At 50.8% G+C, this 127204-nt stretch overlaps 2 protein-coding genes across 2 annotated transcripts; one reads left to right on the top strand and one right to left on the bottom strand.

Moving 5' to 3' along the window:
• Positions 1 to 19467: 19467 nt before the first annotated feature.
• Positions 19468 to 47069, top strand: KLHDC4 (kelch domain containing 4). Its single transcript, XM_086620713.1, is given in 13 exon segments — positions 19468 to 19566; positions 20308 to 20399; positions 21404 to 21482; positions 22456 to 22554; positions 25638 to 25774; positions 32750 to 32842; positions 33783 to 33942; positions 40909 to 40990; positions 43006 to 43178; positions 43180 to 43215; positions 44521 to 44920; positions 46081 to 46197; positions 46511 to 47069. Coding segments are annotated over 13 exon segments (1743 nt in total). The 3' UTR covers positions 46687 to 47069.
• A 9116-nt stretch (positions 47070 to 56185) lies between these two features.
• JPH3 (junctophilin 3) lies at positions 56186 to 108686 on the bottom strand. The gene is made up of 5 exons (XM_086620712.1): positions 108305 to 108686; positions 93993 to 94770; positions 73910 to 74034; positions 67637 to 68556; positions 56186 to 56266 (listed from the first exon to the last, which is right to left on the bottom strand). Exons 1-5 carry the CDS (start codon positions 108684 to 108686, stop codon positions 56186 to 56188), a joined length of 2286 nt encoding a protein of 761 aa, XP_086476838.1.
• Positions 108687 to 127204: the final 18518 nt, after the last annotated feature.

Genomic DNA, 127204 nt, shown 5'->3' with positions numbered 1-127204 from the left:
CGCGTGAATCTATTCCATGTGACAGTATTCTGCGAATACAGCCGGAGCGGTCGTGCCAGTGGAATCGTAGAATCGTGGAGGTTGGAAAAGACCTTTAAGCTCATCGAGTCCAACCGTGGAGCCGTGGCTGTATCTTTCTACAAGTGATGGCTGTGCCACAGTAGTCCCTTGGCCCTTGTACTAAACCTCCCTTTCAATTATCGCTCTTCCTGGCTCGTTTTTATGTATTTAGTGTCCCAGGCAGTCGGTTCTTTTGGGTGTTCACAGAGCAGCATCCGGCAGGGACTGCGCAACAGTAGGGCAGGGGTGTGCAGGAGCTGGTGGCCAGGCACTACTTCACCCATTGGGTTCCTCTTTCTAAATGAGAAACCTACTTCCCCACTGAGAGGGGAACCAGCCCTGCAAAATGCTCACAGTCAAAATGGGGGGGATTTAAGGCATCCTAGGTGGATTTTTTAAATTTTTTTTTAACTTCCTGCAGTATTTGCAGTGTTTTCCATCTCAGACACCGTGTCCCAGTGAACACGCTTTTGTTTTCAGTGGGCCCCTCTGTGGACACCAAGTTCAAAGGGACTCTGTCACTGTTGAACAAACTTTAAAGACCCTTCAGCTGGATGGAAACTCCTAAGAAGCGGCTCTGTTGTTCTCCAAGCTCTCTCCCTGCTGAAGGCTCAGGCAGGGAAATAAATTGGGCTCCTCCATGGTCTCTTCTGCTGTGGGTCTGCCCCGAGAGCGGAGCCCTCGAGGGGCAGCGGCGTTGCAGCAGAGCTCTGCCCCGTGGCCGCGACTTCCCAACCACAGGGAGATGTTTGCAGTGGCAGAGTCCCAGTCCGGCTGTGGGAAATCACAGGGAAGGCGTCCTCTCAGTCTGGGAAGGTACTCGTGCCTTCAGCTGAGGCTACAGTGTTCTCGAGCTTTAATAAAAAATAAATAACAAAAAGAAGGAAACAGCCAAACGTTGTCCTTACGCAACACTCTGGCTGTTTGGGGCTATTCTTATGGGTCACCAGCTTTTCCATGAACTGGTTGTGCAACTCTGTCTTTAATGACATCAAAGGGGAAGGCGACGTTGGCCATTGAGAAAGAGCTGGAACAAAGCTTCCTACTGGTGCTTGGGAAAGGGCAGCCCAGGGGCCAGATGGCTCCGGTTCCCCACCCCAGGGCTCATGCCGAGGTTTGCTGGCCAGGGCCATGACCTCGGCGGAGCCCCTCGGACTGAATCACAGCCTTGTGCCAGCCCTGGGAGCCCCGCGAGCATCTCCGACCACGGGACGGGCCGGCGCGGCTGGAGCCGGCAGCGCTTGGCTGCCGACCAGGGAGCACGGCAGCCGGCTCCCTGCGGCGATGGGAATCTGCTCCCGCGCCTCCACTGGGGACCTTACCCGTGCCAGGGTGTCCCGTGAGACCTCGGCGTTGAGGGATGCTCAAGGAGCTCTTCATCTCTGGTGGCTTCTCGAGGAGTTACAGCCAACCAGTCTTAACGCTGGTTTTGCCTGTACTTGAGAAGTTTCTTCCCAGTTTACACGATCCGAACTGGAACTAGCAGCTGGGGTGGGGTGTATGTGTGTGCATGGGATGCTGCCAGGGTTGGTGGAACCAAGAGCTCCCAGTTTGGTGCAGATGCTCTCACCTGTGAGATGTAGCGGTAGGAAATGTGGCTCCGGTTAGGTCACCCCTAAGGAACTGATGTCCAGAGGCTTATTTCTTTGCTTTTAGCCCCCTGCTCCTTGCGTGAGACAGGGTGTTGCTTCCTCCAGCTGTTGAAGTGTTAATGAGGAAAAAAAAAAAAATATTTTTTTAAATATTGAATTAATTTTTAAATGGCCTAAAAAAGACTTTATATCTACATCTAAATTATTCCCGTTGGGTGACGTTCATGTCGGCGCAGGGGCTCTGCAAGCGCTCGGATGCTCTCCTGCATCCCAGGCAGCGGGATGTAGTGGGTCTGGCTGCGTCTCCTGCGCTGGGATGAATTTCATGTGTAGGGAAAAAAAATCCTTATTTGTTCAGAGGACAGGGTGAGGTCCGCATCCCACCTAAATCCTTGCAAAGGAAGAGTTTTAAGTGGTACCGGGACCTTGCGCTGGCCAGCAGAACGAAAGGAGGGTGAAATTCACTTCTAGTGAGTAATCTGACTTTTCAGAGATACCTTTCTTCTGAAGTTCGTATTTTTGTTGGTTTTTTTTTTTTTTAAGAACACAGAATAAAAAAGATTCTTAACGTACAGAAGAAAATCTAGATCTGATTTACAATTTTGTTATATTTGGTTGCTTTAAAAAATATTTTACTAATTTAAATGTTGCTGTAGATGACATTCTATTTATTTTAAGGGGTAAATATCTTTTAGTCTTAATACTTCTACAGAAAGCGCTGTCTACTTACAACGTTTGTGTTCCTGTCAACACAGCTATTCCACGACTGACCGAGTGCTGGTCAGCCAGTAGTAACTTAATCAAACTGCCTTGTACAACAAGATGTCTCCTGCAATGTATTTTTTCTAGTATTTCTTGATTCTTTTATGTCTGTGGTTAACAAATCTGTTAAATGTTTGGGTTGTTCTATGTTTTGGGTCGTTGTTTTGGTTTTTTAACAAAGAAAGCTGAATTACAACTCTCGTGTTGCTGGTCTTTGCCTCTCAAAGTTTGATTTTGCCAAAGGTTGCCTTGTTTGTCCTCCATCCACCAGCACCTGAGCCTTGGCTTTCCAAGCATCCCTCTTGCAGACGGGCCTAGGAGCACAGCCTCGCAATGACAGCATCCCTTCCTCTATCACCATCCTCCTTTTTTAAATTCTAGTTGCCGTTTCTGGATTTGCATGTGTTAAAACTAAGGGAACAGGGAAGTGGGTGAGCTTTGGGCAAGAAGTGGGAGCAGAAGACGGATGTCCCAGTTCCCAGAGTGTATCTGCACCATTATATGACAGATGCTGCTGCTAAAAGCTTGCAGCCAAAAAAAAAAATGGTTTTAACAGCAGGAAGGTATCCAACCTTATATGGGGAAAGTGATCCTCTGCTGCAATCCCTCCTCCTCGTGTCCTTCCATGCCAGAGATGCTCTGTCTGCAGGGACCCTGGCTAGAGGGAGGAGAGGGGATGCTCAGGCGTACAGAAAGGGGCTCGGGGGTGAGGATTGCTTGAAGATTTCCACTTTGGGTGGGCAGATGGCAGAGCTCAGTTGTTTTCCTTCCTAAAGGAGAAGATGGTGCTCAGGCTATTCTCTTCACACAGGAGGAAGAAATGGGCATGAAATGGTAACGGAGCATAGAAAGGCTGCAAAGAAAACCCAGTAGTGAAGGGAGATTTCAGCCATGCCTACGTAGGATGAATAGACGTTATACACAAATTTCATATGGAATTTTAGGTGCTGCAGTCAACCGATGTCTCTAACAGTCGAGAGAATTCACAAGAAAAGAGGCAATTCTTGATTTACTCTCGAGGGTTGTGGCTGTTTCAGAAAGTAACGCTGGAAGAGAGAATCTGCAGTATTATACGCTCGAGCCCAACATCCTCGTAAAACCAAACCCAGCTACCTCGGTAAATAACTTTATTAAATAGATATATATGAAAAAAGGAAGGAGTTAGAGGTGCAGGAATGAGACTGCAGTTACAAGGATAAGGTGTGTGACAAGGGGCACAGAGGCTCTCCGATACGGCATTACAGACTCGGAGGAATTAAGAGTAATCTAAGAAAAACATCTCTACAAGCCAGCGTGGCTAAACAGCAGAGTAGCCTGTGCCATCAGCGATTTGAAAGAGATGATTCAAAAAGTGACAGTTGTGGCCAAAGAAGGAAAACAGGAGAGAGGATAAACTCTGGCAAATTAAATAGAAAACCTCAATAAGACAAGTCAACAGCACATTCACAAGCGGGACGCTGGTGGCACGCAACGGAGCAGGGCTGTGGCACCCGGAGGAAGCCTGCCAGAGACACAGCGGCCCCTGCTCTGCTGCAAAGCCCTCGAGCAGACAGAGAAGGCAGGAGCACTTGGAGAAGTTCCCATGCTGGAGCTTTCCTTTGCAGGGAGCGAGCTGAAGGAATGGCTCCAGATGAAGCATCGTGTTTCAGAGCAAAGCTCCAGCTGTGGGAGTCAGAGGCACGTGCAACCCACGGCACAACGTGGGAGCGATGCCTGCGGTATGAGAGGTGGCAAACAGGATGCCAGGATTAGCCAAACTGGTTGCAAGAAGCTGTTGTAGAGGATACAGTGAGCAGAGAGATGGAGAAGAGCATCCTGGGGAGAAACATGCAGCTTTCGTACAGGGAGGTCAGTCCTCAGCAGACCACAAAGCTTCCAGTGCCTTGTATCGTTGGGTTTCCAGCAGACTCAGGTCTCACTGAGCTTCCAACAGGGCTTGAAAGAAGGAATTAATCTCAGTGGTAATTGTTTGGGAGAGTGAAAACACTGGCAAAAGCAGTCAATAGTGGAGGGAGGTGGTCAGCAGAGCTGGCCTATGGATCTTCTCTTGGGTCAGGCCAGTTCAGCACACACAATCTGGAAAAAGAGATGGATGAGGGTGGCAAAGTCTCCTGGAGAATGGGCATTTTTCAGGCTCATTAAATATGAAGTTGATTGCAATGAGGGATCTCCTGAGAGGGCAATAAAACTGCAGATGGGAAGAGTGTCAGGAAGTGAGAACGAAAAAGAAAAATTGCAATGGTGCTGTGTGATGCCACTCCATGTGCCTGTCCTGAGCGCTGGGGTGGTCCCGTCACCCCACTGGGGCTGGGGGCTGCAGGAGAGGACTTGGACTCGCTGTCCCACGGGCACCGGGTGAGCGCTCAGGCAGGCGGCCTGAAACAAAGGCAGGAAGTGTGTTTTTTTCACACATGGCAGCATTAATCATGTGCTTGGTGTCAGGGGATGTTGAGACAACTTTTATGTGTGCATCAAAGTTCAAAAAGAGCTCAGGTAAAAGGGTTTGTTGTTAACTGCACCAGCCCTGGTGCAGCCTCAGCCTCAAGGAGCACTGTCTTTGGGAGTCCGAGGCTGGAAGGGCAAACAAACCTGGGAAGGGATCAGACCTCATGCTTCATGTGAGTTTTCCCTAAAAGATCACTTCTGATGGCTACTGGAGACGTGGTCCTTTGACTCTCTGCTCCCCCCCAGTTGTCCTTTCTTTTGATCCTGCTGCAGCAGCTGTGCCTTCATCTCCGGAGGATGAACGTCAGTTCATCAATGGTGGCAAGGGAAGTCCCACAGTGGTGGAGGAAGTCTCATGCTGGGCTTTGCCTGGGAAGGACTCGGTGCATGGCAGCCACGCATGGACCCAGAGTGGTCCTCAGGAAGCACCAAGCTGTCTAGACACATCTCCCCAGCTTTGGTCTGGTGGCTGCTGGTCTTTTGTCCTGACAGCTGGAGGTTGCAGTGGTGATGGCGGGGGCAAGCGTGGGAACGTGGCCCTTCTAGAGGACACACAGGCAGCGAGACCGACGTTTTTCCACCCTGAAACCGAAAACACGACAGTTTTCTCCCCAAACCCAGGAGCGCCTGTGTGTCTGAGTGGCGTGGAGAGAAGCGTGGGGGTCTGCCACCAAAGAAGGGTGAGCCCTCGAAGCAGCAAGTAGAAATGTCTCTGCAAACTGGAGGCAAGCCCGGCAAAAAGCAATAAACCCGTCGTTTATTTGAAGATTTGTGTTAAAAGATGAAAGCACTAAACATGTTTGGGTTGGGAAGAAGCCACTAAGGGTGGGGTGTGGCATGGGCTGGGAATTGCTTCAAGGGTGCAAACAGAAATGAAAGACAGGAACTGACAAGGAATTGTGGATAGAACTAATAAAGGGATCCTCTGAGGCAGCTAAATTAATGCACCAAAAATGAGATACAGGCATGAGGAAATTTAATAACAGCAGAACTGATGTTGACAAACTTCCTCGCAGCAAAATATTCCCGACAACAAAATTGTCCCCTTAATATCGAAGCAATGGAAGTTCTGCTTGGAAGTGGGTTTTTTAATAAAGGAGTTGTTAATATTTCACCTGAAAGCCATGAAATGAATGTGTTTCTTCAGAACATGCCAGTCTCTCCTGATTTTGCTGGAGACCTGTTTAAGGTGTCAGAGTTCAGTGACACTGGATTCATGCAATGGTGGTGTAGTGCCTCCAACCCCCTGACTGCCAGGCCTTGAAACAGAACAGGGATTTTTTGACAGATACCTGTAAGGTTCTTCCCCACCTGCATATTTACTGAATATGCCAGTTTTCTGCCTGTCTCACACTGGCGTCCCCCCAGCTGGGGACAGATGGCACAAGAGATGGTGGTGCCATCGAGGGGACCTGGAAATCCGGGCTCTCCTCCAGCCAACCCCCATTGTGCCTGGCTGTGCCTCAGTTTCCCCAGCTGTGAACGATCTTGCTCACCTGCTGAGAACAGATGAAAAGCTCTGCCTGAATCAGGTGGGGCAATAAGTGCTGGAAATTCCCCTGGTCTTCATCCAAGCTGTGCAATGAGAAAGATAAATCCACATTTGAATCCCTACATCGAATTGGAGACCGGGGAGGAAAGAAAAGACAATTCCCTTTACCTGAGCCTCTCTTTCCTAATTTAACTGACTTGTCCTTCCAGCACTGTCCTTCTGGGGCCACCGTGCAAGGCACCTTGTGATCGTATGAAGAGCCCTGCCAGCACCCTGTCCCCGAAAGCTTGCAGCCAATGTTAGCTGGAGCAGAGAAGGTACCTGTTGCCTTAGTCTTGTTGAACACCTGCCTTGGGGAGCTTGTCCCTGGGGCAAGCCCTGGGGTGCTTGTCCCCGGAGCTGGGTTAGCTGAAAGCCCTTTCAGCACAACCCAGTTACCCACCATGTGCCCCAGGAGCCGTGGCAGTGGTGTTGGCCAGCAAAGAGCCAAGCAACAGCCCAGTTTGGATGGAGCTGGCAAGGAGCTGAGCAGGGGAAGAAGGATGCTGGGGTGAGGGACAGTGCCTGAGACAACAGAAACAGGCAAGATGACAGATTATGTAAGAAAGAGAATTCTTTTTTTTTGTATTAAAAGTTCTTTTCAACACCTTCTTTTGGAACTGATTCCCTGCCTCCTCTTTGCAGCCGGAGCAATGAGCGCTGAAATGATCCAGCTCGAGGAGCCTGTCCTGCTCCCCCAGCTCCTCTGCATGGGTTGTCATCACTTGTCACTATGTCCTTCAGAGGCAGACCGCATGAGCAGCAGCGGCAGGAGCAGGCACAGGTTGCACAGGAATCTCAGTGGGTTGGGATGCAGTTATCCACAGCTGCCTCCGAGCAGACCAGCAGAAGGTCTTTACACGTGCTCTGCCACCACATTTTCCATCAACACGTTGCTCCAGGCTCTTTGCACAATTGAAAGCAAGCTTTGAGCAGGGTATCATCAAAGACCTCTCCAGACTTCTGAAAATGAGGTTCTGTCTGTAACGACGTGCTCACAATCCTGTAGCCTCCGGAGCAGTCAACAGTATTATCACAAAAATGAGCAATAAAAATAAAACACGCAGAGCTTTGTGCGCACCAAGTGCCATAAGCAAATTTTAAGGATGTGGCAATATGCCTGTACAAACCCTAAAAGCATAACTGCACGGTGGGAACACGAGCGTGTTCTCTGCTTTGGACCAGTCCTCTGGCTGGTTTGGTCAACATCTCCAGGAGCCTGGCTCCGGATTTCAGTGAGGTCATTTCTGCTCTAATTTGCCCCGGAAAATCACACCTCTCCCCACGGAGAGCTCCTCTCCCTTAGCCTTTGGCTTTGCAGAGCTCGTAAATTAAGTCTGGGCATCTCAATGTCTGGAGGGGATGTGTTACCTCTGCCAGGAGAAGGGCGGGTGGCGAAACTCCCGCTCAGCCGACAGGAATTAAAGCCCTGCAAGTCTCCGTGTGATCAAGGATATGCCAAACACGTTTGGGCCTGCAAAGACTTGAAAAGAGGTTGCTGCTGGCCCCAGCTTTGATTAAACACAAGTCAGCAGACCAATTGCACATAGATAATAAACCCAACAGTACATGTAATCTCTCTACATCGAGTCTTGAGAAAATCGAGCCGAACATTTTGGGGTTTTATCAACAGCAGTTGGGGAAGCAGTTGTGTGGGCACAGGGAGAGCTGGTCAACCAAAGACATGCGAGGAGAAGCTCCACGTTCCTGCAAGGGCTGAAAAGGATGCCCAGACTTGGCAGTCCACCCCACCCTGCCGCTCTGCCAGGCACTGGCAGCCGTGAAAGGTGCCTGCAAGTCACTGGGACATGGGCAGTGCTGGGGGAGAGCTGGCTGGATCAAGGAAAAAGCCACTGTATGCCACAGGGACCCAAAGGAAAGACACTTTGGTGGCCACAAGCTGCCCGACATGCTGGGCATTACCACCTTTTCACTGTTTCACTATTTCTTGCATGTTTGAAGTCAGCCGGTCGTTAGGATCTTTCAAAGATTTTCCAGATGTCCCGATGAAATGGCAGGGCTGGGAATGCTCATGCCAGGCTGAAGTCCCTGCTGTTAGCTGCAGCCTCCTAACGCTGCTCTTGCCGCCTGTCCCTCCATCCATCTGTCCGTCTGCAGCGGTGCTCCTGCTAAATGGTATTTAGCCATTTGCCAACATTGTGTTTGCATTAGGGGAAAAAAAAATAAACCCAGATTGACAAAGTTGCTTGAAACAGTCTTTTTCAAAGAGGCGCTGGCTTTCTGCAATGTAAAGAGTTTAAGCTCTCACATGGCACTGGGTTGTGCAATTACTGCAGAAATCAGCATTGGGTCTAGACAGGGTGGTCACAGGGGGTGAGCAGCCCGACGGAAAGGTCTGGGCTGACGAGCTGCTAATTGGACAGTCCTTCCTCAGGTAGAGAAAATAATTGCTTCAAGATAAAAATGCCAGTTCCTAGAAGCAAGCCATTTAAAGCCACAATAATCCATGTGTAGATCGGATCTTCTTGATAACAAAAAATTGCTGTTGCTGGTCACATTTTTACTTTAGAAGGCGCATTTGGGGATGGAAAAAACCTTTTGTCACTTGGTCATGTTTGTTTTCTTCATATACCTCCAATATTTTCTAGAAAAAGCCAGAAGCCTGGCATTACCTACTTAGAAAGCCTGCAAGCCTCAAACCTCTTTAGCTTTTTTTTAGTTTCCATGTTTCATTAATACTTTAAATTCACACATAGAAAACTTAAGCAAAACCAGTCTTTTTTCTAGCACTCCATGGAGCTTCTGAGCGGGTGCTATCACCACTGAGCAAAGGTTAAACAGCTTTTGTCTGTCTTACTCATTAAACCAAATTTGAGGCAACCTCCTGCACCCAAGTCAAACAAGATAACCCCCAAAACCTTGCAAAATCTGCTTTATGGGGGCCTCTTCTTGCTATGTGGGCCAAATACCACCTGGATTTCTTGCCTGCCCTCGGCACAGAAAAATAAACCTGTAAAACCACTTTGACACCCACCTAATTCTGGCCATGGGCTCGCAACCTCTCCAGTGTCTGCTGCAAGACCCTTCCGAGGGCTGTTGCATCAGAACAAAACAGCAGGAGCCATTTTGCAGCCCATGGGGTGGGAAAGCGCCCGCGGAGGCACAGCTCTGCTCTGTCTTCCCCCCAAACTGGGGGCTCTGCTTCCTTGCCCGTGCACTGGGAAAAAGGCTTCAGCCTGAGAGCTTTTGGATGCTGAAGCCAGCTCTGTTGATTCATGCTGGGGGTTAGGGAGGAAAGATGCTTTCATTTGATTTTCCTTGCCTTTATTAAATGAATTCCAACCTTTCCGTGGAGCTGCATACCCTGCTTTGTGTGCCACGGTCTCTCAGGCATCAGTCCTGGTGCAAATCACGGCGTGAGTGCTGCCAGGGTTGAGCTTCGGCATCCTCACCCCCGAAATTGTGCTGGGATGGGGAGCAGCTACCGGAAACCTACAGCGGCTGCATGTTCAAACCCTCGTTGGAAAGAAACCACAGACATGGGGGAAACTCCTCTCCCATTCATTTTGATAAAATAGCATGGAGATGAAAGGACAAAATTAATCTTAAGGCTGGTTAACTCCTGCCAGGTGTGATGAAAATGAAGAGATGGGGAATTGGAGACAAAGAGGAAAATTGACCTGGAATGAAAAAGGGATCTTGATCCTGCCTTAGATCAAAGAGCAAAAGGCACGTCGGGAGGAGCTTCCCTGGCGGGTGCGTGGTTTGGTGGTGGGGCGAGCGGAGGAGCTGGCAATCCTCCCCTGTACAAATAACCCCAAAGGGGTGGCAGGAGGAATTAGGCCACAACATTCCAGTTTGGATTGCAATGCCTTGGAAAAAGAAGGGCTCTGGATACTGCTGCTCAAAGGCCAACCCAAACTCCGTGCACCATGTGGGTGAAGTTCTTCATGTTTTTTGACTGATGGAGTTACCACCCGGAGCTAAAGGATTTTCCCCAACTGGGTTTGGTGATGTTCCTCTCACCGCCTCGGGTGCAGGCAGTGCTCGGCTCGCTGCCTCTCCCCAACAAATAACCACTGGCTTGTTCAAACCCCACTGGCCTCCGGGTGCAGTGGGTAAAGGTGAGGGATTTGGTAGGAATGAGGAACCCCAGCACCAGCCCATGCCTGCCTCCAACCGAGCCCTTCGCCAGGCAAGTCTGTGCCTGGGGGGAGCTGCCAGCCTCTCCTAGCAGCTGCTCTGCAGTTCAGAGCATCACCAGATCGCTTTGCTATATATTTGTCTGATATGTACTGATTCCCACTAATGAAAAGCTGTAATTTGGCTCGTGTGAGCTAAAAGCTCTGCCCAGAAGAAATTACCTTCCTGGCAGACCTCTCCTCTGGATGTCCCATCCCAGCAGTGTGGTACAGAAGGGCTCATTGCTCTGTGTGGGCTGTGCAGCATCTTTTATTTCATGGTGTCTTGAAATACCTGTGCTCTTTTTAGTGGACTGGCATCTCCCAGTGCCACAAGTGAGCAAGAGAAGTCTGTCCATGAAGACAGAAGAGGCGAATGGGCAGCTTCTGCAGCTGGCATTGGAGAAATACATCCCCTGTATCCTTTTCTTCCTGGTGTCTGTCCTGGTCTCTCACTCGGTACCTGGAAAGCAGAGAAGAGTGATTCTATTAAATCAGGGCTGGCCTTTTGCATGGGAGTGTAACCCACCACTCCCACTGGTGTGTGGAGAGCCTGGGCAAGAGGAATAGCACCAGAATGGGCATCATGCAGCTCACCAGACTCAGGCATCTGGCCACGATCCCGCTCCCTGCTGGTGCGGCTGGGTTGCTTCTCACCTCGGTCCCATAATGTGACAGTTTATCTTGTGGGAAAGCGTGAAGCTGGCCTGAGTCTCAACAGCCACCATAGAAACCCAGTTTACACTCTTGATCCTCGCCAGACAGTGCTGCAGAGCAAGCAGCAGATATCAGAGTAAATATTGGTTTTCAAACGGGACCTGATTCCCATCTGCTTCATCAGCAGAATGGATCATGTGTGGTGTGTCAGATTGTTTTTCACGTGGTTATCTTTATAATAAAGCTGTGCTTTCCATTCAAACAGCACAGAAAAAAGCCCGCTGTGACATATCACCAAGATCTGGGTTTTGCCTTCCTGTGTGACTCTTTCTTTCCTAGTAAGAAAAACGACATCACAGGTCAGGAAACCAAGCTGGTTATTTCCAGGAGAAAACAGTACTCATTACAGTGATAGAAAAACTGTTAACAGACATTATTTTCACTGGGATTGGAGCTTGAGGTTAAAATTAAACCTTTTCTTTAAAAAACGAGTCAGAGATAGGTAGGTAGATATGAAACGATCACCTATTACATTATGTCTGTAAAAACACCCTGAAACATCTTTAGAAGTGGATGTGATGTCATCTTTTAAAAACTAAATCATGCTAATTGCTGGAGTATGAATCTATCCAAACAGTCAAGGCAGGAGAACAGTGTTGTGATAAAGTGGTGGGCTTTGTAGACGACACGCACTTTTCTGCTGGAAGGAAAAAAGGAAGTTTTACCTACATTTCATGGTCCCAAAATTGCTAACCATCCCCAGAGGGTCCCCTAAGTTCTTGGAGGTTCACAGGGAAAAGTGAAAAAGAGGCAGCTCGATATAATTGCAACCATGGAGCACACGTCTCCCATGTCTCCCGCTCCATGCACGGTTTCTCACACCCACCACAACTAACACGATCACACCAAAGCACAAGGCCCCACTACAGCACCTCCATCTCCTAATGCTTTAGGAGAACATTTCAGCTCACGAGAGCGGTTAATATACCCAAGTATAACTTCTTAAGCCATTGAGAATGAACAAATATTTTCTTTTCCTTTGCAAAAACTGCAAGGAATCTTGCCAGGGTTATCGTTTCCTGAGCATAAATGTTTAGCATGATAAGAGATGTATGGGGTTATCTTTATTGAGGGGCTAACAAAACCAGATTCAACTGGAGGACAACATACCAAATCCCTCCACAGTGCACTGCTCAGACTGGTAAAGCCTCATCAAATCAGGATGACAGAAGGAGGTAGATAACCTGATCACATTAGCTGTCACAGCACTACCAGGAAAAGCAGATGCCAGTCGGCTGTGGAACAATCTACTCATTCATGAGGCTCAGGATAAATGGCTTTTTATGAAGATAAAACAGAATTAAGTTCATCAATGTCACTGTTATCAGGGCTGGGGTAGGTAAAAATCAAACACTAAGGGTCAGTCCCTGTCCTTTACCTCTTCAGCTGTAAAAAAAAATGTAAAAGATGGGCATGGGACAACAATAAGAAATGACCCACGTCCACTCTTGCCACAAGGCACGTCGGCTCGCTCCAACCATCTTTGGCCGACGTTCGCCTCACAGGGTCTTAGACATGTCTTTGGAAATTTCACAGCCACCCCAGACAGTCTCTTCTTGTGTCTCACTAGCCTGGCAGTCAGTAAGTTTTCTCCAATGTCTAAATTAAACCTTTCCCTGCTAATATTTGAGCCAGCCTCCTCACCCAACCTGCCATGAGCTTGCTACAAGGTCTCCCCTCCTTGAGAACAAGCCGGGTGAGCCACCAAGACCGGGCTGACGTGCTCCCTTATGAACTGACAGAGGAAAATTGGTGCTTGAGAGCACTTGAATGAGAGCATTGTGTCCAGCCTGGTGACTGCAACAAAAGCCAGGTGAGATACTAAACCCTGCTCTGCCACAGCCCAGCCTGCCCTTACAGTACTGAGGACATCCGTTGTCCCCAGCGTTTCCTTCTCCATTAAAGTGAAACGCTCCTCTCTAAAATATTCTGGGATCCTGTGATGAAGGGGTTTGTAATGGGAACTGTGTGCTGCCTACGTGTCAATAGAGCACTGATTATGGTTAAGTGAACTCGTATCTGCCCGCTGAAGGAAAACAGGACCGATAACCGTAGGCAGTGACTGGTCCTTTGCGTCCAAGAGAAAGCAGCACCCACAAACCCACCGCACGCTCCGGCTCTGGAGATGGGTATCTCAACAGCCAAGTGTGGGCTGTTCGGGCAACTCAGGGCAGAATAAGTCTCCCTGGGCGAAACGAATGTGCTTGGTCTTGTTCTTGGGCAAACAAAACCATCGGATTAATACTGAGGCCCCGCAGGAACCGGTTTCTCTGTCACCTAATTCCTGAGGATTTAAGAAGAGGGAGGCACTACCTGAATCAGGGAAAGCTGGAGAAACTGAAATACAGAGGATTTCTTCACCTGAACAGCCTCCTTTCACTGGAGTACATCGTGTTACTTTTCTCCTCACATCCTGAAGCCTGGCCTGGGCTTGGTTCTCCGTTTTCCACTAGCCAGAGCTCTGCACCTCTGCAGATGATGCAACGTCTCAGCAATTCTTGCAGCATGGTGCGGTGGGAATCGGCTCAGGGCCCTTCTCTGCAGAGGAGCTGACATCTGGTGGGACATGAAGCCATTACAACTCTTACTTACATTCCAGCCTGGGTTGCATCAGACTTAGAATTTGAATAATGTGGGGGAAATGGTTGTGTACATAAGGGCGGGGGATTTTAAGGTATTTTCGGCTGCTTTGCTCTTACGAGCAGTGTGACCTTTCCTGTCCAGAACTCACTTCTCACCTCAGGCTTTCTGGGGATTCCTGTTACTCACTTCTTTTCTATCAAGTTCACCCAATTATTTATAGTTCTCTTTAGAAATAGCAATGTGGATTCAAAGATACCTGGGGTGCTCTGAACGGGGCTGAGCCCCAAATTGTGCACCTGGATCTAGTCTTTCTACAAAACCCTGACCCCAGGATGAGGTGAGCCAGAGACCTGTGCAATGACGTGGGCATTTAAGAGGAGTGCCTCTGCGTCACCTTGGTACATAAACGAGTGGAAAAATATTAAAACATGCTCATAAATAAAATGGGAATAGAGCAAAACAAGCCTGATGACAGATAAGGAAAGACTTTCAGCTGGTATCAGCCAGATTCCATCCCTGATATTGTGAACCCTACACAGTGAAGATTAAGCATCTCTAAAGAAGCTTAAGTAGCCTAATTAATGGTCCACTAGCCTAATTAATGGTTCACTAGCCTAATTAACGATGATCCAGGACGGACATAAAGGCAGTCTAAGATTCCTGCTTTCTCATCGCCATTCTGGGAACCAGCACACTGACTTGAGCAGATTGATGGGGGCCAATGTCACAGAAAGACATGACAGTAGCTGGACAGAGATCTTCTGTGCAGCTGCTGGAGCATTTTAATCAGGAGCAGCTTCGAGGCTGGGCTGGTAAATACTGCCATGGCTCAGTGCCACTGTGGACACCCTACACACTTGAAACACCACCATCAAAGCTGCTCGGAGGAAATAGGGGAGACAAAGACCAGTCCCTGAAGCAATCTGTGGTGTCTGGAAAAGGACAAGCAAAAGAAGGCAGTGATTTGGCTGCTCTATACAGAAGTTTGCAGAGGCTGACTTGAAGAGCATGAGAACAGTTCCTCCAAGAGTCCTGTCCCCCTGTGCATACTCATCTATGCGTGCGTGCACGTGTCGTTGCATTAAGTTAGCAAGACCTTTCTTTGAGAATTTCTGTATTCTGATGCATACCAGCGTGGTGGTAAATTGGAAAGCCATGTTCAGCAAGCAGCAGGAGCAGACCTTTCTCACGTGGCAGCTGTTCACGGGGAACAGCTGAAATAATTTAGCAGTCTTGTGCTCGCTGGAAGAGAAGGTGCGTGCCCCGTGAACAGGATCCCTTGGCAGTCGAAGGCAGTCAGCATTCACTCAGCACCCTCGTAGGCAGTTTCAGCTGTTTTACACAAAACAGAAAGTATACATTTCTCTCAGTATACAGCCACCCTTGAAATGCTGGTGAGCCTTAGCACTGAGCTGAATGCTTTACTACCCTGAGAAGGCTGCTCTATTTCATCTTCAAGGCTAGAAGCAATGCTTCTGCAAAATTACCTTGTTTTCAGAGCTGCCTCCCACAAACGAGCTTGGCATGATGCTGAGGAATGAAACATTACAGCAGGAAATACATACCAACGCTTCCTGCTCCGTATCTACCACATTTCCCGTCTTGGCACTTCCACTGTGAGTAAATTCATTAAAAACAAAGCAAGGCCAGCCAGGCTGGGCAAGCTTCACACGCGCAGAAATCCGGTGTGGAAGGGCTCAGATTGGTGTCAGAACCAAACTTAATGTTTTAGGCATTAGCTTTTCATTTTAGTGCTTAGCTTGAAGCATCTGGGTTTAAAGCCTGAGCTCAGAGAGGGGAGAAGCATGCTCGTTTGCTCTGGATCAGTGGTGGAGATGTTCCTCCTTATTTGCTGTAGATCAGTGGTGGATTCAGGTGAGAATTTATTTTACCATGTCTGTGGTTTTTTTTACCTGCAGGTGTTTCCTGTATGTTAACCAGAGCTGCCATCTTCATTATTACTGGTACTGATGTTACTAATTAGTGCTGTAACACCAGAGTGCCATAACATCCTTATCTAGAATACGTAACATTGCTGCACTGTTATTAATGATCAGAAATGTGACTTTCTAAACCACTCTCCTTCTCTGTCTTGCTTTTTAATTCTGTCTCTGCAGTTTTCTTTTCAAAAATGCAGAAAACCCAATGAAGTACCACTGGAATGGCAAAAGTAAGGGCTTTCACAAATTTCACTGAGAATTTGTGGCTTCACGTGTGACAATTCGCTGATGGATTCAGATTGATGTCCCTTGGGATCTGTATCTGAATAAAGCCACGCTTTGTACTTCCCTCCAGGGAAGCCTCTGCCTTCCTCTGCTTCCTCTGTTTTCAAGATATTAAAGCATCAATTTCAAAACAGAAAATTCAGGAAACCAATTGAATGGCCATGAGATACTATCAGCTCCCGGTTATAAATGAGCCTGAATGGAGCAAAGCGCCGCTGCTGACCTGGTCCGAATCCAGTTTCAGGTGGTACATGCTTACACGGGGCCACGGGGCCTCGGCTGGACTGTGAGCATGGCCAGGAGAAACCCCCAGACTTCCCAACATGAGGGACTTTTTTCAAAGTGAGCCTTGGTTATGGACATTGACCCTCACTTGCATTTGCTTTTGGAGACGAATGACTTTGAAACGCTGTCACCAAAGCCTGGAAGTTGTACTATTTGTGGTTTTCTCCTCGCTATTTTACACGTGGGGAGGAGGAAAATTGCAACCTGAGCCTGGAGAAGGTGAAGGGACCTGTTTTTTTGACTCGTCAGGTGAAGCTTTTCTGCACGAGTTATACACCGCAGAGCAGTTAAAGAAAATATTTTTTTCCTGGGCATCCTGATGTGTCCAAGGGCACATGTGGCACTCAGAGCCCTGAGTCTGCTGATCTTCTCCAGCACGCTAGTGTTCCTGGGTGTGCAGGCATGATTTTGTGTTCATCTTTTGCTCTGCAGGGCGTACACCAAAATCCCATTGTGGTGGATCCTACCAGCATGGTTGAAGTGACCCCGCACAGCAGCCCCACGGCCCTCTCTGTTGGCAGGGCTCATCTTCATTCTCATCTTTCCATACAGATCGTGTCAGAATACTCTAACGCACCAGCTCTTCCTGCAATTGCAACGCATTTTTGGTTGATTTAGTTACTGTGCTGTCAGCATGTCCTCCTGCTTAATCTGTGCCATTAATTGCTTCCTTGCTACTGGCTTCAGAAAGCATTAACAAGGGAAAAATAAATCAAGTGTTAGAGCACAAAGAAGGCTTGTGGGAACAAGCTTTTGAGTCTTTTCTGAAGCTTTCATGCCTGTTATTCTTTACTTTGCTGATACAGCTGGATTTACCATCCTGTTGAATGAGCATATTCCAGACTATAAAAAAATAACAAAGTAAAACCACGTGCTCTTTGTATAGGTCCGAACTGGAGACGGGCTGCCAGATATAACAGCATGGGACAACTTCACAGCAGCAAAATGAAATGTGCAAACACAGGCAAAGTCGAGCTTATGCTACGTTCCTCAAAACAAAGCAGAAACAAAACCTGAGACAACAGAAATGAGCGTGAGGACATCTGCGGGTAGGAGCATGTGTATGTGCGCCTGAACTTGGCCATGTTCGGGAGCGCACATCTGCCTGCCAGCTGGGGAGGACGTTTGTGTGAACGTGTAGGAGTACATCTGTGCACGTCTTGTGGGAATGTGGAGCGGCCTTTCCCATTCAGTGGTAGGAAGCTTGTGGAAAGAGCTCACCTAAGTCAGTTTTAGAGTCTTAAGCTGATGTTTTGGGGCATTGGTGCTCTCATCTCACAATCTTTAGTCTCGTCTATACACTCAAGGTGTCCATCGGGTCCTTTCAAGGAAGACGCACCTCTTAACAGTTACCATCATAGCTACAGCAGGATTTCTCACCATGGTGGAGCAGGGCTATGTTTATCCCTGAGAAGTTCATGCCCTGTTTCATGCTTGTATTGTGCTTTGTATTTTCAAAGTGCAGCGCAAAGCTCTCTTTGTCCTTTCATCCTCTTTTTTGACATAAACCATGAGAAACCAGACTATATAGTTCAAGGGATCAGAGAACTCACACCAAGAATGTTCTACCCCACGCAGTTCCCCACATGGTAGCTAGCTCCAAATGACCCCTGAACATCTGAAACTACACTCAGAAATATGGAAAACAAAGTTTTCGGAATGCAATTCGAGCTCACAGAGCTGAGGATCTCTGCACACACAGTTATGGAAATATCACGAATGATGCTGCACTGAAAAGGCCGATGCGGATGGGGGCAGGTGGAGAGGGCTGTGCAGGAGGTGAAAGACTCCTTGCTCCCCCAGTGAACCGATGCTTGGTGAAGACTCCAAGAGTGGGTTTCACAAAGATGCAGCCTTTTCATCTCCAAGCCCCCCTAAAAAGAGTTAGAAGGTGATCTGGCCCCAGAGGAATCGGTGACCAAACTCCTGTAGACATCAGCAGGAGAGTTTTCACACTGTGGTGTCTTTTTGAGGTTAAAGACCAAGAAGCAGCAGGGAGACTTCCGAGGCTGTGTGTAGCGCCAGGGATCTCAGCAGAGCTCCTGCATCTTATGTCGGCTGAGAAATTGCCCCATTCTCTTGACCTGGTCTCTCCGTAGCTTCCTGCTCACGTCCTGCCCACAAACACTGGCACGCTGCAGCTTCGGTTGTAACCGCAACGTTTTCGGACAAACAAAACTCTGCTCAGGGTGTAAGTTGTCTGCAACCTCAAAATATTTTTTCCAGCTATTCCCCTTGTTCTTTGGGGCCACGTTTCCAAGATCTGAGGTTCAAGTGTAGGTGGACATTCAAAGCATATGATCCGTCCTGCAGATTTCCATGACACGTACTGGATGTTTGGGTCAACTTGGTGGGTGTTGAGCTGTACCTTCAGAGGATACCTGAAGGGGGGTTGGAACTGGATGATCTTTGAGGTCCCTTCCAACACAAACCATTCTATGATTCTATCCTTGCTGGTTTTGGGTTAGGCGATGGGTTGGGCAGTGATGAAAACCACTCTGCTTCCAGGCAATGTGGGGTTTTGTGGGAATTCAGTGAAAAATATCACGATTGTGTAGTCCTTCCCTGGGAGTGAGAAACAATCACAAAGGCAATTTCGGAGTGATGATGGGGGAACGAAAGGAAACTTACAGCTCACGGATGTATTTGTACACGCTGGTCAGGTGCCCAAAGTAGGCGTTTTCCCAGGAATTCTACCTGCGCTCAGCATCTACGTGAAACACCACGTAAAAAAAAAAAACAAATCGTCTTTATTCCTTCCCCATTTTATGGGTTCAGCGCTCTCCTCAGGGCAGGAATAAACAGGAATATGTGTCAGACGGGGGCCTGGACGCTGCGGGGGTGTGCAGCCCCGTGAAGGACCCGGCGGGGCGCACGGGGCCGGGGCGGACGGACGGACGGACGGACGGACGGACGGACGGACGGACGGGCGATGGCGGCTGCGCCGGGTCCGCCGCGCCCGCAGAGGGCCCCCACGGCCCCGCCGCTCGGGCGGGAGGCGGCCCGCGGCCTGCAAGCACCGCGCTGGGGCCGGCCCCTGTGCCCGGCCCGCCGTGCGCCCGCGGCGGCCAGCGCGGCGCGGCGAGCGCGGTGCTCCAGCGCGGCCTAGGCGGGGCCTTCCAGCCATGGGGAAGAAGGGGAAGCGGGAGAAGAAGGGCAAGGGGGCTGAGAAGACGGCGGCGAAGATGGAGAGGAAGGTGTCCCGCAGAGCCAAGAAGGAGGAGGTGAGACTTCAGACATGGCAGGTGCCGGCGTGCCTGGGTACGGGGCTGTAGGGAGGGCTGGTGCCGTGCTGCAGAGGCAGGATTCCCAGGTTTTTGGAAATCTCGGCTTTAGCTTCAGAAAGGTGAGCTGAAGGGAGATGGTGAGCGATGGGAGTTGTAGGGGAGAACAGGGTCAGAAGCTCCATCTGGCGTCCGCCCCTGCAGCTGGGCGTCCCTGCAGCTGTGGGGGCAGATTTTATTTTTAATTGGCGGAAGCCGAAAGGGAATAAAAGCCCATGCAGGTTTCTCGTCAGCTAAAGTGTGAGCCGGGAACAGAAAAGGGTTTCCAGTTCTATTTAAGCATCTCCCCGTTGCAGACAGGGAAGAGGAGCAGCGGGGTTGTGGCGTGTAGCTGCTCCCCGCTTCGTCAAGTTTAATCACTTAAATGATTCGCGTTTACTTCCTAATTTGTGCAGCGTTCCTGCTGCAAGAACAGCAGCTGTGCACCAAATGCGCTTTGCATACCATCCTTGTCGGGCTTTTGTGAGCAACTTGTTGGTGTTTTAGGGGAGACCAGTCCTAAAGTGTATGTAGAAGTACTCAGCATCCATTTCTTGTAGTCCAATGAAGGGAACCTAAGCAGATGTTTGTTTGTTTGTTTGTTTTTTTTAAGAAGAACGGTGAGAATGAGTGCTGGTTTCATGTGGTGTGCAGGTGGCTCTGTGCATGTCAAGGGACTCATGTCTGGCTTTTTATTTTCAGGAGGATCTTGAAGCCCTGATAGCAGAATTCCAGAGTTTAGATGCTAAAAAGACCCAAGTGATTGAGTCATCCTGCCCACCCCCCTCACCCAGGTAAGAGATTGTGTGAGGCTTTGGCTGTCACTTATATAGCGGTTGGAGGTGCTTTTAAGGAAATTTATCTATGTAAAGTTATGTCCCAAGAGTGAGAGGCATAATATCTGGCATAGCTGATACCTGGAGTTACAAAATATCTGGTATATTGAATCCCTGGTTAAAAAAGGGACCAAAAGCTCTTTTTGTCCTTAAAATCTGCTTTTGAATCATCCCATCAGCACAAAGGAGGCAAAGCAGGGTTCGATTACACAGCTTTGAGGAAAAATAAAAGTTAAGAGGAAGTTTTGGATTTGGACTAGAAAGCTGAAAAGACTTAAGAAGCAAAAGGATGTGTCATGAGATACAAGACACTACCAAGTGTAGCTTGGGGTCTACGTACTTACAGAACCTACTACATAGGTATTTGTGTTTCCTGTGGCTCGTTAAATAAATGTCTTTCTCTGTGATATCTGTTTCCCTCTCTATGCAGTGGGACAGGTCAGTACACCGTTAATCTCACAGTGGTGTTACAGTGGTCAGTTAGTTCCTCCTTGGGAGTGGGAAGGATCTGTCTCCACATGGGGTAGAGCGCTTTTGCGGTATATAAATGAGGAATGACCAGCAGAGTAATGATGCAGAGAAGTTGATATGAGACAGCCCAGTTCTACCCATAGTTATGTGCTCTCATAAAACTAATTTTTGTTCTTGGCACACCAGCATTAAAATTCAAGAGCTCACGTCAAAAGGCATGGTAAATGACAGTGTAACGTGTGCTCCTAAAATAGGAGAAGATTTCAGACGGCGTCAAATTAATCAGGCTGGAAGTTTTTAAGAAATTAATTTCTTTGAGAAGTTTTTAGCCCTGGGGTGAATATCACAGCCTAGTAATTTGGCAGATGATGGAGAGACCTTTGTGGCTAGAGGGCAGAGGCGCCAGTGCTAGCTGAGTCAAAGGCTGAAAGCTTCTGAGTTTTACAAGACTTACACATCTACTGTTTTGGCCATCCCTCTTTCTTTTGCAGGCTGAACGGCTCCCTCTCTGCTCACCCTGAGAAAGACGAATTGATCCTTTTTGGAGGTGAATATTTCAATGGCCAAAAAGTAATGTATACTTCCATTTTTTTTCTTCTTTATTCTATCCTCTCCCTGCCTTTTACTGTAATTTCCATGAGTCTCATTTGAAGTGAAATTCAAGGCAGCAGTCATAAAATATGTATTTGTCCCTGAATGAGAGCAAAATAGCCTTTTAATTCTGCCTTGATACTGTCTCATGCCTGAACTGTTGGCAGGAAGGAGACATGCTAGAACCCATTAAGGAGTCAGAGTGATTGTCTCAGCATCAATATTTCAGGGCTTCATAATTTCTCCAGACTTAATTGTAGCCATATCTACCCCTCATTTTTGATAACTATTGAAGAATCTCTGTCTTCCACTTTTCAAAACAGGATACTTCTGCAGTTTTGCTGCTGGCAAGGCATTGCCTGCCTTGGAGGTTTGTACAGTAGCAGGTATTTGCAAGTAGGCACTCTCATTACTGAATTTCTTCAGGCTGCAAGTGCTTATTGTGCTCCTGGAGACAAACTGGTCTTTATGACCCTAAGAAGCTGTACATACTGTAACTTAAAAACTCAAGCCTGCCAATGATATTTGGCCACCTTAAGATCGCCCAGTATGATGTGCTAAACTAATTCTGCTTTCTTCAGTACCTTAAGCTGTTCCCATCTCTGGAGTTGAGCAGCAGTTTGGGCAACTTTAACTTGCACATCTGTGTTAAACTCCAACTTATAAGGTCCTCATATCTCAAGCTATCACAGGCTTAACCAAGGGTATGAGAAAGAACAGTCCAGTCTAGTAGATCACTCTGAAAAAGTTCCTGACTCCCAATCTAGTGGAGGAGGTTGTTTTCCTCCTTCCCTGCCTGATGAGGCAGGTGAGCTGTTGCTTTTCAAAGCTGGTGCTGTGCTCCTTCTCCCCCAGACTCACAGATAACCCTCAGGGGTGCCTGTGCTTGGACAGGCTCACCCTGTCCAATGGAGAGCTGTGGTGATGTGTATTTTCTCTTATTCTCTAACAGACGTACCTGTATAACGAACTGTATGTTTACAACATCCGGAAGAACAGCTGGTCTAAGGTAGAGATCCCCAACCCACCACCAAGGCGATGTGCTCACCAGGTAAAGTACTGGGTGCCAGAGCGGCTAACGCTGCACTCAAGATGGATGGGAGTTGATTTGTTTTTTGTTTTTTTTTCATCCTGAGGGTTTCTGGCTTCTCTTTGTTCCCCTTGTAATGGGCTGCCAATAGTGTCGCTTCACCTCTTCTCCTGAGGTGCCTGTCCAAGGCGCTTGTGCTCTCTGAGTGGCCTCTGGAAACGTTAAGTGTGGAAGGAAGATTGGAGCTTTTATCTGTTGGGTCAGCAGGACTCAAGTAGAACTGATGGAGGAGACTCTTCTTTTGAACATGAGCTCTCTTTGCTGCGTTACGTAGGGACCAGCTCAACCATCCGTAATCCCAGGATGGCACTGAATTTTCAAAATGCTGGGCAAGATATAACTTCAGATTTGACCAAAGTGCTATGAATGGCAGAGTTGCTGTGCGTGATTATTTTCTTGATGCCCACAGGCCTCCATCTATGGACATTACAGAAATGGCTGCTCCAGCAGAGTGAAAGACCCATTACTGCAGGATACCCCTGCTAGCATGTAGAGCTTGGGCTTTGCCAAGTGTCCCAGCTGTACAACATGGTGAAGCGCTAGCGCCAACTCTGTGTGTCCTCCTGTTGGATTGTGATTTTCTTTTTTCCTTGGCAGATGGGCTGTTTTTCTTTGGTCTGCAAAAGCAAGAGACAAAGTTGTCTAAATTTTCTCTGGGATATCATGACGCTCCCCTAGAATTCACCTCTCTGGTGCCTGTGTCATTAAGATCACTGGCTGATTGTGATGATGAAGGATTTGGGTTTGTTTACTTTATGTGAACGCCGGCACATTAGAAACTGGACCAAAGACTTGTGTTTTTAGCAGGTCTTTGGCCCTCGCCAGCTGTCTGATAGATGAGTTTACCTGTCTCAGCAAGTGGCTGGGTGACTGGTACCTTTCAGAAGCTGCCAGAGAGGATGAGGATGTTATTTTCCTACCCATGGCTAAAGTTCTTTAGAGCTTCTTGGTAAGATCCAATACCCTGGTTAGGTTGCTAGACCCTTGTTGTGCTATGCCTAAATGCTAGTCATGCTCTGAGCTGTGTGTCTCTTCTTGAACTGAAAGGTTCTGACTTCATTTTTGGGCTACCTTGTGGTGCTTAAAATAGAACTGGATTTCAGAGGCCAGATTCCACAAGGAGACCATAAATTCAAACGGTCGTTTCCCCAGATGAAGAGGAGGTATCTTGGTGGGTGTGGAGTTGAGAGGTGCTCGTTCCAGTGTGGGTTGCCAGCAGGTGGCTGTCTAGCAGCTGCATCTGAGCGGAGCAGGCAGGCAGGGCGTCAGGGAGCTGCAACTGAATTACGACAAATAAAATGAGACCTATCTGAAGAGTCCTGCTTCAACAATAAATTTTCTGCCCGATAATTAATTCTAGTTGCACAGGAGGCAGCTCAGCCTCATTAGCTGACTGGTTCGTTGTCTTCCTTGTGACTTTATTTTTAATGCGTGTTCTGCGTTAGCTCCAAGGTGGACAGAAGTGTGTCTGTGGGTCTGTATGTGCATGTTTGCAGTCTTACTTGTCATCTCTGGTCTCTGACCAGCGATCTGCTGCTTGAGTGACACTGGCTTTGATACATCAGCTCAACAGAGCTGAGGTGGGAATAGCTACGGATGGGTGTTGTCAGTTGTTTAAGGAAAAGGCTTGGCTATGTAATGAATTTTGAGCCAGCTCCTCAAAAGGTCACACACAAGTATGAGCAGGCTGTTGTATAGACCTTCTCCTTAGGCGTTTAAACACTAAATACTCATGAAAATTGGGCATGTATCCCCTTTATTTAGGTAATTTCATGTTCTCACAGATCCTGCTTGCAAACACACCCCATATTTTCTCGTGAGTTTAATCGTTGCATGTATAGGCTGGTTTATGTCGGGGCATGGTCATGTATCCAGTACTAAAAATCTTCATTGCTGTTTGCTGGGAGAGAAAGGTAGGTAATGAAGCCCTTCTGAAGAAAGAGCTCATTATCCCAGTGTTGGTCTGTGATGGATACTCTGGAAAAAAAAAAAACTGGAATGATTTGTTTATAGTGTAAACAACCCAAGAGGTCCCCATCAAGGAACAAATTTGCAGTCACATAGCTTAGTTTTTGAGATTCCTTCTTTTTTCCTTAGTCCTTACACAGATAATTTTGATGAAGTGGAGTCTTGCTCTTCTCTCCCTGCTTTTAACCGTCAGCTTTTAGCTGTCAGCATCGCGACAGTGTTTTGGTGCTGTGCAAAAAAAAATTTAAAAAACCTTTTGATACTCTCCTATCTGCTACTTGCCTTAATCAGAGCACTAACAGTCTCCTTTTGTCCAAATGCTGCACTTTCCTTCTATGTTTGGGAGGGTTTTTTTTGGTGTGTTTTTTTTTTGTATATTTTGTTTTGTTTTGTTTTTCTTCAGAGGGAACAGTAATGCTCTTCAGGTCTTGGGAAGCATCAGGTTTGGACTTGTGCTGCGGCTTGGCTTCTTTACTGTTTGTTGGTTTGTAATCTACAAAAACTGCAAAAGGCAATTGTGCACTGTTAATGGCCTTTTCCAAAAGTCTTTTCCCTGCCTTTCTCTGCCTGCCCAGTGCTGGGATGTTAGATGTGTCTTGAAGGCAGGAAGTGCCTCAGTTCTGCACATGGCTCAGAGTTCATCAGCCCCGGTGTAACTTCTGCAGGATGCTATTTATGTGACTAAAGGATGGGTGAAACGCTGCCGAGCCTTAGCTGGGGAGAGGTTTCCTTTTGGAGAACAGAGGGATTTAAACAAAATCCCAGGATGCTTCCCAGGCAGCTTGGAATTGGCAGAACTGGAAGCCAGGACGCTAGGAGGTGGGAAGAGCCCAGCTCCTTGGCTGACTTTCCTTCTCTGTAGGGAAGGTGTGCTAAACAATGAGTAACTTGCATTTTAAATTCCTCTTCCTTCAGCCCCAGAGAGCTGCTGTTGCCAAGCAAGGCAGCAGCAGCCACGGCCAGTTGTCTGCTCTCTGGTATGTGAAGGCAGCTGCACATTTGACCAATAAAGTTCTTCTGTCCCTGGTCTCTGAACCCTTGTCTGATCCAGCTCTTTCTTCTTCTTCTCCTGGCAGGCAGCAGTGGTGCCCACAGCCGGCGGGCAGCTGTGGGTATTTGGTGGGGAGTTTGCATCTCCCAGTGGGGAACAGTTCTATCATTACAAGGATCTCTGGGTCCTGCATTTGGCAACCAAGACCTGGGAGCAGATCAAGTAAGTGATGTGTTTGGAAGTCAATGACGTTGGCCTCATGAGGAACTGTGTCAGCATGATCTGGGTTTGATTCCTGGTATAATGCTGTGATTTCCCCAGTGTCCACTCATCTCTCCCCTGAGTACAGAGGTATCCGTCTTAGAAATGGTGGAGAGGACAGCTTCCAGAAAGATGGGGAAATGAGGGATGTGTTCCAGGTCTATTGAGGCCAAAGCTACTTTATTTAATATGTGATTTTTGGAGCATGGGTTTACTTAGGTGTTTCTTAACTGAAGGAAAGAGTATCATGAACAGCACTCTGTCCTCCTAGCCATGGTGGGTGTAAATGTCCAACTTCAAAACAGTATTTGTTGCTCTGTCTGCCTGGGCTCCTCCTGGCTGGGCTGTACAAGACCAGTACAAGGATCTCACCTGATTTTACCATTGCTTGAGAAGACAGCTTGTATCTATCCACAGAGCCAACTTCACTCCTGATAACTGGCATTTGCAACCTCAAGTTTCCTTGGGATAAACAAGCCAATAATTCAAACCTGTCAAAGTAAATAGATGCCAAAATTCCTTTTAGTTTGGACAGGAGTTAAGGTGCCTAAATATCATCTGTGGATCTGGCCTAGAGTCCTCTGCTAATGTTTCCTTGACCTTTGGCTGCTTGGTTTTGCTGCTCATGTGTATATTTGCGTGAGAGAAGAAGAGATCTGGTGAGTGGAGTCATGGAGTGGACTGAGAGGCAGGAGATGTGGCTTTGGTTCTGACTTTCTCTTGAACTTTGGGATTGTCTTGACTGTGTGATTAGCCAGAGCACAGCTTTGAGTGGACTGGAACTCCTGTTATGCTGACCCTTAAGGTGGCACTGGGGAAAGGAGCAGCTTTTGATGCTCATCTGCTGTTTGACTCCTCATTATGAACACTGTGTCCTTCCTCTTGTGGGAAGCCCTAAATCTGCCTGGGTCAGCCCTAAATCTGCCTGGGTCGGTCACTTTTTGCCTTGCTCACAGGGCACGGGTGCCTGTTGTCTGTGTCTGTCTCTTCTTACAGGGTAATTAAGAGGGTGGTTTAGGACTGAGCTGTGCCGAGATGGATACCCTGGCTCTGCCTTGGCACATGCCTGAGGCCACACAGTGAGTCATCGTGCCTCTCTGCCTTTTTCCCCCTCCCTGCAAACTGGGAGCATTGATATTCCCTGACAAAGGGGAAATCTGGAGGTTTAATTTTACTGATGTCAACGTATCACTGAAGGGACTCTGGCTGCAGGGGGACGTACAGATCCAGAGTGCAAAAATCCCAAGGAATCCAAAAAGTCTGGATTAAAAGGATGCTTCACAGCACAGGATCCCAGCAGCAGACTGCTCGGCGAGGATCCAGGCATCGTCCTTTCGAGTTGTTCTGGGAGGCTGAGAGAAAACTGTTTGATCTGTGAGCGGCTGGTTCCCGTCCACCAGTGTGGCTCCTGGCTCCAGACCTGGCAGCGTGGATCTAATAACAGCTGTAATTTGCCATGGTGCACGATGCCAGGTTTGCCCTCGTGAGCCCTGCTTGTCTTTGAGAAGTGGGGGTGAGAGAAACCCTCCGAAATGATGGAAGGCTCTTTAAGAGGTGCAAGGATTAAAAAGACCTGTCACCGTGCAGGCTGATCTGCCTGTTGTTAGGCAGAAGCTGATGCAATGAGTGTGACTGTGCCCCTCCCAGCTCCCCCAAAATACCTTCTGGATCCCTTGCTCAGTCTCAGCCAAATAAAGGGGATGAACTCAAGTGAGTTACATGCCTACCAGTTTCATGCCAGCAGGTGGGGGGGAGGACATGATGCTCACCACAGGGTCCCTGCTGAGAGAAAGGGTTGGCATTTCAGCCAAACCCTTGGTTGAAAAAATCCTCACCGGAGAGCAGTGTTGATATCCAGCTGCAGGGAGAGCGCAGGCAGGAGATGTTTTTTTGTGAGCCATCAGAGAATCCAGATGAGGCTTCATTAGCTCCACCACTGATGGCGCAAATTGTTCTCTCGTGGGTTTGCAGATGCGTTGCTGTAGAGCTGATTTAGGGTTTTCTACTCCCAAAACAAATGCTGCAGTACCTGACCTGCCTGGGAAGAGGAAATGAGGTGGTTATGAGGCTCTACTCATCCTGCATCTTACTCCATGTGGGAGAGCAACCTCAGGGATGCTGACTGTCACTTACACTGCAAAAGCACCTGTTCCCTCCATGGAGCTGAGTGTGAAATTTGTGTGTGCAGCAAGTTATAGGATACCCCCAGCAGTCCCGGGCCCCAGGCAGGCTAACACTGTGGCAAGAGATCTTGTCGTGGTGGGTTGTTACAGTTAGTGAGGAGGGAGCCAGATGGCAAGGTGAGTTCCCAGTCCCACCTCGGGAGCAAGTTCTAGGTACCGTGCTCTTCATGTCGCCCAGAGCTACCCTTCATCCCCAGGTGCTGGGTGTCACCTTGGCTGCCATGCCACGGTAGAAGATGCATTTGGAGACACTGATACTTCATTGTTTCTTAGGAGATAAAAGGACAGATATTTTGTAAGTAAGCATCATAAATTATATGGGTGAAAACACGCTGGAGAAATGATCTTTTCTCTCACTCTCCTCCATGAAGGACCTACTCCATTTGAGTTTCCCGATGTGTTTGGGTGGACATCTGTCTTTTGGCCTTGCTGGAATTTTGAAAATGCCTGTGCCCTGGTCCCTGTGTTTGCATAAAACAAAGTGCATCTCCTCCCCATCCTTGGGCAGAGCTCCAAGAGCTGCGTTAATGAAGCATCTGGCAGAGGAGGCTGGGAGGGGTTTTTTTGGTTTAATGCTAACCTGACTGAGTGTGAAAATCAAGTTTCTGCTGCCTCTTTGCTTTTCCATATGGCATCTTGATTACAGTCTGCTTGGAAAGGGGAAGAGGAAAGGGCAGAGATGATTGTTGATTTGTACGAGGGATTTTTTTCCTACTTCTTTTAAAACTATGACCGTAACACGTGCTGCGTTTCACTTCCTTCAGCATTTTACTTTTCTTGCCAGGGAACCCCATTACTGCTGTCGTTTTTCCACATGAGTTTGCCATGTCTGTCTGAAGTCAAGCACTTGCTTATTTTGGATTGCCATTAACCAGTTGGGATGACTGGTGACAGTGGGGGTCAGCTTTGGGGCTACTGGCATTGGGAGAGTGAACATGTTTGGGAAGACGAAATGGAGGGGGCAGGTTGTCTGGGTTTGTTGGGTTATGGTGAGGCCCCAGCCCTGATAAAGCAAGCCTTCACGTGGCAGGCCAAGCAATAATTCCTTGTTTCTTATGTGGTAGCAGTGTTATCTGACTAAATGCCTGGTGATAGACATTTGGAGTACAGGCTGGTATTGAGTAAACTCGGTTGGGTTTGGAAGACATCATTTTGGTGCAAATTATAGTAAAGTAACATAATTATTCATTAAGAAATGTCTGGACAAGAGAGATAAAGTTTCTGTTTCTGTTCCTCATAGGAAGAGTCACACGTGCCTCCTTTCAAGTGAGTTTCAATGTACTGGGTTGTGTGGATTGAATAGCTAAGATGACCCTGCTGTGATCTGAACTTGGCAGTTCTAGGAAAGCTAGATGTACATCTCATCATGCCACAGACCATCTTGGTGCTGTAAGAGGCTGGACTGCAAAACACCTTTGAAGAGAAAACCTTGAATAACTCATCCCTGTGAATAGCATCCCTGTGCTGTGTCTGCAAATGCTGCTGGGGAAGTGGATCTCCATTATCTCCTAGCACAGAGCACAGCGGTGCCAGGCCGCTTGACAGAGTTAAAAATTGTTATATTTAGCAACATTTAGCTATATTTACTTGCATTTTGCATGCACAAAGGTGGTGTAAACACGACAGATTTCAGCCTGTTAGAAGACTTGCCAGCAACTGTCTTTGACTTATTGGAACCACCTTATCACATGTGAGATGCATGAGTTTGCCTCTACATGAACTGTTTGTTACTCTGTCTTAGAGCTAAGCGATATTTTAACCTATTTGCCTCATTTCTTCCTAGAGAGAACATTCCTGTTCAGCTCTGTGTGGCCCAGTGTGCTCCCTGGAAGACAAGACAGGGAGCATCACGCTTTGGGGTTGTGCTTGGGAACTGGCGGATCTCTCCTCTCTGTAGTTCTTTGTCTTGCTTTGGGGCCTGTAAGCTCCCTTCCCTTTTATACTGGATCGATGATGATACTTCCCCTAACAAGTTTGAGAGATGTGGTGCTATAAACGTTTCACAAGCATATGTTTAATGCTGTTTACAGAAAGAACTGGAGCAGTCACTGCAGTGCAGGATGCCTTTCAGCTTAGGTTTGTTTCTGATAGATGACTCTTTGTGCTCGCATGTCACCAGAAAGATCAGGTCGTGCAACGCAAAGTAGAAAGATGCATTAGTGCTTAAAGAAAAGAAAGGTGTTTTGGGGTACCATTGAGTAGACTTCCTCTGTCAGCCCAGAAATGAACCTTGTGAGCTTGTTCTTTGGTAGATCACGCTCCAGATGTACAGCTGTTGCTTGACTTTGCAAGGGATTCGATTTGAGGATTTTGTTCACTTGTATACTTCCACAGTACAAGTACACACCGTTTGTGTGTGCCAGTGGACAGAGTGTGTGCTCTGCACTCACACGTGTAAGGCGTAAAACTGAACGCTGAAGTCCTGGGCTTCAGCTGCCGTAAGTACTGGAGGATAAAAATGCTTTGTCCTGAAATGCCCCTTTGACGGGATGTTCTATGACTTTCATTATTATGCAAAGGTTCCGAGGTTCATCTGAGCATCCCCTGGATGAAGGAATGAATGAAAAGGTAACTCACTTAGGCAGTCTGTAGCTACTGTGACATGTAAGTCTGTAATTCTTGAATCTGGGGGCTGAACTCAGGTCTGTTCCGTTACTATAAGTCCCAGAGTAACTCCACAAGCAAATTCCTTATGGAGCAGTTCTGATCAGACTCATGCTGTACATGTGTAGAGCCAGTCCTTACCCAGACTTATCTTAATCTATTTTTAAAAAAGTCTGGAGAATTTACAGCTCCCTCCCACATGTCTGCTTTCTGGTGTCAACCCCGTGAAGTAGAGTATTAATCATAAAGTCTATGAAACCGTTTCGAAAAGGCTTTGTTTTGGACCACGAGCAGTGATACAGGTAAAAGGAGACCGTTTGCATTTGGGAAACAAGAGTTTGAGCTTGCAGCAAGTGCCTCCTGGAGTGGCAGCATGATTATAGGTTGCAGCCAGTCCTGCTCAACTTCCATTTGGTTTTTCCATTGGCATTTGGAGACTGGGGACGAGGGACCTTGGCTATGAATAGCTCTATGTAAAAATACTTTCTAAGAGCAGTCGTTGCAAGTTTAGGAGGGCATGTCTTTACATCAAAGGCTCCCAGACTGGATATTTTTGTTTGTGACTTTGAGTTAATTGTAGACTTGTAGGAACCTGTTTATTAAAACACATCCATGAATAAACTTTTTGTTGTTCAGAATTGATTTTTGACTTGGAGGAAACCTGTTGGAGAAGCAAGGCAGAAGATACTATCTGAAAACAGGATTTTATTGTTAATGTTGATTTTTAATTCTTTCTTTCCTTTTTTTTTAAAAAAAAGGGATTTTAAAAGGTGCCATCCTCTGGAATAGTAGTGTAGGAGCTTTGTTACAGAAGAGAAAATGATATCAGATCTTGATGACATTAATAGTACAGGTGCTGTTCTGCAGGGTGGTACTTAAAAATCCAGTAAATGCCTAGAAAACCTTACTTTCTGTTAAAATAAAAAGTCCAAGCAATCGGTATTAATTCAGTCTTACCCAAGCGCTGCTGTTCTGCTTGGAGTTTTTCATTACGACTGGTGTGAGATTGAGGGCCCTTATTCACCACCAAAAATGACAATTTCTTTCTCCCCAGAAATCTGGCACCGCACTTCGCAGCCACCTGCTGCCAGCTAAAACGTACCAGTAGGGTTGTGGGTTCGGGTTTTGCTCCTGGTTGCAGTGGTGAGCAGGTGTCTGATTCATTTAGGCCCCGATCCTGCACTTTACACGTTAACACTACCTATTTGAGACGTCTTCCTGAGTTCAGCGGCGCTAACGGTGTGCGCTTTGGGAGAGTCCTCCGCGAGAGTGAAGATGGGGTAGATAAATCCATGGAGGCAGAGAACACACGAAGCAAAACCCAGTTTTCTTTGCGATTTGTCCTAAAGTTGCCTTCGTTTTGAGACTTCTTGAAGTTGTTTGTGTTCTCTCTCATGTGATGCTCAGTCTGGAAGGTGCATCTTCGTTGCCTCTCAGGAATGTCGCTGTGAACTTTTGGATGTGACAGGTGGGGTGTCGTTGCTTCTTCCTGGAAATGGAAGTGGCACGTTTAACTGAAAGGTCAGGAAGGCTTGAAAGAGCGGAGCAGTGACGCGTAGCTGCTTTTTAATGTGTAAAGTAATATCCATGACTTGTTTTGCTGCAATGCCTTTGTTCTTGAGGAAATCTTAAGTAATTTACAAAGTCTTCTCGCTAGTTCGATGCTATATCCTTACTGCAGGTGGATGAAGTGAAGACACTATGGGCACGTGATTTCCTAAGGCACTGAAAGAGAGTGGATGTCAGAGCCAGTCTCTGGCTCTTACTTGGAGAAAACGTCTCTATCTGGAGTGCCTTTCTTGCAATTATAGAATTTAACTGGTATTCATTAAACTTTCCTGAAAAATTAGCTCCTGAGTCATAGCTGAAGAGACTTCAAGACTTTGGGTGCTGTTAGAGACTTAGATGGCTTATAACTAGCAATAAAATTGTTACTGCAGAATGCCCGTGTTGCAAGGGAGAGTGCACATACTATTCTGGAGAAAAGCAGATACACATATTGAGGCAACAAAGTTCCCCATGGTTTCCCATCCAGGAGAATGGAAGCTGAAGTCAACCAGCCCAGCTCCCAATGACTTTGATAAAAATGGACGGATGCACTAACAGGAAAAGGAATTTTGCTCATAAGTGGAATTTCTTTGCATTTCAGGGCATCAGGAGGTCCCTCTGGACGAAGTGGACATCGAATGGTTGCCTGCAAAAGACAGCTGATTGTCTTCGGAGGTTTCCATGAGAGTGCAAGGTGGGTTACTGCAGGATGGCTGGTGGTATTGCATCCTCTGAAAAAAAAAAAAAAAAAACAAACAGAATTTCACCAGTAACAGAAAGCTGGGCTTGAACGGAAGGATTATCCTCAGCAGTACTATTGCTGAACTAGACTTTTATGTTAGAAAGACAAGTGGTCTTGATTTGAAGTCTTCAAGTGTTTGAGAAACCATTGTACCATTTAGCTAATCACTGAAGTAGCTACTCATCCTTGTAGCTATAGCTCAATACGTCACTTTTGGCTTCTGAATCTTGTCAAAGAGCCTTGTCTTCCTAGAAGCATCTTCTCCAGTAGGCTCTCACATACTACTTGAGGTCACAGCTACACTGTCCTGGGGACTGCAAAGACAGCTGAGCTGCACGTTGTCTCAAAGACAGTAAGCAGCATAACCAAAGTCCCTGGGAGCATGGTGTAAGTTGCAAAGCCCGCTCTAGATTTGGCTGTGTCCTTGAGAGTTTAACTGGTGCAGAGCATTTTCCACTAACACTATGTGTGCTGGCTAGCAGGAGGAGAACAAGGCATCTGTGTGTTTTTTCTCACCCCCCTAGGCAGACATAGCTCTAATCTGTTTTGATCTTTTGTGTTCTGGTTTAAGTTACCTCAGACTGTGTTAACTGGAAGGAGTTGTTGAAACCTCTGTTGTAGTAAGGAATGACATAGGTAGAAAAGAACCCAGAGAGGTCTTGCTTAAAGGAGCTTTGTCAAATGCACGTTGTTGCACTGGAATAGTAACCTTCACCCAAACAAATCCTCTCTACATTGCCACGGCTACGGAAGGAGAAAATGAATGCAAGTAGTTGAGTAAGGTGTTGCACCTCTTCAGAGGTTCCTGGTGCTGTTCCTGAAGTGATATTTTATCCTGTCCTAAATGGTGACTGTTACAAAAACCTGTGACGTGCCAATTTGCTCTCCTTAGAGATTACATCTATTACAACGATGTGTATGCCTTCAACCTGGACTCCTTCACCTGGAGCAAGCTGGCTCCATCAGGGATTGGGCCTGCTCCAAGATCTGGGTGTCAAATGGCTACCACTCCTGAGGGCAGCATAATCATCTATGGAGGCTACTCTAAACAGGTAGGAGAGATTTTTGTGGTAAGCCAGTGCAGTATTTCCTGGATTCTAAACTGAATAGGCAGTGGAAAAACTAAAGGGCTAAAATGAAAACTAAAACGTGACAAACTCAAGGTTGTCTAAGTGGGGCTGATGTGATGGTCTTGACCCCCGTTCGCTGTGGAGTCCTGTGTTTCGACTGCTTGGAGAGAGCAGTGGGTTCAGAGTTTGGGAGAGCAAAATTGAGATCTCTCTACTGCTACTTCCCTCTGCTCAATTTTGCAAGCCTTGTCTCCTGTGCAAGATTTGATGATCTCATCACATAACTGCTCACTGCTCTGGCTGATGATCTTTCTGCATGTCAGGCAGCTGCCAGATGTCCAAAAGACACTGGTAACCAGGGTGCATTTTAGCCTGTGGTTATGGAGTAGATGTGCAGTTGTGCCCTTGGATTGTTCGTACACAGCGTGGTACAGGCTGCTGTGAAGCAGTACTGCTACCAAAAGAGGCATCTTGTTTTCTAATTGTGCCTTTTTTCATGCAGTTGTGTGCTGATCGAGGAGCTTGTCTTGGTTAAAATGAATTTTGTGTCTTCTCTGCTAATCTAATCCAATATAAGGAGGTGATACCACAGAGGCAGGAATAAGCAACTGGAAGAAATGATGGTTTTGGGGAGCAGTGTGGTCACTGCCAGCTTAAGGCATTCTTGGGCAGTACTCGTCCGTGTTCCAGGACTTGCAGGTTAAAAGCAGCAGCTGCCAGGAGACTTGTATTTTTTTGCATCAGTGAAAGGGTTAAGGGAACAGCACTAGTTAACAAACTCAATAAGCCAAAGAAGACTTTTTGATGAGCACCAGGCTTCCTCTGCTCTGCTTCTTGCTTTGTTAATCATGGTAATTTATACTGGGTAGCCCTTTAGACCATATGTCCTCATTGACCAAGTATCCCTGTCTCCGTGCTGGGCGGGTGGAAGTAAATATTTCATTGAGCAAAAGGCTCCTGCAAAAGCTTTTAATGTTGCAAATGCAGACAGAAGACCCGGATCCTGCTGCCGCTGTCTCGGTGGAAAGGCATCGCTTCCAGCAGTGCGTCGCTGGGGGAGGAGGACGCGTTGTTCTTCTGATGTGAATAAATGAACAGAGAAGAAAAGCAAGAAAAGGGGAGAGAAGATAGTCTGTCTGTATATTTAGAAGCGTTTGTCCTCCTCACAGCCTGCTCTTAGGCTCTATCTCATCAGATGTGTGATTGATTAAATGGCAGTAACAATACACAGAGGCATTTTCTACCCAAAAGGGCTTTGTCCTCTTCCTTTCTCTGTCCTGCTTCCTCACTCTTAAAGATGGGACGGAAGCACAAGCCTGCGTGCTGTGCTGGATGTGGATCTCCCATGGCTACTGAAAGCACACTGAGCCCCATGGAAACATCAAAGTTGACACGTTTGCAGTTGGTTCTGTTCCACTTTACGAGGGTGGGCCCCGTCGCACTGCTCTGTTTTGAGCTAATAAAGATGAAGTAGAAGGGATGGGGGAATGCAAAGCTGCCCTGAGCCGTAAGGCAGGGCACTGAGCAAGGATGAGAGCTGGGTGCAGTTCCTCTCCAGCTTGGAGAACAGCTTTTAGATTGAAACAACCACTCCTCTTGGGAATCTTCCTTTGTAATACAGAGAGCTAAGTCTGCTGCCGTCTGGTGTGCCGTTCCTGTCGGAGATTTTCCTTGTGTATTTTGTAGCACAAGTGGACTTTCAGGCAGGAACGGTGCAGCCAAGCTACAAACTGGCCAAAGCACTGGACACAATTTTCTCTGCAGCTTTCTTGACGTGCAAAGGCAACGAACCTTTAGAATGCTTCTGAAAATTTAGTTCAGCAAGATTTAGCCCTTCTAGGAGAAACACAACTTCATTCATGTGTGGCTGTTTAATTCTCGTTGTGTCTTTGCTTGTAGCCAATTGTGGAGCTGAGTCTCTCTGGGTTTACTCTGAAGTGAAGAAGGTGTGTTTGGCTTGTGTACTCCCCCCAGAGTCATTGGCTGGGGTACTCTTGGGAGAAGTAAGAGGTAGATGGTGGAGGAAACGATACTTAATTGGAGCTGGGCAGGCACAGGAGAGGACATATTCTTTGTCTCCAATTAGAGGCAGATTCAGGAGTGCTATGAAGACATTTTGGGGCACATGAAGACATTTTTGCATATGAAACCAGACAGGTGGCCAAGCAAAGTGCCATTTACCAAGTCATGTAGAGACTTCTCTTCTAGTAAGAGGCAGGACTAAGTTGCACATACAATCTTTTAGGTTGGAAGAGACCTTGAAGATCATCAAGTCCAACCACGTGTTGTAAAAAAGATGCGGATTTGTGTGAAGGTGTCCTGAGGCCAGAGCTACTACCAGGCATGTATGTGATGTGAACTGGTTTGGAGAGAAGAGGAGTGGAAGTCATAACAGCTTCTCTGTTTTCGTATTGGCATGGTATAGCTGTCACATTGCGGGAGGAAAGTAGTGATGTAGCAAGGCTGCTTTCTTCCGATGGGCCGTTCCGATGCGTTATATCCCACGGTCCCCTTAGCCCTTGTAAATCTGCTTTGAAGAACTGCACCAAAATAGCTGTGCAGCGTGGTATAATGCACGTTGCCTGGGGCAAAAAGAGATGTAAGCCCAGGAGATTCATGGTTATGGGCAGAATTGTGGGCATCTTTGTACCCAGCTGGCTGTTGGGGTTCTATAAAGCCTGAGAAACACTATCAGTTCCCCTGGTGGAGTGATCAATCTGTCCGTCCTCAGTGTGGTCAGCAGGTGTGGTGAGCTGAGAAGGCAGAAGCAGAGATGGTTTGGTCCCTGCTTTGATTTGCTGGACTTGCATGCAGAACTGGGCACAGAGGGTCAGTTTTCAGTAATGTGTCTCAGTCGAGACCACGCTGCTGAATTCCCTTCCTGTGACCTGAATAAAAAAGTCTCTTTCATGGCTGGGGAACTAGAGGTAGGAAAGATCAAGTGACTTGTCTGAGGCACTCCAGTACTTGTATGCAGAGCCAAGACGAGAACCTTGGTACCTAGACGTGCCTTTGCATGTGCCACCAGCTAGATTGTGCTGACCAAGTGGTAAACAACCAGGATGCAGATGGTGAAAAAGGAGCTTTACAACCCTGAGTGCAGCTAACTTGAGACGATGCATGATTCATAGCACAATGCTGTCCCTGTGTTCACCTCTTTCATCTTCAGCGTAGAAATGATAAAGGCAACTTATACAATCCCTTACAGAAGGGGATGTTGAAGCACTGGCACAGGTTGCCCAGAGAAGCTGTGGCTGCCCCATCCTTGGAGGTGTTCAAGGCCAGACTGGATGAGGCTTTGGGCAACCTGGTGTAGTGGAGGGTGTCCCTGCCCATGGCAGGGGGGTTGGAACTGGATGATCTTTGAGGTCCCTTCCAACCCAAACCATTCTATCATTCTATGATCCCATGCTGTGGGCATTGTCAGCTCTGCCTAAAACGTGCCTCAGAATCCTGCAAGGAGCTCGGACTTGCTCTCCTGCTGATCTTAAAGATGTCCTCAGCCGTATCTCATGCTGGGGATGGGGCTTGCTGCATCCAGCTGCATTTTTGGCTGTATAAAGCAGTGAGACCTCTCTATTGCTAGGCAACGTTGGCGCACCGAGCCTGACTGGCACTGGGAATGCAGCCGGGAGGTGCTGGAGGCTAACGCTGCTCTACCTTGCAGGTGCAAGCAGCCTGCAAGCCATGGGAGGGCAGGCGTTACGTGTGTTGCAAGGCTTTTGGATGCCAAAGACAACTAGCATGTGTGGGGGATTTTTGGGGTTTGTGGTTGGTTTTTTTTTTTTTAGTGGCAAGCTTTGCAAAACTGAATTGGATTCTGCTGGGAGATTGCTTGTGGCAGGGCTGAATTGCAAGGTCTGGTGGGACTGGTTCCCTCCGTAGTTCTGCCTGCTAAGGGCTTCTGCTAATTGAGTGTATTTTGCCACTGTTGATCTCTTATCAGACACGTTTAGCGTATTACACACAGGGAATCCTGATTCCCCTTCTCCTCAAGAACAGCTCTCCGTGCCTCTGTTTACTTTCTCTTTGAAACATGCATCTGGCTGTGTGTTGGTGGAGCTAATTTATGTTTTTTAGCTAATGCCCGTAAAGCTCTTGTAACTTGCTGTTATACCTGTATGTGCAAACAATAGGCTGTGGATATCCAAGCCAGTTTTGTGCTTGAAAGCCAACACCTGGAACTTCGAGGCAAGAGGGACAGCGGGGGGAACAGGAGCCTCTTGTGCCCGACAGAGTGGTTTGCTCAGGGCAGGTGGGTGTCCGGGGTGCCAGGGGGGTTGATCTCTCCAGTCGCGGTGTACTGCTTGCTGGGGAAGTGTCTGCTTTTGAGCCAGTGCGAGCTGGGGAGAACAGGCATCTCTCTGACGACAAAGAACTAACTCCCACTCCACCTCATTGGGGTTTTCTCAGCCCGAGAAGCTTTGTCATGTTGCGTACGCGGCGTGTTTACTACAGGGAGCCATGTGGTTTTCAGGAGAAAAATAATGCAGTTGTTCTACGCAGCGTGCACGGTGGTGAAGCCAACTGCTCTCTGTGTTTGCTGCTTCCCCTCCAAGGTGTGAAGTCTTCTGCTCGTCTCTCCCCCTTCCTCTCCTCTGCCCATCCATCCCTGACCAGCTGCTGGCTTAGGTGAGGCTTGGAGGGCTGTTTGGTCAAGGTGAGGGACAGACTGAAAAGACTGCTGTATCTCAGCTTTCCACAGCCTGCAGCTCGTTGGTGACTTCTGCTGCCAGAAGACATTGCCAGGGGATGGCACTTGCTGGGCACAGTGACTCACAGCCCTTTGAACTTGAGAGCTGCTGCTGTGGATGCCACAGTACGTGCACCACCAGGCTATGAATTGGCCTTCTCAGTCCTTAACAGCACCTTTCCTAGAAGGTGTTTCGTTCCCTTCGTGCCCTGATGGCTCTCTCTCAAGGGTCTGTTCAAAGCGGGCAGCTCCCAGCCCCTCCAGCCACGTCTCCAACACCAGAGCTCCTCTAGCTATGCCTCAGAACCACTCACCAATGCCAAAACTTGACTCGCTTGTTTTCCATGTGCTGGAGAACTGGCAGTGGCTGAAGGAGTCATCACTGTATAACCTCTTACTCGGAAGATACGCTGTCATTAATGCTTGTTCCTACAGGCTTCCTGTCCCTTGTGTGCCAGATGTTCTGTTGCTCGAGGACAGTAGGTGGAACAGTGCAGTTGTTGACTTCATTGAAGTGATGGCACAGAAGAGGATCTCTCCAGCATAGACATCCTGTCTTGAAGAGCATGTGTCTTTCAGTTTGCTAATGGGCACGCTTAGGTGCATGTGGAGAGCAAGAAGACACGTGAGCCACAGCCCCAAACTAACAAATTTCCCAAGACAGCCCTACAGGCAGACCCTGGTCCTTCAGCTAACTGAAGCTGCATTTTTGCTGCACTGTGAGCAGAGTTCTCCTCTTTCCTCCAGCACTTCATTATCAGCCTTCCCCAGGGCTTTTCAGCATCATCCAGGTTACAGCAATGCCTCAGCCACACGTTGTTTGCCTTTCTAAGAATAGAATACTGTTCCTGAGAGTTGGCCACTAGGCCACGTATTAACAACACAGCCTACTCTGCAATAACAAAACCTGTTAGGTGCAAGGCACAGGGTTGGGTACAGGTGTGCAGCAAGAGCAGGACAGCACCGTGCTGTTGTACTCTCAGGTGCACTCAAGCCCTGCTCGTCTTCCTGAAGGCTGGACCCAACCCTCCCAGCTTCTGCTGGGATCCACTGCCTGCATCCTGGAAGCAGTTACACAGCGTAGCAATGCCTTTGCCCCCAGGAGGAAGGGAATTACAAGGAAGTAGGAGCTCTGCATGAAGGATGGGTGGATAATGAGATTATTAGAAGACCTCCTACAGTGGTGTTGCATAGTGCTGCTTTCAAATGCTGCATGTTGCTAAGACTGCTGGAGAACGGGCTTACAGTGAAAGGAGCAAGGGAAAATCGCATTTAAAATTACACATTTAATTGCCTCAGCTGAGGCTTGATCCTGCTCTTGCTGGTGCCTTGCTGTTGCCTTTAGTAGCAGTGGACGTGGGGCTTCTGTTCTGCTTCTGTTTAGGAGGAAAAAACTGTTGTCGAAAAGGCTCTGTGGGACCCCAAATGCTAAAAATGACAGCTGCAGTCGGGCTGAGTACAGAGAGCGAGCTGTCACCCCTGCCTCTCTAGTAGTGGGATGGAGATGGGGGGTGGCAGGGGCTGAAAGTCTGCGTGCTCGTCACAGATCTGTACTTGAACTTGGGCCTTGCGGATGATACAGCACAGACGCTCTGAGCTTCTGCTCAACGTTCAAGGGCAGAACCCCAGAGGGCCTTGCAGGTCCTGTAGAAAGTTCTCGTGTGCCACTTTGGTGCAGTGGGTATCTGCTTTCTGTTACAGCTAGAGAAGCAGAGGCACGGATGTTAAATTAGTCCCTTGAGAGCACCTGATCCTCTCTGTGGCAGAGTAAAAGGCAAGACCTTGCATCTGCTGTTTGCTTGGTGCTGCCCATCCTTCCTTCTTTTTACAAAACAATCAGTTTTAATCCTTTGTGACAATTTATTTCCCATCTCTGGCTGCCAAAATTCCTGCCCTTAAACTGCATCCTGTGATCTTCACCCGGCCACAAGTCCCAGGGTCTGTGTTGTAGCCTGGTTGTCACAGACAGAAGTTGGCTGTGGCTCCTTGCGGGTAGTAGTCCTGGTTTGAACACTGATTGTGAGCTGCCTGGTGCTCCAGAGCCGCCCTGTGACTACCTGTGTGGCTTCTCAGGGTCACAGTGTTTGCATTTTCAGCGTGGGAATGCACAGATTCAGGCTTATCTGTAGGGTGGTAAGTTCAGAATGGCACATACCGCCGTGGATTACTTTCTAGGTCTTGAAGAGTTGGACCTCCTATGCTTTGGGCCACTGAAACTGTTTCACTGAGCATCCCTGTCTTTCCCTTCTCTGCAGAGAATTAAGAAAGATGTTGACAAAGGCACCCTGCATACAGATATGTTCCTGCTGAAGACTGAAGGTGCAGGCAAGGAGGAAGGTAAGCTAGTGCTGCAGCTATGAGGGCTGTGCTGGAAGTGATGCTGCAGAACTGTAAATACAAATCCTCTCTCTTTGAATAACAGACCAAAAAACCCCAAACTCAGAACAAAATTTCCCTTTTAATGAAAAGCACTATGCCCCAGTGTTCGCTTTGGGGCTAAACACAGCAGATGAGTTGATTGAAATATTTCTTCTTCCCAGGAGTAGCTAAGTGCATTTGTGTACTGTGACTCTAGCTTGAAAAGAAAGGGAATGAGATGAAGGAAACAGCAGTTGCAGGGAGGTATTGGAGGAATTATGTTCTCCTTTTTTGTTTACGTGGAAGGAAGACGGGCCATCACACCTGCAGGCAGAATTCCTCACTGCTGTGCTCTGAAGAGGGACATGGGAAGTAGGTGCTTGTTGCTGCAGCAGACTGGATGCTGCACAGGGGTTCTGTCCCCTTCTCGTGCTCCATTTTACAGCCTGAAAAGATGAGGCTGTGGCTGCTCTGCTGAACAAAGCGTTCTGGTTAGCCAGAGGCTCTAAGGAGTCATGGTTCTCAGCTCCAGGTGGCTTGATTTCAGAGCTGATGTAGATGGTAGCTCTGACACAGTGAAACACTGGGAAGTTGGAGCTGGTTGAGAACTGGCAGAGCTCTGGAGGAAGGTTGGAGTATACTTTTTGTCAGAGAATCACTTCTAGCTCATAGCATCATCTATGTTGACACCTCCCAGTTGGTCCTGGAATAGTCTGAGATGGAGTGGAGGGTCTCCAGGCTTCTCGTATAACTGTGTGAGAAGCTCTGGCCTGTACAGGCAGCTTCAGGAAAAACTGCAAGAAAAGATATTATAGGTTTTTTGGTTTGTATGTGAGAGGGAATGAAAACAACATTTTGAAATTCCTGTTTTCTGGAACGTTTTGATCATTGCTTTTCTGTTTCACAACATAAAAAAAATCTTTGGGATTTCACAATTCTCCACACTGGAAATTCCTGTTTTGACAAACGCTCTTTGGTAGTGATGTCTCACTTACCAGACTCCTAAGAGAGAAGATTGGAGTGTGATCTCTTTAGATAACCTAGTGCAAGGATATTATTAAGAGTGGTTTTTGGTTGGTGGTTTGTTTTATCTGTGAATGACCCCAGAAGTAGGAATTCCATCACTTTCTTTAGGAGAGAGTGTATTTTGTCCTTGGCTCAGGGAATGGGACAATCTTCTTTGGGCTGAATTTCTAAAATGTTAAAATTGTGACCCATTTCTTTAAATCTGACTGTCTTAAAGTGGGATCTGGGGAGGAGGCTTGGTCACATATATTGTCTGGATTCCAGACTCTGCTTGCATTATGTCCTGTGTATAGTTTATCCTGTTGAAATGGTGGTTCCTTCGGACACACAGTGCCTTGCCAAGCATATACTTCTCCAGCCTGCATTTTAGGGATTTGCTCGAAATCCAGAGTAGAAAGGATTGGAGCAAAAGTGGAAGGTTTAGAGCACAAACCTTCTCCTGCTGCTGAACCCTTTTTTGGAGTGTGGTTGGGTCTCCTTACAATGAACTGGACTTATTCTTGGGGTTAAGGCAGTGGTGCAAGTTGGCAGATAAGATACTGTAGTAGGAGAGACCTGTGGAGAGAACTGGTGTAGGGTGGGCTCCATGGGATAACTGAGGTACCTTCCTTGGTGCTTGAAGGTTATAATCAGCCCTGTTTGAACTCCACCCTCCTGTAAAGGTGTATACACCTTTCAAAAGGCTCCTTGCTCCAGAAAGCAGACCCTGAAGATAGCTTTGCACTTTTATTTCTATTGAAGACACATCAACTTTCTAAGGGTAGAAGGGATGTGTGGATTGGCTGTGTGATTGAAGTGGAAATGTAAGTGGTTTCCATTAAAGTTGTTGAAGGTGCACTGTGCAATTCTGAGAGTGTCCAGAATGGGTCATTGAGTTACTTGCTGGAGAACTGAAGGGCCTTGAAAGACGTGAAAATGATCAGGATTCTCCTTTGCTGATGCTCGTGTTTGCTTTTATCTGTTACCAGACAAGTGGGCATGGAGTCGGCTCAACCCGTCTGGAGTGAAACCCACTCCCAGGTCTGGCTTCTCCGTGGCAATTGGTCCCAATAACCGCTCCCTGCTGTTTGGAGGCGTGCATGATGAAGAGGAGGAAGAGAGCATTGAAGGGGACTTCTTCAACGATATGTATTTCTATGACATCGGGAAAAAACCGCTGGTTTCCTGGACAGCTGAAGGTTTTGTTTTAAAAATAACACAAATATATTCAGTTCCTTCTCCTTGTTCATCTGACATGTGTCCTTTGGGCCTTTTTTAGCTTCATATGGCTTTCTCCCAGGGTGCTCCAGAAGCTGAGCCACCAGGTGTGGCTGCTGCTTCGATCTATGACGTACTGATTATGAAGAGAGGGAGAGGCTGTAGAAATGAAGCTGGAGATGTGCAACTCTAGCAGGTTTTTGCTACAGGACTAACTGAATTCTCTACCTTTATGCTGCCCCTCTCCTTCCCTGCCGTGTAGCTCCTTGTACTTTCCATGCCCTGCTTCCACAATGTGATGCTGACTGTCACCCTTCTAGGGAGAGGGGAAGCCTGTGAGCCCTGGTGGTTGGGCACAAAGTCAGAGTGGTTCAGGAGGTAGTCTTCCTCCTCGATGAGGCAAACTGCATGTGCCCCGTTGTTGTGTAATGCAAAATGAAACAAAGCAGCATGAAAACATAGTTACGGTGTTGTACTGGAGGCCAGCTCCAGGTCGGATGTGCAAGTCTGGCATGAGATGCTTTAGTAAAAGCTACTGTGAAAAGATCTTTGATTCCAACGCAACACAAAAACCACTCTCTTTTCACCAGTGTTGATGAGCTATTCGAAGAGATTAAATATTAACCTTGGCTAATAAAAGATACGGCCCTCAGCTCAGATCTTTCATTTTGTTTGAACCACTCTCAAGGGGGAAGTGAGGTGCGAGTGACCTTGTTGAACCTCCTTCTTTCCACCCTCACTGTTTCTGGCTTTTTCCTCAAAAAGGAGAAGTCAATCACATAATAACAGGCAAACATGCAGTCAGATGTTTGCTTCTGCCTTCCTAGCTGACCGTTTTCCAGCCCTTTCAAGACCTGGAGTGCTTCCTGGTAATGCACTGTAATTTAGCACCCGGCAATTGTTTGGATTTGACAAAACAGTGTGTTATTTTCTCTTGCTCCTGTCACAGGACAGTGGACTCTGTGTGTTTGTGTGCACCTGAAAGATAGAGAGGAACAAATGCTGTTTTCTGTCTCTTTAGCACATGCTGCCATTAATAGAGGTGGAAACTCCACACCATGGGTTCTCCAGGAGTTTCATTGCTCCTTGTTTTGTGCCTGGCAGAAGTTCGTGCTGGGTGAGAGGTTGCACCTATCACTTGAGACTTACAATTGTAGTGAAAAATAATTGAATTCTCCCCACTCCCTCCCAGCAGCATCCATAGTATTTGTATTAACTGCCGTACGTGCTATTAGGTGCACACTGTTCACACACAGTCTCTTTTTGTCCCTTGTTGCTGTTAATAGGGACCAAAATCAGAGAAGAGGAAGCGAAGACGTGGCAGACAAGCTGAGGCAGAGGGTGCTGGAGATGAGATGGAGAAGCAACCGCTACAAGGCCCGGTGGAGATAGTCAAAGAGGTGGTGGCAGAAGATGGGACTGTCATGACAATCAAGCAGGTGGTCTCTGGACCTGCAGAAGAGAAGGAGAGATCTGAATCAGAGGAGGAGGAGGAAGATGGAGCCTTGGGCCAGCAAGTGGAGCCATGCCCACGTTCAAATGCCATGTTGGCAGTGAAGCATGGGGTTCTCTACGTGTATGGTGGAATGTTTGAGGTGGGCGATCGTCAGTTCACCCTCAGTGACCTTTACAGCATTGACCTACACAAGATGGAAGAATGGAAGGTGCTAGTGGAGATGGATCCAAGTAAGCTTTGATGGTGGAGTCTCTCTTTCTGCCTTTAGTGCAACAACCCCTAGGATATGTTTTCCAGCAGTGCTATATTTTAGGGGATAAAAAACCCAAACAGCTATGAAGCTTCCTCAAGGGGTGGTGATGAGCCTTTTGAATAATGTTTTTTTCCTGGACAGGAAAAAGCCTGGGAGTATGTGATACGCAGTGTCTTATGGTCATTGTCACTGCAGAAACCTGCCTGGTCCATAGCTGTGTGGCCACTGTAGAGAGTGAGCTCTGGTCTGTCTACTTTGAAAACCAAAACATGTGAACAGAGTGTCTTTGCTCACTGGTGGCAAGTTCTGGCCTGGGAAGTCCTGCTGTGCCGTGCTTGTCCACTCAGAAGAGGACAGGCATATGTGCTCTTGCCTGTCCTCACCTCCTCCGGGCACTGAGGGTCTTGCAAAGCACGTGGGCATTAGTGAGGGTCCTCTCTTTATGCCTTAAACGTGTAGTATGTTTGCTCTTGCTCTGAACACTCCGCTGGGCTGTGCCCAAGCTGGGCAGGCTAGCTCCGGGGATGTGGCAAGCATGGAAGTCAGTTCCCTGAATTCCTGGGTTACACGATCATTGTGTGTGCTCGGTGGTGTTGCAGAAAGCGTTACCTGAGAGACCTCAGTGAAGATGAATTTGATGGATTTTCTACCCATTATTGAACGAAATTGTGGGTCTATCTTAGAGCATGATATTTCTTAGGGTAGTGGTTAAGCCATTCAGCCCAGGACACGTGCGAGGCACTACAGAGAGACGTTAAAAGAGGGTGCCCCTGCCCGACAAGCTCACGGTCTGCCTGTGTGTCATGGGTAAAGGGCAGAAAGGAAGGAGTCTCCCTCATGATTGTGGAGCTGTGAAGTGCCAGGGAGGAGAGTCGACAAGAAGCATCAGCTTTTCTTCCACAGCTGTTCTGTGCTGTTCACTTCTTCCCGACTCTATTTCACCTCTTCCCAATGCCCGCTGCTCCCCGTCAGAGCCAGACCCTGTCCAGTGGGTGGATCTGTGAGGGCAATGAATACAGGAGGGCTCTTAAGGAGCACATCTGTCTGACCTTGCCCTGGCATGCTCCCTGACAGTTCTGACTGGAGGAGTGGCAAACAGCTTGTCATTTATTTATTCTATTTTCTTTCTCACCAAAGAAGCACAAGAATGGCTGGAGGAGTCGGAGTCAGATGAAGAGGACGATGATAGAGAAGGTGCAGAGGGAGGGGAAGAGGAAGAGGAGAGCTCTGAAGAGGAGAGTGAAGATGAGGAAGGTAATGATTAAGATGAACATTGTCTTCATTCTAATATAAAGTGGGTTTTAGTACAACACCTTCTGGTTTCACTGCCTGCCTGGAAGGCCTCACTGGCATCTGGTGAGTTTTCCAGCAAAAGCAGAGTTTTCCTGGTGCTCTGCTCTCGAGGTGCAGGAGAAATGTCATTGGCTACTGGTAGGTTTTTAGGCTATTACACTTAAACACGTTAGCTGAAGAGTATAGTCTTGGCTGGGTTGACCCAGAGGAAGAGCAGATTGCCTTTGTTAGCTGTTTGTGACCTCTCTTTCTGTCTTCCTCCCATGTGTGCTAGGAGAGGAGCAACACCCATCTGTTCAGCCTGAGGAGAAGCATGCAGACTATCTGTCCAGGACGGAGCAGTATTGGATTAAACTAGCCCGCAGCAACATGGGCCCGGATGCCAAGGAGAAGAAGGTGGTAAAAGTGGCACATGCCATGGCAAAGACTTTCTATGAAGATTCAGTCTAGAGGTTGTTGAGCGTGTTCCATGGGTGAAGAAACATACTGGGAGCAGTGGTTAGCTCCGCTGAACTCAGCCTGGCGTGCCAGGCAGTTGGCATGTCCGGAAGGCATCCTGGCACTGCAGTGTTTGCCTGCTCGGAGTGCCTCGGCTGACCAGTCTCAATATGCCTACTCAGTTAATGCTCTGGGTATGCCATTGTTCCCTGGAGGTTGTGGGAGGTTCTTGAGGAACAGGATGGCTGTCCAAGCACTTGTTCTGCTGAGGCTGGTGTATACAATACTGCCATATTTTTGTTCAGAAGTTGCTCTGAGTCTGTCAAGACAAACTGCACATTACAATGGTTCCTTGGTCCCAGATTCCTTTCCCTGACTGATGCCAGAACGTGTCTGCAAGGGTTTCTACAATAAACTTAACTTGGTTACATCATCTTGGTTTTCTCAATCCCATCCTAGCTTTTCTGCTTCTTTTTATAGAATCATAGAACAGTTCGAGTTGGAAGAGGCCTTAAAGATCACCTTGTTCCAACTCCCCTGCTGTGGACAGGGACACCTTCCCCTAGATCAGGTTGCTCAATGCCTCATGCAACCTGGTCTTGAACACTTTCAGAGGTGGGGCATCCACACCTTTCTCTGGGCAACCTTTTTCCCCTGCTGTGGAAGAGGGATCGCTGTTCCCACTGTGAAATATGCAGGTAGTGGTCATAAGATGCACCAGCAGCCCTGAGATGTGGCTGCACTGCCTGGAGAAACCTGGGAATCCTTTCATACCTTGTCTGTATGAGAGCCACTGTAGCCCTCATGGGTTTAACAGTAGAGGTCTCTTCCTTTTTCATGTTAACTGTAGCAGGTTTTGCCTTTACTTGTGGAATCTCCTAGTTCAGTGTCTCACATGCTGGCCAAGAAAGCAGTTGTCCTACAGTTGAACCCTTTGTGACCAGTACAATGTCCTACTTGGAGACCTGATGGCATGTTGAGGACAGGAGGGAGTGGGCAAACACTCTGAAAGGATTTTTTTACCCCTGCTTCCTGACTCAGCCCCTCTCCTCAAGGCATTGCTTCCTTTCCAGCAGAGCAGTGCTGTGGTCCATAGGGACAACAGATGGGATACAAGTGTGTCTGTTACAGCAAACCAGCGATGACTGGAGTTGACACCAGAAGGCACTGGCTGTCCTTGTGCAGAGAAATCCAGGGTGCCGTGAGTATTGTTTTGGCAGGGGCATCACCGGGGAACCAGCTCTCAGGAGAGCAGTGCTAGGTTCTGCAAGGCTAATTAGAATGTAATAAAGATTAAATAGAGCAGGCTGCTAGTGTGATTTAATCGTCAAGACAAAACCACAGTTGATAGGGAGGTGCCTTCCATGCAAAGTAACAGGAGAGGTGAAAAGGAACCATTTATTGATAACCTGGGAAGGAATCCGTAGCGCTCGCTTGGCCAGCAGCATCAGTTGCCCTGTTGTCCCGTCGCTTGGGTTGGTTTGCAATACCTTGAGCTCACTGATGTTTGAGCCTTTGTGTGTGTATGATGTCCACGGCTTTCTGTGCAAAGTTTTGGGGAATCTGCCGCTGAGTTGCCTTTGCAGATGTTGTTTTTATCGTTACTTATTTATTTATCTTTGAAAAATAGTGGATTTAAAATCACAGCCTCTGTGCACAGGACTCCGTTGCAAAGGCCCAACCAGACAGGAGAAAACGTGCTTTTTGCCAGATGTACTTTATCATTTTTTGTTTTTTCAAATACAGATATACACCCTGAAAGAATTTTTTCCCTGAGCTGAAGCCGAGCTGCAGCAGTGCCAAGGATGAAGCAGTTTTGTACGGTGCTGCTGCAGCCGCCAGAAAATATTCTCCCTCCCCCTTCTCCGGTAGAGAGACCGTTGGATGAGGGAACTAGATGCATCAGATGAGCTGGAGTGTGTGCAACAATAACCTGAGGTTTTTCCTTTCATCTTTTCCTCAAGGGCTCTGGAACGTAGTCCTAGTTGTGCTCTGTGCCAAGCCAAGTATGACTGGAGAAGGCATAGACTGGAAGAGATAGCTTCCAAGGAACCTGTGAGTCAGGATGGGCCAAGTGTCCCGTTCCAGCATCTTCGTGCGGCCTCCCGTGGGGAGCACACCAGCTGCCTCGCAGAGGTGTGGGAGAGGAGGCTTCAGGGGGTGGGTTGCAGGGGAGATGTTGGCTTCCCAGGGCTGTCGTTGCTCTGCTGTGAGGTTGGGCTGACCTGGGTGTGCAGCTTGGTTCAGTTCTTCCGAGAGCTGGGGTTCTGGATGAGCCAGCATAGGCTGTGGCTGGTCACAGGGCTTGGCTCAGGAGGCTCTGGTGGCCATCCTTAGGTTGTATGATGGGAGGATGCTGCCATGGCAAACTGGCCTGGCCTGAAAATTGAGGCTTAGTTGTCAGCTCTGACAAAATGAAGCTGTAGCACTGTAGTTGGAACAGCCTGCGTGAGGACTGAAACCCACACGGCATCCGTTCTCACTGGAGCCGTTGAACTTGAGACAGAAATCAATTCTGGTGCATCTGCACCCACTGCTTAGCAGAATGCACAAGACAAATGCAGCACTCCCTTCAGCCCTGCAGCCAGCGACAGCCAGAACGTCTGTCTGGACACCCTGGCCCATCTCGTGCAGGTGGAACTGTGGAAGCCTTGGAAGCTGGCACGTGTTGGTTGAGCAAATGAAACCTCTCAGAAAAGGTAAAACTGCTCACCTAGGTGACTGGTTATTGCTACTACATTAAGTGCCTGCCAAGCAGAGCTCAGAATGTGGTGGGCTCTGCCCTGGTCTTCAGAAATACAAACTATGATACCTTGATATCAAACTATAATGGTACCTTGTTCCTCTGAGCATTGGCTGAAAGTCCACTGAAGCCTGTTCAGGGTCGCTGGATCAGGTATCTGGTTGTTTTTCTTGTAGTGAGTCCATAAGTACCTTAAAGAGGAAGGTGTTTTGGAGGCAGACACACGTCGGTGAAGTGGCTTGCCTAAAGTGATACCCAAGAGAAGGGCCAGAGCTAGAACTTGATGGGAAACCAGGAACTGAGAAACTCCAGCAGTGTCTGTAGAGTAGTTATTCTTGTCTGACATGTACAAAGAACAGCTTGTACTTTTTTTAGTGTATAAATGCTGAGATAAAATTCAATTATTCCTTTGGCATCCATCAGACCATTGCTTTTGCCCATCTCGTCTTAAAGGGATGGACGTGTAAACATTTACATAGGAGAAAGAGACCTCAGTTTATTATTATAGCTGGAAACAATCAAGCTGTTGGGTTTTTTTTTTTCAGCTAAAAGACAAGGCTGAAAGTAACTTTTTGTTTTTCTCCTCACTCCTGGAGGAAAATGTATTCAGTAATCCCTTTTTCTTTGGGCCACACACACTGTAATTGCACTGTAAGTAACACAGCGAAATTGGATTTTTCTATTACGTTTCCACGCACAGCTAGGAAGGGAAAAAGAGAATAAAGGACAGTGCCAGCTGAAATGCATTTTACTTTAGGGGTTGCACAAAAAAGGCCACAGTAGAAGGTTAGTGGTTTCGCATCCAACTCAAGCTTAACTTGTAACGCATGGGCTTGTTTCTCGCCCACGTTAGTGTGCGTGTTGTGGTGTGATGGTTGTGGAAGCAAAGGAACCTTGCTGTGAGGTTTATCAGAGAGCAATCAGGGTCATTGGGCTGACCCAGAGATAAGCAGATGGAAAGACCATTTCTGAGCATCTCCATGGTTGGAGATGCATTTCCATGAGCATCTCTGCTCATGGGATTTTGCTAATAGCAGAGACTTAGTTGCATCACGCTGAGTTGCTGGTCTCCTCGCAGTGCTGCCTACCTGCTGTGGTGGCTTATGGAGACAAACCAGTCCCAAACCCTTCTGCTGGCAAATTGCTTGTTTGTCAGGCTCGTTGTGCTCTGCGCACGCCGGGCTGATCTCATCCTTCCTCATTCGTCTTGGAGAGAATCTGGGTTCATTCACCGGCTGTTTTGTATCGGCAAAACTTCTGCTTTCTTGCTCCAGCAATACCATGGGTGGGTCCAACCAGTGCTAAACAGCCCTGAGCACGTTGTGCCTGTCAGCAAGACAGAAAGGCTAAAGACACAGACGTTCTTACAAAAGCAGGTCTCCGAGGGATGGAGGAGCAGGAATGGGAACATACCAAATGCTTTAGCTTCTGCTGGGAAACAGCTGTTGGCCCAACAGCTGCAGCATCCCTCATCACTAACTCACAGTGACTTAACGTTACAGACGAGCAAGAAAAGAGCTTTGAAACATGCTCCACGCATGCTGAAGGGATTGGGGAGCAGTGCTCCTACTGCTTGCAGGAGTAATTCTCACAGCTCTCCCTTCCAACAGGACCAAACACCTGATACCAAAATGCAGCTGCTGCTGGGGTGAGGGTGGCTGCTGCTATGGAGGAGGTAAGGGGCTGGATGTTGGTGTACTTAACACGTTAAAACAAGCGAGTCTGTAAGAGGGCCTGAACCTTGCGAGGTTCTCAGTCCTGTTAGTAGTGTACCCAAATCGGGGATGAAAAGAAAGAGATGATAAAGATTGTGAGTCTACTAGATAGCAGAGTAGTGGAGCAAATAATACCTGTGCACAATTGTGAGTCTCTCTAAAGTTCATCTTCCGTTGATGCATCCATAGAATCATAGAACGGTTTGGGTTGGAAGGGACCTCAAAGATCATCCAGTTCCAGCCCCCCTGCCATGGGCAGGGACACCCTCCACTACACCAGGTTGCTCAAAGCCTCATCCAACCTGGCCTGGAACACTTCCGGGGATGGGGCAGCCACAACTTCTCTGGGCAACCTGTGCCAGTGCCTCATCACCCTCTGAGTGAAAAATTTCTTCCTTAGATCTAATCGAAATCTGCCCTCTTTCAGTTTAAATCCGTTGCCCCGTGTCCTGTCACTACACGCCCTTGTAAAAAGTCCCTCTCCAGCTTTCCTGTAGGCCCTTTAGGTACTGGAAGGCTGCTATAAGATCACCCCGGAGCCTTCTCTTCTCCAGGCTGAACAGCCCCAACTCTCTCAGCCTGTCTTCATAGCAGAGGTGCTCCAGCCCTCAGATCATCTTCGTGGCCTCCTCTGGACCCACTCCAACAGCTCCTTGTCCTTCTGCTGTTGGGGACTCCAGAGCTGAACGCAGTATTCCAGGGGGGGGTCTCATGAGAGCAGAGTAGAGGGGCAGAATCGCCTTCCTCCAGATGGGGAATGTGCAACCCACTGTTGCGTTTCTAAGCCATCCATCCAACAAAAACTCAGCAGCTCTCAACATCTAGAAAGTGACAGTTCCTTTAACGTTACGGAGCGTGATCTCCGAGATGCCTCGGATGAAGGGACACAGCTCCCGATGCATTTGAGTTACACGTTCAGACCTTCGGGCACTGGTTAGTAGCCATGGGGATTCATTGCCCATTAAAACTCCCTGGCTTGGCATGGTAATTGGGTGATTATGCATACCCTGGAAAGACAGGTTGGTGGTAGTGCTGAAGCCAAGTGCCTGTGGGTTAATATTAGTTGAAACAGACCAATAAAAGGAACTCACGAGCTTGAAATGCCTCTGAGGGAAGCATGGTCCTGGTGGATCTGCTATTCAAAGGCACGGATCTAGTGCTTGCTGTGCTCAAGGTTGTCTTCAGCCATGGTTCAAGCCTTGGGCTCGGCACTGAGCCACTCAAGGAGCCTTGCTGTGAAAGTCAGCGATGGGCAACAACGTGACTGATGCAGTTCATTTCGGGGCTGTGCGAGGAGCTGACTCGTTTTCCTACACCGGGAAAACTCATCACCACAAACGAGTCTGCAAGGCCTGTCTTCCATGTGACATGTCTTCCATGAGCGATTTACCCGCGTGCAGCAAAGCTGTGCAGCGTGGGCAGGAGACCCAGTCCGGCCTCTGCTCTCTTCTGCTTTAGCACAAACCTCTGCAGCCAACCTCACCCTGAGACAATTTTTTTAAAAAATCCTACTTTTCCATCCTCCCTTAACTTGCCAAAGGCTGTCAGGACATGTAATTAGTCCTTGGGTTTCAATTAAGCCTTTCATCATCGATATGACGTTACTTCTCCTCTCACCCCTCCCCTTCTGTTGCAGTCTGGATTTATTTTTTTTTTTTTCCCAGCAGTACTGAGGCTTCATAAGTCGGCATAAGGTAAATAGATGCTGCAACAGCTCAGTCTTTCTGAAAGATCAGGCCCTGGAGAGTCCCAGCACGCTCAGAGAATCTAGGTCTTGGGTACAAGCAAACCAGACGCCAGATGGGCTGGTGAGAAGCTGACGTGGCACGAGCAGGTGGAAGATTTTTCTATTCCTTCCTTCTTGCCTTCCCCAAAGACGTGGTGTCAAAGCAGCCCATGGCTCACACAGGTGGGGTCTGACCAGAGGACCTGGCTGTCCCCAGGGAAGGACACAGGGCTTCTTCCCCAACGGCTTTCCTGTGCTGGCAGGAGGTGGGCTGGTTCCTTGAGCCCCAGCTCCTTGTGGTTTTTTGTAGGAACAGAAAAATACCATCGCAGCCTCAAAAAAATCCTGATATAAACCTTCAGCTGTTCACAGGCATCTGTCTGTGGACATAAAACAGCAGGTATGGACAATTTACATGGATTTATATGCCACGGTGATAGACATTTTAATGTGCTTTAGGTAGATATGCATCAACCCAGGGCTCATAAGACAGGGAGATATACTGAACTGCCTCTCTGGGCTACTTCTCAAGAATATTTCTGGCCTTGGGCAAACGTGAAAAGCCCAAAACTAAGACAAATTGCTCAGCTCCCTGTGATTAATAAAGGAGTCGTTATTTTTAAACACGTGGTTCGGGAGGCAATTAATATTGGTCTTCAGCGATTCTTCATGGCGAACAAACCTCAGCTCGACTGAGGTTTTGTATCGTGGAGCAAAGAGATGAAAAATCCGAGTTGCATTTGTGTCTGTTCATAACTGCTGGTACGTGGGCAAGAGCAGGAATAACTAGTCGGGTCACCGGTGTGAAAAAGAGAGTCATGAAATCACTGGTACTTTTATTTGCTGGGTAACGAGAGGCATTTTTGTGCTGTTTTATATAGGTCTGAATGTCGTACTGTGTTGGCACGTAACTGTTTAACCTGCTCCTGGCGGGACCTTCGTGTCGTGCACTCGAATGTACAAAAAAATAGTCCTCGAGAGTCTTTCCAAAGAGTTGCAACCGGGGTTCCAAAGCACACGGATGAGTTCCCAGGGCTGCAATCACAACGTGTCGTTATTTGGTTCCTTTCAAGTATGCAGCGCCCATTCCAGAGGAAAAAAGGCGACTAAGGACCCAAAAGGAAAAAAGAAGAGGTACGCAGACGATGCACAGTGACTGTGGAAAATGAAATAAGAGCTACTGGGGCCTCGCTGCCTTCAGTTACCGTTTACCCTGTCCACCCATAGCCCTCTGCCTGAAAAGGGAAAGGAGGAAAAAGAGGAAGAAAAACTGCGACAGGAGGGAGTAAGACCATGTAAGGAAAAGAACTGAATTTAACTGGCACATGCTCTAATCCTTAGTTTATTTCTGGTTAAAAATATAGCAATCCAGTGCAGTGTAATAAGAAATCTGCTGAAAAGGTAGCAGAGAAACAGCTAAAACAGAAGCAAAGCAAAGCTGAGTCCACAAGTCAGAGCTGTACCCATCAACTCTGGATGTGAAATGTCAAGGAGGACTTTTTTCCCCTCCTTCCCCCCCCCAGATATATCTGTATATGGGTTTCATCCCACCCTCGGGTGGCTGCCACGCTCGCACCCCTTCTCCAGTTGAATGGAGCTGCAGTGGGTAGAACTGAGGGTGGAATTTGGTCCCTGGACGTACCAAATCCCAAACAAGCCATTTGAACCGTACCTGGTGGTGGTGGATGACCGGCAAAGCCGATCCCCACGGCGGGGGAAGATGGTTGGGGAGGGGAGGAAACAGGACAGGCATTTTGGAAAGGCGAGGGGGACGTCGGGCGTTTCCAAGCAATCGAGCCGAGACCACGCTCTCGGGACTGGGACCATAACAGCTCAGAACAGGGATACGGCATCTTTAATGAGTATGCATATTATCCGTGGGGACAGGGGAGGGGAGAAAATCAAGGCAGGCATATTACAAAGATGGTATAAACGAACAAATTAAGTGACATAGAAAAAAAAAAAAAAGAAAAGAGTATATCCTTAGAGGCTGCCATTGCCAATGATGTTTGTTTTTTTTTTCTTTTTTTTTCTCTTTTTTTTTTTTTTTTTTTAACAGGGACATGTTGGAAGCTGGAATATACATCCTGCATTACAAAGTGCAAAATACTACATGCTCAGAGCCCAAGCATGATGTCTGAAACAGTCCACAGCAAGATGTAAGAGACAAACCCACCACCCTCTCCCTCCTCTCTGGGACATGCTCCAGTGCTCCTCCCCAGATGCCTTTGAAAAAGCAATTTTTATTTTATTTTACTTTATTTTGTTTTGTTGTATCCTAAGGGGATCAGAATTGAGCCCTCTCTCCCCAGTCCCTCCCCACCAGTCTGCTCCCCAGCATCTGTGCACGCAGGTATTTGGGATGGGATGCTCGAGTAACGCTGCTCCTCGCGTCTTGGCGAGCACGGCACGATGGCCAGCAGCTACTCAATTCGTGTCTCTGAAGGTGCCTGCAAGTTTTTTGGGGGAATTCAGTTACACATTTTTACCCAGGAGAAATTGGCCGTGAATTAAATGTAGGACTGGGTGGTTTTCCAGCCTTGCCATGGAGGGGAGCAGCCTGGGGAGAAGGAGTGAAGGCAGGAGGGTGGTGGGGCTGTTGCTCACACCTTGCGTTCCCTATTCCCCCCCTGCCCCAAGAAATTTAGCAGAACACCAATTGCTGCTTTGTTTTAAAAATAAACAACAAAATGGGGGCCTGTTGCTCTTCTCTCATCTTTCACGTCTAGACAGGGTTCACGCCTTCCCCTGTTCCTTCTCTCCTCCTTCTTGCAGCAACGTTCTCCATTTGCAAAGGGAGAAGGAAGAAAAGCCTGATTTTGCTTTTTCTCTCCCATTCGCTTTCTCATTAAAGCTGTTGTGGTTTTCCCCGGGAAACTCAGCCTGGAGCATCCCAGGACCCATACATACTTCAAACAAAACCTCCCCATGGTCCCCTCATCTAGTCTCCCTTTTGGGGTTCATTACTGTTGTTCCGAATATATTTTTGGGGGGTGAGGGGAAGGGAAATGAGGTTTTATTTTGTTGGGATTCCTTCTCATCCTTTCCAGTGTTGGGGGGGCAGAGTGTTGATAGCATTTTGCCATGCCACACAGCATAGTGTTATACAAGCAAAGAATTTTGGCTAAAATCCAAAAAACATTACCCAGGAAAAAAGGCAAACTGTGAGTGAGACTCGATCGTTTGTTGTTCTTCTGTGAAAAGACTTGGAAATTGTCGTAGGACAGTTCGAGTTATGGTTTTTCCCTTTTTGTTGTTGTTGTTTGGTTTCTTTTTCCCCCATTCATACATGTTAACTGTTATTTTTGCAAACAAGACAGTCTTGAATTAGATGAAAAAGTTAATAAACAAAATGGCGACTCCAATATTTAGTAAGATCACCATGACTACCAGGATAGGAGCTGAGCCCTGGAAGAGAAAGAGAAGGAGAGGAGTTAGAAGGCACGTTGAACGTCTGGCCAAGGCTGCCTTGCAGCAGGGGCCGGGCGCTGCGCTGGCTCCGGGATGCCGCGAGCAGGGAGCTCTGCGGGCGAGCAAACCGATTACGGATGATTTACACCCTCCGGCAAGGGATCCCAAAGCACCTGGTATCCCTGGCTGGATTTCTGCAGGCTGCTGCCTTAGTGAGGAGGGCGGGAATCATAGAATCATAGAATCATAGAATCATAGAATGGTTAGGGCTGGAAGGGACCTTCAAAGGTCATCTAGTCCAACCCCCCTGCAAGGAACAGGGATATCTCCAACTAGATCAGGTTGCTCAGGGCCTCATCCAACCTGGCCTTGAACGTCTCCAGGGATGGAGCATCCACCACCTCTCTGGGCAACCTGTTCCAGTGTTCTACAACTATCATGGTAAAAAATTTTTTCCTAATATCCAACCTGAATCTACCTCCCTCTATTTTAAAACCATTACCCCTTGTCCTATCACAACTGGCCCTCCTGAACAGCCTCTCCCCATCTTTCTTGTAGGCCCCCTTGAGGTACTGGAGTAGGCACCCTTGAGGTACTGGATGAATGAAGATCTCCCCCTCGGAGGGGACTAAGCCCAGACCTACAGCCTCCGTGTCCATGGCAATACACAGGTCACCTCCAGCTGGTGCGTCCAAGCACAACCTCCTCCTAAGGCAGCCCTCCCATTCTGCAAAGGCAGACAAAATCCCTCTCTTCTTTCATCAACAGAAGTGAACTGGGCTCTGCCAGGAGCCCCTTTGCCCCCTCCCCACACTGACCCGCAGCCCAAGGCGTCCTTGGGTCCTGCAGCATCCCTGGTAGCACTGTCCCTCGTACGCCTGAGTGACAGCAAAGCCGCTGGACTCCTCCTTTTCCGAGCCACTTCATCGCTTCCTTTCCATCCGTTTGCCTCAACAGACCCATACACCTGCAAGTCTTGGGGCAGACTCTGTTCAACATCATGCGTTAGCACAAATGGTACCTAAGTCCCAGTGTGAGCTTTGGACCAGCATGTGCCAAGCAGACACCTGGGCGCGCACCCACTGGACCCATTGATGAAGTCACCAGTTGCTCCTGGACTCTCCCATGTGCATACAGGAAATCTGGCCTTTGAATAACTAGAAGCCGTTGCTTACCTGGGGTGGCCAATGAAAAGGGAAAAAAAAAGGAAAAAGAAGAAAAAAGATCGTATTGGGTTGTATAATTGTTTGAGGATGGTTTGGAGGAGTCTCCAAAGGACATTTCCTCATAGACACAATTGCTTGTACAGGTCTCCTGATAATGGCAAGAGTCAGGTCAGCACAGGGTGGTCTATGTTAAGGCAACATTTTGGGAAGGCTCTAATAACCCTTCCTGAGGTGCATATGGACCAAATGAAGTTCTTGGTGACTATGTGGAAACCACTGCAGCGACTCATGTCATGTCGCAGCTGGCCGCTGTCGGACACTTGCCGTAGGCTGGGTTGAAGCGCACCCCAGGAGCATCTGCTACTTCCCCCTGAGCATAAAGGCAGCCCAGACACCTCATGTTGGACCTGATGAGGACATGGACCCTATCAGCACCCCAGGAAAGATGGGAAGAGACCACTCGATGTCAGGACTGCAGACGACCCTCCAGCGCATCCTTCTGCAGGACACCGGTCGGAAAAACATCCACCCTGCCACCTCGTCCCTACCATAAAACATTTGCTGTCCTAAAGCGTTAACGTGGCTGGCATCAGGGTGAGCAAGCGTGTGTGCAGGTAGGTGGTAGCTATTTCTCGGAGTAGCTGGTATCCTCATCTATTCTTGCTGCAGCGGAGCGGTGCCAGCTTTCATCGCCTGGAACGGTACGAAGGCTTTTCTCTACGCTTCCATCCTCGGAACAAAGCTCCCGTGGCGGTTGGGTTGGCCATGGGGCAGGGGTGGGCACCCTTTCTAAGCAAGTCCTTGTACCGCTCTGCAGAGCTTTTGGGGGAAAAATAAATAAAAAAATAAAGCTCCTTGCTGGCCAGAGATGGTTTCTCTTCGGAGCAGGCTGATTCAGTTCGCGTTGGGGAGTGGGTGGGAGGGAGGATGCTGGAGCTTGCTGGAAAGGCATATTTGTAGCTTAGCAACAGGGTCAAAGGAAGCCAACCAAATGGAGGGATTGCGGAAAGCCTCTCCTGGCAGCCAGGTATCCACGCCTGACTGCTTCCAGCAAATCTCTCCGCCTGCACCATGCAAAGCCTTTCAAAGGCAGAAACCACCCCCCCATCCCGTTGCCACTCCTCCCCCCCCTCGCCGCTGCCAAGCGCCGCGCGCCGCGGTGTGTTATTTACGTTTTGGGGGGTTTAGCTTCATTTCAAAAGATTATCGGGTTTTACGATTTTTGAGCTCGTGTTAACGTACCGACAGATTGGGAGTGATTATCGCTGTCATTGTTTCTGTTGGCAGGGCACGGCGGAGACACAAAATGCAGTTGGTTCCCTCCGCCTCGCAGCCAGGGCAGGACTTAACTGCTCCCACTCCTGCTTGCATTAGCCTTGGTCTGCTCGCCAAGATTTCCCAGCCAGAGAAGTGGAGACCATTCCTGCCCTTGCTCTGCTCAGTCTACGAGATCGTTGCAATACCATGCAGGAGGTACCTCGGAATTCCCTGGTGTTTGAGCTTTACCCTCACAAATGCTTTGGGATGGGCCCGTTGGACTGACCGAAATCGCAACCCTTCGGTACGCGTGTTCAGAGGATGCTGATGGGATGGTGCCCGGGGAGGGAGCACACCCTTCCGTTATACACCAGGACATCAAAGCTGTGCCTTCATCTAGAAAAATGGGGGGAGTCAACAGACTAAGCAACACAGAATCATGGAATGGTTTGGGTTGGAAGGGACCTCAAAGATCATCCAGTTCCAACCCCCCTGCCATGGGCAGGGACACCCTCCGCTACACCAGGTTGCTCCAAGCCTCATCCAACCTGGCCTTGAACACTTCCAGGGATGGGCACCTTCCCAACTGCATCAGCAGCAACTGGATTCCCATGCACAAATGTTTTGCCCAGCTCCCGGGTTCAGTCTGCACCTATTTGCATCTTGCTTCCTCTGTTCAATGCAGAGGCAGGAGAAAACGCTCGCTTTGGCACCGCATATGCCAGGTCTTCCACATTTGCCAGCAAAAGCATCCCAGAAATAGGATGACCTGGGAGGGGTCTCTGCAAACTGAACAGCTCAAATCCCACTGTCTAACAACCTACAAATGTGGCTTTTTTTTTTTTTACAGTTCCCTCTTTTTAACACCCTCTTCCCTGTGCTGACTCCACCAAGGGCTCTCCACGCAGCGACGGCGGGTACGGCTGCTCCACCCCGGTGAGACGCCGGCGCATCTTGGCAGGGGCTGGAGTCCTGCCTGCGGCAGCTGGTGGATAAGCAGCTTTGCAACACTCAGGCTTCTGTTTTAGCTCCAATTACGAATCCTGCTGCACTTCTAAATGCTTATGTCTGGCTTATTTCTAATATGTAAGGTCTTTGTGCCTTAACCTCTGCTCAGAGGAAGCGTTTGCCCTTCTCCCCTTTGATAGCAAGGATGTCCTAGGATATGTGTCATCTGTTCTAAGAAGTGATTCCCGCTCCGTGCCCAGGCAGAAGATGAATCTCGTCTGGTTTGTGCTTGGGAAGAGCTGTTTTGCTGAGCCCAGCCTGGCAATAGGGCAGTGAACTCCTTTCTCCTGCAGCCACAGCCGGCGTTTCGGAACCGGCAGCTTTCCCAACTCCTCGTGCCACACGCCAGCCCTAACGTGAGCCACCCACGTTCAGAAAGAAGAGCAACAGCCCTTGATTTGCAACTTTGCACCTTGATTTAATACTTCAGTGGTGCTTTATCTCGTCTTTAGCCTTCCTGAGACTTAGAAAAACCCATAGAAAACCCCGAGGCCAGCGATACCGCAGGCTCTGGGGTGCTAGAAAGCCAGAGGTCAAGCTGATTTTTCCAAGCCTGGAGTTTGTGTGTCACAGACAGCAAGCAGCCAGCAAAGCTTTTCTTTTTTATCTTTTTTTTTTTTACAAAAAAAAAGAGCTACAATGCTCTCTTTAGCCCTGAAATAGCCGTGCTAGGAGCGTCAGGAACTGCAGAGATTTGTTTCAACGACCCCACCTGGCATTCGGGAGACGGGGCTCTGCTGCGAAACGCTCTGCTCCTTCCCAGCACAGTGCCCGCCACTCCAGAACCTGCTTTACTGGGAAGCAGACGCCAGTTGGCAGCGTCCCCTCGCCCAATTTTAGCTGTCTAAACGTTAGACATCTAGTCTGTGCTAACCATCTAGGCTGTCTGTAGACCAAGTGACGTGAGATGAATTCCACCCGGAATCGTTACCAGCCTGGCTCCAGGAAAGGAAAAAAATTAAAGCAAGCATCAGCCAACATACTGGGTGATGGCAAATTTCATCAGCAAAATGAGGCAGCTCTGGGGACTGGGATTTTTTCGTTTTATTTTTTTATAAGAAGATCCCTGAGCTCCTTTGTAGGAGGAAAACATCCGGCAAGAGTGGGCAACCTACACCAGCATCAGCTGGGCAAAAAGGTCCTTCTGGATCAACAGGGATAGTCTCCAAGCACTTGAAGATTTCCTTCAGAGTTTACAGAGCTGGAACATACACCCAAATCCATGGAAACACTAAAAGGCAAATGAGCCCTCGTTACAGCACAGGGGTGATAACAGTAATGGCAGCTGTAGAAGTGAGGAGCAAAGGTTTCTTCCAGCCTGTGGTTTTTTTTGGCACGCTGCAGCTCTGACGGTGGCACCACCGTTTCTGCCCCTCCGTCTTGTTTGTTTTTATCCTTTAACTGTCGTGTAGCAACTCAAGAGTCTTACTGTGAATATAAGGGGCAACCAGTTTACAAATACAATTGTAGCATAATTAATTTAAGCATTAACACTCCATTATTGTCTGTTATCGCAGGGTACAAGCTCTGTCTCTCTGCCATGGAAACCATAGTGCAGGTTACCTAGGAATCCCTCTGGGATCTATTAAGAGTAATTACTAAGGACTGGGATCAGCAAAAAAAATATATATGCATTGTTTTCCAGCCTCAGCACTGCGGAAAGTGCTGAAAACTTCACAGCTCCGTGACATTTGTGCTGAATTGTCACATAATTGCCAGGAACAGGCTGCTGTGGAACGGCGAAGGAGCATTTAGCAAAAGAAACATAAGGGATTCGCTTTGCCTTCTCCAGCGTATTACAGCATCTCCCGTGGCTCAGGGAAGAGAGCCCAGGAGATGCCGATGTGCCCGTGGAAGAGGAGCGGGCACTCGATACTGGTGTGCGACTGAGTGGGGCAGGATGGAAAAACCTGCTTTGGCAGGAGCAAAAAAAAAGTGGGTAAAGTGAAGGCAGGGATTTATCCCGAGCTGGTGTCGCTTACTGAACCGTTTTGTCACCTCTGGTTCAGTCCTGATGTCACGGGTGCCCGTGGAGCCGGGGCGAGCTGTGTGTTTGGAGCCATATGGATATTGTCAAGATTTTTGGTTCTCGTGCAGTCAAAAGCTGGTGTTTGACCCCCAACTTTTTCAAAGCCAGAAGAAGACGTGGAGTTGGGCTCAAAACCCTAAAATGAATCCAGGATGACAAGAGCAAAGGCAGCGGGGTGCTCTCTGCAGGTACATCAAAGGGGCCCTGGGATTCAAAGGGGTTTACAAGGACCCCGTCGAGTGGAACATCATGTTTCTCTCTGAGCGTTCTTTGCCCCGTGTTGTTACAAGTGATGCCTCCATGGCTGTGCATGAAAGAGCTCAAAGGAAGGCCAGTTTCCAATTATCCGCTGTTTTAAAAAGAGACATGGGATTGGGGTTTGAACCTGTTTGGCTGAGATGAGAGAAATAAGGAAAACCCCAGCGTGCCTGTGTTAGGAGACCTGGGGAAGGCTCCTGATGGGGAAAAGAAAATAATGGAAAAACCTGAAGTGGGAAGACTGAGAGGGATGAGCCACTGGGTTTAGTCCCAAGGATGCTAAGCACAAAAAAGTCCCCAGAGCCCTTTCCCAGCAGACTGGTCCAAAGGCAGAGAGATGGGAGCATCCCCGTGCACGGCATGGAGCCCGGTCTGAGATGCAGGTGATGCTTCACCATCAAACAGTGGGTGCCTGTTCAGGACAGAGGAATCAGCCAGCTGTTATTTTAATCTCATTTACACCCTTGAAGGCTAAAGACACCCAACTTTCCTGAAGAAAACGCTCCACCCTGAGGTCAGACCCTCAAAGAATAACCTTGTGGCTGCTGGAAAAGGGAGCATCAACCACCTCCATCAGCAGGGAGGTGCCATTCCTGGGGCAAGTTGCCGTGCTCTGTCCCCTGCCCCAACCTTGCTCCATCGCAGCCTGGGCTGAGCCCCCTGCCCGGGTACCCCCCCTCGGCCCCGGCTGCCCGGCGAGCTCCGGCAGAGCCCCGCGCTGGCAGCAGATTGGCTGCCTCCTCCTCGCTTTCCCCAGCGACAGCAGGACCTGCTCGGAATATCTCGATGGAAAACACGCTCCTCGCGCCGAAAGCGAGCGAGGAAGATGCTGCGGCTGCTGGAATCCCTCCCCGTCCCCCCGTGACAAGGAGGGGGGGTCTCGCTGCGGCCGTTTCCCCTGGTTTGTCTGCAACAAGCAGCAACAGCCTGAGACCACTGGGATTGCATCCGACAGCGGGAGACGATGGAGGAAAACATCGGGGGGGGGGGGTGCGGGGGGGCTTTTTGTAGCCACTGCCCTCCCATTGGGTTTTCTTGGTGGGATGAGACAGGGGGATTTCAAAGGGCCAAGTCTGGAGCCCACTCACATCTCCAGGGTGCCTTTAGTGAGCCCACAGCGTGTCCCTGGAAGTCTTCCTCTAAATCCCCGTGATCGCTCCTGCGAAACGAGGACAGGCAGATGAATCAGGCTCCCTCCGTGCCGGAACGCCGGCCCTGCTCGCAGGCACGCTGAGGACCTCTGTGCCTACAACACTTCTTTTCCCTTTTAGAAGCTGCAGATGTTCAGCACCTGCAGAAAAGGAGATGTATTCTTTTTTTTTTTTTTTTTCCAAACCCTAAAAATGTGATATGTTTTGTGCTGATGGATAAAAGGGTTGCTGGCATTTTAGAAAGCCTTTCCCTTTCCGGTGTCTCAGATTCCTTTCTTCCTTTCCCATTTTAGATCTCCTCAAAGGCTCCAGGAACCTGGGAAGCATTCGGACACAGGCTTTGTGCCTCGTGGGCCGTAAGTCCCTTAATGCGACAGCACCGACACCGGTCCTGGCACGTTGGTTTCCGTTTTCATCTGCCCCAACGATGCCAACTGATGTGAGTTTGTTCTGTGCGTGCAGGGGTCAGCGCACAGAGAGACACAGAGAGATCAGGTGGCTTTAAATGTGATTTTAAAGCGTTTGTAGGGCTGTAGCACCGGCTTGGTGACCCCAAAAGCCCACAGTCCCCTGAGAGCCAACACCGAGCAGCGCCGGGTTCCATCAGTGTTACTGAGCGGTGGCCTCAGGAAATGACCTTTGTAAGAGCAATTTTCTGTTACTGATGTGCAGCCTCAATGAAGGGGGGTTCTGGGAGCCTCTTTCTAAGGGACTGATGAAAAGTGACCGAGAAGAACAAAGTTCCTATAGCTCATATAGCAGCCTATATGTCTGACTCCTCCTCAGAGGTCTGCATCCCCACCTGGGGACATGTTGCAAGAGGCTGGACATCAAGGGACCCCCCCAAGTTGTTCCAACCTCATTTCTAAGACAGAAATCAAGAGGTGTGGGGAGAAAAGTGATAATCTGAAGACTGTGCTTTTCCAAGACTGGCATCCCCCCCTGGTTCCTGCGAGCAGTGACAGAGGTGGGCTTGCTCCCGCAGCTGGAGCTGGCACTCCAAGGCAGAGCCAAGCCCCTCAGGCTCACTTATGGCTTATGTAGAGCTGGTTTATGGCAGATTATTTTTAAAACAAGCTAACCTCTGAGGTCGGCCTCAGTTCTGCACAGGGCTACACCAGGTAGGGCGAAAATAGCCCTCCTCGGCTCAGAGCATCCTTCCCGTTCGTTGCCAGGCACCTTTCCCAAACAGCCCAGCTGTCCGGGAGATGAGAAATGCCCTTTTCCATGAGCGGTGTCACAGATGGCAGCACCGTGGATCCCAGGGAAGCAGGCTGTCACGCCAGCTGAAACGGCGTGGGCAGCACACGCGTGCGCGCAACTGGCCTTTCCCGGGAGCAGCGGTTCGCCTGCGCGCTGGAGGCGAGCTGCCGGCAGTCGGAAGGGGAAGGAAAAGGTTGGAACACAAATCACTGCACCTCCCATTCCTCTCCTGCGCCTCCTTCCCCTGCTCCTGTCCCATGACCCCCCCTCCCTGCCAGGCCACACGGAACAAAACCCTGCTAGCGCGGTGCCGTTCTTGCTAGAACAAATCGTTGCTGGCATCGGAGGTTATTTAAATCCACGTTTTTTCTCTTCCTCTGTATTACATTAGCTTCCTCCCAAACCTTCGCCATCTGTTCCACCCTCGGTGATGAATGTGAGAAAACTGAACATGCTACAGCGCTTAAAAACCGTGGTGTGTATCCTAATGGCTTTCCTGTGCGCCCTTCCGGGCAGGCTGTGCCCCTCCGTTATTGCCCGGGATGCACTCGGAACAGCCGTTAATGGCACGTTGCATTAGTGAGTTATTTACATCCAGCGTTGCAGCTCAAGCCTTCCTCCCCGGGCAGGAGGGAGGTTTGTGTCTGCATTGTGCTGCCCCATCCCTGGAAGTGTTCCAGGCCAGGTTGGATGAGGCTTTGGGCAACCTGGTGTAGTGGAGGGTGTCCCTGCCCATGGCAGGGGGGTTGGAACTGGATGATCTTTGAGGTCCCTTCCGACCCAAACCATTCCATGATTCCTATGATGGCTCCGGCACGCAGGCTGGGCTCTGCGTGCGAGGTGGGAGCCTCGGCAGCGCGTCTAACCTGGGCTGGGCACGGAGAGACACCGCGCGTGCCAGCGATCTCCCCGAGGAACGCCTGGCTCTCAGCGAGGAGAAACGGTGGATCCGTTCCTCCTTCGGGACCCGCGTCTCTCCCAGCTCCCCGCGAGATCACGTTAGCGAAGGCGCTGGACCGTCTGTGGTCCCACAGACTGCAACGGGGTCGGTGTCCATGTGATTACGGCTGCTGCTCTTCCCCCTGGAAGCCTGTCAGGCTCCTAACGCTGCCTGTCACGTCCATGCATTGGGACAGCCCGGTCTGGCCGCGGCGCCTGTGGCATCACTCGGTGCCGTGTGCTCCGGGCTACCGTCGCCTGGAGCTCTTTTTATTCCCTGGCCTGGCAAGATGTGCCCTACGGTGGAGCGCACCGGCAAACACACCGCGCTCGGCTCTCCCTGAGCACCGCGTGGGTGCTTTGGAGCCTGCGCCGAAGCTCGCGAGATGCATCGGAAGCCAGAAAGCTCCGGAGCGGTGCGTGGGGGTGATTTATCCACATCCACAGCAGGGAAACGGTGGCAGGTCTGTGGTTCCGTCCATCCTGCACCCCAGCTGCTGATGGGCTGCTCGTGTCCCAGCTCTCTCCTCTCTCCCACCCACGGCTGCAGGTGCCAAGGCCTTTGCTCTGCGCTGGAGAAGCCGGGATGCCGTAGGGATGGCAATGGTGACCGTACCTTATGGACCATGACGTCTCTAGCCCAAACTTTCGGAGTGACTGACAAATGTCAGCTCAGTTTCACAATCCCTGTCTCCCAAACAACCAAGCATCACCTTCTGCTACCCTGACAGCTCCTGTCTTCTGCCGGAGCCTGAAATGTCACCACCTGAGAGTTACAGATTTTCTGCTTCTCCGGTGCAGGTCTGGCCAGGCTGTGGGATATCAGCAGCACGGGACCCCTCCAGCCCTGCCCCGTGTTCAGCACTGACTTGGTGACTTAGAAGTGGGAATCTGGAGCAGTGGTGGCTTCCCCACTGCTCCCATCAGACCCCAGTCACGGCTCCGATCAACGCCAAACCAACGGCGAGAACAAGCGAGGAAGCTGCTCCCTATGGTAAGGCTGGGAATAACCAAAAACCAGACCTGGAAAGGAGCTGAAAACCACACAGCTGAGCCTTCTCCCAAGGCATGTTCAGCTCTGTCCGAGTTACATCCGAGCTGCAGATGTCCAACCCAGTCTTAGACCACCTCCTCCCCCAGCCACCACAGCCTCCCCAGGCAATTTATTCCAGCCCTCGACTGACAAGTGATGGCTGCTGGCTGACCACTGCCTCTATCGCGTGAATCCAAGCCCGTTCATTCCGTTCATGGAGAACAGATGATTCCCTTGCATTTCGCAGCAGCTGTTCTGCGTGTTTGCAGCTCGCTCTGCCCCTCTGCCCCAGCCTCAGCACCCCCAGTTCTGCCCAGCAGCTGCCTGTGAATTCCCAACACAGCCCTGTCTCTCCCTAGACGAGGAGCCCGGGGCTGGATGTCTCACAAGGGGTTGTCCTCCAAGTCCCACCGGCTGTGCTCCTGACTAGAAAGCGTACTTGTGCTCTTCGTAGTAGAGTGATAGTATAGACTGACGCTGGGCTGTGACCCGCTGTATCGCCCCGATCTGCAGAACCCTGAGCCCACTCCCCTCGCTGTCCCTGCCCATCGCTGTCCCAGCCTAGATGTCCTTCCTGAATTGCATCCTCTTGTCTGCAGCTTGCTGAGACCCTTTTGCATTGCATCCCCCCCACTGACGGGCTCATACCCCCTCCTGGGCTCAGCATCACCCACACCCCAAAAAACCAGGAGCTGTATCGCATCGCGCAGATCAGTACAGGAAAACCCGAGCAGCGGTCAGCTCGGGAGTGCAACCCCTTCGCAACGTCCCCTTGCCCATGACCAGGGTTCCCTCCTCCACCTGGGTCAAGTCTCCAGCACCATGCGGTGACGAGGTCACAGCTTCCCCAGACAGTGCCGGCGCACGGCGGCGCGGTGACGGAGAGCCACAACGCCCAGCTCCCAGGATCTGAGCACTGACGTGGCAACAGAGTCCCACCACCCTCTTGGGCCAGCAAGAAGTTCTGTTGCCATAACCGAACCACAAGAAAGCCCCACCACCAGCAGTTTTCCACCCGGTGAACGCTCAAAATCCCAGCAATAACATATTTTTCTTGCTGACCCCAGGGTTGGGCTGCAAAACAAGCTCAACCTTGCTGCTCACATCCTCCAGTGAAAAACCCGCTGTTCCCACCAAGACAGCCTGCGCAGAAACCCCCACGCCAACGCTATGACACCGGATGGGAGAAGGGAGGGGGACGGATTCAAGGCACAACCCCGGGGTAATTCGGGGGTCAGCTCGGGGGTGACCTCCCTTTCAGCTCCGCCGCAGCACCGCGACGCTGCGCCAACCACATCTCAACAGACCATCTCTCCTACTTACCGTGCTGGATTTGAGCGCATCCCCATTGTCCTCTTCAGATTCTAGTGCAACAGGTAAAGATTTCTGTGGCGGGGAGAAGGTTAAGTCCCACCTTAGTAGCCGAGGTTCAGCTTTGTCCCCGAATCTCAGGTTTTCCAGTTTCTGCACCGTGGGCTCAGCAGAGGAAGCTGGCCTGAAATTCTCTTTGTTCTGGGACTTAGACCTCAGTCTCTGAACCCCGAAGCCCCGGTCTTCCCCGCGGTGGTCATCAGCCATGCTCCTGCAGGGCCCCCCTTTGCTGTAGTGTCTTTTTTGGGTGTGAATCTCTTGCATATAAGAATCCATCCTCATGAGGGGCTTCATCTCCATCTCGTAATTGCTCATCTTCTCCTCGTCCAGCTCAAGCAGTTTGGAGCTCCCTGAGCTGTGGTTGTGGGACCTGTGGTGGGAAGTCCATGAAACCGTGGCTGGGGAATCTGTCCACCTCTCTCTTTGCTTGTGGTTGGAGGCCGAGTGTTTGTGTCCTCCGCTCCGACCTCGGTAGTCTTCAGGGACGGAGGCCGAGCCCAGCTGCCCGCTGCGCAGCGTCCCGCTTCTCACGCCGCGAGTGCCGCCGACCTTCTCTTCGCTCCAGCTGTTGGGGCGCAAGTAATCCCCGCCGCGTCCCTCCAGCAACATCTGGATCTCCCCACCCCTCTCTTCGTCCACCGAGACCTGCCTGGAGAAGTGAGCGCTCTTGTTCCTGCAGGAAGGACCCAGGGGCGGCGTGGAGGAGGGACTGGCAGGGAAGCTCTGCAGCGGGCTGTCGTCGGGAGTCAGGTCGGACGGGGTGGTCCCTTTGCGGTACAGCTCGGGGCTCTCTTGCTGGAGAGGCGTCCCGGTGGAGAGGACCTCAATGTCATCGCTCGAGTTCTGGCGCTTCGGTCTCTGGCATTCCAGCCCTTTTTTTTTGTGCGGCCGTTCGGAGAAAAAGAGAGAGGGAGAGAGGAATGCAACAGGATTATTTCTATTCTGCCGGTGCCCGACGGGTTTTTCACGTCAAGGATCAGGGTTGGAAGGTGGGGGAGCCGCGGGGCGAGACCGGGACAGCAGCAACGTAGCAGGACAAACAGCTTCTGCTACTAGAGGGAGAGAAAAGGCCTCGTTGGGTGAACACCAAACCCGCTGTCATGCCCGGCATGCATGGAGCAGCCTGGCACAGGAGATGATTTGGCACCAGCTGCCGCCGTGGTCAAGACAGGGGCGTTCTGCGCTCCGCTCGTGTCTCTCCGATGCTGTAAACCCTGGGGCTACCAACGCTCTTAGAGACCCCCCTGGCACCACCGTGGCTCTCCTTTCCTGCTGATCCAAACAGGCTCAAGGGTGGCTGCTCCTTTAGCAGGCGCCGTTGTCGCCGTGCCCACTGCCAGCAGGCACCCTGCCCACCCAGGGCCACGCGCACCTGTGCTGCTCCACGGCACCGTTCCTGCGCTGTGCACCAGCACTCTAACCCCACTACGGGCATTATGGCCACGTCCAGGGATGGTTTTTTTTGGGATCCATCTGGCCACCTTTTTTCCATCAGTTCTCAGTCTGCAAGCACGAGAGGGGGAACCTGAGATGAGCCCATGGCTCACCCTGTGCTTGTGTGTGCCAGGCGCTGCTGGGATCACCCCGTGCCCAGCTCGCTGCCGACAACCTTCACACCTCTCCCTGGGTGGGAAACACATGGGCTTTGTGGCTGCGAGGTACAGAAGGGGAATCTCACCTCGAAGTTCTCCGAGGGAGATGGTCTCACCTGGGCAGATGCACAAGAAAAAAACCCACAAACCAGATATCAAGCAGCTTTCCTGCCCCGTGCAGACAAGGAGGACACGGACATTTCCCTACCCAGCCCCTCTTGCTGGATGTCACGGAGGGCACACAGGTGGCTGTGCCTCACACAATTAGGCAGGAGCAAGGTAGCGTGTTCAGGGCTACGTGAGCACGATATACACCATCATCTCCTCTTTACCACACTCCATGCCCTTCCTTCCCTTTGAGCCTGGAGCACATCCCAGCTGGTGTCTCCCTGGGGACAGGGATTTGGGAACGGGGACTTTGAGAGCAGTTGAGTATCTTCTACTGGAAGTGACCAGCTGGCAGGAAACATGTCACTTCTCTAGACAATTGAAAAAAAAAAACAACCCTACAACTTATTAATCATTGATGAAACACCAAATTATTTCAAGGGGGTGCGAGCTAATAGTGGTTAATTCTCATTTTACCCTCTCAAGGCATAGCTGTTCCCAGCTAAAGGCATGCTAAATTACATGAATAATTTGATAAATATATTAAGTGCCTAATGCCCCTGAAATGCATCTAATTGCAATTGCTATGGCTAGACAAGAAATGAGTCTCGAAAAGGAAGAACTCCATTTCTTACCACGGTGTAAAATAAATGCTCTGAAGTGCCTGTTCCGACCTCTCCACTTCTGCGGAGTAATTTTCTCCATCGCAGCTTTTTGGGGAGCTGCTGCCACCAGGACGGGCCTTCGCCCGCAGCCGTGGTCCGGGTACACGCGGGGGATGCCGGGAGCGTGGGGATGGATGTCCCCATCGAAGCATGTGCAGGGGAGGTGAATAGTAACATGGGTGCTTGGAAATTTCCGACAGAAGCAATTTCTCCACGGGAAACTGGTCTTCTAACCACTGGCAATTTTTTTTTTTTATTACTCACCACCGAAAATTTCAGTCGTGTTTTGGGACAACAATCAAATAGTTCAGTCTTAGTTCGTTCCCTGTGTCCCTGTTTGCCTGCGGGAGACTGAACCTCCTGGGATTTCTCCCGGGCCCTTGAGCAATCCTCGTGCTGGGGGGGAATTGTGGTGAAGGAGGGAGGTGGAGCTCACCCCCTCCGTTCTCATACAGAATAACTGTCTCTGGGGAAAAATACAGACTGATTTTGTGGCTGTTGTTGAGAAGTTCTCGTTCCAGCCACCCTCCAACATCGCAGACGGGAAACTGAGGCAGAGAGGGAATAAATGGCTTCATATGAGAAAGCTGTAAAGCCAACTGTCGAAACGGCCTCACCCAAGACTTGGGGCGACCCTGTCCATCTCCAGCTGGAGGTGCAGGGACCTGACAGCTTCCCACCAGCTCCGGCAACCCCCGGGCCAACCTCCAACGGCACAACCAGCCACAGCTTCGCAACACCCACTGCTCCCCCACCTCAGCTCCAGCCCCAACCTTCCCCAGCCCCCTGAGCCCCACGATGGAGGTGAGAAAGCCCAGTGATGTTCCAGCATCTTCATCCCAGAGACCCACACCAGGGACCACATTATTAAGCCCTTTCTCCTCCTAAATCTTTCCCACCTGGACCTGCAACAAGCTGAGCTAATTCTGCCTCTCCATGGCTTAATGCCCTGAGTTTTGCAGCCCCTGGCTGGGGCTAATGGATACAGAGGGACGGGCGATGTGGGGGCACGGTGGCCCCTCCAGCCCCGGAGACGTGGGCGGTTCCTTGCAGAGGAACCCGACAGATGCACGGTGCCGTCTTGCCGGCTTTCGACACCCAAGGATGTGCAACAATTATTCCGAGCTAAAATTAGTCATGGAGCACGTGATGTTCCTGGAAGAACGGTTGTGAGAGCGCGAAGGAGGATGTGGAGCACCAAATCTGGATTTCCAGCAAGACTGAGGCAGCCGTGCCCAGCCGCAGCATCTTCAAAGCCAAGCACGTGCCCACGGGCACCACCGTGCCCCTGAGGACCCACGCACGGGATTTGGGAGTGGTGCTGAGCTCCTGCCTCTGCCACTGACCTGCTGCCATCACCTTGGGAGAGTCACTTCACCAGCACCAACCAGCTGGGAACTGGGGAGGCACAATGGCAGCCAGCGTGACGGGGACGTAGCAGATCCCCCTGGCAGACAGAGATGGAAAACCGAAGGGGAGACGACGCTGCGGGGTACTGAGCGGGGATATTTTTGCTTTTTCCAGGGAAAGGCCTTGTGGCACTGCTGGGGTTGCTGGTGCCAGAGCCGGTGCCTGCCATCCCGGGGTCTGCGTCTGTTGGAACAGGGGCTGCGCTGCGGGGGTGCTCTGGGCAGGGATGGCTGCAGGGCTGACGGTGAGGAGGGCAGGAAATCCTCCCTGTGATGCTGTGAAGGTGGGTGGCACTCAACACCCACATCACTGGGCAAAGGGGGCATATCCTGCACCCATGATGGTGTGCAAGGGGGGGTACATCCGGCACCCACGATGGTGATGCAAGGGAGGCACATCCAGTACCCATGATGGTGTGCAAGGGGGGGGCACATCTGGCACCCACGATGGTGACGCAAGGGAAGCACATCCAGTACCCATGATGGTGTGCAAGGGGGGAGGCACATCCGGCACCCACGATGGTGTGCAAAGCGGGTACATCCAGCACCCATGGTGCTGTGCAAGGGGGATACATCCAGCACCCATGATGGTGTGCAAGGAGGGCACATCCAGTACCCAGGATGCTGTGTAAGGCGGGCACATCCAGCACCCACAATGGTGTGCAAGGGGGACACATCCAGCACCCAGGATGCTGTGCAAAGTTGGGGGGGGCAATCAGCGCCTGCAGCCCTGTGCAAGGTGGGCTCGTACAGCCCCTGCCACGCTGTGCAGCGCAGCTGCTGCTCCCCCCAGCCAGCCGTGCCCCCCCCAAGCTGTTTGCCCCCTGGGGTTACGGGGTCTGTGGGGTGACGCGGCCGCTCGCAGCTATTATCCGCCCGACTTGGTCCGCGGGCGCTCCCAGGTTTCCCGACGTGTCTTGGATGGTGTGTTTGTTTTTTAATGCGCTCTAAGTGGAAACTCCTTCCCCCCCCTCCCTCCACTCACACACAACCCACCCAGACGTGAGCACCAGAAACACAAGCCCCAACTCAAGTCAAGCGCCATGTCCCCGTCTAGAAGCTAGTAAAAAATGTATTACCTAAAAATCTCTTTTCAAGAGGTGATTTAAACCAGCAAAGTCTCTCTCTGCAAGAGGAAATGGAGATGAGGAACATCTCCAGGCTGAAGAAGCCCCTGGGACCGCGCAGCCCTGCCAAAAAGCTCAGATCTCCGATGTACAAATCGGACCTTTGCAGGAGGAGAAGTGCCGAAAGGTGTTTGACCCGGGCTGTGCCTTCCCCTAGTGAGCACGGAGCTGCGTGGGACTCTGCCCCCCTAAATGCCCACCCACCCGTGGCCGTGTCCCGGAGGGGGATTTGGGCACACACTCTCCCCCAGCTTCCCGGCTCAGCTCCCGTCTGGCTCCCCGCTGCCAAGCCGTGGGATGCCCCCAGCCGCCCTCACACCGTGGTTAAGTGAGGACTTGGCGCATGGGCTGGCTGGTCCAAAAGATGCCACGATCCATTTTTCCCCGACCTGGGGGAGCTCCGTGAGTCACCGCCACCAGCCCCTGGAGCAATTAAGGTGAATGAGTAATCAGTTAGAGAGCTGGAAGGTGGGGGGGAAGAACGATCAACGCCTCCTAATCAGGGTTCGGTGCAGGGAAACTTTTGAATCAAACCATTCATATATATTAATTACGACATTAATTGGAGCTTTCCACTCCCCCTCACAGCAGCCCCTCTCGCTCCCGGATGGGCACAGCCATCATGGGGCGAATCCTCCCAGTTGCAGACCCCTGCCCGACCGTGGCTTTGCTTTGACTTCCCCCTCCCTGAGCCTTTGCTGAGTCCCAGCCTCTTGTCAACAGGGCAAAAAATTTGCACAGCCCAGGAAGAAACGTCGAAGATGATGGAGGGAAGGAAGAGCCACCAGGCAAACCCCAAACGCGCGTTTCTGCGACACCTTTGCCCGCACACGCGACTGATTTTCACGCCCAAGTGAAGGCTCGGGTGCCAACGCGTGCTGCCCCGGCTCTGCAAGCCCAAGCGCTCCAGAGAAATCATGAACTAGGATCTAAAAGCCACGGGGTAAAATTGGTGACCACCTCTGGCATCGTGTCTGCGTTTCGCTTCCAGAGCTCTCGTTGGGTTTTTTTCTGCACGCCCATCAAAGACTATGAATTAAGAAAAAATGAGGATGTTTTGGTGTGAAAAGTGGAGATTCATGTAACGACAGGTGGAAACATTCAATATTGAAAGCCTTGTGCTAAATCTTCTGAAAGTTGGTGTTACGGGGCAGTTTCCCACCCCAAGAGTCCTGGGGAGGACCAGGAGCTCTGGTGCAGACCCAGCCCTGCACAGGGCTCATTTTGGGGGGTTTTGGGTCTCTGCAGGGCTGAGTGGAGCAGTGAGCAGCACGGGGCAAAAAGCACGTCCGCGGGGCCGGCCGGCGCGGCAGCACACACTGACCGTTCTCCCTGTGCTGGAAGGAAGGTGAAAACTCTTTGGCAGTGATCCTGGCGATCCGCGCTTCCTCCTGAGCTTTCTGCGCCGCCGTCACAGCCGCCTCCGCCTTGGCCCTGGAGTGAGAGGTCCTGCAAGGCAACCAGAGAGACAAGGACCACATCAGACACCTTCCCTCCATGCCTGGGGCACAGAGAAACCCAAATCGCCCCCCCTTTGCTCCGGAACCCCTTTGGCTGTGACGGAGAAGCTGGGAGTTGGGGTTCACTGGGGAAACGGGCGATGTTACATCGATAACAGGTTCAGAAAATGCTTCTCAGTTTGAAAATTTCCCAGGTGATTTGGAAATAGGGACAGGCTGCTTTGTTCCCCCTGGGGACACGTGAAGCAGGCTGGTCCCCTCCGTCTCGCATCCCTCCGCGGGGGACCGCGGCCCAGCAGACGGCTGCAGCAACCCCTGCATCTCCCGCGAGCCTCTGGGGGGCCGAAGATCTGAATTTAAAGCCGGTGGGGTTTGTTTTTTTAACCAAAACCATTTCCCTTTGGATGAAAAAGCAAACGATTCCACCCCCACCGCCACGCGTTTGGCGTAAAACGCTGGATGCAAATCCAAGCGCGGTTTGTCACCCAGCGCGGCGGGAGGAGCGGGGCTTTGCCATCAGCACCGCCTCTGCTACCCCTCAGCACATCTTTATGAGGGCATTTTTTTTTTCACTCTGGATGAACGACTTGCCCCCTGCGCTCAGCTGTTACCGGTGATTCCCCGGACACTTGTGTCCGATGGTATTCCATCCCATCGCTCAGGATTTACCCCCTTACGCAGCCGCTCCGCAGTGTTCCCTCGAGCATCCATCGTTCGGAGCCAGGTTTGCCCCTTCCCTTTAGCTGAGCTACGGAGGCACTTAAAAAAACCCTCCTGTTCCTACCCACCCCGGTGCAGGCAGCATTATAAATAGCTCCACTGATTTCTTTTCCCTCCAAAATCAGACCCTCCATCTCCTTTAATCTTTTTTTTTTTCTTCTTTTTCTGCCACTCTCTGAATTCCCTCTAATTTTTCGACATCTGCTCGGAGAGGAGTGCCATTCCTGACAGGCTCCTATAAATGGAAAACAGGGCCAGTACCATGCCCGGCGTTACACTGCGTGGCACGAGCCACCGATACGGAACCAGGCATGCAGGTTCTCCATGACAGGTGCAACCAAAAATTGGGTTTAAATGGGTTTTTAACCCACCCTGGGACCAGTGCTCACTCTGCTCCACGCTCGTGTAGGGTTGGAGGGGTGGACAAGCATGTTACAGCCTCACCCCCTGGCAGATATCCCAGTTCAGCTCTTTTAGGGATGGTCCCAGCAAACTGCTGGGAGAGGAGGCGCAAACTGGTCCCGTTTTTGGTGCAAACGTGGTCGGTGGGAAAGGCTGGGGCATCAGACCCGCAAATTAAACCACCTCAGTGCCAAGAATGGTGCCATCTGAGGCTTAAAATTAAGGTGCTGACTCTTTGAGGTTGTTAAAACAGCTGGCGTCTTCCACGGGAGCTTCTCAGTGATCTGGATGTTGGCTCCCAACGATCCTCCGTCCATCTATTCCTCCACCATCTCCTCGGACTGGAAACTGTTCCAGGAAGGGACTGTCCCTCCCATACTGCAGCATATTTACGGAGCAGGTCGGTCCCTGTTTCACCCCACGAAGGTGTCTGCAGAGCGGGAGGTTACGCTGGTAGAGCACCTGGAGAGCCACCACCCAAGCCACGCTCCCCTCTCCAGCACTCACCACCTCCCCTTTTTTTTTACCAAAATAGGTCAAACCCACCATCCTTGGGTGATGGATGGTTTTCCATCCCTGGAAAACTCACCCTAGTGACTTCTGGACCAGTTCATCCCCGTGGACTCCAAGATGAGCCCAGGATGAGCAGCAACTTGGGGCTTTGGCCCAGAAAGAGTTAAAAATCAATCATTAAACCATCTCTGATCTAAAACACACTCAACACCCACAAAGTGGATAGAAGGTTGTGCGCGGCGCAGGGGCGCGGGCAGGTTTAATTGTTTGTAATGCTCTCTAAGATGCTGGGAGGAGAGGCGCCGCCGGAGTGAAAAGCAGAATTAAGATGATCTATACGTCGCAGAATAAAATACATAAGTATTCCCAAATAAATGCGAGTAATCCAGTTAGTGCTCGCATGACTTTGTCACATCCTCAATTTAACAGCTGTCTCCTTTACACGAGCCTGCTGCTCGTAGCGGGCGCTAAATCTTAATTCCTCAGTTAATTGCTTGAGATTATTTCCCTGGGAAGAGGGTCTTTCTCCACGACGCATAGATGGGGCCCGATCTAATCGCTCTTCTCCTGTCGTAAGCGCTGCCATAAATCTTTCCCAGACAGAGATGCCATCCTGGAAACCACAGTCAAAGTAAGGCTGGATCTCTCCCTATGGATTCATCACAGCTGGAGGAGGAAGCTGGGGATGCTCAGGGGTGGGAGGAATTAAACAGATCCTCTTGCATCGCTCCTTCTTCACCTCCCGTGGTGTCCTCCATCCCGCGGTGAGCCCACCGGGCAAAAGCTGTTGTTTCCAAGAGCATGGTGCCCCTCTTGGCTTGTCTGAGCTGATCAAAAGTTGCTCAAAGGTGCTCAACTGGGTTTCTTCTGCCATCAGTAGATGAGCAGGAGAGAAGGAGCAATGCATCCCAGGATGATGGAGGCGACCGGAGCTCTCTGAGCATCAGCACACACAAGCGCAGAGGGACCTTTGAGGATGGTTACAACCTTTAAATCTCATTTTAGTGCACTTGGCCATCCAAGCTCAACCGGGAGAGGGTGTTTTTGTAAGGACGGGGCTGGGAAGAGCCAGAGGGGTGATGCTGGGGGGTGGTCTATGGCTTTTGAGAGCCAAGTTTGGTTTGGGTTGAGAGGGAGTCAACGCTGGGACTGACTTGGGATATTTTATTTCTTAATTTTTTACCAAGCTGACTCACTTTTCTCGGAGGATGACCGGGCAAGTGGTCAAACTGGCAAGAAGAGCTGGCAGGAGGGAGGGAAAAATTGCAACCAAACAGATTTCTGTAAATCTTTGCAGATCTCTTGTGGTTTGGCCAGGACCGAGGGGAGAAGGGACAATACCTGTGAGTGTTTCGTAATGCCAAGTTTATCAGCTCTGGCTAATCCATAAGAAGGTGGAATAAACTGATTTGCAAGGAAGAACTTGGCTTTTGAGGAACGCCAACAGCGACGCTGGCCTGGCTTCGCGTGAGCGAGGAGCTTCGGCTGCAAATCCAACGCTCGGGGCTGGTTTCACCAAAAAGGGGTGAGCTCTCAGCAAACCCTGCGGCACCTGATGGCCTCAGGAAGAAACGAAGCAAAATTAAAACCCAGCAAGGCTGGAGTGGTGTTTTGGTTAATGGACCACTTGGTTGGGAGAGCAAGTGGAACGAACTGCTTAAAAATTAGGCTGGAAATCAGAGCGAGCTTATGGACCACCAGCAATGTTTCTGAACAGAGACGGGTCTTCTTGGGAGTCATCCTTGTTCCCTTTTTTTCTTGCATTCCCATATGACAAACAGGCTCTTCTTCGATAAAAATAGGTTACAGACTCTTTGAGTAAAAGTATGTCCGGGGCCCAAGGAAGCTGTGTGCTGGACACAGGGGGAAACCCGCATTATTTGTGGTTTAAATGTGAAAAAGCATCATACGGACAAGATTTCTGGAAAAGAAGGTCTGTTTTCCAAAATTCACACGGCAGCTCATGCTGGGGGATTTCTATTCTTTTGCAAGCAAACTCCTTGCTTCTCCGACATCCCCGTGAACTCAAAGCTCAGCCGAGGGATCCCCTCCTCAGTGGGATTTAGGCTTGACAGGGAAGTAAATAAATGCTGCTTTATGGCTTGTGTTTGCTGGGATCCTGCTGCAGGGATGGAGATCCCCAACCCTCCTCCGTCCCATGCCGAGAGCCGATGGAAACCTCTCCTGAGCTCTCCAGATAGTCCCAACTCCTGTGCACACATGAGATTGCCACAAGCCCTAATCCCTTTTCTCAGCACCGAGTTATTTCCACTGGATTTAATCTTTTCTACCTTCTTTGTGTACCTACAAATCCAGCCTCTTGCAAGGGAGCTCAAAAACCCAAACTCCTGCTCACTACAACGGGGCTCACCCTTTTCTCCTCCTTATTTAGCTCAGGTGGAGGGGCTGGAGCAATGGATAGTCTGATCTAACCCTCCAGAGCTTCAAAACAAAGTAAGAAAGCTGAGATCAAAAGAAAATCATTAAAACTATTATTAAAGCCTTCTTCCGTGCAGCTTTTTTCACTCCCGGTCCGTATTTTCATGGAAAACACACAGACCTGCCACGTGCCGCTGTGGCACGATGAGCGCTGGCGGCTCGAAGGCACTGGGAAGCGGCAAGGACGGAGTTAAGCGGCCAGTGAGCTCATCCTGGGACATAATGAACAGCCTCAAGTTCTCCTAAGGGGCCAGGCTGGCTCCATCGGATTCACTTTGTCTCTCGGGTCAATATGCAATCAGGCAGCTTTTTGGGTTTTTGTTTAAAAGCATCTTTATCTTCCTATAGGAGGAATGTTTTCCCCCTCCATTACAGAGGTTCGTGTATCTTTCAAATGGCAAAATTCCATTAAAACATAAGCTAGCTGCAAGAAAATACTTCAGGAAAAATTCAGAGAGAGCATTTGCAGGGTATTTAGGACTCGGTGCTTTGCTCTCCCCTCCGACCCCTGGTGCCCAGCTCTATTTTACACTTGAAAAGCAGCCAGACCTGCTCAGGGGTGCGCAGGGAATTTTCTGGGATGCACTTTGTCCTGGGAAGGGACGGCTGGACGAGGGGAGGAAAAGGAGCTTTTCCATCCAACCAGCCCATGTGCAAAAACCAGAACTGCACGAGCACGACCCCCACAACGGTATCGGCTCGCCGGGGGTTATTTTCCGCTCCCACCAGCACAGTCGGAGCGCAGGATCCAGCCCTGATTGCATCAAGCCGAGACGCAGCAGGAAACACAAAGCAAAAGTCTCCGAGTGATCGATGCCGGTAACGGAAGCCCAGAGTTGAGGGGAGAGGGTGGGCGCTGACGTATCCCTTTCCCAAGGCCATCCCATCGCTCCGCACCCCACAGTGAAGGAGAGGGGCTTCCAGCTCCTGACCCTGCTGGCATGGGGTCCAGAGCTGCCACCGGCACCAGGGAGGGGTGGGAGGGGGACAGAGGCTCTGCCTGCTGGGAGCAGCAGCTCGAGCCCTGCCTGGCAAGCAGGGGAGGCTGGGCTGGTCCTCGTGTGCTCCTCGACGGGACAAATTGGGACTGAATTATTAATAGCCGCTGCAGACTGTCTGGCTTCTCCTTCTGCAGGAGCAGCTCTGATTCAGGGCACAGCTGGGCAGAGCTGCAGCCCCCGTCCTGCCTCCCTTTGCCCCTGGCATGTGCTCGGGCCGGCTCAGGAGCCATTACCGGGCACAGCATCCCGCATCCAGCACAGCACCCCGCATCCAGCACAGCATCCCACACCCGGCACAGCATCCCGCATCCAGCACAGCATCCCACACCCGGCACAGCATCCCGCATCCAGCACAGCATCCCACATCCGGCACAGCATCCCACATCCAGCACAGCACCCACATCCAGCACAGCAACACGCATCCACCACAGCACCCTGCATCCAGCACAGCATCCTGCACCCAGCACAGCATCCCGCATCCAGCACAGCATCCTGCACCCAGCAGAGCATCCCGCATCCACCACAGCACCCTGCATCCAGCACAGCATCCTGCACCCAGCACAGCATCCCGCATCCAGCACAGCATCCTGCATCCAGCACAGCATCCTGCACCCAGCACAGCATCCCGCATCCAGCACAGCACCCCGCATCCAGCACAGCACCCCGCATCCAGCACAGCATCCCGCATCCAGCACAGCATCACACATCCACCACAGCATCCCGCATCCACCACAGCATCCCACACCCAGCACAGCATCCTGCATCCACCACAGCATCCCACATCCAGCACCTCTCTGGTCTCAAAAGCCTGGAGCCATAACCCGCTCACAAAGCCCGGGGCAGGCGCGACCCAGGGCCAGGCACTGTCTAGACGTTTCCTTCAGGGAGCGGGGAGATGGCAGCAATTAACAACCTGTTTGTTATTTTCCCTATCTGGCATTTATTGCCCCGATAAAACCCACTCTTAATTCCGGCTCGACTCTTTTCACAGCTCTCCTGGCTTGGTTGTTATTGCGCTCGCCTTGCCTGGAGTGATTTGTGAAGGCAGTAATACAGTGCTGGTACTCAGGGGGTGGAATATTAGACACACCAATTAGCTATCTGCACATAAATTCCCATTTACCTGCTTATCGCCAGCACATTTGCCTTGCCCGCTTCCTCCGTCTGCTTTTTCCTCCACCCTCCCCAGTGCTGGAATTCTTAATCAAGAAGAAAAAAGCAGCTAATGTGACCTCTGACATGACATAATGCAGCCAAAAAAACGTCTGCTCCGGCTCTTTGCAGCCAGACAGAAAGCAGGTGCTGTGCATAGCAAAGAGAAAGCCTGGCTTTCCTGCTCTTGCTGCCAGATTTCCCAGCTCCAGGTGGAGATTTTGGGATGGGAGGATGGACCACCCCTGCCTGGGCTCTGTGTACCGGTGGGGAGCAATGAGCAGCAGGAGGAGGAGTGGGAGAGCTCCCATCAGGGATACAGCACGAGGGAAGGCTTGGGGATGGCTGGGATTGCGTGGGGCAGAGGGGATGGTTATCACAGGCTGTGAAAAAATTGCTCTGAAAGTCACATTTCAAGAGAAAAGTTCGGAATTTAAGAGAAATAAATAGTCAGCCCTTTAATCCTGAAAAAAAGAAACACCTCGATGCGTTTGTTTGTTATTGCCCAAGAAAGCAAAATACAGAGAAGCATGGAAAATGTTGTGGTGAAAAGTCCAAATCTGAGGTTTTCCCTGCAGTTTTACACTGGGAAATGTAATGTTACAGGGAAAACTGATCCCAAGTGACCTGGGAGACCTCGTGGAGAGCAGGTGCCTGTGTCCTGGCTGGGGCACGGCACGCGCGGGGTCTCCAAAATTCATGGAAATGAGGGTGGAGCCAGTTCCCATTTAGCTCATTGCTGCAGGCACCTCTGCCAGATTCTTCCCTACCTTTACATTTCTGGAGCTTTCAAATGGAGAGCAAATTCACCACGGCGTCGTTTGCCATTTTGCACTGAAATACCATTTTTTTCGTCCACGTAAAGGCAAAAAACTATCCGGGGCTGTGTGCTCCTGTCCTGTGCCTTGCCTTTGAGTAGACAAAATGGGTTTTGCTGGAGAATTGAATTCACAACGTGTAACAGTGCAAAGTCACGGTCACTTGGGGGATAGGGATGGGCCACAAACAAATGTCACGTCTCCAAAATCCTGGGAGAAACGTGGCCCAAACCACAGCCCATAGTAGGCAGTGACTTGCATCGTGACTGTCTTGGCTGCTCCCATCTCCCAGGACCCTGAGCCAGGTCCTTCCTGATGGAGAAGGATGAGAGCAGCCGAAGGGCTGTAACGCCGCGGTCCTCTCCAGCTCGTCTTATTGCCATCATCCCAAATAGGTTATGGGGCTGCTCATATTTGTTTATTTAATCCCTAATTTCTGCTCAGCAGAACATGCCAGCCCAGCACAAGCACATCAAACCCCACCGACTTCAAGGGCTGGGCCAGGTGGGGCTGGTACCCAAAGGCACATCTGCCCCTGCTAGCCAGGATGCTGCCAGCATCTCTTCAGCCACAGGACACACACGATAAGCAGAGCCAGGCAGACCCATGGATTTCCCTCCTGGTGGGTTTCCTTCCTTTTCATTTTTTGCCCCCTGGCAAGGGTAAAGCTGATGAGTCTTTTGCACCAGAGACAATGTGCAAGCTGCCCTGAGATGTTATTTACAGCTCGGGAGATAACGAACATCTGGAGAGGGAGTCTCATCTCCTGCCATCTGTCACTTGTAATGAAGCTACGGAGGATGCAGGTGAGTGACATGGCCGGTGCCCATCCCAGTGTTTCGGTGCCTGCCAGCCCAGACCCACGCAAGGAAGCCAGGCTTTGCCTGGGAAGAAGGACATTTCTGATGCCACCGTCCCACCACTGTCCCAGCCTGACCCACCAAAGGAGACAGGTTTGGCCTTGCTCCAGACCTGGCACTTTGCTGGCTCAGACACGGCAGCACAGCCGAGCACTGGGCAGTCCCCTCTCCCAAATCAGACACGGAGGCAGCAAGAGCAAACTCCAGCTCCGGGGATGGAGTTTCCCCTTTTCTTCTAAATTGAGGAAGGCACGAGGTAATTGCAGCCATGCTGGGAGCGTCGTTATCTTCTGGAAAGCGATGGGGGGTGGTGCAAAACCTGCAGGAACCCACTGGGAGCAGGGTTTGGGAAGAGTTAGCTTCAAGGATGGGAAAGAAAGGAGTGAGCAGCGGGAGATGCTGCCTGCTTTCCAGCTGTCGTGGTTTGGATGGAGCAGGTTTCCTTGATTTTACTGGATAATTGTCATGCACAGAACGGAAAATGTCTATAACGGACACGTACAGAATGGAAACGGGAAACGCTGACGTCCCCCTCTTCCTCCCCTGCTCTCACGGAGCGCCGGCAGGCGTCCCAAAGGCACAACCACACCACAACCCCTCCTCTAACCCTGGGCAAAAATAGCACGTTACAAACCATCCTGCCGCTTCCAGGCAGGAGGCGAAACAGGTTGGAAGAAATCGCTAACAACCCTTGGAAAAGGAAAAAAAAAAACAAAAAAAACAGGAAAAAGCAAGCGAAGGCACAGAGTCTCCAAGGAGCCCGGGCAGCGCTGGATCATCTGCTCCAGGTCTATATTGTCCGTATTCCATGCGAAAGCAGAAGAGCAGAAAAGCCCGACATCGATGCCGCATTCAGGTGGAGATGTCGGAACGCGCAACGGGCCAAGCTCCAGCTCCCCAAGCAGCCGTTGGACACGAGCAGCGTTGGGTTTGGCTGTACATGCTGCTGACTGGAATAACTTCGGGCTGGATCCTGCATTCCCGTTGCACCGCTCTGTCTCCGGGCAAGGCTGGCTCCAACGCCGGCCCTGCCAAAACTCTCACGAGCCCGTCCCTGCTCGTTACACCGGGAAAGGCCAGGTTTTTGGTGGGAGGCTTGACTGTGGTGGGTCTGGGTAGGTGGTTTGGTGTAATGTTACCCATCCTCCTGGATTTATCGAGGAGAGGAGGGTAGAGACGTGGGTGGGACGTGACCACCCCCAGTCCAGCCACAAATTTGGAGCGACCTGTGTGGGATGGATGAAAAAACCTGGCTTGGTGGGGACACCAGGTACCTCCTCCTGCCATGACCTGCGCTAGGCTGCAGGTCAAAAAGTGGAAGATTTGGTGGACCATCAGCATCCCACCCTGGTCTCCATCACCAGAAGGCTCTCCAAAACACCCCATTCCTCCCCGTTTTTCATAATGAGCTCCTCGCTTGGCTGATGCCATGCACGGGATGAAGAGTGGGGTGGAAACCTCAATGCCAAAGGTGCAAAATGCAGCACAGAGAGAGAAAATCAAGGAGGCCATGGGCGAAGAGAGCTGAGGGACCCTCTGATCTGCCTCCCGGGAAGCCCTCAATTCCCTTCGAGGAGCCATCGGCACAGCCTGGCCCCTTGGGAATCATTAGGGGCTCTTCTCTACGGGCAAGGGAAAAGCGCTAAGAATAATAGAATCTGGGGAGTTCAAGCAAACAACTCCAGGTGAGGAAGGTGATGACAGGCGAGCAAAGCAGATCTGGAGACTTAATTTCAGTTTCATTTTGATGCCTAAAAAAGGAGTCATCAAACCCAATTCTGAAGCAAAACACAACAGAACCGCACAGAAAAGTCTTTTTTTTCCTTTCCCGACCCTTCACCCCGTTTGGGTTTTTGGCTGAAACGCTCTGGTGGTTTCACAAGTTTTGGTCATCTCAAGCAAAACAGACATTTGGCAAATGGACTTTCCAGACAATTGGTTTTTTTCTGCTATTGAAGCCACAAAAGCCCAAAAGAGGCAGCAGAACATTGAGCTCATGGTCCTCCTTTTCCCTGGTGATGGGCTGATGGACAGGGACAATCCATGACGTACCTCTGGCCATGTACCATTTTAACCAGCCAACACCCAACAGCAAAACCCACCCCAGTTCAGAGCAAACTGCAAAAAAAAACCCCAAACCTCACCCAGAGTCAATGACAAACTCGTTTAACTGAACTTAACATTTTAGTTCCAGCACAGTCTGGACTCGGGCCAAGACATGGAGCTGAAATGGCCTGAGGAGCGCTGACGGATGCTCTCCAGCTGTCGGAAGAGAGGTGGTTGATATCCATCCTTGCCCCCCGGGACTTCTTCACCACCTCCAGCCCTGCGGGGTAGGAGACAGGACTCTTTTCTAGGTGACGTGATGGGGGTCTAAAGGATGGGTTAAGAAGGTCTGGTCCTCCAAGTGATGGGAAAATGCATTTTTACTGCCAGGGCCCTAAGAATCATAGAATCACAGAATGGTTTGGGTTGGAAGGGACCTTCAAGATCATCTAGTACCAACCCTCCTGCCACAGGCAGGAACACCTTCCAATAGATCTGGTTGCTTAAAGCCTCATCCAACCTGGCCTTGAACACTGCCAGGGATGGGGCAGCCACAAATTCTCTGGGCAACCTGTGCCAGTTCCTCACCACCCTCAGTGTAAAAAATGTCTTCCTTGGATCTAATCGAAATCTCCCCTCTTCCAGTTCAAAGCCATTGCCCCGTGTCCTGTCACTACACGCCCTTGTCCAAAGCACCTCTCCAGCTTTCTTGTAGCCCCTTTATGCACTGGAAGGTGCTGGAAGGTCTCCCTGGAGCCTTCTCTTCTCCAGGCTGAACAGCCCCAACTCTCTCAGCCTGTCTCCATAGCAGAGGTGCTCCAGCCCTCGGATCATCTCTGTGGTCTCCTCTGGACCTGCTCCAACAGCTCCATGTCCTTCTGATGTTGAGGACCCGAAAGCAAGCACATCCATGTCTTGCTCCATGCAGCTGGGAGGAGGCTGGTTCCCTGCCTGGAGTGAGACGCCGGTGATGGGCACTGCTCCATGCACCTCTTGCCACATTCGGCCTCGCTGGGATGGACCTGGTGATAACAGGGAAGCTTCTCTCTACTGAATGGAGCAGCCAGCCCCAAAGCAGCCCATCGGAGACAACCACGTGTGGGATACAACAGCATCATCTCCATCCCCTACTACCACATCCAACTCCCACGTCCACACACCAGCAACCCCCAGGAAAGATGAGAAAACGCCGACCCACTGGGGCAGCGGGTGCCCGTTTTGGTCGCCGAACGCCGCCGTGCCCCACGGCTGGCCAATGGCCTCGGGTCTGCGCTGCCTCCGAGGCAAAGCCCATGAAAATTTCCACTTAAGCAGCCAGCAGCACAACGGGGAAGGGACTCAGAGCCCAGCTCTGCCAGGAGAGAATCTGGGCTTTTAATTATTTATGCTTCACCTCCGTGCTATGGTGATGAGAGACAGATCAGACGGAGAGACCCGGCCAGATAACGGAGAGAAGGCTGCAGCCTGTTTCCCCAGAGAGGACATTTATGCAGATCAGGTGAGCTGAGGGCTTCTGACCCCTGCCCCAATCCTGCCCCACACCTCTCCCCTTGGAAAAGCACCTTCTCACCAGCATCCCTGGCCCTGCCACCACTTTCCTGGAGGGTCTGCCCCATGCAGATCCTCAGGACTGAAGGGTTGGGGAAGAGCTGCCATGTGTTTGAAGCTCCTCAGGGATCTTGTCGTGTTGGATGGGGACTGGCCATGGTCACCTGCTAGCTGTGTGGCTGTGGGACAGCCCCTGTGACCACTGTGTCCAGCTTTGAGCCCACAATCCTATTTTCTTCTCCATTAGGGAGTCCAACTCCAAGGAACTGCTGCTCAGGGCTTGGGGTGGCATCATTGAGCCATCGAAGCTCACGAGGATGCTTAGTGGTGGGGTGTCCACTGACCCAGCCTTGCTTGGGTTCACCATCTCCATCACGTTTTGCCTTGCAGATGGATACCAGATGTCCTTTAATTGGGCAGAATGAACTCAGCAAAGCTATATGGGCTGGACCCGTGTTCCCTTCTGCCATCACGGTCCAGGAACGGGAGCCGGCGCTGCTGGCATGGAGCCCACCAGGCTCCTATTGGGGTGCACCCAGCCTGCTTCCCACGGGCTGCTCCTGAAGTTGAACTGGGAAATCAACAGTTCCCAAATAACATGCCGTGTCCCCGGAGGGTGACACACGGGGATGAGGCGGATTTGGGCTGCGGATGCAGCGAGGCTCTGCTGTCCCAGCTGGCAGCGAGCAGGCAGCGAAGGGCTGAAGAAAAGGGGTGGCAGAGGTGGGATAAAAGCGAAAAGAAGGTCTCACCAGATGGCACCAGGCACGGCCACGTCACCGCCGCGATGGGATTTTAGGGTGCTCAGCACCCTGCGGAATTGGGACCTTTCTTAGTCACAACTTTAAAGGGATAATCGGTCAGATCCATGGGTTAAATCTCCCTGGGATTTTCAGGGGGGAAATTCGCTTAGCGGGGTCTGTGGTCAAATCCTTTTAATTTCCTGGATTAGGGAGCCAGGACAGTTTGTCATTTGTCCTGCATGGAGGAGGTGGCAGAAACCTCATTGCTCGAGGATTTTCAAACCGACTGCAAGGGCACCGCAGGACCAGGAGCCCCCAGCCCCGGCCGCCACGCTCCCCCCACAGCGGTGCCAGTCCCCCCAGCATCCCAGTCACTGGGTGCAGGGGGAAGTGATGCCCACAAACACCAGCAAGGAAAATCCTCCATATTTTTCCCAGCTCTGCATTTTCATCTCGACTGTGCTCCTGATATTGCTTTTGCCTCTCTCCAGGGAGGGGGACAGGAGCCTGGGGGTGTCGGGGCTGTTGCTGCAGGGAAGCGGGTGGGTGGGTGGCTGGGGTGGGAGCGGTGCAGCTGGCAGGAACGCATGCCAGGAGACCCAGAACGGGAGCTGGGAGAGGAAAAAAGCACGCAGGCCTCTCTTGCAAAATGAGAAGGCAGCACAGGGACCCCAAACCTTCCCCTCAGCTCTCCCCTGCTGTCAAAGCTTCGGTGCGCGGCATCGCGGGAGCGGGCAGGGACACGGCACAGCAGCTCCCACCGACACGGCCAGGGGGTTTGGGGTGGTGGGACATGGTGGCAAGGGTTGGATGCTACAGTCAGCATCCCCCACTTCCAGCCCTTGGGTTTGGCTGCAGGTTTGCAGGTACCCCCAGCAGCCTCCTTGCACCCAGTGGAGGGTGAGGATGAGGATGGAGGAGAGCGACGGGGCTGCGAGCCAGCCCACCTGCCAGGCAGCTGCGTGTGGTGGGGGAGGATCTGTCCCTTCCCTCCTGAAGATGGCTGAGAAAAGCAGTGCTGCAGTTTCTGCTCGTTAAATAGGAAAAGCAGCAGAAAGGAAAACCAGGGGCTGCCTTTTCCTTTTATTTCCTCCTCCGCCCAAAAGCTAGCGGGCGTCGGCATGAAGAAGAGGCTCCACCATCCTCTTCTTCAGCTCATTCCCTCTTCCCTATCCTGTGCAGGCAGTCAGGACAGGCAGGAGGTTACCGTGTTAGTTGGGGGATCTAACACGGATCAGGGGGGCTGAAATCATCCTGCACCATCTCCCAGGAAGGGCTGATTCTGCAGCAGGGCCAACCCCAGCGGGATGGCAGCGCCGGCCGCTCAGCCCATGTGCTAAGCCGGTAAAAGGCTTGGATCAGAAACCAGGCAGATGATCCGGGCTGCACTGGGCTGCTGTGTGATGCTGGAAAGGAGGAGGAGGAGGAGGAAGAGGAGGAGGCAGGCTCCTCTTTGGTCTCCCACCTCCTGCCCAGCCCCTTTCCATGGCAGCAGTGGGTGCCAGGAGTGAATCACCCTCCCATCCTTCCTGCCTCACCACCAGCCGGTGCCATCCCTGCCCATTTCCATCTGGTCCCGCTGCAAAGGTGACCGCAGAGCTGGTACCCAGTACCAGCACACACGCTCCTGCCCCGGCACGACTCTCCCATCCTGGTTCTGCTGCCGGGTGTTTCGCTTCCTCCCACATCCCAAACCCCTCTCCTGCTTCACTCCAGGGCAAAACCAGCCCCTCCAGCTTTGCTGTGTGTGCTGGGACAGCAGGGATTTTGGAGATCCTCCCCGACAAGTGCAGGGAGGAGGGCAGAGCCGGCTGGGATCACGGCGAATCCAATGGGCTGTGACCCTCCTCTCCGCCCGTCTTATTTCATCACGACCTCACAACGAAAGACACCGAATTTTCCAGCCTGTTCACGTCTGTGCATGGATGTCCCCCTCCGCCTCTGCACGGCAGCGGGGTGGCAGCCGGGGACAGAGCGGAGCTGGCCCCGCGGGAGCGTGCCAGCTACTCCTGACTTTTGACACAGCCACAAAAGGGCTTAACGCTGTAAGTCCTGTCTGAGCAGGAAGTTATTAAACTGGCATTGCCGGGGGACTTAAAGAGTCACGGTGCAGGCAAGAGCTGCCAACGGGTAAGGACGCGATGCTCCAGGATGCCATCCGGGGATGCGCCGTTCCTCGAATGTCCTGGACTCGAGGTGGAACCGGCACCTGCCGTGAGCCAGAGGTACCCACGTCACCCCGGTTGCCAGCACGCACCGACCGGAGGAATAACGGCTGATCCTAATCTCTGCCGCCGTGGTATCGCCTGACCCCTGTCAACACGTGGGAGCGTGTGCCCGGGCAGGAGGAGGGGAGGAAGGTGGCAGAGGGACAAGTCGATGTCCTCTGCTGCAGCCCTGCTCAGCCCCCAGACATCGGTAAAGCCCGTCGGAGGCTGCCAGCCCTGGGGCTTCGCTCCCCTCTGCGTTGCACAGGGGCTGTTTGGGAGGGAAGGAGGGCAAGAAGGAAAAATAAAACGCTGCTGTAAAGAGAATGACCTCCTTCCCCAGCCGATCTCAGCCTTTGAGTCACCTCCATCCATCCCCTCTGTGTTTTCCTCCTCCTCTGCACCCCCTCACCCCCTCAAGGAAAGGACGGAGAGACTGGGGAGGGATGAGGTGTGCGCGCTGTCCCGGCGCGAGACCCAGCGGGTACCAGGCGATGCCATCAGTGATCCCATCCCCAGTGAATGGGCAGAGGCGAGTCCTGCGCAGCCCTGGGCTCCCACTGGCACACACCGCACCGCAGGGCTCTGCGGATGCTGAGCGCTCACATGGCCCCGGCGGGGAAAGGGGCAGTGCCGCTTCGAGGGGTCATAAGTAGAGGAAACCGCCTCCCTGGACCCAGAGGTGCCCAAAGAAGGGGTGGACAAAGCGATGGGAAGCCCCGACATCGCTCAACCCCATCCCCGCAACTGGTTGAGCTGTGACCCATCTGGGCTCCAGTCTGCTGCCAGCTCATCCCCACCATCCCGACCCGAGCAAGGGACACGCAACCCCTTTTGGGGCCACAGCGTTCCCCTTAACTCACATCCCTCCTCCTCCTCCTCCCTCTCCATCCGCAGCGAAAGCCCCACCGGCAGCACGAGGAGGGGGATTAGGGCGAGACTAATGCGGGCGCCCTGCAGCCGCCTCCCCCGGGCACCAGTAAAACCAGCAGAAACCCCAAATCAAACACAGCTCAGTACAATTGCGGAGCTGCAGGCACAGGCCTGAGAGAGCATTAAGCAGCATTATTCTGGCTCGGCGTACTGCCGGTAGTGACATTACCGCAACTGCAAATGTTTGGGATCAGGACTGCAGCATCTATTCTTTTCTGCGGGTTTTGCCTGGGCTGCGTTTCCATTTTTTTTTTCTGAAGAAAAATACCTGTTTGGCTCAAACAACCTCCTGTACTTTGCTGCTCAGCTCTCCGGGGTTTTTCTTGCCTTCCCGCTCCGCGTCGTACATCAAAGGCGGACGGATGCTTCGCCCTCGCTGCAGCATCCTGACGGAGCATCCGTGCTGAGCCCAAACATTTTCCTTCACCCGTCCTCGCTGCCAGGTTGTCTCCATTCACATCCTTTTTTCTTTTTTTTTTCTCCAGTTTCCCTTTCTGAAGTTGAATGACACTGTGCTAATTTGTAGCCCGACTCCTCCTGAGACTATGGAGCTTAATTATATTTTTCTCGTCGTTGGTGAATGGCTCGGCTATAATTATGCCTTGGAAGTGCATTACTTAGGATTAACCTGAGGGCAGCATCCCCTCTGGGGTGCTGGGGCAGCAGCAGCTCCCAGGAGCTGTTATTTAAGGTGCTGAACACCAGGGCCCCATAAACCTTGTGCTGGAGAGGAGCTGGGTGTTTGCCAAATGCCGCCCATCTCCCATATCCCCAGCCCTGGTAACGCATAGCATGTATCCCCTCGTCAGTAGTCCAGCCACTAATTACAAAACCTTGAACTGTGGTAGCAGAAGGAAATCCTGGAGAGAATTAGGGTCTGTCCTCCTTGCATTAAGAGCGCCAGCATCCGTCGCAGAGAGCTGGAATTGGTCCTGAGCTCCCCCAGATGCTCCACGTGCATCTATCTTCCACACCCAGTGGTCGTGGCGAAGCCAAGGGCTGAGGATGAGCCTTCTGGCCCGGATATCACATTTGAGTTGCCCAGGATGCACCAGTGCCTATGGAAAATTTGCATTAGGTATCAATGCCATCACTAACGAGATGAGAGCCGCTGTCTCCAGTGCATCCTTCAATCTTCCAGGGTAGAAGCAGAAAGAGTGACGGCTCTTGGCTCACACGAGAGGTGAACGAAGCACCCCATAGCACAAAGAGGACACCCTGCACCTTCATCCTGAACAGGCTGGAAATGGGCTCGCTCCCCAGCTACCTCTGAAAACCCAGAGTTGATATCAACGGCAGTTTTTCCGACCCGATTCGTAGCTCTTCTCACCCATCGACTTTACACGAATTATTTCAGCGAATGGGAGGTACAAGAGGGAAGAAAGCCTTATTTCACTTTAATTGCATCGAAGGAAATTTAGGAGAACCATCTACTGTACCTAAAAACTATTCCTTAAATGAGCTGACTTTTCTGTGTCACGGATAACATAGTACTCTGTTCAGACTAAAACAACTTGAAGAATCCAATTTATTTGTCGTCAGTACACTGTGTTTTTAGCCTACTTTCCTCAGGAAACAGGGCTTACTTACGTGATTGTGCTGTTTATATATCTATATGCCATCACTCCCACACTAATAACTTTTGAACGTGTTGGCCAATTCCAACCAAATCTGACAGAGCGGCAGAGTTTTCAAAAATACGGAATTCTTACAAATTTAATGAAATACGTGGGTGGGCACATATTTTCCCCCACCAAGGGAAAGGCTGCAGAGTGAACTCAGCCACATTATTAGACAGAAGAGAATACACACACACACACATCCAGACACGCACCAGTGCTGCTAGAAAATCCCCAGGTGCCGGTAAGCCCGACCTCCCGTTGGTATTAGAGGGGGAATATTGCACCCCTGAGCCCCAAAGCCACTGAAATGGGCATCAGGATTCCTCTGCCAATGCACCCGCTGCCTGGTTTGTGCATTTCTTTCCATTTGGATGATGCGATTTGGTGTGGGCACTGCAGGGGAGTGTTTATTCCTTTAGAAGCTTTAAAATTAATCATAGTAATCGTATGGAAGCCTTTCTAGCTGGGTCTAGGTTTGTAAAACTTTGCTCTCTTCTGCTTCTGCATGCCAAGGAGGGGTTGTCGGTGCAAAAACCCTGGCAAAGGGGAAGAGCTCCAGCTGAAGGATGGTGGGTTTCGGACAAAGCAGCTCTCCTCGTTTGCATTTCCAGGTCCTTGGACCTCTCCTGCGTGCAGCCAAATTGCAAACCCAAGACTCCCTCCAAGATCTTGGGGCTGAGCCTGTACCTGGATCCCACCAGCCCCGCAGCTCCAGCAAAGCCTAAATCCTGCGATCCCATCCGGCTGTAGCCGAATGCTCTGGCTCCTCGTTGACACGTTTCGGAGTCTCAACACAAACCATTAACACCGGTGGCAAAAGCTCCCGGGACGGATGTCGCCCGCGGTCGGTAACCCAGCGCTAATGCACAGCGGGCGTCACGCCGGCGGCCGGCTGCCCCCGGCGCGCGCAGCGAGAGACGGGCCGCGCAGCGGATCGATAACGGGCTTTGCAACGCACCGGAGGCGATGGCTGTGCCATGAAAAGAGCAAAGCCCTGGCTTCCCGGCGCTCCCTTTCTTCCAACCGAGCGCTAACGGCGGAGGGAGCCGGGCTGCGGGATGGAGATGGTGGGTTGCTCATGGAGCGTTTTCTGGAGGGACCACATTCAGTCTCTGACGGAGTATCCTCGAAGCTGTGCACTCCCATTCCTTTATTCCTTCGCCGATGATTAAAGGGGTCCTCTGGGTGGTCCCCAAACCCCACGGCTTTTCTCTCTCCTCCCTGCACAGACGTGGCCACAGGCTGCATCCTCCCTCCCAGCACTGCTGCTGCGCTCCCGCAGAGCTCAGGACCACGTTACCCCCACCAGGATGAGGAGGAAGGTATTCATGCCCTGGCATTCCTACCTGATGTGATATTTTCCTTCTCCTCTCTCATAATCAGAAGGTGGAAGATTATATGCCAAGAGCTCATCAAAGTATCTCCAACATGGGGGGGTCATATCTACTCCCATTCTTACGGATTTCCAGGACCGTTACTGCCTGGGGATGGAGGATGTTCAGACCCAGCATCCCACAGCATCCCACAGCATCCCAGAGCTCCCCATTTCCAGGGTTCAGGCCTTTGTATTGAGACATTCACATCCTCAGATCACAGGGAAAGATCTGGTCTCTCTGCTGCTCTGCATTCTGGTTCCTACCTGGCAATCTAGTGGGATTTTTTTTTTTAATATTTTTTTTTTTTTTTCAAAGCTTTGACAACAATTTGGTACAACATCAGCTTGAAAACATCATCGAGCTCAAACACGCTCCCAAAGCAGACCTGGGAGGCGCATTCACATTTCAGATAAGTCATCAGCAGACATGCTGATAAAGATTTCAAGCGTGACTCTGCATACGAATGATCCAGACCCAACAATTCATCCAGCCCGGGCGGCTGAGGAGGTACCTGGGTTTTTCCCCTAACACCAGCCCTTTTTTCCCCAGAAAGGAATGACCATGCTCTATGAAACCAACCCCAAAAGTGACACAAAGAGCCCTGAATTCGGCAGAGCAGCCTTTTCTCCTCAGCTCATCTCTTGTCTGGGCACTCACTGCAAGTCACGAAGCTCCGAGACGCTTGAGCTGGACCTTATTTCAACGGAAATTAGACATGAACCATTTTTTCCCCCTTGCTCCTGCTGGTTTTTGAGCCGGATCAGGTCCCTGCTCTGAATCACTGAGCAGTTCCATGGTGGTCCCAGCCAGCCTGGGGAGTGGGAGCTTCTTGAGGATTATTTGGGCACCCCAATCTGCTGCTTTCTAGCAGAGCCTCAGGCAGGGCAAACCCCCCCCCAAGCATCAGCTACAGCCAGTGATTTTACTGCTTTTTCACTCAAAACCTCTTTTGGGAACAGAAATAGCTGGGAATCCTCCCAGCATGGGCCAACCCTGGGATGGTTTCTCTTGGATATAAATCAGACAGGATACAGGGAAATAGCATCTCAGCAGCTCTTCTGCTAAGGGTATCACCCTGCTTATGAGGAGGCTTATGAGGAGAAACGGGGTGGATAACTCCTAAGTGATGGCTCTCAGCCTGTGAGCTCCACGCAGTGACCCACAAGTGTGGTCCCACCACAGTGCAACCACCACCAGCTGCAGCGGATGCACCGCCCTGGATGACCCCTCGGCAGCTGGTTCGGGAAGGTCGTGCAGCCACAGCTCGCTCGGAGCTGGCAGAGGGACAATTCGGCTTGGATCCACCCCATTGTGACCATCATCCAGGAGATGTGGACAAGCCCAGAGGCTTGGCTTTCCAGGACGCTGCCCACTCCCCCTATGAGGCCCAGGTTGTCTGCGCCAGCAGATGCCCACCGCCCCACCTGCCTGACTCCAGCAGCTTCCCTAAAACACTCCCCTGAGCACCTACTACCACAGAAAGTCTCATCCCACTTCTCCCATCAAACCACAACCGTTGGGGCAAGACCCCTGCCAAGACGCCGCGTCGGGACGGGGACCACCTTACCTGGACGCCGCGATCTCCGCTTTCTGCTTAGCGATGGTGGCCGCCCGCTCGGCCGCCTCGACGGCCCGATCCACCTTCTCGCGGATCTTGCTGGCTCGCAGCGGGATGAGGTTCTTCCTTTTGCCGCTGACCAGGACGTTCTGCTTGTACTTGCCCTCCTCCTTGGTGCCATCGGGGAAGGTCATGCAGCCGTAGCCGTGGCGCTTGTTGTTGGCCCACTCTCCCTCGTACTTGAGCCCATCCGAGCGTTGGCTCACCCCGAAGCCCGACCGCTTGTCGTTCTTCCACTCGCCGACGTAGATCTCGGTGGTGGTGGCGTCGATGTCGTCTTCGATGACGGAGAGCTCGGCTTCTCCTTCGCCCAGGCTGATGGTGGAGTTGATGTCGCTGGCGGTGGAGCTGACCGTGCTCATCCCGGCTTCGCTCCGGAAAGAGCTCTGCTTGCTCCGCTGGCTGGCCAAGGAACTCTTGGACTCGGACTTCCGGAGCTTGAGCCCGCTCAGCAGCGACCGCCGGAAGATGCCCTTCTTCTTGCTCTTGAGGATCTCGGCATCGCTGTGGGCCATGAGGACGAAGCCACCGCGGGAGACGGCGGGGCTGCCGGCCACCGCCGGCGAGGAGTCGGGGTGCAGCGCCGTGCCGTTGGTGTGCTCACTGCGCAGGGAGTTGATGGACGTCCTCAGGGGTGACCTGATAACCGCAGCCATGCCGTAGGGAACGCTCTGCCGGACGCCGTAACCCTGGCGCATCCCTCCGACCCACTGGCCCTGGTACGTCCCTGGGAAGAGGAGACAAAAGCAAAGAGGGGTTTCATGGCACGGCATCCTGCGGATCACTAACAGCGTCAAACCCCTCTGTGAGCCCTTTGTTAGCGGGAACAGCAAAGTGCAGCTCTGGATCCCAGTCCCATCTCCATGACACGGGCCGTAACGTCACGTTGCGAGAGGGAAAAACAACATCTTGGCCAAGGCACCAGTGTGCCGGGAGCGATGCTTGGAAGAACTGCACCATAGAGCAAGCCCTAATCTGAAAGGGATTCATAGAATCATAGAATGGTTTGGGTTGGAAGGGACCTTAAAGATCATCTAGTTCCAACCTCCCTGCCATGGGCAGGGACACCCTCCACTACACCAGGTTGCCCAAAGCCTCATCCAACCTGGCCTTGAACACTTCCAGGGATGGGGCAGCCACAACTTCTCTGGGCAACCTGTTCCAGTGCCTCACCAAAGGGAAGGGAGCAGGGAGACGGGCATGGGGAATCATTATCCGGGAGCAGACTCTGATCCCGTCCATGCTGCCGGCAGCGATCAAAGCGGATGGAATATTGCAACGCATTTATTTATATACATAGTGCCTTCATCCGGCACGTAGCGGAAGGGAGAGGCTCTACAGAAGTAAAGGCCCCACGGGGAGAGATCCATTTGGTTACTCTCCTTGGAAACGTGCCCCTGCTTGAACTCCCACATTCGCGTGGGCATTTACTGGTCGTTATTGGGATGAAACGCACGTGGGACCTCACCACGGCACTGGGAACAGAGGCACAAGAAACCCATCCGGCCCGGGAAGCGTGACCGGAGCATAACGCTTGCCCCGTGCATCGAAACGCACGGTGGTCATCTGCCTCGGGGTTTATCAGCCCTTCCCCTCCTGGAGCTCGGCGATCCGCACGCTTTCCCGTTTTATCCCAGCCATTTGAACTGTAGGGCTTGTTTTTATTCCTAGGTCGGCTTAAGCTTTTCTGGACTGGCTTGAGATGCAGTGACTCACCACCCGCCTAAACCCTCACAGGACGGATGGATGAGCCCCAGCACGGCTCCTCGCCTGGCACTGGGATGCTGCTGGGATGCTGCAGCCGGTCCCAGTCCAGGGCTGCCCCACTGCCTCCCGTCCCCTGCAGGACCCCGGGATGGGATGGGGTGGGATGGGATGGGATGGGATGGGATGGGATGGGATGGGATGGGATGGGATGGGATGGGATGGGATGGGTGCAGGCAGTACCCTCAGCATTGGGACCTCCTGTCACACCAGCCCCGCTCCCGTGTGCCAAGGGAGTCTTACAATAAGACTTGCTGAAATAGTGAACCCTATGGGAATCAAACCAAAACAGCCCTCAGGAAAACCGCCCGGATGATGACCACTGGGTCAGTCTGATAAAGGTTTTCCAGTCCTTAAAGAATCACAGAATCACAGAATGGTTTGGGTTGGAAGGGACCTCAAAGACCATCTAGTTCCAACCCCCCTGCCATGGGCAGGGACACCTTCCACTACGTCAGGTTGCTTAGAGCCTCATCCATCCTGGCCTTGAACACTTCCAGGGATGGGGCATCCTTCTCTGCACAAGACAATCTTTGCCCTTAGCAATCAGGTCATGCCCAGAGAAGCTGTGGCTACCCCATCCCTGCAAGTGTTCAAGGCCAGGTTGGATGGAGCTCTGAGCAACCTGGTGTAGTGGAAGGTGTCCCTGCCCATGGCAGGGGGATGGAACTGGATGATCTTGAAGGTCCCTTCCAACCCAGCCCATTCTATGGAAAGAAAATCCTCCCGAGCTAAGTAATTTGTAAATTACTATGGTAATACAACCACAGCAGCAGCCGTTTCTGTGTCGTAGCTCTTGCCTCAATATCAATATTTGCAAAACGCTTCCCGAAGTATTAATTGCGTGGGATTAATGGAGCGATTGCATCGGGGAAAACGCAACATCCAGTAGGTGGTCAGGGAGCACCGTGCAGGCAGCCGAGCTGCGTGGCCGGGGCTAGGGCTGGGTGGAAGTCGTGGACAAGAGTAGAGGCATGACAGGAGAGCACTGGACAGCCAAGCCAAGAGATCCCAGACACCACCATGATCCTGCTGAAAAGTGGGCCTGATCCTGCCCTGGGAATTGGGAATTTTGCAGCAAAATCAGAGTCCGAGGGAATAAGCAGGTTGTGCTCTCACTTGCTGTGGTTTTACCCCCAGGAAGACTTCTTGACTCCTGGTGTAACAGCTCCAGCAGGATTTGGCCGAGATGAAGGTGATGCTGAGAAGGGTGGGGAGCAGAGATAAGGAGAGGGCATAACCTGAGGCTAGGAGAAAATAACCGCAGCCATCCTGAAAGATGCATCAGTGAGAATATTCCTCTTTCGGAAACAGCAGATGGAGCGTGAGAAAGGGAACGGGCTCATGAGAAAGACAAGGAAATTTGGGATGGGATGGAAACACGGAGAGAAGAAAACGGGCAATGCGGTTGTTGGCCGCTTTCACTTGTGTTCTTAAGCCTGGGGTGGGTGTTTTTTTTGGCTGGTGCCCCTTGGAGCAAGGCTGGGTTGATTCCAAAGGGCTTTTAAAACTCCTGCAGGAATTTCCATTGCCTTAAGGACCGTGCAGAGCCCCATCCTTGGCCGGAGCCAGCCGGGCTGAAAGCAGAAAGCGGGAAGTCACTGGCTTCCAAAGCATCGTTCCTGATTCTCCAGCAGACGCTCATATGTTTTAAGAAATGACAAGTACCAAGAAGTAATCTAATTTGTTGCAGTTATTCAGCGCTTTCTCAGCATTTGGCTCAGGAGGCTAAAACTCATTCTGGGCAGAGAGCAGAGAGTCTGCAGGGCTGCTCCCAGTGTCCCCATAATGCCAAAAATCCCCGAAATCAGGGTTCGCCCTGGTTTGCACCATGCAGAAACGGGGAGGCCAGCGAGACCCCGTGCAAAGCCGGTGGTGAGATGGTTGGGCACAGCCTCAACGCCTCCGTATTCCCTGCTGGAAACAGGGATAATGCAGCAGCAGTTCAGCCAGGTATTGGGAGGACTAATTAGCTCCTGTTTGCAAAGCGCTCTGGGAAGATCCGAGGCATTACAGACACCAAGAAGAACAAGGAGTTTCCGTTCATTTCCTTGGCTTTGCCAATTTTGGTTTTTTTTTTTCCCTGGGGAGCAGGGAAAGAGGAGACCCATCTCCATCTCCAGCTCATCTCCGCGGGGTACAGCCGCTGCGGCAGGGCTCGTGTGGGTGCTCGTGGGCCCAGGACCACGGCAGGAGCTGCTCGCTCTTGCTGATGAGGTCTTGACCATGGTTGGGAAGAGGTAACCAAGTCATGCTCTTCCCACATGCAGCACACCGGGCTGAAACCTCGGGCAAGAAGAAGAGTCACTTCATTGATGCCGTTTGTCTCCCACCAGGTGCCTTTTTGCACCTACAAGAGCGATGGAGAGGGAAAGAAGATCCGAAACATCTAGAGAATGACCTTTCTGGCCTGGATGGAGGTGGCCTACAGCGTTGCACTCAGCAGGTGAAGGTGAGAGATGCCGTAGGGTGGAAAGCACCAGGCTTTGCCGCTTGCTGCCCCGAGCCGAGGGGCTGCCAGGCCCCTGCAGTCCTCTCCTGCTTCCAGAGGGATGGCCAAGACCAACGGCGTTGCTCGGAGGAGCCCGGCTTTCAGACAAATCAGCAGCACCCTAGGGCACGCCGGAGCAACGGGCGGATTTTGAACAATACGGGGGGGGAAGCCCCAAGGGATGAAGATGGGGCTTCCCTCGGCTGAAGGTGGGCTCAGCCACTTGGGTATAAACCTCATCCACCTTCACCGCGGCGGTGGAAGGAGACAGAAACGGGGATTTTTTGGGGTTGGAACGGCTGCGTTTTCTTTCCTCCCTACCCCCCCCCGGACCCAGGGATCTGGCATTTTTCAGGCTGCTGAGCCCTCTGGCTCCGGTCCAGGAACACCATTAAGCACGAGCGTTACGGGCTGAAGGCTGCTCGCAGGCTTTTCCCGAACCAAGACAGCCGGTTGCGTGTCCTGCAGGACGAAGCCCTCGGCAAGCACAGGGGGTGAAGCACACGGGGGGCTTTGCTCAGACCTGCCCTGCCTCGCTCCGCTGCCGCTTCTCGCACGGAGACGTTCAAGCAGTGATTTAGGATGTTGTAAAGCATTTTGGGGCCGGCGGACACGTACGTATTATTATCCCAACGCAACCTCAGAAAAAGTCAAATGCTTAGAAAAATATTCCTTACCCATCACTGAGCTAAAAAAAAATACAAATAACCCACCGTCATGGGTCAGTGCAAGGTATTTAAGGTGAGCTCTGCAGAACACGGGAGCAGAGGGCTCCAAAAAGGAGGTTTCTCTGTAGCCTCTGTCCCATCCTTGAAGCACCAGCAGATCCACCTGTTACGGTGACTGCGTTTGGCAATGGCCACGATCCAAACCTCCCAGCTCGCCTTTGCCACTCGGCAAAATTTGGGAAGGAGGACTGAGTTGTCCAAAGCACCCATCCACTTTTCCAAACCAAGCAGAAGTCATCAGACCTTGCGGATTGCCAGTTTATCTTACGAAGGATCCTCCCTGGTATGCTCACCTGCCCTCTTATCTCTGAACTCTGCAGCATATTAATTAAAGACACCTAATGGCAATAATTAGGCTGGTCCCTTGAATTATGACACAAGGAGCAAGTTTTACAGATACCACTTTCCAGCTAGTCGATAGCAGAAAGGTAAAAAAATCACACTTAGCATCTCAGAAACATCCATCCCAAAGAGAAGATGTACAAGAGAAAAGAGAGGACTGGAGGATGCTAATCCAGCCTCCATCCTGACGATGAGGACATCCTCGTTGGCCACTCCAGCTGATGTCCTGCAGTCAGGGGGGTCTCACTATTTAAAAATGTGTCCCCAAACGTGCTGCCTGCACGTACGGCTCCTCCCGAGCACCCACGTGGGTGCGTGTGCGCTGCCAAGGCATCCCAAGAGCCATCCTGCCCGTGCCTGGCAGCGGGACGAGGCGCTGCGCTGGGTGACTGGCATTCCCTGCCCTGTGCCCAGATGCCGCATGGATACAGCATGGGTGGCAAATTACCCCCCCCCAGCCCCGCCAAGGCTCTCCATGCCTCCGACCACCACCAAGCCATGCTAAAAACACAGTCAGATGCTTCTGCTGTGGCTGCTTATTTGCCAAAAATACGCTCTGGTAACTGCTTACACAGGGGAAGAGCTAAAATATGGATTTTTGAGTATGCAGATATAATCCGCAGGCACGGACACGTGATGGATGTTAGTCACATCGCTTAATGCGAGGCTGGGTACGTACAGACACGATGGGCACGGGGAGGTCCGGGCATCTGTGGGGGAGAGAAGGGGAAGGGGGTAAGGAGAAGGGAGAAGAGCAGAGAGAAGAGCAGAGGTGGCCTGGGCTGCTTTGCTGCTGCCTGGGTGCTGGGTGGCATTCAGTCTGTTGCTGGGGCTCAACAAATAATAAATCCTTACAAGTCTCGCAGCTCGTCTCGGGATGGTTAGGTTGCACTTTTTAAAGCTAAATGGCAGGGAGCCTCCGTCGAAGGAAACAAACCCATGGGGTGGTTGGGTTTGGATGATGCACCAGAGATCACTTTGGAAGCAGGTAGAGATGGGTGTGGGGGTGGCCCTGGCAGAGCCAGCACCTCGCTGGGCACCTCCGCAGGAGCCGGGGGCTGGAGAGAGGAGACAGGTTTATACAGCCTCACGCCACAGCCAGGGAATCTGCCTCCTCCTCTGCGGATGCAAATAACAACATCAAGTAACTCCAGCCGAAATATCACGGAATAGGGATTGCTCAGCCGTTCTGCACGGGGAAAATCATCCGAAAGGCAGGCTGCCACATGGTGAGAATGCTCAGATGGGGGATATGAGCCCCATCCCAAACATAGGGAGTCCTTTATATCCTCATCCCCATGACACCCACCCAAAAGACACTTTGCAATCAGGAGATCAGCAGAATGAAGCTCCTTCCCTCACCAGCAAACATTAATGTGCATCATGGTATTGCAAAGACTGCTGATGTTTGCACTTACAGATGGGAAACTGAGGCACAGAGGGAGATGGAGGATGAGCTCCTCCAACAAAACAAGGTGTGTGCTTCCTCCGCTGCGGGCACAAAGTGGCTTTGCACGACGCAGGACAGGGAATGGGGCAAAGCCCCGGAGCTGCCGTCCTACCTCTGAAGATAAGCCCAGCTGTGGGAATTAAGCCATTTTCCACAGGGACTGGCCAGTGATGAATACGTGCTCTTATAATATTAAGGAGAAGCCACTCCAGGAAAATCACATGCGGACCCACGACTACGTCCGGTCTCACCTGAGGCATTTCAGCTATTTGCTTCCAGGGGGAAAAACTCAATTTTGTCTCTACCATGTACTGGAAAATGTGAGCCCATCCTGAGCATCCCCTCCCTCTTTGCTCCCATTGCTCCCGTACCTCCTGCTTCCCCGAGAATGTGACTGCCTCTTCCAGTCAAATGTTTCAAACCATTATAATGACAATTAAATCTCAGCATCGCTGATTCTGATGGGGCTCATAATGCGTGCCAGGCTGGTCTTAAAGCGCCAGGTCCTGGAGTCAGGGGAAATACAGCTTTTTATAAGGAAAGAACTAAAGAAAGGAATTTCTAGTGTTCCTGGGAATGGGAAGGGTCCACTGGAGTCAGGGAAGTTCAAGGGAGCATCATCCCCTGGTTGGAACAGGGCCCGTAATGTTGCCCCAGGCAGCTGAATCCCTGCGGATTCGGCCACTGACGGGGCCAAAACCAGGATGAGGCTTTAGCACGAGGGATGTGAAACACATTAACACATCGCTCAGCACCTTTATTAGGGCTAATGTGCTCCTCTCACAAAGCAGAGGGAAATCGGGCTAATGCTTAGTCCGTTAATCCTCCCGCGCTCTAATCCTCATCGCAAACTCTGTGATCTCACCCCATTTCTCAGCAGAGCTCATTCTCCAGCACTTCCAAGCAGTGCTTTGTGCCAGCACCGGGTTTCGGGGAGGCTGCGTCCCTTGCGAGGTGTGGGAGATGCTCAGTGCATGGGGTGATGCTGAGCTCCCCACGGCTTGGGAATACGAGGCTGCACCAGGAGCGGGGACGGCACAGGATGGGACGAGGTGAGAGCAGGGTTTATTTATTCCCTGTGAAATAAATGATTAATCCCTTATTCAGTCCAGGGAAACACTTTGCAGACCCAAAGTGATGCCCTGAGCAGGAAATCATCTCTTTACAGCAGTCGTCTTGGTGTGAATATCTGCAAACTTAGGGATCTTGCTCTGGCTGTTCATTCATTCATGAAAATTCATGATGCTGTGCTGTATGCTAAGAGTAAGTGGAACCTCTTCAGGGAATAATTTTAGGAAAGGAGTGGCTTTTCTGAGGGAAGGCTCATACATCGTTTGCAATTTTTAAGGATTTTTTGATTCAAAGGTCAGAATCTGTCTGTGAAAAGCCAATATCAAACCCTGAAATATAAATGCTTGCCATTTGAGTGTTTTTTTCTCCAAACTTCTCTTTTTTGTTAGCAGCCAAATAAGCTAATTCTATGTTAAACAGCTTATTGCAGGGGAAACTAGCATCGAGAGTCTTCTGTAACTATTGCAAACACTTGCAAAAAAACCCCCTTGCTTGGTCAGGATTTCAGCCAATGCCAAAGCCAGAGCCAAAACAGGCAAAAACTGCCAAATCTCACCCGACAGAAGCTAAACCACAGCATTGCCCCCAAAAGGCCATCACCAACCCCATCCTGCTTGGCTTCTGTATCTTCAAGTCATGCCCCCATTAATAGAGATCATTCATCTACATCGGCGTTATCTGACTCGAAGCATTCAAAATTAATCAGGTTCATTTCAAAATCGAGGCATTTTTAAACAGAAGGCATTTTTAGCTCTTGTCTGCTGGTCTCCAAGCCTGTAAGAATGACTTCTCTGCAATAGTCTGGGTGGAAACCTTGCTTCAAATATGAAGCTGAAAATCTTGCAAAATCACATGATTCCACAAGCTAGAGCTTCAAAAAAAAACCACCAAAACTGTTCAGCTACAGGAGCAGATGTCACCCAACCACGAGGAGCCCCATGGGATATGGAATCACATGCAAATATCCTGAGATTTGCATTAAAAGCCGTGAGAAAGCCCGGGGTAACCCACCCCAGCATCCCGAGGGAAAGGATATTAAAACTGGGCTTTGGGACTTAAGTCACCCTCTCTTATGGGTCAGGGAGAGGCATGTAAGGGGGTCAGATTGCCCCAAGGTTGGGGTCCTGCACCATCCCCTGGAGCATCACACACCAAATAAAATCCTGGAGAAGCTGGAGCTGGGGTCTAAGCCCGTCTGGCAATTTTGATCTATCATCTCCTGTACTTTTCCCCAGGATCAAAAATCCTTTTTCATCTGTCCTGAGCTGTACCTGGAACTAAGCAGCATGTTCCAGTGAGATAAGTAATTACCATGAGTTCATATCATTTATTTTTAATGACGCTGGTCAGAATCTTCATTTAGTATTTTGATTCATTTTTCTATGTCCGGCGGGTCCCGACGTTTCAGATATTGCTCTCCTATAACCACTGCTGCACTGCAAACATCTTCTGTGCCAAATCTGGACACCAAGATGCCTCATAAACAAAGTTCACAGGTTTTTTTTTTTTGATTATCAGGTTTTAAGGGGGGTTGTTGGGACCAGCTAGAGCTGTGCTGGGATTCTGCAGGAACTGGGAGGATGGGGGATCAGGGCGCGTTTGTATTTGCTTGTTCCTGCCCACTGTTGAAAGTGCATCAACAATTCCTTCCCGGCAGCAAAATAAGACAGGAGCTGGTACTTTTAAGGTAATTCTGGCATCCGTGCTATGAATAGATCGCACAGAAATGCGTCCTCGCTGGTTGGTTCCCTGCAGCTGTAGAGGAACCCATGAAAAACCCCGGTACGGGGACAGGCACAAGGCAGCCCTCGGTGATGCCGCCACCCTCAGCGGCACTGGCCAGTGGTGGTTCATCCAAAACCACTTCTTGGCTCAGGTGAGAGGGTGCAGCCCCTTCCCAGACAGGCAGGTGCCCCCTGGCATCATACAATCATAGAATCATCAAAAAGTTTGGGTCGGAAGGGACCTCAAAGATCCTCTAGTTCCAACCCCCCTGCCACGGGCAGGGACACCCTCCACTACACCAGGTTGCTCAAAGCCTTATCCAGCCTGGCCTTGAACACTTCCAGGGATGGAGCATCTCCCCAAGCAGCTCTTGACACTGGCAAGGGGCCTGTTTTTGCACAATATTTCAAGTTTTTCACCTCCTCAACCACCTCAAACCCGTTTGGTCGGTAGCTGCTGGTGCACCCACTGAGCAAGCGGCCGGAGGTGTCACCAGTGCCACTGCAGAGGTGGGGAAAACGGGGCATGGAGCCACCTCGGCTCCTGCCCAGGCAGGACAGGCTGCGAGAGAGCCCACGCCAGCAGCTCCCACCGCACCGCTTCCCTCTCCCCATCACTTCCAAAAGCACAAAAATCTGCCAGCCCAGGCCAAGAAAACCCACTTGCCTACTCACCCGGTGCTAACAATGAAAACACTAATTATATTTCACTCACCTATCAAAGGGATGATTCATTTAGGTGAGTGGGCACGGAGAATTACACAAGATGAACACGGCGATGCGACCGCCCATCTGTTTTGGGATAGCCCTCTCGAGAAACGAGCCTGCGTGGAGCACGTGGGCACCCGGGATGGGGTGAGGGGGTGGCAGCAGGAGGGACCCAGCATAGCCCCGATGCTCTGCGGGCATCCTGAGTCCAGGGAAGTGCTGTGAGCCATTCCCTGAGGGCTGGCTGGGCAGTGGGGACCTGCTAGAAGGGCTGGTCCCCTCCCCAAGCCCCTGTCTGGTCTCAGATCCCAAATGTTCAGCTGGGGAGAGGTGGAAGGAGGAGGAGAACAGCTTCGGCAGGGACGGAAAGGGCAAAAGCAGATTTGGAGCTTCCTTCATCCACCCCCACGACCATGGTTTCAGCAGCTAAAGCCAAAGCCAATGCCCAACCCCGGGATTTCCACGGCGAGGTGGCAGTTACAACTCAAACCGTCCTCAGGGCAGAATCACTGAGTGTTTCCAAAGTGTCCGAGGAGCTGCAGAAAGGCAGGAACCAGCTGAGGTGTCTCCTGATCTCCAGACCTGCTGAGGACTGGGTCTCCAGCGGGAGGAGGTCTCCAACCCCCTGCTCCAGAGAGATTCCACCAGCTCCAGCAAGGGCGACAGCAGCGGCCCCGGCTCACCTGGGTGCTGATCCAGGTGGATTCAGCCCCTTTCATCTCAAGCAAGGGTGCAATCCTGCTCCGGAGCTGGAGCCAGGCTGAATCAGGCCCAGCAAACGACTGGTGCAACTCCGGCGTCGGAGCGGAGCGATCCTCAGCATCCTGGTTTATGTAATATCAGGGTGCTTCTGGATGGGGGCAGGAATTTTTGGCAGAAGGATAAGGACACATCAGCAGTATCATGGTTTGGGGTGGGGGAAAGACAAGGACGCACGTGCCGCAGGTGCAGGAACGTGGGTCGGGCGCGCGGCGATGCCAGGGAGGTTTGGCAAAGCGCGGGCTCCGAGGGGAACAGCGGGGTTCTGTTTGCTTATTTGGGCCCCGTGCCAACGGGCACGTAACCGCACAGCTCGGGGGAACGCGGTCTGTGCCCATCCGGTGCACGCACGGGTCGGAGAGCGCCAGCGCCGGGCCAGGGGTAGACCGCGTGCCCGTGGGTACGGGAGCGGAGGGGCGAAGCGGCGTCTCGGCCCCGGGGAGGAGAGGCGTGTGTGCATGGCGATGAGCGTGTCCGCGTGGGAGGTGTGAGATCTGCAAGCTGCGTGTGGGGGAAGCGTGCGCGCGTGGCGGGCGTGAGCGCCCGGCGTTGGCGGGGGGGACGGTACCCGGGGTGGCGAGCGGAGCCGGGATGGTGAAGGGGGTGGCAACGTGGCTCGGGCCACCACGTGCCATACCCTACGGCCGAGCCCGACGCACCGACACGTGCGCGTCGCTCACGCCAAATATCGCTCCCCGAGGTCGCGCCATCTCCCGGGTGTGGAGATTCGCCCTTACCCGCTCTCGTGCAAGGAAATGGTAAAACTGGGAGTGAAACCCCATGAATTGTGGGGCACCTCGCTTCCTGAGCTCGGCTGCGCATTTAGGGACCCATCCCCTCGCCTTGGTTGATGTGCTAAAAAAAAATAAATGCAAGGGCTGAATATTTATCTGTGGGTGGCAAGTGACAGATGCTGGGGCGAGGATTCCAGGATCCTTCAGTTTGATGAAGGTAATAACTTGAATAGATTAATGAGAAACATCCTTCCCAACAGCCATAGCTGCACAGCCACCCTTCCAGCAGAGCTCCTGCACGCACCAGCTCCTTGGACCCAAACGCGCAAAGTTCATCAAGGTTTGGTGGCCAGAAGGCTGGAGATGCCCAACTTTTGGTGTTTTCCACTCAGAATAGAGACAGGCAACTGGGAAAGGGCTGTGGCCTCTGGGTACTCGCAACTGAGTTGGTGAAAGTGCAATCTCAGGTGGGTTCAGTCACTCCGTGGTGACCACCCAACCGCAACGGGGGTGTGGAGGAGCCCAGTCGGGGCGTGTATCCCGGCATCAGGGTGGGCTTGGCCACAGGTACCACCACTTTGCATCTCCCAGGCACGGCCGCCCCTTCTAGGGCAGTTTGTGGAGTCCCTGGGGGGGAGAATGTTTTGCTACAGACCCTGCCTGCGTCTCCTCCTGATCCTCTCACCTCCTCCTAAAACGATAAACATGCCATAAAGCTTTTCAGCCCCCAACCACCAAGAAGCTGGGCTGGCCTGACAAGATGGAAGAAAAAGCGCTTTGCTTCTGGTAGGTTCTCAGAAAAATGATGAAACTGCTGGTAAACCACCCCTATTCGGAGACGCTCCCCGGGTTTCCCGAAGAGCCACGGTGCTGCAGTCAACGGGGAGCGTGGCAGGGTGGGGGCACATGCGTGCCCGGGGACGGGGCCAGCCCTGCAACACCCAGCCCTCGGAGACCTGGAGTTTGTCAAGACTTCCGTCCGCCTTCCTGCGAACAGCCCCGGCACGGGCTGGGTGCCAGGAGGGGAGCAGGGCGATGGAACGCCCCCCACCCCACCCCGCATCCCCTCCTGCCCGCTCTGAACGTGGGAGACGGCGATGATGCTCTGACCAAGCTTTATTCTCAGCTGAAGGATTTATGGATGGCTTGCAAACACACACCCGGCAGATTCCAGCTCAGACCCCAGCATCATTCCAGGCAGTTGAAACAAAAGGTTGCAGCTCTATTTTCCTTCAGGAGAAAGCTACCAGCACTGAATTATCATTAAAAACCAAGAGATTGTTCCACCTCTCCCTTCGAGAGCATTAAAAGAGCAGCTGCAGGTGACATTTAATCTCCCCTCCCCGTCTAATCACAAAGCAGCAAAGCGGGTTTTCTAGAGAAAGGTCTTGCAGCACCTTTCAGGAAGGCTGCGATGGAGCTCAGCGATGCTGCAATTTCCTGAATGTAGCAGTCCTGGAAAATGGTAATGTCTTCGAAAAAACCCACAAAAAAACCCAAAATGAGCCTGTTTCAGATGGCCCCGTTCACCAGCAAAACAACGGGGCAGCGCTGCCGAATGCCCCTGGCCGCCGGCAGGTAGGCCTGCCTCGGATTGTGGTGGCAATTCCGATGGAAGTAGCCACAAACCAGGAGAGAGGATGATACAGCCACTTACAGCAGAGCACCAGCTGCTTCTCCTTGCTCGGCCTTAAAGCTTGTTAGTCCAGCAATTTTTTTTTTTTTTTTTTTTTTTTTTTGGATCACTCCAATTGGGTTTTCTTGTTTTCTAGTTAATCCCAGTTCCCCCTCCACATCTCGTTAAGCCGTGTTGACGGCAGAGAATAGCTTTGGTGATCCCTCTGAGCCCCTACGCTAAGCATTAAGCCGTAAACTAGGAATGTAAGACTCTTGTCTGAATTAAAGTCTTTCGCCTGGTATTAGGAAGCGTGGGGCTGCGTTTGGAGGGGCTGCAGGGCGTGCAAAGACCCCAGCCCCTTGCTGGAAGCATTTGCAGGAGCAGAGCTGCACCCACCTGCCTTAGACACCCCCCCCCGCACGCTCACCTCCCCTCTGCCCTGGGTTGCTCCGGTGCAAATCCTACAGGTTCCAGTGGTGCAGTCAGAACCGCGAATCCCATGTGCAACTTGGGTCGTCTCCCAACAGCTCGGCCCACCCCATCCTCCCACCCTTCTGGGCGAGAGCTGGGCATCCTCCCCCCGCCACCACAGCTGGCTCCCCTCCCCAAAAAGCCTGGTTGAGGCGAGGTGCAGGGTGGAGGACCCAGAGCCCAGAGACCTGCTGAACATATGGGGCTACCTGTGGCAAAGAGCTGGGCTGATGCCACGCTGGGCTGGTTCCTTATCTCCTGCGGGGTACGAGCATCCCTCGCTCCAAGCTAGCAGGTTGCAAACTCACAGACTCCAGTCCAAAGCCAGGGTCCCCGTTCGGAGCCTTGTACCCCCACACCACCGCCCGCCCCGGCCGGGAAGGTATCAGTGCAGCACCTACCTCCATCCGAGTAGGTCTCTGTCCCGTAGCCATCCTGTAATCCATTGCTCCAGGTGCCTTCGTACTTGGCCCCATTTCCAGCGCATTCTCGGACCCCGTACCGTCCCTTAAATCCATGGGTCCACTCTCCTTTGTACACCCACTTCCCCTTGCTCTCCATGCCAATGCCATGGCGCTTGCCCTGCGCCCAGGTGCCCTGGTAAGTGTTGCCGCTGGGCCAAGTGTAGACCCCCAGCACCTCAAAGCCGTGACTCCAGGAGCCCGAATATTCACCTTGACCCTTCGGGCCGGTACAGATTCCGTGGCCATGAGCCTTTCCGTCCTCCCAGCCTCCACAGTACGACCCTCCATCGTCAAAATTAAACCTTCCCCCACTGGACATGCATGTAATTCGGTTTGCAAATCCCTCAAAAGGTGAAAAAGAAAAAAATGTGCAGAAAATGAAATGCGAGCAACGATGACTTGGGGAAAAAAAAATAAAAAATTAAAAATAAAAAAATCAAATCAAATCAAACTCGATCGAAATCATGCACCAGATCCAGGGAGCTGCTTAAGCCAGTTTCTTGTGATTATTCATTCTCTGGGAGTATGTTGAGGATCAGTTCTCTCTTCCCCTGCTGTGGAAACAGTATCATTAAAAAAAAAAAAAAAAAAAATAGCAGCAAGAACAGCAGCAGCTATTGGGTTTTGGTGCAAACGACTCCACCTAAAAACCATCCAAGGCAGGGAACGGGGGTGGGGGGGAAGGAGGGGAAAAAAAAAAAAAAAAAAAAAAAAAGGCCAAATGCCAAGAGAAGGAAAAAAGGGGGGAAAAAAAAAATTAAAAAAAAAAAAATCCAAGCAGACGTGCGCACCCCGCAAGGCCGGCGGCGCTCAGAGCCCCCGCGCTGCGCTCCGCCGCGGGCTGCGCGGCCGCCCCGGCTGGCTCCGGGGGGGCGGCGGGCGCGGCGGCATGGCGGGGCCGGGGCGGCGGCGGGCGGCTCAGCAGCAATGCGGTGCCTCCGCCGCCCTCCCGCTCGGCTCCCCCGGCCTCTCCCGCTCCGGCCCTCGCAACCGCGCACGCACCCCGCGCCCTAAAAACCCGCCATCGCCTCCGTTCTGCACACACACGCTCCCCCCACCCCCGCCAAGCGCCCTTCCTCACCGTCCCCCCCCCTCGCCTCCCCCGCGGCAAACCTCACTCCCGGGGGTACCCGCTCGCCTCGACCGGCGGATCCCACATCTTGGCCGGAGGATGCTCGGAGAGAGGTGGGATGCTGGGGTGAGGGGCTGGGGGTCGGGGGAGGGGGCAGAGGGCCTCCGCTCAGCCTGCTCTCCCCACGGCTTCCCCCCCCCCCCCACTCTTTCCCGGCTCCCTACGGGGATAAATCCTGCTTATTAACGAGCAGAGATCCTGAGCTTTCTGCTCTGCCTCAGCTCCCGGCTCCTGGCTCGGGGTGGATTTAAAGAGACAGGAACTGCGTCGCCTTCCTCCCCCCCCCCCCGCCCCCCCCAAGAGGGCTGCAGCCCCCCGCACCCCCTCGCTGGGCTGCTCCCCGCTTTTTATTTATCCCTTCATCCCCCTCCCGCCCCGCTCCCTCCTCTCTCCCACCGCTTCTTCAACGCGACGAGGGGCAACCTGCCCCTGCCAGACCCGGGGGTCCCAGTTTGCTGGTGGTGGGTGGGTGGGTGATGGTGGTGGTGGTGGGAGACGCGACGGGAAAGGGCCAAACGCCTCGTTCAGCGCCGCCAACGCCGAGTCTCCGGGCAGACTTCGCTCGGCGCCGGGTCCGGCACACTGCGACTGCAACACGAATTATTTATTCATGAAAAGGCCGCGATGCCGCGCGGGGTTGATGGCAGCGATTTCGGGCCGTTATCCCCTCCCGCCCGGGCTGCCACGCACCTCGGTCCCCTCCCTTCGACACAGAGCATCCCATCCGGATCCTGCCTATCCCATCGGGAAGATGCAAAACAGCAGCAGGCCCTCGCCAGTCCTGGCCGCAGATTTTTTTTTTTTTTTTTTTTTTTTTTGGTTCATTTATTGCATTTATTTATTTATTTGTGTTCTCCTGGGATTGATGAAGACGTGAAATCCTCCCCAGGCATCGGCGGCAGCTCGCTCCGTGCCTCCGGAGCACGCGGGGTCCGGCTCCTGCGCCCCTCGTTTCTGAGCGTGCCGGATATTTGCGGCGTGGGGGTGGCCGTGCAGGTCTGCGTGCGTGTGTATATCGCGATATATTTGTATTAATACACGAGTATTAAAGGGCGGGGGGGCTCTGCTGAAGATCAATTAAAAAGATGCTCGCAAGTGCCTGTGAAGCAAAATCTGGGCAATGTATGAAAACACGGTTCCTCCGGAAAATCTCCGGCAGGACTGCCAGGCGCACCGGCTCGTATTTGCATCCTGCCGTCGCCGCCGGCGTTACTGGAGCCCTCGCTGCGAGCCAAGACTATCGACTCGGATTCGAGACTCGGCTCAGCCAGGATTCCAAGGAAAAAAATGAGCCGAATAAACCCTGGCGATGGAAACCTGCGGGATTGAGGCACGTCCAGCCCCATCGGAAGGGACTCTTCCCACTCAGTTGTTTTTTTTTTCTCTATCGATGCATTTTTCTGTCCGTCCATTGAAACACAGAACCACCCGCATCTGGCAGAAAACCTTCCCCTCTGTCGGAGCTGGAAGGAAGAGATGCAACCAGAGTGGGTGGAAATTTTCCCACTGAAGCATTTTTTTTTTCCGTAGAAAACATCTTTTCAAACTACACTGAATCCTTCGTGAAATCAAGGACTGTACTCATTATACAGTGAGTGGTTTTGTTGTTTGTTTTTTTTTTTCCTGAAAATCCCACGCTTCAGGTACTGCATTTTTCAGCAATTGCAAACTCCCATTTTTTTACATGGAGAGAGACTTTGGGTGGAAACCCCCAAACTTTCCAAGAAAAACACTACAACTGAAGTTGCTTAAACACATATAAAAATTTTGGCAGAGAAAAAAAGAAATTCCAGGCCCCTTCTGTTGTTTTCTCAGTAGTTTTACACGGTTATAGTTGTTTTACGTGTTAATTGGCATGTTAATTAATGGCCAGCTATTCCTTCTGGGGAGTTCAATGGGGTGTAAAGACCAGAGGTTAACGCCTGTGCACAAACCAGGGTGTGATGCACCTCCGACCAATGCGGGATGCTGCTCCTAATAAAATTGGTGTTGAAAATCACAGAATCATCAAAAAGTTTGAGTTGGAAGAGACCTCAAAGATCATCCAGTTCCAACCTCCCTGCTGTGGGCAGGGACACCTTCCACTACACCAGGTTGCCCAAAGCCCCATCTAGCCTGGCCTTGAACACTGCCAAGGATGGGGCAGCCACAGCTTCTCTGGGCAACTTGTGCCAGTGCCTCACCACGCTCAATGTAAAAAATTTCTTCCTTAGATCTCATCGAAATCTCCTCTCTTTCAGTTTAAAGCCATTGCCCCTTGTCCTGTCACTACACGCCTTTGTCCAAAGCCCCTCTCCAGCTTTCTTGTAGCCCCTTTAGGTACTGGAAGGTGCTGGAAGGTCTCCCTGGAGCCTTCTCTTCTCCAGGCTGAACAGCCCCAACTCTCCCAGCCTGTCTCCATAGCAGAGGTGCTCCAGCCCTTGGATCATCTTCGTGGCCTCCTCTGGACCTGCTCCAACAGCTCCACGTCCTTCTGCTGTTGGGGACCCCAGAGCTGAACGCAGCACTGCAGGAGGGTCTCACGAGAGCAGAGCAGAGGGGCAGAATCTCCTCCCTCGACCTGCTGCCCACGCTGCTCTGGATGCAGCTCAGGACACGGTTGGCTTTCTGGGCTGCCAGCGCACATTGCCGGCTCATGTTGAGCTTCTCATCAACCAACACCCCAAGTCCTTTTCCTCGGGGCCGCTCTCAATCCATTCTCCACCCAGCCTGTCCTTGTGCTTGGGATTGCCCCGGCCCACATGCAGGACCTTGAACTTGGCCTTGTGGAACTTCATGAGGTTCTCACAGACCCACCTGTCCAGCCTGTCCAGGTCCCTCTGGATGGCATCCCTTCCCTCCAGCATGTCCACAACACCACACAGTTGGTGTCACAGCAAATGTGCTGAGGGTGCACTCAATCCCACTGTCCATGTTGCCAACAAAGATGTTAAACAGCACTGGTCCCAGTACTGACCCCTGAGGAACACCACTCATCACTGGCCTCCACTTGGACATGGAGCCGTTGACTGCAACTCTTTGAGTGCGACCATCCAGCCAATTCCTTATCCACCGAGTGGTCCATCCCTCAAATCCTTGTATCTCACAACAGCATGTATCTCAAAATAACAGCATGTTTAATGGCACCTGGTGAAATCACTAATAACTATCTGCTGAGGAAGCAGAGAAGAATGAGATTTAGTAGTGACGAGTGCTAGTGCAGGGCTATCAGGGTGGTGGGTGGTTTTAAAATGAATATTCTTTTGGGAACAGCACCTTTGTGTCTGATGAGGGGGCAGTTGCTACATTAAAAATGCAGCCAGGTGGTACATCCTCTGTTCCTGACCTGATCGAGGCTTCGTGGTGTGCCCACAGCCTGTCTTACTGCCCTGTGGCTGAGTGGAGGGCTTGGTCAGAAAGGGCCATTTTGGTCATTAAAGGGTTTAAGATGGGGCTTCAGGAGGCTCCGAAAATTGCCAAAACCCATGCTGGCAGCCAAACAAAGAAGATTGTGGGAATACCAGATGAAAAGGCTGGCTGGTTACAGACATCAGGACGATCATGGCATGGTGTCCAACCACGCTGCTGTCTCTTACCCTATCCCCAAATAAATCTGGTTTTCCCAGACTTTACCCAAAGTTCAGGGTTTATTTTAAAATAAAAGCTCAGCCCCCAATCATCTGCAGTCCCTACCACCTCAGGGAGTCCTTTCCAGACCAGTCCATATTTCCTCAGTGCCGCTGATGTGCGGGAGAGGAAATTCCAGCTTAGATTTCACGCCAGCCCTGAATATCGGTGGGTTTTTTTCCTCTGGAAGATGCTCTTGCTGCCGGTGAGCGCCAGGTGGACCTCCGCAGATGCTGCCATGCCAGGGCATGTTTTAAGTAACTTGGTGCATGTGTGGATAAGGGGAGTGAGACGACGTTTGGGATAAAAGAATAATGATGAAAAAATACAATAAAAAGCAAATCAGCTTATGATAAGTAACTGAGCGTGGACGGGGGAAGCCGAAATAGCATTGGGCAGCAATGCAAAATATAGAGAATAAAATTAGCACCTGCCTATTCTTGGTGTGCCTTGAGGATAAAAACCCTGGTGGAAAGGTGCCGGTCTCTGGTGGGTCCCATCCTGCCCTTGTGTGCAGAAACTCGCCTGGCTCTGCAAAGAGCAGCTCAGGGAGGGGCAGAGGTGCAGGCGGGCAGGAGGCTTTGATGTACAACGTGGTTCAGAAGGAGAAGTGCATCACGGAGACACAGCCTTCACCAAAATCCTGCTGGGAAGTTTGGCTATGCTTGAGAAAGAAATAAACCTGCCACAGAACAAAGGCAGAGAGGATTAGCTGGAGGATTCCATGCTGCTACTGCATCCTCAGCGTGAGAATGACGGGATGGATCTCTAAAAGTCCAGCTGCCCAGAAAAACATCTCCAGCATCCCAGGAAGGCAAGCAGCTTTTTCTGGGAATTTGATCCTGCGAAACACGACAGAGGATGGGGAGAGGAGGAGGAGGGACGGCATGCTGGCCTCCCCGAGCCCAGCAGGGAGGTGTGATTTGAAGGTTTCTCAACTCAGTGGGCCCCATCCATGGGGGAGGATGTTATTTTGGCACTAGCAGCAGGGCTTCGCGGGACCTCACAAATTGCAGGCAGCTCCTGGGGATGCCCGGAGGATGCTGAAGGGAAAACGCATCAAAGCGATCTTCAAAAACAAAAAATCACCCATTTCACACGGAAAGAAAGGCAAAAGGCAGCTAAATCCAGAATTAAATATCAGGTCGTTAAAGCAGTGTAGGGAGGTTTGTGCTTTCCCAGGGTGAGTCCATCCGTGGTGGAGCTGTAGAGCTCAGCCGAGCTCCATCTCAAAGGGAAAAGCTCCTGGGGGGTTCTCTGGCCAGCCAAGCCAGGGGGGCATTATCTTGGAGGAGGAACAAGGGCACCCGTCCACATTCTCTCCAAAAAAATATATACAACTGGGAAATCACAGGATACAAAGAGAATTAACTGCAGCGGCAAAACCCACTGGCACAGGGTGGAATTGCTGAATGCACACCGTAATTCCGCTGCTAATGCTGCAGGGTGGTGGGGAGATTTCTCTGACTGGAGTATCTCAGCCCTGTGTTATAACCAGCTTCTCCATTCGATTTCCACTCCTGTTTGAAGGTCTTGATCTGCTGGTCCTGAGCCACATCCCGCTGGGATGGGGTTGGGAGCAGATATCTCCTTCTCCTGAGCACTGGCGGTCCCAGTCTGGTTCCAAGTCATTAGCAACATGGACATAAATGATCCAGAGTGTTTCTGGATCAATATCCCAGGAAATAACGTAGGAAGCAAGAAGGGTCTGCAGCAGACTGCAGCGGGGACTCAACACAATCTGCTTCTTCAAGCAGCCACGTCCAAAATATCTAATAAAAATCTTGTGATCACTGGGGGCTTCAGGCCAAGCGATGGATGCTGGAGGTCTCGAGCTGCCAGTATTAAAACACCCTCAGAATTTCTGGGGCAAAAAATGATAATTTCCTCATGCAAAAATTATTGCCTCCAACATGAGGGAATTCCACATTTGGCCTCTCCCTGGCAGGTGAAGATGAATTTCTCTCTGTGCTGGGCACAAGCGATCGTGGCTCGATCACGTTTGTTATGTGCAAACAAAGCACAGCTCAAAGCAGTAATATATATAAACACTTGCCACTTTAAAAGGTCCCGTTTCACAAAGCAGAAAATAATTACAAGTCAGATCAATTTGGAGAAAGATTTTAAACGAAAAACGTGTTGAAAAGGGAGAAGGCTTTGAGAATATTCTATCCAAAAAGCAGCAACGCAGAGAGAAATCTTTGTTAAAAAAAACAACGTGGCTTGGAAAGGAAGTGAAAGAGCCGCCAAGACTAACACATAAAATACAAACACACAAAAAGAAGAAAAGGGAAACTGGTAGTAATTAATAGACCTCAGAAGCTGCGGAAATTAAAGACAGAAAGATATTTTCCAAGATTTTCAAGAAAAGCAGCCTTGCATTAGCAGTGGGCCGATACTACACAGAAATGGGAGATTTATCAATAACACAGAAAAGCCAGAAATGCCCAGTGCAGGTTTTTTTGCCTGGTATCTGATGGAAAAAAGACAACGTGCTAATGAAATACTTTCCAAGAGTACATAGGGGGTACGCTGAACAGCGAGCTGACGGAGCTCGATTATTTTTAAACCAGCAGATCTGAGTAACTTGCAAGAGTTGTAAAGGAGGTGGCCAAGGAGCTGTCTGGATAGTTAATAGTGATTTTCAGTAGGTCTTGGAACAGCCATTGGAAGTACTAGAGGACTGGGAAAAAGCCAGTGCCATGCCCACCCTGGAAGGGGTGAACAGGACACCGCCGATATTAAGCCTTTAAGCCTGGGAGGGATCTCGGGCAATTAATGGAACCACTAACACTGGACTTAATAGACAGAGAATTAAAAGAGGGTGATGTAATGAATGGCAAACAGGAGTTTGAGGGAAATAGGCCATGGGGAGCTGACTGTCTTTCATCCACGGGGTGACAAGGGTGTTAGGTAGAGATAATCATACCGATGCCATATCCTTAGCTTTCCGTGCCGCCCTTGGCTCGGTTGCATGCGACAGTTTGATCAGGAGACGACACAAAATCACCAGGGCTTGCACGAAATAGATTAAAACTGCATAACTGAGAGGGCTCAAAGTACAGTTGTAAACTGTGAGCGAGCGTTGAGCGAGCGTGTGCCCAGAGGCATGGCAGGAGAGCCGCTCCGGGCTGCGGCGTGCCTGGCTCAGGCACGGATGGAGGTGGTCTGAATACCCCGCTTGTGCCACCAACATATGCAGAGGAGCAAAATGCTGGGATCAGAGCATCCTGGCAAGAAAAAAGAGAAGGGTTTTATTCTCTATATCCAGCTCAGAGCCCTGACTCTCCAAAAAAACACGTTTCTGGCAGGTGGGGTAGGAGTCAGTGGCTCAAAACCTCCAGGCTGCTGTGTGGTCCTGCATGGGAAGCCCTTTGGGATGGGACCAGACTTGATATGGGTGTTTTAAGTAACCAGGGCACCTCCCAGCCTGGCTCGTAACTATTTTGAGGATTGATTTTGTATTCCTGAGGTCTAGTGACATTGGATTGAAATATGCAGCTTTGGAAATTGGAACGATTTTCATTTTTGCTTCCCGCTCATTTCCTCCCGCAGTTAATTGAGTTCCAGGAGCACACAATCACCTGATATTGTCCCCAAGTTTTCTCTTATCTGCTTGATCTCTAGCTAAATTACCTCCAAAACCAATTAAAGAACAGAATGATTTTGCAGCAAGCGAGACTACTGTTAATCTTCCGGTAGATTGTAGCTTGTGAAAGTGATTGAAATGGTTGGAAATTACGTTACTTGAAGGAGGTCAGCCTCCGAGTTGTAAGTAGCATTTTTCTTTTTTAATATGTGGCTGCTTCAACGCTAATAATCTCTCACAGGTCAACAAAAGTCAAGACCTGGGTTAACCAGAAAGAGAAACTCCTGCGTGTCCTTGGGTTTAATACCGGTTTGCGAAGAGCTTAGGAGAAAACAGTGGAATGTTTTGCATTCTGCAACAGCCCTCGCTGTCTCAGAGGGGAAATGGGTTTGCAGAGAGAGAGGAAGGACAGGGCTGGCTAATGGGCATGTTACAGGCATGTGTACAATAAATTACCTTGATCGTCGTCTTTGTGCTGGGCATGGGCTAAGTGCATTTACTGGCCACTGAATGTATCGCATTAACCTGCTGCATACAGTATGTGTCTGTTTATCCTGCCAATTACTGCAAATCTAATCAGCTTTAGCCGGGTAAAAATAGAGCCAGTTTCCGTGTGGAAATCAAGAGGCACAAAAACAGCCGCAAAGAAGCTGATCCTGATCAACCGAGCACATGGGAGGGAAGATTTGCGATGCTGGGAGCATGAAATGTGTTATGATGCCTCCTTCCCTGTGGCCAGATGGATTTTTTTCCCCCAGGCCTATATTCTCCCCAGCACCCATCAGGCAGCCTGAAGGAAGGAGCTGGGGCGTGCGGGAACCGCAGGCGGGCAGAGACCTTCTCCGAGCACGCTGATGTTTCGGGAGCTTTCGGGAGCGAAGGAATCGGGCTGCAAACGGCTGGAAGGGACAAAGGAGTCGAGACTGATGCAGAGGAGGCAGAGGTGTGGTGTTTTGCAGTAAGGGCAAGGAAGGATGAGCAGGTAACACGGGTCATTTGGCACTCAGGCTGGAGGAAAAACCACGTTGCTGCAGGTTGAGATAAATCGGTAGGTGGATGACGACCAGACTGGAGTTCCTACGTGCTGTGGAACATACCCAGCAAGTGTATTTGGTAAAATCAACCTGCTGTGTAAAGGCCCACAAAGCAAATATCACACCAGGAGAAAAGGAGCAGTACGTGGCTCCGCAGGTGGTGGCATCTCATCCTGCTTCCCTCCCTCCATCCCCCTGTGATGTTTGCTGAAGGACGGAGGTAGCTTTTGCCTGCCATGATCTTGGAAGCCAAAATATAAAGCCAAGGGAAAACAATGTCATTTCCTCCCACGATGTCTCATTTGCCCTTTTCTTTTTCTGCACCACCCTACAATAAATGTGTGTCGAGCTCTTTGTTCATGATAAACCCCAGATCCTTCTCATGGTCACCGCTCTGCGAGACCCAGCCTGCCACGCGGAATGGCCCTGCTTTGCTTTTCTCACCCCCCAGTAGCCAACCTCTGCAATCAGCAATACAAAATAATTTACGTGAAGGGATTTGGCTTCCCCAGACACCCACATCTCCCCATCCTTCCCACCCTGGTAGCCTGCCATGAAGGTCCAGCACATCCCTCGGCGCGGCAAAAAAACCGAAGGTGACAAATTTTCCATGGCTGAAAGACGCTTGTAAATCAAACCGAGGTAGCCAGTCTTAACCAAACACAACACAAGCCTTCGTTTCGAGCCTTTGAATTTTATGTCTGAGACCAAGGAGCGGGAACGCTGCTGATAATTAAGGGACATCTGTCACCCGCGTGTTCCTGCTGGTTTTGTCAGGAAATGCGGCTGACATAATGTGAAGAGAAGAAACCTGCTTCGGAAAACAACTTGGCATGCTGGTTTCCATCTTCATCACTGCCATGTGCAAAGGCTGCTCCTGCCCGCTGATGGTGGAAAGGGCCGGAGGAGCTAACGTGGGGCTGGTCAGCCTGCCCACCCCGTGCGCGGGACATCCCAAAGCTTTGCCAAACCCAGTGGAAAAAGCCATGTCTGCTCCCTCTGTCCCACCTCAGCCTTGAGAAAGGCTTCAACTTGCGTGAGATTTAAAATAACAAACAGCTCAGAGGGTTTTTTTTGCTGTTTTGGGGACATTTAGGGTGTTTTCTGAAGACAGCTCATTTTTTTCTGGCTTTTCTTAACAGCTACAGAAAGTCACTTTTTTTAATTCGGAAATCTCTCATAAGAACTCCAGGACTTCTAAAGCTGAGGATTGCAAGTATTGACCAAAATGGCTTTCCTTTTTTTTTTTTCTCTCAAGTTCCCAATGGTCTTTCACACCAACATCTGATTTTGCCAATGGGGAAACTGAGGCAAGGACCAACGACATGTTTTGGCAAAGGTCACACAGCAAGGCAGTACCGCTGCCATCGCACAGTCATGGTCGGAAAGAAACACTCGCTCCTGCGGTCTTCCCCTTTGGAAAAGGGCTTCTGAACCCTGGGATTAGGATTTGTTCTTGATGGAAGAAATAAGGCTCCTTCCCTGTTTTAAGAGAACAGAAGATGATGGGTGCTCCGCACCGCGCTGTGCATCGGCACAGCTGCTCCTGCTGCTAGCTCGGACCGTGGGATTTTTAGGCAGGTTGTCCCGTCCGCAGGGTCACCTGCCACTCGCCAGCCTCAGCAAACCCCAAATTAAGCTTAAAATCCTGGACACTCAGGAATCAGCCAAGTAACAAAGTAGTTTGGCATCTGATTGGAAAGAAGGGATTATGTTTTCGGTTTAAGGGAGATGCTGATGTACGGATTTCTGTGTGCATAACGAAGGTTTGGGAATGCTATGGGCATTGCAAATGGTACAGACAGTGTATTTTCCTGTTTTCAGAAAGCCAGTGGCAGTAGTTCCCAGAACTGTTTGGACTGCAGCAATAGAGATTTACAATTCATAACAAAGAAGAAACGTCTTTCATTGAAGCAAGAAGACGGTGATGTAAAAAAGTTGACATTACTCACATTATTTTCTTATGAAATACTGTCATGCAAGGGTGTTCAAGGGTCTTTTTTTTTCTGAGCAGATAAACAGCTGTGGAAGGATTTATTCCCTATTTGATGTAGTTTTTCAAACAAGGTTTCTTTCTTATGGCCTGTTTTGTAGGGGATTTAAGCAGATGCACGCTGCAGTCTGGAATAGTGTGTCTAAACTGTCTGAACACGTGAAAACTCCTTTCCTTCCCAAAAGCTGGAGTAGAAAGCTATCCTACACATTTCATGCGTTGTGTTAAAAAAAAAAAAAAAGGAAAAAAGCAAAGCACAAAACAAACCTCCACAAAACTCAAAAGCCAGATTCGCGGGGTTTCAAGATCTGCTTAAGGAATCAGCAAGCAGGATTCAGGAGTAGTTAACAACAGACTGTATTACATGGTACCTATTAACATGGGATAATCCAGGAGGAAGAGAAAGGGCGAGGGATAAAGGAACGTCACCGTAGAACAGTTTAGAAACCAAACCACGAGAATTCTAAACCACCAGATTAACTCAGCTGTCACTGTCAAGAGACACCCCGGGCACAAAGCATGGGAGGCAGCAGGGAGGAAGAAGAAAAGAATATTTGAATTTTCCCTGTGATGAAATGCACACCTTGGTCCTGCCAAAACAGAGGATCCCAGGAGCACACGGTGCTGATAAATCCCTGCTGGGAGCTCTTCTGAAGTGGGGGAAAATTTGGATTTGGACTGAAACTCCCTTGCTCATCCCAGACACATTGCGATGAACAGAGCTCCCTGAAAGGAGCGGAGCTGGAGGTTACCTTCCCTGTCCTCTGTCTCGTTCATCTCTTACCTGGTTTCATTTTCAGCCAGGAACAAAATATTCCTTAGGCTTCCACCTCCTAGAAATGCTCCTCTTCTCATGACCACCCCAAGCTCCTCCTTTACCCTCTGCTCATATTTACCAGTATTACTTGACCCGTCCCTCCAAGCTTCCTTCGTGATTAACGTCACCTGGATTTTCAAGAGCCTGTGAATTTTGGGCAGTTAATTCTGGAGAAGGGTCTCAGCCTGAAAGTCAGTGGCAGATGAATACCTCCATTAATTTCTCACTTATCCTGAATGCCCTAGGGCCTGCCATCTTCATTAGGAAATCAAAAGGGTCTGGATTTTTAAAGTAAGGAGCCCAAGTCAAACTCTGGAGTGAAAAGCCTCCAAGTTTTTTGTTGAAAGCAAAAATTTGGAAGAAACGGGCTTTCAAGCCCCATGCAGGCACCCAACTGGTTACCAGAACTGCTGAGCACTCAGTTTTGGTCTTCAGCTCTGAATGTATTGGTCCCTCGTGCTTGCACACAGCTCCAGAGTGCTGCAGAGCATCCTTTGTATGCTGGCAGCACACATTCCATACAGGATCTGTCCCTAAATCTGTGTACAAACCTTCAAAATTGCAACAGCCTGTTTTTCCTGCTGGGCAGAGGGTCGCAGAGGGGCACATCCCAAAAAGGCAAAATCACATCCTGGGCAAAAACCAGAACCATCTGACATGAAATCCTGGCCCGGATGAAGTCAACGAAGGTTTCGCCACGAGTTTGAACAGGGCTGGGATCTCGCTGTGTCTGCCACAGGCATCTGTTCTGGTGTCCCAAAAAGACCTCTTTAAACAAAAGCAGGCTGCCCATGGTTTTCATCAGTTTCAAGTATTTCCTATGTTTATTTTCTTGGCCAAGGCCCAGATTTGCCAATTGCTGGACTGTACACTCCGCCGGTCTGCGCTCCCTCCGACGTAGTCAGATGTCGCATTTTCCCTTTCTATCCTAAACTGCTGAGCTGTGCTGCTCCGAGCCGTGAGTCCCACTACATGCTCCTCCCCAAATACCTCGGGTTTATATTTACTCCACAACGTGCTTCGGGATCATTTTGGGAAGACACTCCAGCGATGTAAGACAACACCATCTTTCAGTGGCTCTTTCCATGAGGATGTGATTGCAACCCAGCAATTTGCTATTCCCGTCCCATGAAATCCGAGTGCTTCAGAGGTATGAGAAGGACTGGAGACTTGGGTGCAAGGTTTCTTCTTGCCCCTTGGCCACGCCAGCAAGGGAGCAGCCGGAGATGGGGTGCCCGTGGATGTCCGCCTGAGCTCCGCACGGACCACGCATGAACCACAGTTTCCATCCTTGTGACACCAGGAAAACCACCACGACCAAAAGGATGGTCTCAGCAAACACCAACGCTCATCTTAGCATGGTTTTATTGCAAAACTGCTGTTTCAGACAAGTTGCTCACTCTTTTACCACCCGTTTTTTCGTCTGTCAGCCAGGAATGATTGCGGCACACGATGATAACTTTCAGGTCCAGAAGGACCAGCTTCCTCCCGGAGCCAGGAAAAAAACAGGCTGTGTGCTGGCTGCTGACATAGTCCTCACCCACCTGGTCAAGACGTTGCTGCTCCTGCCTTACACTGAAATCCCAGGCAGGAAAGCACAGATCAGCCTCGCTGGTGGGGTTCAGGGTCAGCCCTTCATCCCATCTGCTCCCACTGTGGCTGGGACAGGAGCAGACGGCTCCAAACCCTGAGCCACGTTGGCTGAAGTCCACAGGAAAAGCTGTCAGCGTGTGACGCAGAGCCAAGCAGCGCTGGGCTTTGGGATGTAGACACACTAGCCTTCCCTTTCCATCACTGCTCTTACCTGCTGCTTTCCAGCCTCTGACTCCAAAAAGTTTCGTACCTCCCAGTTAAATCGTCCACCAGAAAGCCATATGCTGGAGAAGAGCACTGTGCTGGACAGGCAGATGGGGAAAGCGAGGCACTGGGATGGATCTGCCCAGCGTTGCACCGTGAATCACTGCGGAGGCAGGTCAAGGACAAAGATATCTCCTAGTCCAAGGCTTCATCTGCAGCTGTATCGGTCATAAACACAGGTACCAATGTCCCATCTGTGGCCATCTCAGCTCTTTCCATCAGTCCACGCTGCTAGGAGTGCCCGACAGATCTGAATAGTTCCACTAACACTTCTTCCACAAGATTATAGATCTTGGAATTGCTCTTCCAAAGGTTCAAAGCCAAAAAAGAGTCTTTCAGCCAGCTCTGCCATGTTCTCTCCCAAAGCCTGCATTTCTTTTCAGAAGCCTGAATTGGGAGGACTGGGTCACTTTCCCTTTTAAAAATATTCATCTTGGTTTTTTAATCTCATGCTATTAAGACTGATCTCCTAGTTTCTTTGGATTGTCATTTTTTAACCCTGTAGATGGTTGTTGCTAATAATTTAGCAACACTTTTGTGAGAAGTGGAGACCAAGTCCTGTCGTTTTTTTCGGTGGTCAAAGACGCTGCATTTTCAGAGCTGCACGCACCTTTCTGACCAAGGAAGGGTTAAAATACTGCTGAGTGTCTGCTGTATACCGCACAGACCTGAGGTCATTCTGCCCCTCCAAAGCGGCATCTCTGGGATGGAGAAGTGGACCCATTTGATGACCGGGCAGTTCATGTCACACCTGAGGTTGGGTGACTTTCGGCACACTCAGACCAGAAGACGAGGGCCCCATCCTTTACTCTGTGTCCTCACCATCAGACCTAGAGCACAACAAGTGACAGCCACACAAACTATTTTTTTCTCCCCTAGAGCTACCACCTGTTCTTTCACTTTTTGTGGTTAATACTTGATTTCTAACGAGGATGTCCTACTCACATTCAAATAGCGCCCAGAATCCCTCAGCAGCGTGGAGATTCTATGCTCTCCATGTTCACTTTTTCAAAACACATCTCTGCCCTGTAAAACACCCACTGTGCGGATGAGATCCAGGAGAGACACAGTTGAAGGGCTGGGAAGTGCTGCAGGAAGGTGTTTTTTTTTCTGAGAAGGCATTGATGACACAGGGGCCACCCCTGCCATGTGTCAGACACTCCTTTTTCTTACAAGCACCCAAAAGGATGCTGCAACCCTGTGTTTTGAGCCTAACAACCCTTGTTTCCAGGCTGATCAAAGCTACCTCTTTGCAAGTCCATCCTATATAGGGGCAATCTAAAGTGGGGAACGTTGGGCTTCACCTGAGTCTCATCAGCATCATGGGAAGCCCAGTAAAGACCTCTCCCATCCCCAGCTTCATCCTACTGAGTTTGCCACAGGGCTGTCACCTGCTTTTGATTTGCAGCTGCCACATCAGCTCTTCCCCATCCGTATTTCGGCATGGCAGCCAAGTGACTTTAGTTGGTCTGGTTGGGCAGTACGAGGCTTGGGTGCCCAAAATGGACAACGGATTTGCCTGGTCTCAAAATGTACAGGACAAAGTCACGTTTTCCATGATTTCTGGGGTCTGCAGCAACAGTAGGTTCCTGGCACCCTCTAATGGAAAAGATATGTCACTGAATTACCATTCCCTCGGTCCGTGAGTCTTTGCTCCTGCGTTTCTATTTTTAATCTAATATCATGGCAATAACTTCTAGCCGGGCACGATACACCCGTGCCAGCACGGACCTGGAGAATGTGCTGAACAAATGTCAAGGCCGCTCTGGGGAAGAGGAGGCCGCCTGGTGATGGCCCCCCAAGCCCTGGAAGCCCGCGCACGCAGGGATTGCTGCTTTACTTATGGAAATGCAAGGCAGTACCTAATCAGCTCTGACATTTGTGCCTTGTTCGTGAATTTAAGACACATGGTAGTGGGTTAGTCATGTTACATTGCCTGTCCTTCCCTTTCCCCCTGCTCTCCCTCGGGCACATCGATAGAGTGGCATTTTCCAGGTTGTTTTTCCAAGCTTGGCTGCCTGGAAGCATCTCAAATCTCTGCCCAGGTTAGACTGGGCTCTGGAGCTGGTTCGTAAACAGAATGACCACTTGAATTATGAGGGTTTTTTTAAAAGCTTAGCTCTCGCTAGAAAGTGACACCCATAGCCAGGGAAGTTCTGCACGTAGCCCTTTGGCAGAGCTCTCGAAAGATCCGTCCCCGGGTGGTGGGGGACACCTGACATTTAGAGGCGCGGAAAAAGCCCGGGTGGTGGCAAGCACAGCGTTCCTGCGATGATCCCGCAGCCTGGCGCAGCCCACGGCCAGGCGGAGGGGGTGTCATGCAGCCGGATTTTGGCATCTCTAGCAGGAGCTTGGCTTCCACCTGAGGATCCTTAGATGGACCGTGGGGAAGGACTGGCTTTTCCTTGGGTGGCTCAGCGAGATCCCTGCCCCGTGTAAAGCATGGCATTTCGGCAGAGTGCAAGTCTGCCCATTGCTGACCTGCTAATGGAGGACAATAGAGGACTGAGCCCATCAATCATGCTCTTGTCCTTCAGACAACTATACCCAGAGATAAATAAAATCATAAAAATAACTGCTTAAAACAGTAAAAATGAGTTTCCAGGGAACACTGACCCATGCCAGCCTCAAGGCTCTGAATTTACTGCAGCGTGCGGGATGTTTGCAAACTTAGCAGCACGTAAGGCGGTATTTCCCTTGGCAAAAGGCTCCCAAAAAAACCAATGAAAGCAAAAGAAAAAAGCAAACTGCCCCGAGCCTGGTGACTGTGCCACTGCTGACACCAAGAGTTTAACATCCCCATAGCTACCTGCGCATCTTTTGTCTCACAACAGAGGGCAAAAACCAGGCTGCAAAGGGCCAGATCATAAAAAAGCATAGAGGACCAGTAGCCCCCGAGGGACAGATGAGACCGTCGGATGTATTTTGTCGGTAAGTGTAAGGCACAGCTGAACACAGACCTCTGGAAGTGAAAGCTAGTATGAAAATTCAGCAGCTCTCTTCAAAAATCCCTTTAAAATCCTTTTACTTTTAGAATCCTGGTTTCCACAGCAACAAGACACACAGCTCTCTGCGGAGTTTAGGGCTATAAATACAGCCTAGATCTATAGTTGTGATATTAGCTATGAGGGCTTTAAAAAATCGCATGTGGTAATGAAGTGAAAGGATCAGGAAACGAATTTAATGAGGAAAAGATGGTTCCTAACTCGGTTTAGAGCGTAGCTTTGAACAAAGGAAAACCGACAAACCACACCGCCTGGTAAGATCCTGCCTTTTCTAAGGGTCGTGTTGATTTCAATGGAATTGTTGGAAACGGTGCCTTTAGATGTGTTTAAACTCTGGGTTTAAGTGGTCGTCTTAAAAAAAGGAGGAGAAATGGCCATTAGCCATTGTTTTCACAGCCTCACTGTTTCTGGGGAAGCAATTAAGCAGCTAACACTGGGCCAGCTTTTAATAGCCGTTGGACTGGACCTCGCCTGCCACACCAGTGACTCCACTGGCTCCGCTTCGGAGAGCGTCCCTATTTAGACAAGGGCTTCTACGTGTGCTAACTTTAAACACGTATTTTAATCCTAATTGCTTTTCTGAACTGGGACCGTTGGCTGGTGCGGGAAGATGCTATTCCATGGGATGCAGTCAGAGGGCAGGAATTTGGCCTGCTGGATCTAAGGAAGTGCTGTCGTTACCCCTTGACATCGGCGTATAAACAAAGACGCAATCCCATAAGGAAAGATAAATATTAGCTGTGCGAGAAGCAAAGAGGAAATTAAATAACTATCACATGGCATAAACCCAAGCTTGTCAGGGGAGAGAGAACTGGTGGTTTCGAGCTCGCAGAACAGATTTGTATACAGTAGTGAGGAGGAGGAGATGAGGAAGGAGAAGAAAGGAAACACAAATCAAAGAGTTATTTGGAGTTTCCTCTATTACTGACAGAAGGTCCATGTTATTCAAACAGATGTACCGCATGTCACCAGTTTTCTGGTGTTTGTTATTTTAAGGATGGTCTTAGGAAGAAAATAAATTCCACTCTAAAACTCCTTTATATCCATTTTAGGCAGTCTGTGGAGAGAAGCCCAAAGAGTGGGGTTGTGGAGATTCCTCCAGGCTGAGCTGCTGGGACATCCTCTGCTCTCTCCTCAGCAGGCAATTTTACTGAATTGCTGGGAAGGAAACCCACCAGCAGCCCCACCTCTGTGGGATCAGGTTGGGTCAGAAACCCACCATTGGCACTGTGGATCTGCGTCGCTGCTGCTTACTGAGGGATCAAAGAACGGGGAGAAAAAAGACATCTGCTATGACATGGACAGACTTGGGCAAAATCCAGGTAAAACTTGCACGTGTCTACGTGGAACTGGGAAGCTGCGATCTCGCCAGCAACTCTCTACGCAGTCCCCAGTGAAGATATCTCTGCCTTGGGCTGGGGGGACCAAAGGGCTTTGCAGCAAGACTGAGGTAATTCATTTCAGTGTGATCCCTTCAAGTTCAACCTGGGTTCCCCTTGGCCTTCTCACCAGCAGGAAAGATTACACAGACAATGGTCTGCAGTTGTGCCTCTCCAAATTAATATTCTGCCTCTCCAGGATAAAATAGGAAGCAGAATGACATTGCAGTCTCCCATGAGCAACACCAGACCAGGTTTTGCTTCTCTTGAAGGTGTTGGCTTGCCCATAGTAAGAAAAGCAAGACATAAGCATGTTATTCTGGTCACTAACAAATGGTCTGCAGAGATTGATGCCCACAATATTGTGTGTTATAAATCCAAAAGCAGGACAAAGCAATGGGCTATTGAGGCGAGTCTTACATGAG

Source organism: Tauraco erythrolophus, chromosome 15, assembly GCF_009769465.1.
Source record: "Tauraco erythrolophus isolate bTauEry1 chromosome 15, bTauEry1.pri, whole genome shotgun sequence".
In the NCBI taxonomy this organism is placed as follows: Eukaryota; Metazoa; Chordata; class Aves; order Musophagiformes; family Musophagidae; genus Tauraco; species Tauraco erythrolophus.
This window is presented reverse-complemented; position numbering and strand designations above follow the sequence as displayed.

Bases quoted from the DNA above. Each gene is read 5' to 3' on its own strand.
- JPH3 (XM_086620712.1), bottom strand. From the start codon at position 108,686: ATGTCCAGTGGGGGAAGGTTTAATTTTGACGATGGAGGGTCGTACTGT. The intron at 74,035-93,992 runs GTAAGGTGGTCC...GTTGCCTTGCAG, and splicing joins GCGGAGATCGCGGCGTCCAG to GACCTCTCACTCCAGGGCCA. The intron at 68,557-73,909 runs GTCAGTGTGTGC...ACAAAAAAAAAG, and splicing joins CTTCCAGCACAGGGAGAACG to GGCTGGAATGCCAGAGACCG.